Source organism: Ochotona curzoniae, unplaced genomic scaffold (assembly GCF_017591425.1).
Source record: "Ochotona curzoniae isolate NIBS_2020 unplaced genomic scaffold, NIBS_Ocur_1.0 scaffold_4506, whole genome shotgun sequence".
Taxonomy (NCBI): Eukaryota; Metazoa; Chordata; class Mammalia; order Lagomorpha; family Ochotonidae; genus Ochotona; species Ochotona curzoniae.
In genome coordinates, this window is record NW_024467119.1 from 72262700 (window position 1) to 72406878 (window position 144179).

General features: G+C 43.0%; 1 protein-coding gene and 2 pseudogenes across 1 annotated transcript; all 3 read right to left on the bottom strand.

The window, feature by feature from the left end:
• Positions 1 to 647: 647 nt before the first annotated feature.
• OTUD4 (OTU deubiquitinase 4) lies at positions 648 to 46597 on the bottom strand. The gene is made up of 21 exons (XM_040967268.1): positions 45877 to 46597; positions 40363 to 40446; positions 36970 to 37020; positions 27954 to 28000; positions 27255 to 27327; positions 25900 to 25981; positions 23255 to 23387; positions 21619 to 21676; positions 21336 to 21453; positions 21190 to 21254; positions 18185 to 18279; positions 17311 to 17414; positions 17042 to 17210; positions 13616 to 13778; positions 11811 to 11934; positions 10917 to 10972; positions 10095 to 10175; positions 9313 to 9451; positions 8478 to 8738; positions 7534 to 7574; positions 648 to 5552 (listed from the first exon to the last, which is right to left on the bottom strand). The coding sequence occupies exons 1-21, from the start codon at positions 46033 to 46035 to the stop codon at positions 4335 to 4337; spliced, it is 3321 nt and encodes a 1106-aa protein (XP_040823202.1). The 5' UTR covers positions 46036 to 46597; the 3' UTR covers positions 648 to 4334.
• Positions 46598 to 55860: 9263 nt separating this feature from the next.
• LOC121147223 lies at positions 55861 to 56784 on the bottom strand (annotated as a pseudogene).
• A 23163-nt stretch (positions 56785 to 79947) lies between these two features.
• LOC121147523 lies at positions 79948 to 86283 on the bottom strand (annotated as a pseudogene).
• Positions 86284 to 144179: the final 57896 nt, after the last annotated feature.

Consider the following 144179-nt stretch of genomic DNA (forward strand, 5'->3'; position numbering starts at 1 on the left):
AAGGACAGCTTGTTTGTGTGGATTTATTCCCACAAAGGTGCTTTCTGACTGAAAAGCATCATGAAGCCATCTTCTGCAAGTTGAACCTTATTTTGGGGTCTCCTTGAGGACCACTGTCTCACCTTGCCCTGTCCACTTGCTAATTTAGCCAGTTCTGCAAGACTCCAGACAGGGGAGCGCAAATTTTCCACACCACACCCTGGTTTTTCTGATTTGCAGCTGAGCAACGGATGCTTCTTTCTTATTCCATCCCTCTCAAAGTTCTCTTGAAGTAGTCCTAAGCAAAAGTCCCAAACAGCCGAACCAGTCTGTTACCTCTGTATGTACTGGTGCCTCTCCCAGCTTGCTGCTGTTCCCAGATCACTTCAATTATACAGCTACACTAAAGGAGAGCTTTGTCTTTGCATCTGCTTTGCTAGGCTAACATTAGCTGCACATATATGTGGACCTAGATTCAACTACAAATTTAATTAGTTTGGTCTTGGTCTCAGTATCATCATGTTAAGAAAAATGCCTGTTCTGTAGGTTAAAAATCCCACAATAATTATCTTCTCATCCAGTAGCACCACAGAAACCTTCTTCTAGTTGACTAAAGTTCCTCTGAATGTTTATATGATTACCCAGGAATCAAAGAATCACTAGCAGGATTCAGGAGACAAAATTTAATATATGCACACAGTTTTTATATAATGCAGCATCACACCATGTAGGGCATTTACTCTTATTTTATACATTCAGATATGTTTGAAACACTTCTTAAGGCTACAAAACAGAACATAGAAAAATAAACAGGAATATATTCAACACTTACAAAAGGTGATATGATAAAGAATATAAAGTACTATGTTCCTTTCAACACTTCAAAAGATATGTATATATATATATATACTTTTTTTTACAAGTAACATCACAAATGATCACATCTTCACATGCTTTTACGTATTATTTTACTCAGTGTAAGGCTATTATCATTTCCCATACATTTTTTTCTAGCTCTGTAACAAATGCAATTTTAATCCATTCAAGTAAATTCAGCCCCAAAGTCACTGCTTCTCAGCATTAAGACATGCACCCACCCCATAAATGATTTTCTAAAACTTATCTTGGGGGGAAAAATTCTTTAGGAAAATTATAGTGGGAGATTAAATAGCTAACACTAGTAGCAAAACCTCAGTTCTTTGAAACTGATGCACTGGAAGTGAGCCATTAAGAGTTAACCAAAACAATAGCATTTAGACAAAACAGTGAGCAAACAAGAGTAAACAGGAAACAGTGTAGCCAAATATACATTCCCCTCAGCTACACTAGAATGGACCTTGCTTAAGTACCCATAAGTGAAAGACAACTGAAAGTAAAACAAGTGAGGCAAAAATAAATATTGCTAGTTTTTAAGATGGCTGAACATTTCCTAAACCAGAAATGGTTAGAATTTTATTGCACCAAGTCAATCATACGCGAGTTTGCAGTTCACAGGCATTTAATTTACCCTTGAGTCACAAAGGAAAGAACACACTGTAAGAATATAGGGTTTGCATCAAATAAGCTGGATCAGCACTGTGGTTTGAGAAAACCTAATCTGTGCCAGTTCAAAGACAAGGTCTGAGCTTGGGTCTATAAAACAGTGAATCTGCAGGTTACCAGGAACAGCATGGGAGTAAAAGACACAAACATCCTGCCACCGGTAAGAGTTAAAGGTACGTCTGAGGGGGAAAAACCTGGAAGATACACATACTACACCACAAGGGAGCCAAGATCAAGTTGAACAAAAGCACCTAACTGAAAAAGGACAGGTGAGCTTTGGTCAGTCTAAACACTTATTCTTCAAAATGTGTATGAATAAAGTTTTGTTGTTTCCAAATCAAATACCAATGATTCAGTTCTATACTCTTGCATCATTTTTTCTTACACAGAAAATCTCGTGCCAACACATACAGTATGTCCATCTGCCTGGCCCTAGTTTGACCTCAGCACAAGGCAAAATCCACTAGACTACGACATTTAAAAACAAACCTAAAGGAAGAAACAAAACTGACCTTCATGCAAAGATTAAAGTTTTAAAATCTAACAAAATTCAGAATTCTGTTATTCCAGAGGTCACTGAGAAAAGTACCATTCAGCACTGTTTCCATCATGCCCTAGAGGTGAGATCCAGGAAACAGGGAGCAAATCAGTGTTTCCTTCAGGAGCTGTAGAGTATTGTTACTCAATTGAGGTAAGACAGTGAAGAAAGTTAAGCATTCTTTCCCCATCCAATTTCTGATCATTTCCAGAAAACTGAGCACAAACCCCAGTAAGTGTAATGACGGAAACTGGAAACAGACACTTCTTTTGGACTCCTGAGATCAAACATATTCAACTTTTAAATCGGTATTCATTTCAGAATGTGATTTTCACAATAATGAACAGGTACACTAATCCTACACTAAAAAAAAGCATGAGTTGAAAGTAGAGGACCCTCTAAACATCTCATCCATAATTCAGCCACTGATAGTAACAAACAATTGGCTTAGGCAGTACCTTCAAAAATGGTCTAGCTTGTCAGGTGACAACAAATTCCTATCCACAGATTCTCCCCAAGAAATTTTGTCACACAACCATTTCACTCTTCAAAATTTTACCTAGCACCATCATAATAAAATGTTGTCTTTCAAAGTGCTCTCTAAAATCCTATGTTACAAAATATCTAAACACTAATCACTACGCAAATCAGCAGTTACACAGACATTAGGTAAGCTAGCACAGAGGTAAATAACCATTATTACAGTACAGTGGAGATTCACTGAGCCAAGCTGGCATCCAGACTTTCCTATAGGTCAGCAGAGAACCCAGAAAAAAAATCTGCTTTAATCCATCCGATTCAAGTGAATTGTATTTGCTTTTAAAATAATCTGCTTTAAAACACACACACGCAAAGCCACCACATCTAGTTTTGGCTAAGTATGATTACACATGGCATGCAAAGACAAATTAGTCTAGATTATCTGCATAGCACTCAAACTAGATACAAAGGTGATCAACATAAAAAAGGTAGATCATCACATTGGTATGTACAAAAGAAATACAAGCAACAGTTAACTTTACAAAATTAACACAGATGAATGAATACTGTGCAGTCCAAAAGAGAAAAGTGTCCAAAGAATAGAGTACAACATGCAAAGCAAACCTCTGGTGAATACTGCAAGGACAGAAACAAGATTTTTTTTACAAAAAAAAAAAGTAACCTAAGGGTAAAAAACACTAAAATGCAAAGCAAAACCATTCTCTAGCAGCATCCTCTAGAAAAGACCTAGAAGTCACAATCATCTTTTTGTACAATAATTCCAGCCATGACAAGTTGAACATGCAAATGTAAAGTGATACATATAACGAATGGGGCAAGAAAACAAAACACAGGGACGCTCCAGATACCTGTCAAGCCAAAGTGTTAACACTTCTTCTCTAAATATTTAGAATCTGTCAGTGCATTAGTGTTAAAGTGGCATTAAAAAACTTCTGCAGTTTTAACAGATGCAGATTATTTTCGAAATGCATAGCATCTACGTAACTTTCAAATAGGCACCATGATATTTACACCAGTGCTGAGAATTCTTGTTGGAAACAGCGATTTCAGTGGATTTCCTACTATTTCCTAAACATCTATTCTTGTTTGCAGTCTCAAACTCAACAAATGCTCACCAAAATTTAAAAATAGACCCTATTAATATTAAAAGAACTATTTACAACATTTCTAAGACATGGGTAATAGGCTGCCAAAGTGAAATATTAAAGAGAAGACATTATTCAAGTTTGACAGATATTGAGATGAAAGGCCTTTGGGTGGGAAGCATTTTAAAAGACAACAGTGTTTTAGGCTGAGGATTATTTGAGCCCAGTTTATGACTAAGGCATTGCATAATTTCTATTTGGTGCAATGTTATGTTTTGGAATCTATAGTGTGTCAAATGGTGTATTTTCGTGTCACTTTATTAAACACTATAAAGCACACATTTCCAACATTAAAATCAAATCAAACTTATACAAGGAAAATAAAACACTAAATCTATAATGTTTTATATTAAGCTGTTTATAAAAAATACTTTAACAAACTTATTTCCTAATCGTTAAGGGAAAAGTCACCTGATAAATCAAAGACAATGAATGAAGTGGCAATGCCAGAAATACACCTGCCCCTTGAGGTCTGTCCAATTTCTCTTGTCCAGAATAGGAGCAAAGCTACATGGGGAGGGGAGAAGACAGTTCCAATTTGGATTTTTATTTTAATGTATTTGTTAAAGCCTTCAGAAACATTCCACCTCACAAAGGGTTTCTGCCCTCAAAGTCTCCAGCAACAGCCATCAAGTGTGTTGCCCCCTATGGCCATCTCCCATCCCGGACCGCCTCCTATCTCCCCTGTAGGGGCGTCCTCGAACGTTGCGGTGGTACTGATACCCTTCATCCCGACTTCTGCTCGGCTGTCCTTTCCAGGACTCCTCGCTTCTAACGTGTTGATATCCACCCCTACCAGAATAGCCCCAATCACTTTTGTACTTCCTGCCTCCGTAAGTTTGATTATAGAACTGCTTGGATCTGCCACTTCTCAGAATATTAGATACTTCATTCTCATCTTCTGAACTCTCTTCTTTTGGTCTCTGCACTCTGTTATCCGCAGCGCTGGGCGCAGGGCTGACCACGTCAGCAGCAGTCTTAGCATCTTTCACTTTTTCTGGTTTTTCTTTCAGACTTGGAATGGTCCTTTTAGCTTCAGGTTCAACTGGCTGAATTTCTCTCTCTCTGTTTAGAATCTGAGTGGGAAGATGAGCCTTTGCCTCTGCTACTGGTGGAATGGAAGCCAGTGCCAGCTCTGCTTTTCGTGTCTGGGATGACTGCTCTGCGCGGCCTTCATGCTTACTGCTCACATTTGTTTCAGGAAGAGAATGTGCACCTTCACCTCTGGCTTCCGGAAACTCCTCTACAGCTGAAACAGAATCACATTCTTTAGACAGATCCAAATTTTCCAGGGGTAGATCCAATTCTCCTTTCTCATCAGAAGGCAGGACAATGTTCTGCCTCATTACTGGGTTTTCTATGAATCCTTGAAAAGGGTATCCATACCAAACGTGAGGAAAGAAAGGAGGTGCTATGGGAACTGGACCTAGAAATGGATTAGGGCCAAAGGACGCTGGTGGGAACATATTCTTGCCACTTAGTGATTCGTCATATTCAGCATGAAGAAGCTGGCCAGGATTCTCAGATTCTAGATCAGCTGGGTAAGACAACTGTCCATGACTTTCAGACACCTGAGACGGAGGGATAACCAGGGGTGAAGAAAAGGTCGGCGGTCCCATCTCTGCCTGTGGCATTTGGCCATTAACACTGGCCTCAGGTTGCATAGGAAAGTGTGCGTCGGTACAAGGACAATCACTTTCACTCTGAGCAGAAGGAGCTTCTTGGAACCAAGGATTATGAGGATAGACAGGGACAGGGACCTTTGGGTACATCCTGCAGGCTGCCAGGTAGGCCTGGTGCAGAGGGTACAGGTAAGAATGTGGGGCCCACATCGGACAACTGTATGCCTGAAAGAAAAACACAACAGTGAAGTAAACAAAAGGGTTTACAAAAAGGCTTTGGCATAAACACATCTACAAGTGCTAGTCTCACAAAGAACGTTTCCTTTTTTTTTTTTTTGAAAAGTCATTTACAGAGGAAAGAAAAAAGATCTTCCATCTACCAGTTCACTCCCAAGTAGCCAAAATGGTGGAGCTGAGCTGACTCGAAGCCAGGAGCCAGGAGCAGAGGACTCAGAGGTCCCCCACGTAGATGCAGGGTGCCAAGGAATTGGACTCTTCCCTCCTGCTTTCCCAGGCCACAAGCAGAAAGCTGGATGGAAGTGCAGCAGCTGGGACACAAACCAGCACCTATATGGGATGTCAGCATATGCAAGGCAAGGACATTAGCCACTAGGCTACCACCTCAGACCCTTAAAAGGAGTTCTCACAGAGAACAACATAACTAGACCTGCATTCATATTCAGGTTGTACCACTAACTCACAACGTGACTCATGCTGGCCAGTTAACCTGTCTGGACGTGTTCTACTAGTAAGATGCTGCCACAGGCCTAGACAAGTCCAGTAAGACAACCCCATAAATTTAGAATTATGTTAGACCTCTAACAAAAGAAAGTGTTTACACTGAAATACCCAAATTCATTCTCTATAAGGATTCCATTAATTGCAAAAACCCAGAGGGGGGTGGCACAATGGTTAGCAGGTTAATCCTGCACCTTCACATGCCAGCCCTTCCATATGGGCACTGGTCCTATCTGTTCCATTTCCCATCCAGCTCCATGTTACTGGCCTGGGAAAGCACTGGAAGCACCATGTGGGAGACTCAGAAGCATCTCATGGCTCCCAGGCTTCAGATCTGCTCGGCTCCAGCCACTGCGGCCATGTGGGAACGAACCAGCAGAACGAAGATGTTTCTACTTCTCCTTATCTCTGAATCTGCCTTTCAATCTTTTATTTTTACAAAACATAAAAGAAGAAAAATATAACTGATCTAAAATTATAAAGTAATGACTGAAGCAGATGGTGAAATTAATCAAGACTTTATAAAACTGCTACAACAAAATGGTTCTGTATTTCCAACTGCCTGGAACTCAGAGAATTTCCTCCAGAACAGGAAGCAAGCAGCACTGCCAAGGACTACATTCGACTACATTCTGCAGCCTCTGTGAAGGCTCATTTCCTAAAGGGTGTCTACCTGCCATGCTGCTTCACAACCACACCATCTCATACAGGAATATTATCACTCAGCTTTTCTTTTGGACCTTTCAACTACTCAAGCAGTCATAAGAATATTATCCCCAAATCAAAAATGAAGAAAGCCAGGCTGATACACACTCAGCGGACATCTAGAGTTACACATGTAGAAAAGTATCGGCAGAACTTCCACCTTTCAACCCAGGCACTCTTGAGGGAATTCCCATTAGAAGGTGCACGACTGGGCCCGGTGGTGTGGCCTAGCACATAAAGTCCTCGCCTTGAACTCCCCAGGATCCCATATGGGTGCCAGTTCTAATCCTGGCAGCTCCACTTCCCTCCAACTCCCTGCTTGTGGCCTGGGAAAGCAGTTGAGGACAGCCCAAAGCCTTGGGACCCTGCACCCATGTGGGATGCCTAGAAGAAGCTCCTGGCTCCTGGCTTCGGATCGGCATAGCATCAGCCGTTGTGCTCACTTGGGCAGTGAATCATAGGACGGAAGATCTTCCTCTCTTCTCTCCTCCTCTCTGTATGTCTGACTTTCCAATAAATACATAAACCTTTTTAAAAAAAAGGTAGACGACTGTGTTCATTTCCTGAATAAATTCAACAAGGTTAAACTATCGCCTATGAAAAATAAAGGCAAGAAACAACTGGAGCCTCAATCCCAACTAGACGCAACACTGTATCATATATAACTGGAAATACTTACAAGATTTAGAAGAGGTTTACCTTAAGCTGACAGTTAACACTATCTAGATGTATTTTCAAAACTTTAAAATGATAATATGAATACCTTCACTCCAAGATTGAAGAAGAACCGAAGAATGTTCTTATCTGAAAATAAAACAATCACTAAATTAACAGTAACAAATCCTTTCTTCATGATCTTCAGCCAACAGTTTTAGCATTTCACCTAATATTGCATATCCTGAGATGTAAAGCAGATAAAAACTGTAATAAACCAAAGCCCAAGCTAATAATAGTAATTATAGGTTTAGAAATGTTTTATTACATTGCCATGCAACATCCTAAACTAAATATGACTTTTAATCTGATTAAAACTGAATCTGGATGAAAAAAAAATTGGTATCTTTAACATTTCTGGGAGGCTTAAGAAATTATGAAAAGGTTCAAGAAGAGTGGTTAAAGGTAACCCTAACATGACAACATTCACTTGCCAGTTACCCACTGAGTCAACTGAGTCAAACATCAAACCACCAATAGTAAATTTATCCACATCAATCCAAATAAAAAACATACAGGTCATCATTACATAATTCTTTGAAGCTAAATAGAAATGAAATTATGTAAAGTAAAACCAGGGCAGAAAAAAAGAAATTGCAAGCAAATTTTCAAAGAACCATTAAAGTATTACTTTGCAGTATTATAATAACAATCATGCAGTCTTCATAATGTAAATGAATACAAATAGTTCAAAAAAGTGAGAAATCTCTCATGTTTAGACCAATTAAATTATTAAGAATTTATTCAAAATTATTTCAAAGTTGTTTGTTAAACAATCACATAGGAGAGAAACTGTCACTAAGGCCAGAAGAAGCATTTTCCAATAACCAAGATGAAGCAGGAGGAACTGACTGTAAGCCAGCTGTCCTGCCCGAGTCATCCCCTAGTTGGCCTCCTGAGAAACCACACCTGTGGCCTCTACTTGCACCTCTTCATTCCTCCCAAAAGCTGTTTGTACCTGACAAATAAAATCATTTGGAAGAAGGAACTAACCTTTAGGCAGGTCCTCTCCAGTGTGACACAGTGAATAAGGTGGTGCAATGGCTCGATCTCCCTTTTCATTGTAAGGAAATCCAGGATACAGTGGGTCCTGGTAAAGGCTCAATGTCTGAGGCAAAGGCATCAAGGGCTGGTTAACTGCCTGCATGGATACAGGAACTGGAGAAGGTGTCAAATGAGCTTGGGATACGGCAGAATCAGGTCCAGTGGTCAGAGTCTGTGTCACCGACAAAACGGGAATTTGAGCAGGAACACCTACAAAAAAAAATTAAAAGCTATAAAAAGGTGAAAAGAATTCTCCAGGAATGTTTTACACTGAGATACAAAATAAAGGATGCTTACACAACTAAACAGAATAGTTTGCATATGTGGTTAGGCAACCTGGAATATTCTATATCAGTCAACCTCCTGAACATAAAGAAATGCATCCACAAAACAAGTTTTGATCTGGTATCTCCTAATTAAAGTTCTTAAAAATGTGTAAAATATATATGGCCAAGGACTGAATAAGGAGCCATTAGGAACTGGCCACTGGGTAAAGTATCAAATTGTGGCAACAGGTAGTACTGACTGACCCAACCAACTAGAGGAGATAACCAACACAAAACACAATGTCTTCATGATTAACAGGGCATCTGTGAATAAAAACCATGCAAATGATCTCAGCCCCCAACTCCCACTCTCATGCTTCAAAAATAGATAATGGGATCACAGAAAATGTTGAGTCTTAGTAACCCTGCTGAGGTCAGATGTCATAGTCTGGAGTCAGAGACTTCAAAGGCTTTTGTTGATTGGTTAGCTGGTTTGATTTTCTAAATTCTTCTCTAACCTGTTGGTCCAAAAGTTGTGGGTTCACTTGGCCAGGCTGGCACAGTGGTTGGTAAAGAAGGCACCGCAGGAGTTAGGTGGACCTCTGGAGACACAAGAATGGGAGCTGGATTTGACAGAGACACGTGTTCTGCTGGCTTCTTCAAAAACAGAGGAGAGAAACAACGGTCATTTTGCTTTAACATTAATTTTAGAAACCAGATTCACCCTGAGTTGATTAACTTCTATATGAATAAATATGTTCCTTCTGATTTTGCAAATGAAAAATTTTAAACCATGCATTTATGATAATATGTGTTTCAATAAACTTTCTAAAGCACATCTTACTTTCTAACTAAAAGGAACAAGATTCATTGTAAAGCAGTTTAGATTATCGACTCCAGTATTGATGAACTCAGTTTCCTTTAGCATTCAATTTATAAGCCAGTGGTACAGTTTTTTAAAACAGATATAAAACTCTGCACAGGTACCTTCAAAAACCTAACTTCAAGCCACCCCAAAGTACAAAGTACAGAGGTTTTGAAACAAACTACTGAAAAATCAATTCACAAGAATGGCCAGAGAATAACAGTTATAAAATAACTTTCTAAAAGCACAGATAATGCTCTGGTTTAACCAATCAGAATTAAATGTAAACTCCCCCCTAAATTATGACGCTAAAATAAATTCTCCCATTTGCCATACAGATGTTAGGCGGTTATGCTTTTGTTTTAATAATGATTACTTAGGAGAAGAAATTCAGAAGATGGAGCATTTACTGACCAAATCCAACAGCATACTTACTTGTTCTGCAGGAGATGGGCATTCCAACTTCTTTGACTTCAACGGTGAGGAAACTCTTGCGCATTTATCATCACTTATGTTCTTTAGAAAGCAAAAAGAACCGAGAGCTTAATTTTTTTCCATTTCAGACTCAACACTCCGGATTACTGGTTTCCTTTACAACTCACCCTACTTTGTCATTCATAACTATATCACTAGTATATTTTCCAGTTATGTCTCTCTTCTATAAGCTGATTTGGCTAGTCTAACTTCATTAAAGCAAACTGGCAAGTTTATCTGTTTGTTGGTTGTTATTTTGGTTTTCTATTAAGGGCATATTTTCAAACAGCATTATCTTCTTTACATATAGCAATGCATAACAGAGACTAACAGCCCCTTTGTAACAATTCAAATGGACATCCCAAATTGTCATGAGGCAAGTAAATGGCTCAGACGTGAAGCAACCACTGAGGACACCTGCGTGCCACTTCCAAACGCCTGGTTTTAGTCTACTTCCTTTCCGAGTTTTGGCTTCTTAATGTGCACCCTGGGAGGTAGCAAAAGTTGCCGTCCAAGTACCAGGGTTCCTGGCAGCCATGTGGGTGTCCTGGATGGAGTTTGAACATAAAGTCCAGGACCAGTAGTTGCTGGGAATTAATCAGCAGATGGGAAGACCACTTCAAAAAAACTTTTAATGATTTGTGAGTGAATTGTCAAGTTCTATCACATTTTCCTTGCTCTTCTATTTCCTTAAAATAGTTAGAAAATGGTAAGATCATTTCCATCTTATCACACTTCTTCCCACCACCTAAGCAGTGTTAGGAGAAAATACAAGACTTTTACCTCCAAGGTACTTGGCTCAGGTTTCTTATCCAGGTGAGTATGGCCATGGACAGAATCTGTTAAAGCATGAGATAAACAAAAGGCAGCATCACCTCCAGTCAGTTTACAGCATAAAAGAACAAAACACAAAGAGAAAACCATATACTATTTGAACCCATGTTTAGTCAGCAAAAAACACTTTTCACCATAACCCTTAGAGTCAATGCTTCTTTGCAATAGTCCAGTATGTGACATTAGATATACTGCTTAACCATTTTTAAAATGTTCTCTCTTGAATACAACAGTAAGTCTATCCATGTGGTATACAATGTAAGAAATCCAGTAAATGTCTGGATTCAGAGATAATGTCAAATTCTGTGTTTATAATGCCTTCCCTATATATACATACATATGTAGGATAAAGCTTTATTTACAACTTAAGCACAAGAGAATAATAACTAATCTGTAACAATATATTACAATGATAGTAATAAGAAAATGGTTATTTCTCTCTCAAAAGTACCTTATTCTTACCTTTTCACTTGAAAGAGGTTTCTGATAGTTTCTCTTTGTCATAACTGAATTGCCAGTAGAATACCTCTTGCGCTTTGGTGCCACCAAACACATAAGCACAATACCTCAACCACTGACTAATAGTAGCATAAACCACATAGATATGCTAGACTCAAAAATGATTCAAACCCTAGCTGGGGCAAGGTACCATGAAATTTCATCTCTCAAAGCAAGCTTAATTAAAAAATTAAATTTTTTAATTTATGAACTCTTTATGTCTGGAATTCCCCATTTAGTAATTTCTCACCATGGTTTACTGCAGTAACTCGAACTGCAAATAAGGGAGATAACTCCTGTATGACTTTCCACTACAGATCCCAGCACCTACTGTACAGTTTCTACCTTTATCTTTCCGTTCTTCTGAGTCCACTCTCCGTCTGCTTCCTTTCCTATCATTTCCATGGGAAGATCTTCTTTGGACACACGAGTTGCTACTTTGAGAAGCTGATTGACTGACTGATGACATCTATTTAAAAAAAAAAAAAAACTTTAAAGATCCACAAATGTATATACAAAAGTCCTTCATACTTCTAACTAAAAACTGCAAAGCCCACAGCCCTATACAGTTACCCTACAAAACACAAGATAAGCTAGGGTTTATATTTCCTTATGTATATTCTATAGACTATCAATCAAATAAGTACAAGTGTAAGGCCATCACACCTTTATCCTTAAGCTAGCAATCAGACATCTTCACCTTGACTTAAGTGTTCGCCTTATGACCTATACTCTTTACGTAAACAATAGTTATCTAAGTAAACGTTCTAAAAAATCACTGGAAAGGGAATTTCTTTGTGGAACGGGAAAACCTAAGAGTGAGGTAACAGATTCAAGGATTCTTATCACTGAAAGTCCACTCGCTGTCAGCAAATCACCCAACTCTGCACAAGATGTAACCTTCTGAATTGTGGGGGAAAAAAGGGCATCAAAATAAATTAAGGTTTTAAGCTAAATTATGGCTGGATGATTTGGTTTCCAGTCCTGGCACTCAAGTAAATGTTTCAGATACTGGACAATGAGGTTCTTATTCTCCTCCTTCAGGAATATTCTAGAAAACAACCATGAGTCACTATCAAATTTAATACTGACTCCAAATGACTAAGTCTAAGCATGAGTATCAAAAATTCATTTAACAAAAGTTCCCAATTTGTCCCCACATTTTAATAACTGCACTTCTTATCACTCACTAACTAAAAGGCTAAAAACTATATGTTTAAATGATTGATAGTTGCTATAAATTTCATGGAAAAATATATGACATGAGAAAAATAGACTCAACACACAGACAATGCCAATTCACATAAGAACTGAAATATCTCTTCCACTACTTTCTAAATTGCTGGCTCTTGTGCCAGACCACCAAAATTTCAGATGAGCTGCTTCCAACTGAACTACTCCTCAGGGCTTGTAAGAAATTTCACACTAAAAGAGAACTGAGCATAAGGGGTTTTAATGTTTTACACTAGACAGCCTCCTATAATATCCCTTTTTTACTAAATCTACTGTTACTGTTCAGGATCACAGCTTATCAGGTACCACTTACCAAGACTTTAAACACCACAGGTACATGGTTTTCTTAGCACCAGTAAGGAATTATTTTTGCCTTTTAGTGCCCGATTTCGTGCACTAACAAACCCTTCTCATTGAACGCACACACACTATTTTCCCTTCTGACTCCGCATGAGGGCAGAGAATGTTAATCAGAAAAATTCCCATCACAGTCCAGTGTCAGTTCAGCATCTACATGATAAGCAAGGGCTATACCTCCTACAGTTTCTAATAACAATCACTCTGAAAAAACAATCTTGTCACATTTAGGAGATCCTAGTATATTTAATAAATCAGTGAAAAGATGACTTTTTATATTGTAAAGTGTTCAGTGAATCATGGACCTTCACTAATAATTTCATTTTAGTTAAAGACAGCACTGAACTGTGAGAAAATCTACTTACTTGACTCAACTGTCACCAACATTTTAGTATTAACTCTAGACCTTCATATTCCTTATGTAAAATAAAGAAAGCTATAAAATCTTCACAGTACTTTTCAGTTCAAACATTAGCTTACCATTAGAAACTATGGTTTAACATACAAACTATTACGAGGCTTGTAAATATCAGTTTTTAAAATTCTTTGGTTATACTTACAGAAAGGGCAGGGAAAGCCTGCTCATCTCTGTTCTGAATCTCATACAGTAAACGAGATTCTTCTATAGCTTGCTTCTCTCTGCGCTCTTCAGGGGAGAGGCCAAAATAATGAGATTCTCGACTCATGTGATCGAACTCCTCACCTCTCTCACGATCAGGTTTTCTGTCCAAAAAAAAAAAAAACACAAACACATTCTTGTAAAAGGACATTTTTAAGTAGCTAAAATGATGTTTTACAGTGTAAGTATTTGGGTGATTCAAGTAAACTGACATTTTACAAATTCTGGCAGCTAAATTGATAAACAAATATCAAACAAAACTTCCTGTGGTATTATTCTACCTTACAGAATATCTTACAAAATCAAACAGTATAGGGTAAAGTAGAGAATAAAGTCACTAATAACTCCAATCTAATCATTTCTTAGCAATTGTACAGTATCAGGAAATAAACAACCAAGAAGCGTACTGTTGGGCCCAGCGTGGTAGCGTAGCGGTGCTGGGATCCCATATGGGCGCCGGTTCTAATTCTGGCAGCCCCAGGTTCCATCCAGCTCCCTGCTTGTGGCTGGGAAAGCAGCCGAGGACAGCCCAAAACTTTGGGATCCTGCACCTACGTGGGAGACCCAGAAGAGGCTCCAGGTTCCTGGCTTTGGATCAGCGCACCTCTGGCCATTGTGGCTGCTTGGGGAGTGAACCATCAGATCAAGATCATCTTCTCTGTGTCTCCTCCTCCCTGTATATCTGTCTTTCCAATTAAAATGAAATAAATCTTAAAAAAAAAAAAAGGAAAAATATGTTGTCACATTTAAGCTACGGCTTTCCAAAAAAGAGGAGGAAAGCTACAATATCTCCTGACTTTGGAATAAAGAACAGCCATGCCTCAACTTACTTTATTTGCACTCAACTCTAATGATAACTAAAGAAAAAGGGAGAGAGAATCTGCATGCACACAATCTCGGGCCAAGCCTCAGACCCCAGTAGTCCAAAGACGCTGAAGAAGGCTAGACAAGGGTCAGCAGTTTCCCAGTGTCCAAAACAATTACTGCTGTTTATTTTTCATCGTCTCTCCTTCTATACAGAGAAAACAATCTTTCCATTTTCTCCTAGCTTGAAAAGAAATATTAGCAATATTTTTACACAGTTACACTAAAGAAAGCATGAATAACAACCCTGCTGGTCTGGTTATATTTGTTTTCTACAAAGAGACATTAGCAATGAGGAAAAAATTAGCAAGTAAGGTGTAAAGAGGGTCTCATAACCATCTTCACGGCTCTCCTTTATTCTATAATCAGAAGAATTCAAAAGGGAGGTGAACAACCATTAGAGACAAAAATGAATTTTAATGGCTTTAAAATAGATTGTTAGCTGTAAAATGCCAAATGTTAACCAGATTTAAAATAACTTTAAAACTTCAACAATCGAAGCTTGTAAATTTTTACTATATATACTATTATAATTCACTCTCACAATAAAAGGCATTCTAACAGCAAATAACAATTACTATGTGACCTAATATGTCCACGTGTAAATCCACTCAGCATCAAGTGTTTCTAGTCCCTGAAATGTTCTGAATTTTTAAGAATATAAATTCATTTCATAGCCCTTTTAAAAATTGGAAGTGACAGTATGTTTGAGCTGAATTTATCTTCAAACGTATTCAGGAACTGACACTGTGGCACAGCAAGCTAAGTACCAGTGCCTCAGATACTAGTGAATTCAAATCCCAGCTACTCCAGTTTGAAGCCAGCATACTGCTAATCTGTCTGGGAAAGCGGTAGAGGATGGCCCAGGAACCTACATTCCTTCCACTCTCCTCAAAGACCCAAGCAGAGTTCCAAGTTCCTAACTTCAAGCTGGTCCAACCCAGCCATTGTGGCCATCTAGAAAATGTACCAGCAGGGCTGGTGCTGTGGCATAGACTAAGCCCTCCACTAGCAGGACAAGCATCCCAAATGGGCACCAGTTCCAAGTCCTGGCAACTCTACTTCATATGCAGCTCCCTGCTAAATGGCCTAGGAAGGCGACAGAAGAGGGCCCAAGTTCTTGGTACTCTATGCCCGTATAGAAAACCTAGAAGCTGCTGCTCACTCCTGGCTTGAGAAAGCCCAACTCCAGCCATTTTTCAAATAAAAACAAATATTTTAAAAAGTGAATTAGCAGATAGAATCTCTTTCTCTGTGTCTACTTCTAATTTATTTCAAATAAGTTAATTTAATTTAAAAAGATGTTACCTAATGCATGGCACTCAAGTACATGAGCACACCTAGGAAAAAGGTCCTTCCCCATGTATTCAAAGTAAGATGAGATCATACTGGATAGGGCAACACCTAAACTCACATGAACACAAATGTATTGTGGTCAGTGCCATGCAATAATGGAAGCAATGACTGGATTGATAAGAAATCCCAAAGATTCCAAGCAACATTGGAAGTAGGAGGGAGACATGGAACAGATTCTCAACTAAAACCTCGAGAGGCAGTCTGTAATGTTACCACAGCCCAGGAACTATACATACCACTAATTGCCAGTCCAGTCCAAGGACTTAGGCCTCAGTCTTAAAGTTGCTACACACAACATCTTTCACAAACTGGGAAAGATTTGTTGAGTACATTCAAAAGGAAAAGGAATGTCCCACGCTGGAAAATAAACATAACTAAGCACCCGTCTGCCAAGTACATACACTGAATCTGTAACTGCAGTGGCAACTAAGGAGAGGGATGCTTGGATAATGGATAAGGAAGGTTCCAACATCCAGAGTAGCCAGATCATGTTTGCAGGATGACAGTCACCTTCCGACACAATCTCTCACCCAAAGTTCCTCCCAGGGCCTATGACTACTTCTTCACCAGAAGGTATATGAGGAAAGAATTAAAATACACCCAGCACAACAAAAACATCAGACTGAAATTCACCTGTCTAGGGGCGTGTAGAATTCTAATGCTCATCACTATAAAAAACCTAAAACTCACACTGCAGTCAAGTATTTAAAGATATCACCACAAATACTTAAAACTCATCAGAACAGTTACCCAACAATTTTTGTTGACCGAAGCTCTATCTCACAAATGATAGTATCTGCACTCTCCAAGGAAGAGGGAATAGAGTTCAGAATCCAGAAGATACCATAACACATCACCAGAAAACTAGTAAGGGCCAGAGTGAAATTTGGTTAGAAGATCATCTCCCAGATTATTTGAAAACATTGTTAAAAAAAAAAAAAATAAAGGCTTCTTTCATTGGAATACAACCACACTTTAAAAGGATAGTAAATATATTTTTTACTTAACATTGCACTAGCAATACTTTCAATACCATACTATAAACAAGTACAGGAGCAAAAAGTTTTAACAATTTAAATGCAAAGACTGTGGCCAATACAATTGTCTCTGACTTGATTCCCACTTCTCCTGCACTCAGGAAAGTTACCTTATAATCTGGGAGGGTATCCTGTTAAGATTTTTGTGTTCAGTGGACGATTTCTGTGACTGGGCCCCTGCATGCTGCCTTACTCCTGAAGGATGCTGGAGCCGAGGAGGTAGTGCTGACGGGGCTTTAGTTGGCTTGCTTGGATTCTTTGGCCCTCTGTAATCCGTATCTGACAAAAACCCAAAAATAATGCATCATTTTCCTATAACAAACAACTCCAGGCACCATATTCCCTATCTCCAAGAAATGGTAACTTGACATACTCCTACCAGAATGGAAACTTTGCCCCGAAGCTGATGGTTTTCTCATCTTCTTTCCAGACACTGTGTTCCAACTTTCTGGGGGAGGTGGTTTGAGGTTTTTCACAGCATGTCTTCAGAAGAAAGAAAGACTTGTATAAAATACTAATAAAATCACTTATAAATCTTGAATACCTCATTTTTAGCTTACGTAAGTATTGTTTTAGTTTGCACATTGAAAACAACTTATGTATTTAAGTACACACAGCACTTTATTTCCAGACACAATTCTAATCGGGAAAATAACAAAAATCAAAAGCCCTTTTTCTGTCTTAGAAAAACAAGACAGGCCTTAATTAAATCCCAAACAACTAACTAATAAAACAGATGTGACAGCAGTTCTGCACTTAAGAGAAAGCAGTGAGGTCCAGAAATACTGTCAGCTGTTAAAGTGCTGGTTACATTATGTTTAATATTTGCAATATTAAAGTGTAAATTATGATGTACTACATTTTTAATAAAAGCAGTAACAACAGGTGCTTTGTTTTTGTAACAGCAACTGAATAATACTTACTATTCTAACACATGTTACTGAGTAATTACATGGCATGCAGTAGTAGCATGAATCAAATAAGACATGAAAATAGGCCACTGGGTTCCCATTTTCCAACTTTATACTCAACTTCCCAAAGTGAGCAATGAAACAAGTATTTCAAACATCTGCCAAAGGCAAAATACAAAATCTGAACTGAAACTATTTTTCTGAAGATGACTAAGCTTCCTACATGTGGGTAATATCTTTACTGCATCTACAAATACGCAGGGTCATTTCGAAATATTCATGATTACACTAGGCTAAACAGAACAGCCAGTAAATGCTTTAGCTGAAGAACCAGTTACATACTTCTTTCCCAGTTCTTCCACCGGAACTGGTCCATTCTCAGAGTGAACACCTTTAATGTCTGTGTTAGAAAATTTTCCATTGTGATCCAACCTAACCTGTTTAACAATGACAGAAATAAAAATTCAGTCACCTGCTTCCTCTGCATTAATAATCTTTTCTAAATTTTAAATGCCCTCAATAAGAGAAAATCATGGTCATTGATAAAAACAAACTAAGTTCAAAGGAAATACAATAAAATGTCCCTTAACCTCCAAACTTGATCTAGAAAAAAAGGTTTCTAATTCACAGTTTCAAAATTTGTGTTCTTTTTCTGAACAATTCAAACTAGCAACACAATCCACCAAGGCCTCAAGCAAGAGAGCAAACGGAACCAGTACGTCCTGTTTTTGAGTACTTGTTTTTGGTGCCAGACTCCTCAAGCTGCACCCAATGCATTTCCATTTACCAGTATTACATCCTTGGGCAATTTTTTTTAATCTTCCTCCACTTTCTATACATGCAAAGTGCAGCTAGTACTTGAAGCTAACTCAGAGGAATGCATAATGAGGGTAAACACAGTACACATAACGGACATCTGTTTAACATACAGCAAACACGCAAGCAATGGCAATTACAAATAACTATTATCTTCCCATTACTCAGATTTCAAAAGCGTAACTATGACCATTTTCTTCCTACAACTACAACCATCAAGTGTAATTCACAACTGGTTTTACCCAACTGTTCGGTTATAAACCTTAAGAATTCTACCTATCATTAGGCTACACACTCTAAATGGTATACTGTTAGCTGTCCAGCAGAAACTGCTTGGTGCACAAGCCAATAACAACATGCTTGGACTCTGACTGATGGTCAATAGTTTATTAGTGACATCAGAACTAACAGATGGAGGGTCATATAGGATAAGGGAGGAGGTATTGAGCTTATCAACAGAACCCATCAATTGTTTCTATGCTTTTGTTTGGAGCTCTTTTGTTTTGTATATTCTACCAAGTGTTCTCATTCACATGCTATCCACTCAGCTGTTCTCTTACAAATTATATCCATTTAATTATACCAATGGTACCCATTCAGTTCTCATACAAATGATATCCAATCACTCACACAAATGGCATCCATCCAGTTGTTCTCATATAAATGTTATCCTATCAATTGTAATCCTGAGCTAGCTGACCTTCCAGGCTCACAATGTCCTTCTACAGTATACCTATCAGTCATTACACTGCCAATAAAAGCACTGCTTTAAGGAGCCTGTTTTTACTTAGACAAAAATCAAATTGACATTTCATTCAATAGTCACAAAGGGATCTTCTTTAAGAGTCTAGCTCAGTAACCTGTCTAGCAGCTAAATCCATCTCCCCTGCACCAAGATCTCACATGGGTACTGGTTCACATCCCGGCAGCTCCACTTCCCATCCAGTTCCCTGCTTGTGGCCTGGGAAAGCAGTAGAGGATGGACCAAAGCTTTGGGACCCTGCACCCACATGGGAGATATGGAAGCTCCTGGCTTCACATCAGCTTGGCTCCGGCAATTGCAGCTACATAGGGAATGAAGCAGCAGATGGAAAATCTTTCTGTAAATCTGCTTCCCCAATAAAAAAATAAACCTATTCTTAAAAGGGGGGAGGGGTAGGCGGCATTCATGTTCTAGCTACTGCTTCACTTTCAATTCAGTAACTGCTTATGGTTTGGGAAAGCAGCAGAGGATGACCCAAGACCTTGAGCCCCTGCATCTACGTGGGAAACTTTGAATAAGCTCCTGCATCCCTGCTTCAGATCAGTTCAGCGCTACCCATTGCAATCGTTTGGGGCATGAACCAGAGAATGAAAGCTATCTCTCTCTTCTTTCTTTGTAAAATTTCTCAGGTGGCAGTCTAACCCACTGTGCCAAAAGACTGGTGTGCTTGTAACTTAAAATGTATAGAAGAGAAATACATTCTCAAGAGTGAGCATTTAGCTTAGCAGTTGACACCAGTCGTATTGCCCACAGCCCATACTGGAGTGCTTGAGCTCAGCAACCAGCCCAACTGCTTATTCAAACACCAAGAGGCAGCAGGCGCTGGCACCCAACAGCCACAAGGGGAACCTTGACTGAATTCTCCACTGTTGGCTTCACCCTAGCCCAGTCCCAGGGAGTCATTGCAGCACTTAGTGAGTATACCAGGGGATGGGAGTTAAGAGTCACTTGCACATATTTTGTTTCTGCCTCTTAAGTAAATAATTTTTTAAAAATAAATACATTCTGGGTCCAGTGTGATGGCTCAGTGTTTAAATCCTTGCCTTGAAGGGATTGGGATACCATATGGACAACGGTTCGTCTTTTTTTTTAAGATTTATTTATTTTTATTACAAAGTCAGATATACAGAGAGGAGGAGAGATAGAGGAAGATCTTCCGTCTGCTGATTCAACCCCCAAGTGAGCGCAATGGCCGGTGCTATGCCGATCCGAAGCCAGGAACCAAGAACCCCTTCCGGGTATCCCACATGGGTGCAGGGTCCCAAAGCTTTGGGCCGTCGTCGACTGCCTTCCTGGGCCACAGGCAGGGAGCTGGATGGGAAGTGGGGCCGCCGGGATTAGAACCGGCACCCATATGGGATCCCGGTGTGTTCAAGGCGAGGACTTTAGCTGCCGGGCCCATCAGTTAGTGTTTCAGTCCAGCTCCCCGACTGTGGCTTGGGAAGGCAGTAGATGATATACCAAAGCCTGGGGACCCTGACCAAGGCAGGAGACCTGAAAGAAGCTCCTGGCTCCAGGCTTTGCACTGCCTCAACTCTAGCCATTGTGGCCATTTACAGAATAACCCAGCGGATGCAGCATATTACTCTCTGTATCACCTTCTCTGTATGGATCTGTCTTTCCAATGTAAATAAATACATCTTTTAAAAATGAACACATTCTGAAACCTCAAATTACCAAGACATTAAAACCTCAGATGCTTTTTCATTCCTATTAGAAAAAGTAAGACTTCAAGTAAAATTTTTCTACTTTTATACAAATCACTTACTTGGCATTTCTCTGCAACTTCATATTGTAAACCAGCAGCAATGGAATAATCACGTTTTTGTTGAGCTATAAGAAAAAACCAGTTATCAGTTGGCTTTCATGAACAAAAACGATGATTTTTTTAAAGCATAGATTTTTTAAACTCACCTTGTTTAGACTTCAGCCAAATTTCATATTCCACATTTCTGTAGACTGCCGGATTGAGTGACTTAAGAACCTTTCTAGACAAGGGAAGGCTAGTAGGCTTCTCATTGTTCTTCTGATGCTAAACAAAGAAAAGCCCAATCAACAATAATGCTTTCAAAACATTTTTGAGAAACATATCATAGATAACTGTGACTCTACTGAAAATGTACTAAAAACAATAAAAAAGGTTAGTTACATCCCTTCTTCTATTGATGAACCAGTTAAAATTATTTTACAAAAATACCTCATTGCCTGACAAAGCTTTAAATCCATTCACATCATTATCAGTGGTAGTTTTCTTCCTACAAAGGAGAAAATACAACGCAATTATCAGAAGGAGAATAAAGCATTTATGCCAAGCAATTAACTGCTGACTCTCCAAAGTTAACATTTTTCAAAGTCAAGAGCTTTCCTCCAGTGAAGTCATACAAATGTTAGCATTGGAATACATATAAATAATACATGTGTATATCAAATTAGAAGGATGTGTAATTCTTAATAGTTTATTAATCAAAACAAATGGAAACAGAAATAAAGTGTGAAATCTAAACAATGAAACCTAAAACTTCACATTTTAGCAAACAGTTAAGGATAGGTCAGGTCCCAATAAACATAATAGTAACAGGGACAGCATGGTGGTGCAGCAGGCTAATTCTCCACTCCGTGGCACTGGCATCACATGTGGGCATGAATTCCTGTGCCAGCAGCTTTATTTCCAATTCAGCTCTCTGTGTGTGGCTAGGGAAAATAGGAGGATGACCCATGTCCTTGGAAACCTGCACCCAGATGGGAGACCCAGAGGAGGCGCCTGATTTCACTTTGGCTCAGCTCCAGCTCTTGAGGTCATTTGGAAAGTGAACTAGTGAATAGAAAACCTCTCACTGTCTCTCATTCTCTCTCTGTAAAATATCCTTTCTAATAAAAATAATCTTAGTGACAATAACTTGATATTGGTGTTCAGCAACCCATCCTTTTATGGAAAACTCTGGCTATATCCAAACATCTTCAAAACAACCAAAAACTCACCATCAACCCTTTGAATTAACTGCAGCATGCATACCTACACTTACTCAACAAATATCTGAGTATCTACCAAATGCCAGGCACTATGTTATGTATTCCTATGTGCTGGGTTAAAGAGCAAACAAAAGAGACAAAAACATTACCCAAATGCAATGTATAATCTAATGAATGTAGATACAAAGTAATCAATTGCCATGGGAGAGAAGGGAAGAAAAAGTAGTAACGTTCAGATTTAATAGACCGAAGATAGAACAAATCAATCAACTACCCAGCCATATGTTGGCAGAGAAATACTGGGCAAATGGAGACTCTAAGATGGACTATGTCAATCACTGGATTCTTCAACGACCTCATCGTGCTTTAGTGGCGAGACTGGCAGCAATTCATAACTGGTGAACTATCCACTTGAGCAAGTATCTCAGAGCATGCCTCACATCCGGGACCTGGGGTGGGTGGGAGGCTGGGTGGGGATTCTCCCTCAATATCCCCTTTACCTCAGATATATGAAGGAAACAGTATGGAAAGAAGTCTTACCCACTTTCCTATAGCTCTTGTACCTTTTTGCCCTAATTAACTATGTAAAGATTGTCAAAAATATATTTAAAAAATGGAAAAAGAAATCAGTTGCAGGGAGGATAAGGAAATTTCTACTGAAAACTGCTGTATTTTATGATTATGAGTCTTCAAAAAGTTCATGCAGAATATGCATTGTTAAAAAATCTTCACCATAAACATCTTTTAATCCCATTTTTCCACGAAATATATTTGCAGATAAAACTTCAACGTGAGGTAATTCCCTGTAGAAACAATTACTGCAATGTTCCTCTCAATGGCACTTGAAAGCCAAATCATCTTACCTGAAACTATCATCTTCAGAATCTGATATTTCACTATTGTTTCCATCAGCTACTTCAGAAGTGTCTAGTCCCATCATGATTTTACTAACATCAGCTTTAAATACCTTCTCATATAGCAATTCATAAAGGAGAGCTGCAATTAACAAGAAATGTAACATCAGCCGTAAGTATTCTCTTCACAAGAATATAAGATTGTTACATTGTTCCAGCTTCTAAAATTCCAACTAGAAATTTTACAGTCAAACACAATCCAATTAAAGAGCTGCATACAGACTGGGGGAGCATTTGGCATAGGTGCTTAAGCTGCAGCTTGGGATGCCCCCTGTCTTGTCAGAGTGCTTGCTTTGAGTCCTCACTACTCGTGCGTGACCCAGAGTCCCACTCATGCACACCTGGGTAGACAGCAGGCGATGGCTCCAGGGTTTCAGTTGGGGACGGTCATTCTGGTTTAACAAATAAAGCTGCAACCTGAAATGCTGACACCTCATATGGAAATCAAGTTTCAGGGGCCCGGTGGTATGGCCTCGTGGCTATGAAGTCCTCGCCTTGAACGCACCAGGATCCCATATGGGCACTGGCTCTAATGCCGGCAGCTCCACTTTCCATCAAGCTCCCTGCTTGTGGCCTGGGAAGGCCCAAAGCCCGTACCCATGTGGGATACCCGGAAGAGGTTCCTGGCTCCGGATCAGCACAGCACCGGCCATTGTGCTCACTTGGGGGGTGAATCATCGGATGGAAGATATTCCTCTCTCTCTCCTCCTCTCTGTATATCTGACTTTGTAATAAAAATAAATAAATCTTTAAAAAAAAAAAGGAAATCAAGTTATGTCCTGACTGCTCTATTATTTTCTTTTAAAGATTTATTCTTATTGGAAAGGCAGATTTAAAGAGAGAAGGAGAGATGGAGAGAAAGATCTTCCACCAACCCGTTCACTCTCTAAATGGCCACTGTGGCTGGAGGTGAGCCAATCTGAAGTCAGCAGCCAGAAGCCAGGAGTTTCTTTCAGGTCTCCCATATGGGTGCAGGGTGGGAAACCTTTGGTCCGTCCTCTGCTGCTTTCCCAGAGCATAAGCAGGGAGCTAGCTGACTGGGAACTGGAGTAGCTGGGACACAAACCAGCAACCATGTGGTATCCCAGTGCTTGGAGGTGGCAGATTAGCCAGTTGAGCTATCATCCTGACTGCTCCACTTTTAAATCGGCTTCCTGCCAATTGCCTATAAAAATGAAATGAAGGAAGAGCAAAACCACAGCCCCTGCCACTCACATGGGAGACCTTAATAAAGCTGCTAGTTCATTAGGACATAGAAGATCTATACCTTTTGAATAAAATCAAAATAAATATTTTAACAGAAGTTACAGAATCTCTGAGGAAATAGGTAGTTTGAAGTCTCTCACTTTTAATTTTTTTTAAAGATATACTTTTTCTTGCTGGAAGAGTCAGATTTACAGAGACAGAGAGGAAGATTTTCCATCTACTGGTTCACTCTCCAAATCGCTGCAATAGCTAGAGCTGAGCCAATCTGAAGTCAGGAGCAAGGAGCTTCTTCTGGGTCTCCCATGCAGGTGCAGATTCCCAAGCTCTTGGGCCATCCTCCACTGCTTTACCAGGCCATAAGCAGGGACCTGGATGGGAAGTGGAGCAGCAAGGACACGAACTGGAGCCCATATGGGATCCTGGAGCCTGTAAGGCAAGGACTTTAGCCACGATGCCACCACCCTGGGGCCCAAACTCACTCATTTTTACAACTACAAAATGAAGATGTCTCCCAACTCCCTGGCTCTGCTCGTGCCTCCAGCTTCCTGCCAGTGGAGATGCTGGGAGCCTGTGCTGCTGGTTGAAGTTACTGTGTTCCCGCTACTTCTAGGAGATCTGGATGGAGTTCCTGACCTCAGCGCCAGCCTACTGTGCAACCATGAGCTCCTCTCATTCTGCCTCTATTGTTTTTTAAAATATGTAAATGTTTAGCTCTTTTGAATTTTAATGATGTCAACTTTTGAGCACCATTCTCACCAGATAATATGGCACCAGCAATAATAAGGCAGTCATGTTTTTTTCATGAAGTACTACCCAAGCTGTCTTCCTTTCCATGAATACTGTTTTATTTTGCATTCATTATTTAAAGGTCACAGAGGTCTTACAAGATCTGCACACTTGTTTTAGCTTTCCCACTAACAGTTACCTTGAATAAGGAATTTCTCAGATTCCACTTTTTTTTTCTTTTTTCCTAATACTTCTTTATATATGTTAAAGGCAGAGTTATAGAAACAGGGAGAGACAAAGATACGGCTATTCTAACTGCTGGTTCACTTCTCAAATGGCCGCCCACTTAAATCGGCCATCTACTGTTTTCTCAGGCACATAAGCAGAAAGCCAGATTGGAAGTGGAACAGTCGGGACTTGAACCAGCACTCGGGATGCAGCTGTTTGGCTCTACCACCTGCACCACAATGCCAGCCCCAACCAAATGGTAACTATCGACTATGTTTTCTCTTTTGAAATGTGTCATAATATTAGTATTCTCAGTAACATAAGGTTCCTAAAATTATCATTTATAGTACAAAAGAACATATTTACCTCTCTTTTTGCATTAAGATTACAATTGAGGAACATAATTTAATATACAAACACAAGACAATACTTACACTGACACATAGCAGAACTATCTTTATACTGTATGGGATATACAATATCATAGTGATTTCCATTTGAAAAACACAATAATACCTGAATGGGAGAAATAAAGCACATTTCAAAACCTCATTCGCTGAGCAACATGCATGTCTCCAACACCCTAAATTCATTTCCTAATAAGTAATTATTTTAAAAAGCAACCTAAAAAGTTCCAATGCTGTCAACTGCAGGACACCCACATACTGAAATGATAAACAGTCATTAAATTTTTTAAAAATCTGAATGATGTGAGGAATTCTTTACAGAACCACATGCAAAAAAAGATAGATTTACTACATAAAACAATATAATTTCAACTATTTAAAAAAACATGAAAAAGACTGGAAGAAAGTACTGTAAAACTTTACTAATGGTATCCTCTGTGATACTAATGTTATCACAACATAAATCTCTGCTTCTCTAAAAGCTTTAATAGTTCCTAAATGGCCAATTACTTATACCCAGAAAAATCTAATTGATTTTAGTTAGAAAATATCTTCTTTCAAAAATCGTAATGCAATGGCCAAATATCATCACCCTCTCTTGAAAACTCTCAAGTTGTTACATGGTTTCAACAACTCTCTTCCCCTCAACTACTATGAGTAAGGCGGCCACACAACTCACTTTAACTTGGCCCACATGATTCCTAAATCTGAAACAAAAATCTGATTGAAAAAACTGAAACAAGACTCCCCCATGGGCACAGCAAGTTAGGAATTGCTTGGGACGCCCACATCCCATACCGGATGTCCAATTTAGAAACTAGCTACTCTACTACTGATCAGTTTTCTACTAATGGACATGGGAATGCAAAAAATGATGGCGCAAGTACCTGGCCTCCTGCCATGGGGGACTCACAGGCCCTGGGCTAAGCCTGGTCCAGCCCTAGCTGTTGTAGACATGTGGAGAGCGAGCCAGTAGATGGAAGATCCCTGTACCCCCACCCTGGGTGTCACACATTCAAATAATACCTGTTTTGTGATCAGATTCTGAAGTAACAATCTTGCCAGTAATATTATCTTCACAATGGGAAACACAGGATTACCAAAAGTATTTTTGAATCATAAAATTTATTTTCACATTTTTTACTATTTAATATCTAACTCTTTACATGTACTAGCACCTCACAACCATTTTCAGTGTCTACTAAAAAGTTTTAAAAGGATTCAAGAGTAATGGGGAAAGCACAAAATAATGTCACGATGATTTCTAAAAATTCAAAAACTCAGAGTACCACAATAGGCATACAGAAATATTTCTAAAACTAACTTGAAAATACAGTTTAGACAGTCAGGATATAACACAAACAACTGGAAAAAAGTCTTACCTTTTCAGGAAAATTATTTTCAGTTACTTGTGCCGGAGAAACATTTGGTTCCCGATAAATTATAAAATCTTTCCTGAAAATCACATTTAGAAATTACTTTTAGAAAAACACTCTTCATGATTCAAATGTAATCTTTCACTCACTGATTAGTGTCTAATTAATATGTGCCAAGTAGTGCTCTAAGCACTAGGAACAGAGCACGAAACCAAACACAACAAGAAATAAAAAGATTTGCAGACTACATATAGAAAACTGTCTTCCAAAATGTAAAGCTTTACATCCGGACACATAAAGCTCCAAAAACTCCTCTAAAGGGGAGTTTAAACGAAGAATCGCCTTCTCCTCCACTAGGCAGCAGTAGTAAACTGAGCAATATGGTACATTAGTTCTGCTTAACAGATCATTCGGTGGTACTAGCCCAGAATTTCATTTCTTTAGTTTTAATAAGTGATCTATAGGGTAAAACCTAAAAAAATTTGTGCTCTTTTCCAAAAACATTTTGAGAATTATAATTTCTAAATGTTGACACATTTCAATGTAAAATGATATGCAATTTAAAAACAAAACCTTAGCTTCATATCTAAAGCAAAATATGCTTCATATATAAGTATAGAATAACTCTACTATTTTAAAATGTTTAGCATAAAGAAACAGACCAATTTCCCCGATATTCCCCTACCGTGTCATTATAGTGTTTACCTGTACATAAGAGAAAGGGCACTGATTTCCACTTCTCCAACCCACTCCTATTAGGGAAAAAAAAATCGGTACATAAGTGTCTCACTTTTTGCAATACACTCTACATAATATCTATACCTAAAGAACTTGAAAAAGTATTCAATTGTGACTATAAAAGCTTTTACATAAGACAGGTAATATTATGTATAGTGCAGATATGTTTTATAAATTCTTAGTAACAACAATATGGTGCAATGACAGCTTCTATTGGTGTGGCAAGCCCATGGAGTTACAAATCCAAGTTGACAATTTGTTGAAGATGGGGGGTATCCTCCAATTTAGCACCCAGGACAGAGCTTAGCACATGAGATCCACAACCCTCCTCCCCCAACCCACTCCCGCAAATCAAACACTGAGTAGCAGCAGAAAATTCTATTATCAACTATTATCTCTGAGGTGGATCAGAGAGACAGCAGTGTCCCAGCATCCATTTCAAAATAATGGAATGCCTAGAAGGCAAAAATAACCAGGTAAAAATCAGCATGTAAAATGTCCATATCCTGTTTGACCAAGTAATTCAACTTCAACAAATCTTATCCTGAAGGAATACTTGTTATGGCTGACAGAGGCACAAAGAGAGAGCCTAAGACTTCTAACATGGTTTAGCCATACTACAGAGTAATTCAATTACTTAGGAAGATTGCGCATGCACAGTAAGTAGAAAAAAAAAAGTTAAGGCATGACAAAATTAAACTTGTAAAACAAAAAGGCTAATTATCTGTACCTACATGTGGGTAAAAAAGACAAAACCCAGAAACTCACCATAAATTCACATTAAACAAAGGGAATTAAAGGCTTAAACAAGATTTGTACCCTTCTCTCTGTGAACATCCACATTCTAAAATCTTCTACCATGACGTCACTTATAACAAGTAGTACAGATAATCGCAAGAATCACTAAAAGCAACTGGTAATGGTGCAAGGTATTCAACCTTGTGGTTAAGTCGCCCTCGTCCTGCGTTCAGTGTCCAGGCCTAGCTTCTGAGTCCCGACTGGCTTCCTGCCAGCGAGGACCCTGCCAGTGTGCACCCTAGGAGGCAGCAGATGATGGCTTGGCGTCCCGTCCCCCACTTGGGAACCTCAGCCTAATCCAGCCCCGGCTATGGCAGGCATCTGGAAGTAAAATAAGTGAGATGGCTCCCTGTCTCTCCTCTAACCATCACCTTCACTTCCCTACCTGCCTTTCAAACAAAATGAAAATAAACTTTTTTTTAAGAAAAAAATTTTAGATGACATTTTGATCTCTCACCAAGGATAATCTTTCCTCTGGAGACTTACATTTGACAAAAACTGGAGCCCTTTTAAGATTCCAGCATTGAAGGAGGAAGCTTAATGTGCTACACCACAACTGACTTCATTGTAATAGAAAAGTTAGTACACATTTTCAAAATGAAATAGGTTCCATATACTATACTAATATAGATGTCTTAAAACAGACCTTACGGTAATAACTGCTGGTTCTCACTAACTGCTTCAAGCAACAGTCTCTTGCAATAGAGGAAATGCTCCAATGATGACACTTTAGAACACAAACAAACTACATTTCTAACTTATGCAAAATGTAAAATATTACATCACTTTAAATGTTGAACAGTTTTATTAATGTTAACCAAATGCTACTTCTCATGAGAATGACGTACAGTTGTTATAAATAACCCTCAGAATAAATTCTGCCGTGGACATGTAGACAACAGCTATCATAAAGAACTTTCCTTACAGGCGTTAGTTTTGTTTTCTATTTTTAGCATTTGTTTTTTGACAGAGAGGACAGAGACAGATCTCCCCATCCACTAATGACGCAAACGGCTGCAACAGCAAGCAAAGGAAGGAATCAGAAGCACAGGTACCAGTGCCCAAGCACCTGTCCCATCTTCGCTGTCTTCCCAGGCACAGCAAGAGGAAGGCGGCCAGGGCTCAAACCAACAGATGGGAAGCGGCCAGGACTCAAACCAACAGATGCACACGGGATGCTAGCATCCCAAACAGGGGCTTAACCTCTACCTGGGCTGGAACACCAGCCTTCAGGGTCAGTTTCAAATTTAAACAATTCAATTTAAGATTATAGCAATGCTTTGCTAACACCAAAATTTCACTTGGTCCTTCTTATGATGCTTCATGAGCAACTCTCCTGTGCAGAATTCCTACAAAACGTTTTAACTGCATTTACATAAAAATACTTTTAAAAATTTCTACATAGTTAGCAAAATTAAACTTTTGAGTAAGACACTTAAGAAAATGGGCCTGGTGGCATGGCCTAGCAGCTAAAGTCCTTGCCTTGAACATGCCAGGATCCCATGTGGACACCGGTTCTAATTCCGGCGGCCACGCTTCCCATCCAGCTCCCTGCTTGCGGCCTGGGAAAGCAGTCGAGGATGGCCCAGGGCTTTGGGACCCTGCACCTATATGGGATACCCGGAAGAGGTTCCTCATTCCCGGCTTCGGATCAGCGCAGTGCCAGCCATTGCGCTCACTTGGGGTGTGAATCATAGGACGGAAGATCTTTCTCACTGTCTCTTCTCCTCTCTGTATATCTGACTTTGTAATAAAAATAAATAAGTCTTTATAAAGAAAAAAGACACTTAAGAAAATGAAAAACTAATCTTAATACATAAGAAAATCAAATGCTATAAAACAACTGGAAGCAAGTATTTGCAAAACATGTTTATCAACACAGGACTTAAATCCAGCATAAACTGCTGTAATTCAGTAAGACGAAAAGCAACAAAAACGGGGCTGGCACGTGGCTTAGTAAGTTCATCCTCTGCCTGCAGTGCCAACAGCCCATATGGGAACCATCATATTGGATTCTGGCTGCTCTCAACTTCTGATCCAGCTCTGTAATTTATGCCTGAAAAAGCAGTAGGGGATGGTCATAAGCCTTGGGACCCTGTACACACGTCAGAGACCCTGAAAAAGCTCCTGAATCCCACCTTTGGACCAAACCAGCTCTGGCAACTGTAACCATCTGGGTAGTGATCCAGCAGATGGAAAATCTCCTTATGTCTCTCTCTCTCTGTAACTTATTTTCAAGTAAAATAAACAAACAGTAAAAAAAAAAAAAAAAAAGGTAATTAGGGGCCAGCATGAAGGATCAAATAGCACCAGGATCCCATATGGGTGCCAGTTTGTGTCCCAGCTCCATCCCTGCTTGTGGCCTAGAAAAACAGTAGAGAAAAGATCAAAACCTTGGGACCCTACACCCACAGGGGAGACCTGAAAGAAGTTCCTGGCTCCTGGCGTCAGAATGGCTCAGCTCCAGCCACTGCAACTATTTGGGGAGTGAACCAACAGATGGAAGATCTTTCCCCAACTCTCTTCTCTGTAAATCTCTTTCAATAAAAATGAATAAATCCTAAAAACAAAAATGGGCAAAATCTGTGTACATACATTACACCAGTAAGATATTTGTCAGACACATGAGAAGATGCTCAGTTATTACACACGTCTACACATTCATTTATGTGTCACATAGAGCATGCATTGCACTTTGGAGTCTAACAGCCCAAAGCTGGAGGCACCCCGCAGAAATTAGCCAACTGGGAAATGGACTAGAGTATATCCATGCAGAAAGCCACCCCTCTGCCACAAACAGAAATAGCCACTCACAGCAGCATGCAGGATTCTTTAAGTGCTTTTACTACACTAAGTTAAAGAGACCAGCCACAGTAAGACTACGAATTTACATCATTCCACTTATGTGCATCTAGAAAGATCAATAATTGTCTGGGACGTAGAAATGGTGCTGTTTAAGTACAAAAGGGATGTAAGGTAAGAACTTTTTGGAATGGTAAAAATGCCCTGCTATTGATGTTTATGATGGTGGTTACCCAAATACATGTATTTGTCAAATTTCTTTACGCATTTAAAATTTGTGATTTTGCTGTCAATTCTACCTCAATAAAGCTGACAAAATGCATTCTTGCAAAGTTTGAGAAATTTTCCAAAATGTCTTCATAGTATAAGAGGATAATTGCTTTGAGAACTTGATGAAGCAATGGAATTTATGCACAAACTGCATTTTTCATTGATCACAAAAGATCAAAGAAAATACAGAGTGAAGGTTTACAAGTGCTGGTAACAAACTGTTCAGACCTCAGACATAAAGCAAAAGTTGGTCATACTGAGGAGAGGGACGTCACGAGAACATCAAGTGTAGTGTTTTTTCAGAAAGTAAAACTCAGGGGGTCAAGTGAAGTACCAACTTTCAAGAAGTGCCTCAAACCACATCAACTTTCACTCTTCCCTTTTCTCCAGATCCGAAATCAAATTAGTCCAAGTTCAGTTCACATTGGCTTGTTCCTCGCCATCTTCTCTCTATTCCCAAACAGCGGTTCAGGCTCAGATTCTCACACACACAGCAAGTGTTTCACTATTATAAAATAGCACTGTGGTCTCCCTGATTAAGAAATAACCTTAGTATTTCCTATATTTTATATAAAGCAAGAAAATCATCTACAATATTTGCCATCTACAAATAATTTAAAAATATATATAAGCTTCAAGAAAATGGACTCGGAATTATGCAAATAAAAATAGAGTCAAAGTGGATTTAAAGAAAAGGTCTTTAGAAGATTGGTTTGTTTTGCCCAAAGAGCGATACTATATCCCCTTTCTCACTTAATGTGTATATGTTTCTTTATGTTAAACAATTTTAAATCACTTAAAAATGGATTTTTCTGCATTTGGTTTCACCTGCCTCAAAACTATTTCTTCACAATATTCTTTCATCCATTCATTCAACAAAAAATGTCAAGCGCTATTCTTGGCCATGATGCAGACACAGCATGAACAAAACATACAGAGCTCTATGGTCACAGCACTTAACTGTAGTACAAAGACAACAAACAAAAAAATATGTCAAATGGTAGAAAGAGCTAAAGAGAAAATAAAGTAAGGACAGATGATAGAGAATGTACTGGAAGCTGAGTTACAATTCAACTGTTCCTTCATCATACTCTCAGTTCCTACATCAAGAACCTTAGGGCCCGGAGGCGTGGCCCAGTGGCTAAAGTCCTCGCCTTGAACTCCCCGGGATCCCATATGGGCACCAGTTCTAATCCCGGCAGCTCCACTTCCCATCAAGCTCCCTGCTTGTGGCCTGGGAAAGCAGTTGAGGACGGCCCAAAGCTTTGGAACTCTGTACCCGTGTAGGAAACCTGGAAGAAGTTCCTGGCTTCTGGCTTCGGATCGCCATATCATTGGCCGTTGCGCTCACTTGGGGAGTGAATCATCGGATGGAAGATCTTTCTCACTATCTCTCCTCTTCTCTGCATATCTGACTTTCCAATAAAAATAAATAAATCTTTTAAAAAAAAAAGAACCTTAAAGGGCTCCCAATGCCAGATAACCAGATGACCAGATACCAGGCACAGAGATTCTAAATCATGCTCAGAATATGTGATACACATGAATCTGTTTTCCACAAGTATAACAGTGATTATAAAGATAGAACCTGTAAATCATACTTTGAGAAACCCGATCTAAAGTATACTAAGACTAGCTTTTAGAACCATTTCAGCGCCAGGCTGCCACCTGCCCTGACTTATTTAAAAACACTTCTCCATATTGTTTTCTGCATCTGATCGCTCAATTTTCACTATGTGGAGTACAGCCCATCCCAGGCACAACTTCTTTAAAATCTTTTCATATTTCAAATACATAAAGTGCTTCTCAAGCCTTGTAAATGTCTATGTCATCATTCTCCTATTTCCTGTAATACAAGTACTTTACTAAAAAATGCGTGCAAAAAACGTGTACTAAAAAATGTGGTGGGCCCAGCGCGGTGGCGCAAGTGGTTAAGGTCCTCGCCTTGAACACGCTCGGGATCCCATATGGGCACCAGTTCTAATCCCGGCAGCCCCGCTTCCCTTCCAGCTCCCTGCCTGTGGCCCGGGAAGGCAGTCGAGGACGGCCCAAAGCTTTGGGACCCTGCACCCGCGTGGGAGACCCAGAAGAGTCTCCTGGCTTCGGATTGGCATAGCATTGGCCGTTGTGCTCACTTGGGGAGTGAATCATCGGGCGGAAGATCTTCCTCTCTGTCTCTCCTCTCTGTATATCCGCCTTTCCTAATAAAAAATAATAAAAATAAATCTTTAAAAAAAAAAAAAAGTGGTAGCCTAGTGGCTTAAGTTCTCGCCTTTAACGTCCCAATATCAAATATGGGCAAGGATTCATGTCCAGGCTGCTCCACTTCCAATGTAGCTCCTTGCTTGTGGCCTGAGAAAACAGAGAAGGTCCGAAGCCTTGGGACCCTGTACCTGTGTAGGAGAGATCCAGAAGAGGCTCCTGCCTCCTAACTTCGGATCAGCTCAGCTCCTGCTGTTGCGGCCACCTGGGGAGTGACCCAGTGGATGGAAGATCTTTCTCCCTGTCTCTCCTTCTCTCTGTAGATCTGACTTTCCAAGAAAAATAAACCTTTAAGAAAAAAAGTGTGTGGTTCGGCCTTGGGGTTGGGGGCAAAAGCAGCTTCCTGCAGTGTGGCAGCTGTGGAGTGTTCCACTGCCAGACTGGACACAATGCTGGGGTCTCAGGCCAAAGCCACTGCCAAAAAGCAGTAAGTGAATCCTTGGCTTTGGGAGGCCAGCTCACCACTGGTGCCAGGCTCTGTTTGCTGGCTGCCAGGCAACAAACTCAATTTCTCATGGTATGTAATTGCTTCCTTGGGACACCCATGAAAAATGCCAGTTTTAGCGTAGGTGAGAGATGAATTCTGGGTGATTCCCAGTAACAGGGTCATGAAACTTTCAGGCAAGCGCGGGGACTGAGACCTGGTGGTTTGCAGGGGAGTGTCCATAAGATCTATTTGAGCTAACTCCTCTATCGGGACACAGCCCCTACAGGTGAGCGCAAAGACCACAATGGAGGCAACCCAGGCCAGGCCAGAGGAAGATACCCACTGGCATACATTTGACATAGGTGCAGGACAGACCAGGCTGAACCTGTCCACATCACCTGCTAGTGAATCCAAACATCAGAATAGTGTGTGAGTCGGGCCGGGTTTGGTTGCCCCACAAACCAGTGCACATCATAGAATGCCAAGGTGGGGTGAGCCATACCAGATGTGGTTGCAGCGCCCACACAAGAACCAGCACACATGAGAACCAGGGAGGAAGGGGGCAAAGCCGACAGGGGTAACATGGGCTCCCCTGCTGGGCAACCACTCCCAGTGGAAAGCATGAGTTGGGATGGGGCAGACCAGACTAAGCAGGGCTACACCTGTGGGTCTCAGGTGAGCCAGATCAGGGAAGGGCCAAATTGGGCTGACTATTCCAACTTTCCAACTGGTCCAGAAGTTGGAATGGCCTAGTAGGAAGATAGTGAGCACCTCAGGATTACCATTCCCACTGGAGAACACAAAAACCAAGACAGGGACAGTGGTAGCTAAACAAAAAGGCACCTGTCAGGAGCTGTATGGGCTGGATAGTAGGGCAGGTTAGTAGGCAGGCTTCAATGCTCATTGACACATACACAAGAGCTAAATGGGATGTGGGACACACTGAACAAGTCTGCAGAACATACTGGCATGCATGGGACCCAGGGTACGGAGCAAGCCTGGTGGGGTTATGGGGAGTCTCTCCAGCTAGGCTGAAGCTCCTGCTTTGTGTGAGGACCGAGTATGAAGTGGACAGGATCAGGCTGGACTACAACACCCAACACCCATCGGTTCACGTGGAAGACAGGACTGGAAACAGAACTGACCCAGCAATTGCAACGACCAGCATGTGCATAAGCTGATTAGAGTGACGGATGGTGCCAGACCCTGTACTGGCAAACTCACCTAAGAATCAGGTCTGGGATCACCTCAGACAAAGTTTCTTTGGAGATCCCTCCAACTGAACTGCTGATCTCAGAACCCCAACCAGGAAGAGACTATGCTATGTCAGCCAGTGGATTCTGAAGAGATTTCATCGTGCTTGGCATGGCGAGATTGGTAGCAATTCAAAACTGCTGAACTATCAAAACTGCTTGAGCAGGACCCTCAGAGCGTGCATCACACTGGCGACCCAGGATGGGTGGGAGGCTGGGTGGGGCTTTTCCCTTAGTTTCTCCCCTGACCCCAGATACAGGAGAAAAAAAGTGATGATATTAGTGTGGGAATAATGGTCTTACCCACATTCCTGTAGCCCTTGACACTTTGTACCATAATCAACTAAGATTATTTAAAAAAAAAAAAGTGTGCAAGTATCTGATTTTCTTCTCTATTGGGGGACTTTTATCTCATATCTCTGCAAGCACAAGGAGACTAGCAACTCATGACCTCTAGTAAGCATTCAAAACAGTGCTGGGAAGTCACAGATCAAACATTCTTCTCCCTACAGCCACTTTACTACCTACTTAACTCTTCTGTAGGCATGAAAACAAAAACAAAAACAAAAAAAAAGGAAAAATCTTTTAATTCTAAAATATCTTAAAAGGAATGATAGCACAAATTGGTGGAAAGTACTTTCTCAATAGTCCTCCTGTACAAACTAATCCAGGGGAATACAACTCCCACAAAGTAGCAGCAAGAAATCAAATCCTTCTCTGTCCACCAAGTAAGTGCCTCCACAGAACGCTGAGAATCACCGCCAGTGTTGTTTCAGACCTTTCATACAACATTCACATGGCATTATGATTTAGATAAAGATCGCCCAACTGTCCTGATCAGGCAATAAACAGCTTCTTCTCATAAACAGCTCCATTTGTCTCCCCATTGAAAACTGCATTAAATGTGTGAAGTATCTTCAAAAACTCATGGTACAAGCAAGGTTTGAAAAATATATATTACAAATTTCACAGGTTTCGGCAGCAAAATGCACTTATCTTTTAATTGTGCTTTTATACACAATATATAAGTATATTCACACTTGGGACATTTATGGGAAATAATATATACTATCACTGCAGTTCTTCCATGGATTGCATCTTATTTCTTTCATGCAATTAATTTTAAACACATTAACTGGATATACAAAAATAGAAATGGATTACTATGTACCTGTGGATTTTCCAAACGTTTTAAATACTCTTCAAACGATCCAGCTATAAACTGAAAAGAAAAGAAAAAGTCTATTACAAATGTCATCTAACAAATGTCACAATAATAGTTACCCACTTCACAATGTAAGCAATGTTAACTTTGAATTACTGAGTTTTTACAATAAAATACAAATGGGAATATAGAAGAGCAGAGAGACAAGGTATTGCAGTCAGGATCAACGTGGTAGGAGAAAGTAGTAAAAACATTATTTCATGAAGACCGGATGGCCTGGCCTGGCCTAACCTAGCTAGAGCAGCTCAAACTGGTGAGGAACCTGATAAGGAGCCAAGTGGGAAAAGAACCAAGTGGACCCTGTTTATAGAGCCTCTCCAGACTAGATAAGGTCACCACAGGAGATATTCTGAACTAAAAAACTGTATGATGAAAATTTGGCAGTAGTCAGTGTATAGAACAGTTTTAAAAATGTATACCTTAATAATGTAGATGAGGACCAGAGCACTGGTGTAAGAAGCCATGCTCTGCCCTGCAACACCAACACCCTACATAGGCTTGGGTTCACGTCCTGGCTGCTCCACTTCTCATCCAGTTTCTTGCCTATAGCCTGGGAAAGCAACAGAGGATGTCCCAAGTCCTTGGGACTCTGAACCTACGTGGGAGACTCCAAAGAAGCTCCTGGCTTTCAATCAATTCAGCTCTGGCCAATGCAGCCATTTGGTAAGTGAACTAGCAGATAGAAGACTTTATCTCTCCTCCTCTCTCTGTAAAATCTGCCTTTTCAAACAAAAATAAAACTTTTTGAAAAGAGTACTCGATTACATTAAAAAAAATGAATACAATGCTAAAGGCATCCAGAAGCATCAAGAAGGTTTTTCTAATGGAGCTTGCTTCATTTTTGTTTTAATGTAAGTTTATTCAAACTGTATTGCAGGCACCTCCAAAAAGCTCACAGAACACTGAGTTAAAGATAAGTTTAATTTGGTATAAGATTCATTCAGTTTACCATAATGCACATTTTCTATGAACTTTCTGAAGAGCTGGGTTATATGATAACCCAACCATGTTGTTCTCACAAAAATTATACTAATTTGAGAAAAGTTCAAACATTCAACATACCTACCAAATTCAATTTTATACAGCAATAGTTAATTTGGAAACCTTGTAAACTTAAAAAAAAATAAAGTATACTCCCCAATCCATAATAATCTTTTAAATACTCATGGATTGATGAATGTTGTCAATTGCAAATGTCCAAAGTTTCCTAGAGTACTGGCGTTGTGGCATAAACAAGTAAAGCAGCCACCAGCAACACAGGCATCCCATATGGGCAACAGTTCACGTTCTAACTCCTCTACCTCTGGTCCAGGTATCTGCTAATCGCCTGGGAAAATAGCAGTTTAGTTCCCAGTGTTGTCATCCCACATGGGCCTGGGTTCGTGTTTCAGCTGCTCCACTTCCCATCCACTCCCTGCTCAAGACCTGGAAAAGCACAGCAGACAACAACTCCTTGGGCCCTCCAATTGTCTTGGTCTCCCCTTTTCCCTGGGAGACCAGAAAAGAAGCTCCAGGTTCCTGCCTTTAGATTGGCTCAGCTCCAGCCATTGGAACGATGGGGAGTGAACCAACAGACAGAAGACATCTCTGTAAATATGTCTTTCAAGAATAAAATTAAATTTGTTACAAAAAGATTACAGATTATACGGACTAAGTAAAAATATGCAAAATACTTAAAACAATGACACATAAGTGCTCAACCAATGGTACTAATTATTATTATCAATATACATTATTATTTTAACATTCGTTTTCATTCAAAAGGCAGATATATAGAGAGGAGGAGGTACAGAGACGAAGATCTTCCATCTAATAATTACTCCCCAAGTGGCTGCAACGGCCAGAGACCGAAGCCAGGAGCCTAGAGGTTCCTCCAGGTCTCTCACACAGGTGCAGGATCCCAAGAGTTTAGGTCACCCTTCACTGCTTTCACAGGCCACAAGCAGGGAGCTAGACAGAAAGCAGGGCTTCCAAGATTAGAACTGACGCCCATATGGGATCCCAGTGTTGAGGACTTTAGCCTCTATGCTATCTCGCTGGGCCCCAATACCCATTATTATTAATAGCTATACCCTCTTGACCAATAATTCACTTACAATTTCTTCAAATATGTAAAAATCAGCTCAATTCTCTCTCCCTTTCTGTACCACACCTTAGTATACTACACTAAGTTTTTTAAAACAGTTTAAATTTTCTAATCAAATAAATAATTCTCTTTCCTAGTATATTACTGTCCATCCTAAATCACAGCACCCAGAAAACTATCACTTATTTCATTTGAACACAGGGAAAAGCAAACCAAGAAAATACTAGGAAGCCTTTACTTGTTCAGCCTGAGATTTTAGTAATTTTACACAAAGTGTCAATGTTTGTTACTAATCAATGGCAGAAACTTCTGTAAAAGTATAATTTTAGGTCATAAAATCAGTAACTAATAAATCTCCACATGGCTCTGAATGGGAAATGAAACAGTTCACTGCAATTTTTTGCAGACACACCACCAAGAAAGTTATACTAAGCAAGTCTACATTTCATTAACTATTGGTCACCATTTATATAATTTGGTGCTCTGATACATGACATCACTGAACGTTAGAAATTAATTAACTACGATAAAATTAAGAGTTCAGTGTTATTTGAGCACAGGATGGTTTTTATACTTTCTTTTTTAAATGTTTATTAATTTTTATTTGGAAAGATTTTTACAGAGATTGAATGTCCATTCCCCAGTTCGCTTCCGCAATGGCCACAAAGGCATGAGCTAAGCTGATCTGAAGCTGAGAGCCAAGAGCTACTCCTGGTCTCCCATGTAGGTGGCAGGGTCCAAGGACCTAGGCCATCTTCCATGCTCTCCCAGGCCGTAAGCAGAGTTCACTCAGAAGTGGAGCAACCAGTACAGGAAGTGGCAGCCATGTGGGATGCCGGCACCTCAGGATGGAGGACTAGCTTCAGGTGCCACTGCACAGGCCCCAATCCTGACATTTTTTTAAATTCTTCAGGCATTGTAATTCACAGAAACTGCTTGTAATCACAATTCCCTGACCATATCTGACAAAGCTCCCTCTTTGAGAGCAAGAACCCTGTTCAGGTTACCCTTCCATTCCCCTAGGGCTCATGATTTTAGCTATTACAGAAGCTTTCTAAATGAATAAATGAGTTAACATAAAATATCCCAGACAATACCACAACTGGATTAAAGTCCAATACAGATGTTTTTATAAGGGTTATTTGCATAATCTGCATCAAGATCCAGCCTATGAAACTTCCAATGAACATTTCAAAAGGGTATGATATAAATGCAAATCAAGACAACATCACATGTTTGAAATTACAAATTACCGCTTCAAATTTATCTCTGTTCTCTCGAAGATAATGAATACAGGCCATTCTAACTTCAACATGGCGAGACTGAGAGTGCAACACCTAAAAAAAAGAAAAAGATACACAATTAACCTGTCTCTCACCATTTATCTTTCAGTAACTCTAAGGTCATTATGCATTCTCAGACCATCCTCTAAACACAGGGATGACACAACTTATATAAAAACTATCATAAAAAGCACATAGAAAACATGATGTATGGAAAAACTACAGGTGGATTTCAGAAGATTTTGTACCAAAATACAAAGTTATCTTATCCCAATTTCCATGAATGCGTTACGTATCTACATAATAATACTTAAACCAGAAGAAACTCTATTGAAGTATTCGAAGCCTTATTAACACATTTCCCTTGGGTCACTAAAATCCCTCCTGGTGAACCGTCTAAAATACTCTTCATAAAGTGGAGCTAAGAGAAACACTGCCACATAATGGTGAGTGGAAATTCTGCATTGGGAAATCACAAATAAATATGTTCACAATAAAGAGTAAGTTTTGAGACATTAAGTCTAGCACAAGTTTTAATTTCTTCCGTTCCTAATCATTTTGAATATACTTAGTGGTCTTATACAGAAATCTACAGTCCACTATGGTTTCAGAAAAATTAAGGCATTCCTAAATCCTTAAGTTATTCAAGCTTTTAAGACTCAAACAGGTGAACAACCAATGAGGTCTGTGATTTGTTCCTAGAGCTAAAATCAGAAGCACCAACTTGCCAACAAGGATCCACACCCTCATTCTGAATAGCCTCTGTAGTCTTCTGATAAACAATCAGTTCAACAAGAAGATAATTTAACAGCATCCTGTTTCTTAATAAAAATTTCCAAAGTTCTGGACTTCGTTACACACATAGGAACCCTCTGGCTATCCCTAGTATTTTACCATTTTTAAAAAGATTAAAATTCTTTAGCCTAGCACTTAAGACTCCAACACCTCATGGGGACTGGTTCAGTAACAGTTCCACCTGCACCTTGTTGAGACCAGCATCAAAGGAGCACAGGCCCCAAATGGTGATGCTTCAAGGAGCTTAGCTCCTGCCAACCATGTAGGAAACCTGGACTGAAGCCCAGCAGAGAATGAACCAAGATAGGAGCTATCAAGATACTCATTCATATTCGCTCACATTCGCCCCTCCACCTCCAAAAGAAATAATAATTTCAAAAAATCTATAAATAGATATCTCAAACGGAAGTATTCCTGGTACCCTAACGGTCAAGGCTCAAGCAAATAAAAACAGGCACCACAGCCATGGTGTAGCACGCTAAGCCTCTGCCCGAAGCATGGCACACCAGGAACACCAGCCTCTAACCTGGCTGTTCTGCTTCCCATCCAGCTCCCTGCTCTGGCCTGGGAAGCAGCAGAGGATGGCTCAAGTCCTTAGGCATCCGCTCCCAGGTGGGAGACCTGAAAAAGCTCCTGGCTTCTGATTGGCACATGTCCAACTGCTGCAACCATTTGGAGAGTGTACCAGTGAATGAAAGATCCATCTTCCCTCTCTGTAACTCTGTCTTTCAAACAAAAAATAAATCTTAAAAAAAAAAAAACTCCAGCCAAAGCCTATTGAGAATTATGTAAAGTAGCTTCATGTAACTTTTTAAAAATGTATTTATTTCAAGGGCAGAGTTGCAGAGAAGACACACACAGAGATCTTCCATTGGTTGGTTCACTCCCCTAAAGGTCCACAACAGCCAGGACTGTGCCAGGTGTAAGCTACGAGTCCAGAGCATTTGAGTTTTATTTGAGTTTTCCGCATGGGTGCACTGCCTCCCCAAGCATATTAGCAGGCTGAAGAGCAGCCTACAGGTGAACTGGCATCCATCCATATGGAATGCTGAAACTGTAGGTGTTGGCTTAATCACCTCCACCACAGTGCTGCCTCTTCCACATAGGTTGAGAACTCCCCAGAACAGGAGCTGGCCTGAGGCAGCTGCCTGCGACTATCCCTGCTAATGGACAGTGACAGAAGATGGTCCTCAGTACTTAATGCCTCTGCCACCCACAAACCAGACCCAGGTGGAGTTCTGGGCTCCTGGCTTCAACCAGGACCAGCCCCAATCCTCGTGGCTGTATGAAGAGGGAACATCCCTATCTCTTCTCTCCAGTTGTTCCACTCTTCCCAGTCACTCCGCTCCCCACCCCCCGTTTCTCACACCCAGTCACGTTAATAAATCTCTTTAAAAAGTTACATTCCCACTTCAGCCATTCTCTCTTCTGTTTTTCTCAGAATTTTGAGCAAAGACTCTAGGCCCACGCATCATATCTGCACTTCTGGATAAGAGCGAAGCTCATTTATAGCCACAGAACAACAGTATGGTGACTGGACAGGTAGCAGCCCTACTGCACATGTTTGCAATGAGCTAGTTTTATGTACACTTGCTGGCTATAGTTAACCAGGTGTACTTTCACTGTGGTCTTGAAATACTATCAAAAAATATCCTTATGCATATTAACCTTCTAATGCAAAACAGACTGTCCATACATAAAAGATAATCAACCTAAGAGAGTGGCTTTGGCTGGGTGTTACCCTTGCCAATTTAACAATACTTCCTTGCACAAAAGCTATCTTAGCCACTATTATGAATTAAGGCAGTATTAGCATGGGTAAACCACAGTGTCTGTCATCTGATAGGCCTTTCCTGCTGTTAGCAAGATGAAGCTGGCATTAGAGGCACTTACCTAACAACAGGTGGCAGACATACTTTAGTAAAGTATGTATTTCCTAGCAAAAACAATCGCAGGCATTATCTACTGAAGTGGAATCAATCTGAACCTACTGCTCTAAAGCAAAAGGCCCAGCAACTCCCATAAAATGCAAGGCACTGGTAACTCACAAATACTAAGGACAAACAAGGTTACATGGCTACTTTTTAAAAAGCAAGTTATTGTGCAAGTTTGAGGTCTCTTAGAATCAAATGGTCTGACCAACACCTGCCTTTGCAAATTACTGTAAGATGAAAATAACCTAGAGATAACAGGCTTTTCCATCTTGAGAACAGGCAGTGATAAACTCTAGAAAAGGCTGAGACACACTGTTTTACCAAGTCCTCTAAGAGTGCCCTATTTTTAGCTCCATAGCTATGGAGCAAATTCAGGTCAGGCTTTCTGCAGGCCCAAATATACAAGTGTAAAAATGGCCTGTGTAGCCCAGGTAATTGGGAAGGAAGAACTACTCCTAACTTAAGTCTCCTTCCCACCTCTCAAAACTGCTAGATTACCCACTTTTGATTCCTTGTAACTATTTCTCATGATTTCACAGGAAAAGTATTCACAAAAGAAAAATTCTGTGCAGACCTTAAAAGGGCAGCAAAGGTGGTAGTTGCTTCCCTCTTTCCCACATACACTGCCTCTAGCCATCATGGCTACACCCTTGGTCCTGGTCCACTGAATAACTGGGCTACCTGCAAACCTCAGGGATCCCTAACTGGACAGGGTAGATTACGTGTAACTTAAAGTCTTACTAAACAAAAATACAGTAAAACATAGTAACTGATGTTGATCAATTCTGTTAAATGTAATTAGCTTTTTATTATTATTCTAAAGGCAGAGTTAGGGAGATGGAGAGAGGTCTTCAATTCACTGGCTCATTACCCAAACGGGTGCATTGGCTAGAGCTGATCCAGGCTGAAGCCAAGAGCTTATTCCAAGGCCCCCACGTGGGCACAGAAGCCCAAGTATTTGGTCCATCTTCCACTTCCACAAGCAGGAGAGTTGGCTTGCACGTGAACCTGTGCCTACAACGCGGGATGCTAACACTGCAGGCAGTGGCTTACTTACCATGCCCAAGCACTAGTCCTAAGTGTAATGAGTTCTCCCTTTGTACTTAGAACAGAAATCACATTACAGTAACAGCTTCTGCAAGATCATGCTCACCCTTCATCTGTAACATACAATACTAAAAGCAGACACACTATTCTGCTTTAATACAAACGTAAGCTGGGACTTGGATAATTCAACCCCCAAATAAGCTTCCAGTTACATTTATTCATTTTGACCTCCTCCCTTACCAAGCTTTTGCTAGCAGTACATAACATGGGCTGAATTCCCTTCTGCCTCTTCTGTTTCTGGAGGTGCTCAAGAGTTCAAAGAAGCTGAGACAGAGGAAGCACAACAGATGGAGCTCTGGAATATTCCTCCACAAATGGGGTAGACTGTTTAGCTACTGACAGTAAGGACTGTGCTGGGTGGGTGTAAACAGATCTTACCCACCACACTGGGGCACCCCAAACTTCTGGAAATGAAAGAAAACGAATGAACTGGAAAAGGCAGAGCCTGGTTTGGGGAGCTTCAAGAAATGCTTCAATGACAATGATTTAGGAAATGCCTCAATATAATGGCAAGGCTTTTATTTAAATCAATTTGTTCTAAATAAAAGATCTCATTCTACAGATGTGTTAGCCTTTGGAAAAACAAAGTGCTGGCCTATTCCTGTTCAAAAATAAAAAAGAACAGACTGAACTCCACATACTGTAAAACATCTATTCATAATGCAGATTCTAAACACTATTTACCACTCACAGAACAATGACAGGGGGAGGAAAAAAGACACAGAAACAGCATACCCCCCCCAGCGAGTAGGGAGGCACAGAACTACAAACGGCAAACTGAAAGGTAGAAAATACACACTAGAGCAGTCATGTGAAACTTTTTCATCCAACTACTCTATTTTCTAAAATATAGAATGGATTTTGGCAGCTGTAAGCCTCCGAGGTCCCCTAACATTAACAAAGTCTATCCCCAAAATCACAAAAATCTAATCTGTACCAGAATTTTTTTTAACCATCAACGGGTTAAAAAAAAAAGGCCAAGAAGGGCCTACAGAAAATACACCACTCCTGATTCCTATCACCAACCCCGAATAAGCCCCCATTTGTGCTTAAAGATCTTTTTTAGTACAGCTACACCGTCCCGCAGAACATAACAAGGTGTGGAACGTAGCCAAAGCCAGTTCACTCAAAATACTCTTTTGTCAAAGGCTGGCTTTCTCTAATGCTAAGATGGGCTTCCTTAAGTGCCGCGGGCGGCAAGCTGGACGCCCGCACATTCCAAAGTCCACTAGCAGGAAAAAAACACGTTCCACCAGGCAAGTCGGTTGCACCGCCTCCTTTAGCCATCATGCGATTTACCGGGGGGGAGAAACGCTCTGTTTTTACAACGAAGCAAACTGAATGGGGAACCCGGGGGGAAAATGCCGCGTCGCCAGCCACCAGCGCCCCTCCCCAGTCGTCCCCAACTCGTTACCTCGTCAGCAGCGGGGACAACACCGGGGAACGCCAGGGCCACCCCCCTCCCTCCGGTCTCCAGGGCCGGCTTGCAGCCCCCAGAGCGGCGCCCCGCTCGGGCGTTACAATGGGCGGCAGTGACGGCAGCGGGTCGGCCACGCGCAGCCCGGGTGGTGGGCGGCCAGGACAAGCCGCGGCTTCCCCCAATCCAGCCCCGCCGGCCGCACCCGCCTTCCCCCTCCCCGCCCATTACCTGCTCCGCCACGGCCCGGAACAGGCACGACCCGTCCTTGGCTACCAGTTTGCGATACAAGCCCAGTTTCCGCAGATAGGCGTCCATGGGCGTCGCGTCCTCGCGGGGCCCCGCGCCGCCCTGGTCCCCGCCGTCCGGGGCTCCGACGGCCGCCTCCATGTTGCCGGTTCCGCTGCAGGCCAGGCGCGGCGCGGGCTAGCCCCACATGGCTGCTCCGCCGGCAGCTTCGACGCCCCGGCCTGCCTCCGGCTCCTCCGCCTCCGACCCTAGCTCCGGCTCAGGCTGCTCGGCGAGCGGCGGCAGGCGGTGGCCCCGAGGCAGCGTTCCGGGGTCCCCAGGCGCATGAGGCGAGGGGAGCAGCCCTGCCTAGTGCATGGCTGTCCGCACGCGCCCGCCTCCCCCAGACAGACCACGCGCCCGGGGCGGAGAGAGGACGGCGTGGGGGCCGAGGAGGTGGCGGCGGGGGAGGATGAAAGAAGACCCCCCGAAGGAAGCGAGTCACGCCCGGACCGCCTCGGCCGCCCGATCAGGAACCGGGCCGCCAAGCCGCCTCCCGCACGAGTTTCCTGGTCCCGGGCCGGCGAAAGGCGAAGAAACCTCCGCCTGCGCTGCGCTCGCGGGGCCGCCTCGCGTGAGACGCGGCCGGCCTGCTCCCCCGCGCGCGCCCCACGCCGAGAGCTGAGGCAAAAAAAAAAAGAGCGAGCGAGCGAGCGAGCCGCGGCCTCTCGCTTCCCCCACCTCGCTGGAGGGCGCCTGAGGGGGCGCCCGGCAGCACCCTGCCAGCCCACAATTTGTTTTCGCTTTCGGCCCGACAGCCGAGAGGACGGCGGGAGGTGTAGTTTGGGCCGCGGCAGGAAGTGGACTGGCGGCGGGCGGAGACGCCCGGGCCTGCCTACCCAGGGGGAGGCGCCCGCGAGGCACGCGGACTACAAGTCCCTACAGCGCGGGCGCCGCGGGCCGCCGGAGCCGGCTGGGCGCTTCCCGGGCGCCGCGGCCGCCGGCAGGCCCGGGGCCTCGGGCCGCCCCGCCCAGGGCGCCCTGCGTGCGTCGAGTTGCCAGGGACACTGCGGCCGCAAGGTCGGCCCTTTGTGTATGTGCACGCAGAGGGCGCACCTGCCCGCGGCCGCCCGGGCCTGCTCTCCGCAGAAGCGCTGGGCTTGCACGGCTTGAGCGGAAACTAGAGCTAATCCTGGGCTGCTGGAACCGACCCCGCGCAGGGCGGCGCGCACGGGCCGTTGATCACCCGTGGACAGGATGCCCGGGCCGATGGCGTCTATTCACGCCGTCACCCCACAAAACGGAAGAAATGGCACTGTTACAGAACTTAGCTTCGGACCCTTCAAAAAAAAAAAAAGTCACCTTTGGGGCGGACTACCTGCCGCCTGTGACACTGCCATCCTGTTACCTAGCACCAGTTCGAGTCCCGAGGCCTCCACTTCAGAGTCGCCTCCCAGCTAAGGCGCCTGGGAAAGCAGGGGATGATGGTCCAGGCGCCTGGGCTCCTGCACGACGGGGAGACCCGGATGGAGCTCAGGCTCCAAAGGCCGCAGCCATTTGGCGGGTGGACCAGGATGGATCCTCTCTTGCCTCGCTCTCGCTCTCCCTACATACTCTCCCACCCCATGTCTTCAAATAAACAAATCTCTTTTTCCCGAAAGACCTGTACTTGCTTCATAACCGACATCCGTTTGCAGCAGTGCTGGAAGATTCCAAAGATTCCATCTCAACTTCCTACCTTTCCCTTCATTAATGTCGCAGGCTTCTGGGAAACCTAATCCAGTCTGGAAAGCCGCTGCGATGTTGGGGGCAGAAAGATGGGTGATAGCTGTGGGTTTAGACAATGCAGGCAAATAAACTCTACAATGGTGGGGGGTTGGCCTGGTGGTAAGAGTCTGACAAAAATCCCCAAGAATTCTGTTAGGCGTTTTTCTCACTATTTTCTCACTATTGACTGGCTTTGGTGTCTGAATGTTTAAAGGTTCTCCCTGCAGTTGTACTGTTTTTAGATAACATAAACATTATTGTGACCTAGGTGAACAATTCCCTTATCCCCAAAATGTATTAAATGTTCAGTAAAAACACTTTGGAATGTTTTCAGAAAAGATTAGTTTCAGGTCAAGCCTGACACTTTCCTTTCTTAAAATATTTTCAAAACTGTACAAGCTAAAAAAAAAATCACTTAGTATTACCTCTACTTACAAATTGGCTCTAATTTTATTTTGACAGTGCTTGCCTAATATATACTCCTATATTCGAAGTAAATAAAATGTACAGTTTAAACACTGAATATCTAAAATGAGCAATTTTTTTTTTTTCCTTATTCATTGTTATTGGGAAGACAGATTCACAGAAAGATCTTCCATCCTCTGGTTCACTCCCCAATTGGCCTCAAATTGGGAGCTGAGCTGATCTGAAGCTAGGAGTTTCTTCCGGGTCTCCCAGGTGGGTTCAGGGTCCCAAGGCTTTGGGTCATTCTTCCCTACTTTCCCAGGCCACAAGCAGGGAGCTAGATGGGAAGTGGAGCAACTAGAACACAAAGTAGCACCCATATGGGATCCCAGTGCTTACAGGCAGAGGATTAACCAAAGGAGCCACTGGGCCCTCTTATTTTTTTTTTTTTTAATTTTATAAGCCAAAATTTCTGATATGCCATCAATGTCTTTCTTAACATTTATGGTAATATTCCTACAGTAAGAATTTCTGGTGCTGATCTTGCATTCAATATGAGCTTATGGGAAATATATCAAATATATAAAGTTAACTTCACATCTCTGAATATCTTGCAGTTCTAATAAAAGCTTTCATGTCTGAGGACTGTGAATTTCAAAATCCGCCAACCCTATTTTGTCATGGAAATGTTCATGATTACGTTGCTTTAATTTGTTTAAAAAATCCATTCAAATAAAAGGATTGCTTATGTTATGTTCACAAAACTTTCTTAAGTGCTTCCGAATATTTGAAAACATTCCCATCTTGTAGTATCCCCAATACTTTAATCATGGAAATGTGCTTACAAATTGGTTCATAAAGTCACCGTCATCTCAGAGCCCCAAATTCTGCTGAAATCTTTTGAAAAGGAAGGGAAGACAACTATATCCCCAATACATTTTCCCATTTCCAAAATTTGTTCAGATAATAATATAATCAAAATAAGAATGAACGCGACCGTGTAACTACCCTAGAGCCTGGCTTTAGGGCCCACTTTCAGGATGTCTTTAGGTGAATTATAAAATGGCTAAGAAAATAGGCCTCTCTCAGAATTCCTAAACACTGTTCTCTAAAAACTTGGCTTGCTATTGGAAGCAACAAAAAACAAAACAACACCACTTGCCCAGTCTTTTTAGTGTTGTGGTAAAATCACTCATTGTCTTCCCTCCTGCTGAATGAATGCCACACAGCCTCACTTTAAACTGGCTGCTTCTGATTCCAAAATTAGAAGGGAGGCACCTGTTGTATCTGACCCTGGCTCTGTTTAAAGAAATCCTTTAGGTATTTTGACACCTAATCCAAGACAGACCCCTTCGTTTGCCAGTTTCCCAAATATAGCTCAGTGTTCAGGCGACATTACAGGATCCTTTGTCTTTTAAACTGGGCCCAAACTTGGAGAACGTTCCTTCACATTTTCCCACTTAGTAAGCAGTACATCTCAAATTTTGCAAGAAACCAAACCAGAGCTGAGTGGCAATGTTTATTCTGAAGAATAGTTTCTAATGAAACAAAATGAAGAACTCTGAGAAGTATCATTTCAATCAAAACCTGAAAGATGCAATACCCTCTGAGGACCTAAAGAAGTCTGTAGAGTTAACCTTATGCCATTGTGTCAAATGTTTTCTTGTATGTGATTAACATTTCAAGTTAGTCTGATATTCTGAGAAACTTTAGAGTTAAGAGCTGTACTGTTTGAATTTTTAAAATTGTTTTTCAAAATGATAGAGGCCCAGCAGCGTGGCCTAGCGGCTAAAGTCCTTGCCTTGAACACGCCCGGGATCCCATATGGGTGCCGGTTCTAATCCCGGCAGCTCCACTTCCCATCCAGCTCCCTGCTTGTGGCCTGGGAAAGCAGTCGAGGACGGCCCAAAGCTTTGGGACCCTGCACCAGCGTGGGAGACCCGGAAGAGGCTCCTGGCTCCTGGCTTCGGATCGGCATAGCATCGGCCATTGCGCTCCTTTGGGGAGAATCATCGGACGAAAGATCTTCCTCTCTGTCTCTCCTCCTCTCTGTATATCTGACTTTCCAATAAATAAATAAATAAATCTTAAAAAAAAAAAGAAAATGATAGATTTTTATGAAGTGTGTATGTGTGTTTTCTTTCTCCCAACACAACTCCTGTGTGTTGTGTTAAGCAGTCACTGAGATGGTAGAACCCAGAAGGGCTTCTGCCTTGTGCCAAACTTGGTCTGAGTGAACAGAGTCTAGTAGTTATGCCCTGTGAGGGAAGGCACTTCAGGAAAGAGGTTAAAAATTTAATTCTGGCTCAAAAAATAATAATAAATTGCACTGGGCATTTGGCTGGCTTTTGTACGCGCCTGCTCTCCCAGGTCGCTCTGGTGGAAGCTGGCTGCCGTGTGAGACAAGCCCGCGCTTTCATCCAGCAGCCACACGAGGCAGCTGTGAAGCGGATTCTGTGACCCAGGCAAGCTTTCAGACAACTGTGGCCTTATCCAAAATCTTCATGGCAATCTGGGAGAAACTGTGAGCCACACCCACCCGGCTAAGCTCTGAAATCCTTGACCTCAGAAGCTGAGATGATGCTAGTACCGCTTAAGCTTTGAAATAATTCATTACACAGAAATAGATCAGTAAGATAGATATAGGACTTCCTTGTTGGTCTTTCCTAAGTAAACATAGAATACATTCACCTTCATCATTCCCCCAAGTAATTGCTAATTATCATTAGTGATTTTACCAGTTCTCTGAACCCTAAAGAAAAAAGGTAAGATATTTTACAAAAAAAGTCAAAGGAACCAGTAAAAAATTGCAGATTGTCTTTCTTTAAGATTTATTTTATTTTTATTGGAAACATATATACAGAGAGGAGGAGACAGGAAAATCTTCCACCTGTTGATTCACTCCCCAAGCAGCTGCAATATCTGAAGCCAGGAGCCTCCTCCAGGTATCCCACACAGGTGCAAGGTCCCAAGGCTTTTGGGCTGTCCACCACTGCTTTCCCAGGACACAAGAAGGGAGCTGGATGGGAAATGAGGCCATTGGGAAATGAGCCGATGCCCATATGGGATCCTGGCACGTGTAAGGTGAGGACTTTAGCTGCTCGGTGACGGTGCTGGGCCCTATGTTGTCTTTTAATTTTTTAATTTATACACTGTTTTTGAAAACATAATAATAATCTGAGAATGTCCAGGCATCATTGCCACACAGTTTTGTTTTACTACTTTCCATTTTTTTTATAATTTTACCATAGCCATTCTGTTTGCGACACTATTTCTCAACTACTTGGAAACTGAATATGGCGATTTGGTGATGTTTGCACTAATGGGAGGTAAGCAGGATTGTTGAACTTAATTTGCATCTGCTTAAAACTCAAGACATGAGCCCGCTGCAGTGGCCTAGAAGCTAAAGTTCCTTGCCTTGAACTCCCCGGGATCCCATATGGGCGCCAGTTCTAGTCCCGGCAGCTCCACTTCCCATCCAGCTCCCTGCTTGTGGCCTGGGAAAGTAGTCACGGACAGCCCAAGGCCTTGGGACCATGCACCCATGTGGGAGATCAGAAGGAGCTCCTGGCTCCTGGTTTCAGATTGGCACTGCACCGGCCATTGTGGTCACGTGGGGACTGAATCATCGGACAGAAGATCTTCCTCTCTGTCTCTCCTCCTCTGTATGTATGTATCCTCCTCTGTATGTATCTGACTTTGCAATAAAAATAAATAAAATCTTAAACAAACACAAACAACAACAACAACAAACCCTCAAGACTTGGGCCCGGTGCATTCACCTAGCACCTGAAGTCTTCTCCTTGAACACGCCGGGATCCCATATGGGCACTTGTTCTAATCCCAGTGGCCCTGCTTCCTGTCCAGCTCCCTGCTTATGACCTGGGAAAGCAGTGGAAGATGGAGCAAAGCCTTGGGACCCTGCACCACATGGGAGATCCGGAAGAGGCTCTGGGCTCCTGGCTTTGAATGGCTCAGTTCTAGCCATTGGGGCCTTTTGGGGAGTGAATCATCAGATGGGAGATTTTCCTCTCGGTTTCTCCTCTCTGTATATCTGACTTTGCAATAAAAATCTATCTTTAAAAAAAAAAAGCCTCATGACTCACACCCTCCACTCCTTCCTTGGCTGCTTTGAAAATGGTTGAAACTTGTTGACCAGCTTTCATTTTCCAACAATACTCTGGGACAATAACAATAGAGAAATGAGATGGAGGAAACAGGCCCGCCGGCCTCTCAGCCTGAGTCCACTCATTGTCTGTGCTGGAGGAACAAGCTCATGTAACCAACCTTGTTATTGTTGCAGCTAGTTTAAGTATCCTAGCATATTTTTCTGCAATGTTGAATAAATAATACCTGGGACAAACTAAAATTTGTTTGTGAGTACCTTTTTGAGTTGCATAGAATATATATTTTGCCTGAAAAGCTGAAGAACTGGCAAAAGTTTAATTACAAAATAGGAAGCAAAGAATTTAAAAATATGAAGTTTTTTTTTTTTTAAAGATTTATTTTTATTGGAAAGGCGGATATACAGAGAGGAAGATCTTCCGTCCGATGATTCACTCCCCAAGTGAGCGCAACGGTCGATGCTATGCTGATTCGAAGCCAGGAGCCAGGAGCCTCTTCCGGGTCTCCCACACAGGTGCAGGGTCCCAAAGCTTTGGGCCGTCCTCGACTGCTTTCCCAGGCCACAGGCAGGGAGCTGGAAGGGAAGCGGGGCTGCCGGGATTAGAACCGGCGCCCATATGGGATCCCGGGTGTGCAAGGCGAGGACCTTAACCACTGTGCCTCCGCGCTGGGCCCAAATATGAAGTTTTTAATACCAAAATAATGCTGTTCTTTCAACCCACTGTCACTGTCCAGCAGTGATGGACTTGGTGCACAGAACCGATAATAACACGCGTGGACTCTGATGGTCAAAAGCTGAAGTTTATTAGTGGCATCAGATTTTATACACTGGAGGTCATACACTGAAGGTCCTATGGGATAAAGAAGGAGGTATTGAGCTTATCAACAAAACCCATCAACAGTTTCTATGCTTTTGTTTGGAGCTCTTTTGTTTTGTATATTCTACCAAGTGTTCTCATTCACATGCTATCCATTCAACTGTTCTCATACAAATGATGTCCAATCAGTTATACAAAAGGTATCCATTGGGTTGTTATCATACAAATATTATCCACTCAACTGTAATCCTGTTCTCGCTGACCTTCTAGGGTCACAATGTCCAACTACAACCCATGACTTTTAACAAGGGATATAAGCAGTGTTGGCCATCTTGTCATTTTGACTCTCTCCTTTGGCCTTTCAGCATAACCATCTCAATATCTTATTGTATTTTTTTTGCGAATTTACTGCTCCCAAGACTCATACGTTCACTTTAGCTAGCCCTGTTCTCCTTTCTAGGTTTATGATTTTTTAAAAGGCAGATTTACAGAGAGAAAGAGAAACAAAGAAAGATCTCCCATCCTCTAGTTCACTCCTCCTCAAACATTCACAACAGTCTAACCTCCCACGCAGGTGCAGGGTCCCAAGGCCTTGGGCCATCCTCTGCTGCTTTCCCAGGACATAGCAGCGAGCTAGGTGGGAAGCAAAACAGCCAAGATATGAACCAGCTCCAAATGGGATGCTGGTGCTTGCAGCCAAAGCCAGTTGAGCCGATTGTGTTGGCCGCTCCAGCTCCCTTCTTTTTCAAAAACTTGGACTTCAGCTTTAGCAAGATACTCATGAATGTTTTAAGCTTTCAATATCACACTCCCTCACATAACAGAAACTTATTTAACACTGCATAAATAATTTACTCTATCTTTTTCTTGCTGCATAAATAGGATACAAAATTAATGATGAAAGAAAGATGTTATTCTCTAAGACAGGGAGCAAAGATACTTTTTGCCACAAGGGAGTGTATGAAAATCAAGATCTTGGGCCCGGCACGATGGCGTAGTGGTTAAGGTTCTCTCCTTGCACGCCCAGGATCCCATATGGAAGCCGGTTCTAATCCCGGCAGCCATGCTTCCCATCCAGCTCCCTGCCTGTGGCCCGGGAAAGCAGTGGAGGACGGCCCAAAGCTTTGGGACCCTGCACCCGCGTGGGGACCCGGAAGAGGCTCCTGGCTTCGGACAGGCATAGCATTGGCCGTTGCGCTCACTTGGGGAGTGAATCATTGGACAGAAGATCTTCCTCTCTGTCTCTCCTCTCTGTATATCTGCCTTTCCAATAAAAAATAATAAAAAATAAATCTTAAAAAAAAAGAAAATAGATATAAATACATCATACCTCAGTATTTCTTTATTCCTAACTCTGTAATTCCTTTCACACACACACACACACACACACACACACACACACACACCAAATCCCCTGGTAACTAATAAACTCTTTTTTAGTCACTTTAGCTTAATTTGGATTTGCCAGACTTTTTACATAAATGAAATCAGAGACTATGTGCTTGTTATTTGTCTGACTTCTTTCCTGCTGTACAATTATTGTGAGGTTGATTTCAAGCATGTTTTGATACTTTATTTCTCTCACTCTACATTTTAACTGAATAGCATTTCATTATAGACAAATCAGACATTGTTTATCCATTCACCTGCTGATTGATATTTGGATTGTTTCCATTTTTGACCTTTGAAAATCAAGACACAGGGCCTGGTGCAGTAGACTAGTGGCTAAGGTCCTGACTTTGAATGCACTGGGATTCCATATTGGTGTCAGTTCTAATCCAGGCAGCCCCACTTCCCATCCAGCTCCTTGCTTGTGGCCTGGGAAAGCAGTGGAGGGTGACCTAAACTCTTGGGACCCTGCACCCGTGTGGGAGACCTGGAGGAGGCTCCGGCCTCTGTGGCTGCTTGGAGAGTGAATCAATGGGAGAAAGATCTTCCTCTCTGTCTCTCCTCCTCTCTCTACACCTGAGTTTTCAATAAAAATAAATTTTTTAAAAAATAGACAGATTTATCTATTTTACTTTAAAATAGGAGTTACAGGGGGAGAGAGAGTGGGATAGACAGAGAGATCTTTCATGTGCTGGTTCATTCCCCAAATGGCCACAATGACTGGTCTGTTGGAAACAAGAAGCTTCCTTTGGCTCTCCCACTTGGGCTCAGGGATCCAAGGGATGGAACCATCTTCTGTTGATTTCCAGGTCCACCAGTAGGGAGCTGGATTAGAAGTAGATCAGTTGGGACTTGAACTGGTGCCCATATAGAAGGCAGCACCACAGGTAGAGGTTTAACCTATTTCACCATGGCATCATCGCCATGAACTTTTTAAACTAAAGGCAAAAATATTGGAAAGTTAAAAGCAAAATAACACAACAAGATCCTTCATAGCCACTGGAATGATATCACTTACCAACAAGAACTCGTTTTGGTAAGAATGTGGAAAAACTGGAACCTTCGGCATTGCTGGAGGAATTCTAAAATGTTGCAACTGATTTGGAAAATGTTTGTCAGTGTCCAAAAATATTTGCTAAGCAGAGTTATCATATGATGGATTGGATATATCTACTCCAAAGTATGTGTTTTGAGATGGTTAAAACAACGCAAAAGCTTGTACACATTGTTCAGAGCAACATTATTTGTAAGAGCTGAAAAGTCAAAACAGCCCATAAGCCCTTTATCTGGTGGATGAAATGTACACATATAATGGAATATTATTCACTAATAAAATGAAACATATACCAATATCCTTTATAAAATTAATGAACCTTGAGAATATTATACTATGTGACATATGCCTATCACGGGGCAAGTGTTATGCGGCAACGGGTAACACCCTGCTTGGGAAGTATGCATCTCAAGTTCCTAGTTCAAGTTCTTTTTTTTTTTCTCAGTTCAAATTGCTTTATTATTATTATCCCTGTGTACAAAATTAGGTGGTAGCCACAGCGGGGACCTGGGTCCTCTGCACGGACACACAGGTGTGCGTCTTCACCAGGTGGTCCCTGAATTCCTGGTATGGAGACTTGGTGAACACGGTCTCCTTCCAGAGGTTGAGGGTCAGGTAGCTGTAGGTCTTGGAGATGGCATCGAAGGTGGCCCTGGAGATGGTGGCGGTGCACCTGCGGGCCCAGGTATAGCAATCATCAATGCCATCATGAGCAGCTTCTTGGGCACCAGGGCCTGTCATACCATGACAGTGCCATGGGTTGCGGGAATGAGGCGCACCAGTACGGAGCCGCGGCGCCCAGTCACCTTGCAAGGCGCCATGTGGGGCTCGCCGATCTTGTTGCCCCAGTAACCTTGGCGCACCCGCACAATAGACAGCTTGGCCAGGATGATGGCACCCCGGATGGCCGTGACCACCTCCTTGAAGCACACCCAGGCCTACGTGGCCGTTGTGGTCCCCGATGGCGACAAAGGCCTTGAAGCGGGTGCACTGGCCTGTGCGCACCTGCTTCTGCGCCGGCATGATCTCCTGATCTTCAGCATCGCGTCCTTGAGGGACGCACCCAGGAAGAAGTTGACGATCTCAGAATCCTTGCTGGCAGCGACAACAGGTAGATCTCCTCCAGGGACTTCATCTTCATGTCCTTCACCAAGCGGCCCAGTTTGGTGGCGGGGATCCACTCTTTGTCCTCGGCCTTGCCGTCGTGCACTCCCCGGCCGTGCCCACGTCCGCGGCGGCACCTGTGCCCACGCAGGCCACTGCCGAAGCTGCGGTGGAAGCCGGTTGGGCCTCCCATGGCAGGGGTCTCTCCTGGCCGCCCGGGTCTTCTGCTGCACCAGCGTTATCCGCCATTTGGTGTTCTCCTGAAGAAAAAGAAGGAAGTTCCTAGTTCAAGTTCTAACAGCTTCATTTGCAATCCAGTGTGGGAAATCCTCCCCCTCCCCCCCGGGGTCTCTGCGTGATACCTGGTGGGCGTGACCTACAGCTTATCTGCCCTGGCCTAAGGTGTAACTTCCAACCCTGTATATAGAAAGTGACCTCTGACGTGATTGAAAGGTCAAAAAGATTAGGCATGCATTTTATCCAGTCACATTGTAATTACTGGGTAAAGGAACTACCTGCAAATGCCCTCTAACTCTCCCTTTTCTTTTTAATGATTTATTCTATTTGGAAATCAGATATGCAGAGAGGAGAAGAGAAAGAGAGGAAGATCTTCCATTTGCTGATTCACTCCCCAAGTAGCCTTAACGTCCAGAGCAGCGCTGGTCTGAAGCCAGGAGCCTGGAACCTCTTTCAGGTCACCCACACAGGTATAGGGTCCCAAGGCTTTTGGGCATCTTCAATTGCTTTCCGAGGCCACAGGTTTGCAGCTGGACAGGAAGCAGGGCCACCAGAATTAGAACTGGTGCCCATATGGGATCCTGGGCGCAAAGCAAGGACCTTAGCCACTAGGCTACTGTGCTGGGCCCACCCTCTCTTCTTAAACCTTTATAAACCTAGAACTGGCACTTGAAGAGGGACATTCCTCATCAACTTGACCACGGTGTTTCTTGCGGCTGCAGGACACTGTTTGCCTCACCCTCTGTAATCTCGGGGCCTGCTGACAGGACTAAACCCCGAGAATCCAGCTTCCTCTTAATGCACCAAGGGAGGTAGCAGATGCCCTCAGATGCCTGGGACCCTGCCACCTAATGGGAGACCTAAGTTGAGATCTGGACTCCTGGCTTCAGCCTGGGCTAATGCTGGCTGTTGCAGGCATTTGCGGCGTGAATCAGTGGATGGAAAATCTCCTATCTCCATCACTCTGTTTCTCCAACCAGTGAGTCACAGGGGATCCGGCTATAGCAGGACTCCCAAGAAGGTGTCGGAGTCCCACAGATGAAAGAACCAAAGAACTATATAGGCTGAAAGAGGCCAAAGCAGCAGCACAGGCTGAAACAGCAGTGCTGCCGCAGAGGGAAAAGAAGTTCAAGGCCAAGAACGCTGTGGCAGTGGGCTCTTCTGGCAGTCTCAGCAGTGAAGCGGAGATGGAGGACCAGAAGAGGACCACCATGCTGCAGGCCTCCTTCCAGTAGGGCAGGGGTGAAGTCCTGGGTAACCTCTTGGCCTTTGTAACATCTGGCCATAGAGCATGAAAGCTACTGCGTAAATGGACAGAAGAAAGCCGCACTTACTCCGCGGATGGCTGTGTGGATGCTCTGGTAGACCCTGGAGCCCCAGCAAAGTTCCCGTTCTCGTCTCCTGCCGAGGGGTTAGGTTATTTCTGAGTGTTACATAGGGAGGACCCTTCATGGGTTAGCTGCTTCATACAGATGTAGAACTTATCCAAAGAGTTTGTCTTTTTGCTTCGTATTTCTTTGAGAAATTAAAGTGTATGTTCTATGTTTTCCTGTGTCTTTTAGCCCAAGCAATACATAGGTCAGGGTTGATTTTGTTGTGTTGTGTTGCGTTTCTGTGTTAGCCGTAATAAGGGAAGAAAACACAATTCTTTGACACAGGAAAGCGATTAATCACTTTTGTCCCTATGCTTTCTCATCAAGGGCTTCACTAGGAAACAGCAGTCGAAAGTTTTTGTAACTTGCGTGAAGCAGCAGCCAGTCATAATGTTTATTCTAACGGTGAAAACGACAAATTACTTGGATAATTGTTTAAAGGCACATTTATTTTTATTGAAAAGGCAGATTTACAGAGAGAATGAGAGAGAGAGAGATCTTTCAGCTGCTGGCTTACTCCTGAGTGGCCGCCATGGCCAGAGCTGAGCTCATCTAAAGCCAGGAGCCTACTACAGAATCAAAATTGCTAAACGATAGAAGTTAAGACCACATTACATGTTATTTCTTGATGTACTGATACTTATTTAAAAGGAAGGCTTTTGCCATGTGCTCTCTCCTTCCCCAGCAAGAAGAAATGAGTCTCTCACAGACAGCCGCATGTGCGATTCCAGTTACATACAATCCTCAGAAGAGGCAAATCCAAAGACAGAACAACTGAATGGCAGCTCTCTCTCTGCCACCCACTTTCTCTCTTTTTATCTCTTAAATACATTTTTTGAAAATCGAATTAATGTGAATTTTTAAAAATAAAGCTTATAAAAAGTAACAAAATAGAGCATAGTATGCAAAACACACTTTAAATAAAACACATTTTATATGTCTGTCTATTGCAAGATCAATTTTTTTAAACTGAGTAATATTTTCTTGTGCCTAATCTACTGGTATTTCCAATCAATTTAATGACTGCTAGTGTGATCCCACAATCAGCAAAAATAGTTAGCAATTTAGACTGATTCATTTTCTAATCATTCCTTCAGTATTATCATCTAGAATATGTACTCATAACTTTAGAAATAACATATGGGCCTGGCGCAGTGGCCTAGCAGCTAAAGTTCTCACCTTGGACGCGCTGAGATCACATATGGACACCGGTTCTAATCCCAACAGCTCCACTTCCCATCTAGCTCCCTGCCTGTGGCCTGGGAAAGCAGTTGAAGACAGCCCAAAGCTTTGGGTTCCTGCACCTGCGTGGGAGACCCAGAGGAAGTTCCTGGATCCTGGTTTTGGATCGGCACAGCACCGGCCATTGCAGTTACTTGGGAGTGAATCATTGGATGGAAGATCTTTTCTGTCTCTCCTCCTCTCTGTATATCTGACTCTGCAATATAAATAAATAAAATCATTAAAAAACCCTTTAGAAATAACATGCTCAGCTTTCTAATGATCCCTTTTAATAAAAACCTTATCTATACATAATCTAATATGTAAAAAAAACACAAAGAAGTGGCAAGCACATAAAACACATGGCAATAGGATGGGAAAAATGCAACAGACGACAAATGTTCTGCCGACTTTAATGTTTGTTTGTTTGTTTCTTCCACATCCTTGCAATAAACACATTCCAGGAAGGAAGAGTCCTCACTTCTGAGAAGAGGATGAATAAGTCCTCTTCCTCATGTGTTTAGCCTTCCACTAGCCTATAAGGCTGTAAAGTATGAATTTTGATGACCAGCAAGATCAATCATGAAAATTAAGAATAGAGTGTCAGATTTGTGCCACTCTATCAATAAGAGTATAGGACAGAAAGTACATAGCGTCAGGTAATACGGAGACTGATGCTTCTACGCACTGTGGTTTGGATGTTGTTTGTCCCCACAAAGGTTTGTGTTGGAGGATTGGTTCAGGAGTGGCAGCACTGGGAGGTGGTGAAATCTTTAAGTGGTGGGGCCTAGTGAGAAGTTCTTAGGTACCTGGGCAAACTGTACTCTGAAAGGGTTGTTGATTTCTTACAGTGAGTTCTCATTTGAGCAAAGTGTTCTAAATGCCTAAACCTGACCTCTGCTCTCTCTTTGGCTTTCTGTACTGAGATGTGGTCTTCCCCACACACTGCCACCACCCACCATGAAGCACCTGCCAGAACTGGTACTATTCTATTTGGACTTTGAGTTTTCAAAACTGTGAATTATCTAACATTCTTTTTGTTTTATTTCCTTTCTAAGTTTTTATTTACTTTCATTTTATTTGAAAGGTAGAGAGACAAAGAAAAGGAAGAGCGACAGATAGGTATCTCTCATCCTGTGATTCACTCCACAAATACCTGTAACATTTGGGGCTGTACCAGGCTGGAGCCAAGAACCATGAACTCAATCTCGTTCAGCCACACTGGTGTCAGGGACTCAACAACTGGAGCTATATCCAGACTGACCTTCTGCAAGGAGCTGGAATTGGGAATGTGGTGTCAATTTCAACCCAGGAAGTCCTAGGCAGTACCTAAAACTATTGTGCTAAATACCTGTGCCAAGCCCTTTTTCTTTTTAACATTAGCCTGCTTTGGAATCACATTACAGCAAGGAGCAGCTGACTGACTCAGAGCCTAAACTTAGTGGGAAAATGTCTTGGAAAGCAGGAGCCTGGTACCTGAGCAGGTCTTGCTAGGGGATTCAGGGTTTCTTTGGAGCCTTACTGGCCAATCAACCTTGTAGGCCTGTTAAGAGCAAGCTACCATACACATGACTGTTGTAGCTGGAAATTAACAGAAACCCTGCTTATTAGCTGCTTGCTTCTTGAGTCTATACCCATCCAGCTATTTGACATCCACACTGTTCCTATAAATAGCTTACCTCCTGTCAAGGTCCAGGGAGCACCTTGGATGCCCTGAAAGGGGATGACGGTACAGAAAGGAAGCCACAGCCATTGGCCCTCCTCTAGCTAGGATGTATGGTGAACCTGACAGTGACATGGAAAGACACAGAAGAAGACAAATTTGGTGAGTTATGCTCCTTAGCTTGCTGAGGCTGTAATTTACCTGCTAGTCCTCAACTCCAAATTGGCCAGTTTGTAAATGCTCTGTGATGGTGGGTCTGGAACTATGCAAATTACATTTCCCAGGCTCCTTTGTCAGTTGGTGATTTGAATTTTTGCTAAAGAGGCACCAGGAAGAGGCAAGAAGGCAGGAGGAGGGGAGCGGTAAGTGCTCTCCTGACTTTTGCTGCTTCTGAGTGTTGCTCTAACCCCTTTCACCATCCCCAGAAGAAGCCTCATTCCTCCCTAAGAGGTGGCCAGGCACAGGCCTTCCTCATAAGCCTTATCTCAAATTGCATCCTCTGTGATAGACATCTTTATGTCTGCCCTTTGACCTCCCCTGATACAAGGGTAGTGATCCTTTGTGCTATTATCTCTAGGATTCCCATTGCTCCTTCCCCCTTCTCCCATTCAGGACACTCACAACCCATTCTCTAGCTCTCTGTCTTTTTTAAGATTTACTTTTATTTTTATTGCAAAGTCAGATATACAGAGAGGAGAAGAGACAGAGAGGAAGTTCTTCCTTCGGATGATTTACTCCCCAAGCAGCCACAATGGTTAGAGCTGAGTCAATCCGAAGCCAGAAGCCCAGAGCCTCTTCCGGGTCTCCCGTGCAGGTGCAGGGTCCCAAGGGTTTGGGCTGTCCTTGACTGCTTTCCCAGGCCACAAGCAGGAAGCTGGATGGGAAGCAGGGCCACTGGGATTAGAACCGATGTCCTTATGGGATCCCGGGCGTGTGCAAAGCGAGGACTCTAGGTGCTAGACCATTGCACCGGGCCAGTGTATTTGTTTTTCAACATGTGTAACCTCCGCCTATAAGGCTTTCTGTACCAATAAATGGATTCCCACATGAAATAAATATTTCAGCTTGTTTTTTTCTTAGAGTACATCGTGGTTTTATAAAAGAACAATTTGCAATTAGATGTAATTTCCCTTGCATTCACAGAGCTGAAGGTCGCTATTTCTGTGCCTCCCTCATCCCAGACCAAAGAAAGAAATGAATAAATTTCCATCTTCATCTTCAGTCATTTACCTGGAAGCAAAAAAAAAAAAGAAAGCACTCTAACCTCAAGATATTCAGAGCTTCCTTTTCAATGTTTTCCATGAGCTCCTCTCTCTTGCGGAATTTGCAATATTCAAAGGCATTCTGTGCCCTCCTGCTTTTCTGGTGAGGCTGTAATAAGTGTGGCAGAAAAAGCCTGCTAGAGGGTAGTTCTCTAATACGAACAATTAAGAAAATTCCTTAAATATCACGTTCCAATGACTGTTTCTTTGCCCCCCAGCTCTGCCCTTCATTGACTGATAGATGACAATGAAGCTGTACTTCCCGTGGTGAGCGTTGTCAGGGTGCTGGGGATCGTGGGAGTGCTGGAGAGAGGCAGCTGCATTTCTGGCTGCAGCCTGTTCTCCTTGAGAGGCTCCTGTGCCCAGGGACCCTTAGAAAACTGCATCATCCTGTAACCTGCTGGGTGAATGCACAGTGGAACACCCGCAGCACACTTCCTGCAGTTTGTCAATGGTAGACTTCTAGCAATTTCCACCAGGTTGGCACTTGGGCAGGTATCTGCCATCCCGTGGACCAAGCTGCTTCCCGTGAGGTCTGCATGTCTGTCAGGCCAGAGGGCTTGTTCTCACTGCCGTCTGCGGGTAGTGGCTGCTCCCTACATCTGCCACTCCCTACATCTGCCACTCCTGTCTCCTTTAGTCTCTTCACTTTTTACTAACAGACCCCTCATGACTGCAGCCTCAACCCTGGTTAATAATTCCTTACACTGAATTTTCACTGTTGGCATTACTGAGTGGTTTATTTTCCCTGATTCGATCCTGATTAATATAGACTGATTTGATGTAGTTTGCCTCATCCCATCTGTTACCAACAGCTAAGCAATCATCAAGCATTTCCTTTAGCTAATGGTAGTTGTGAATCGCATCATGAATGTGTATGTGGGGTGAAAAGTCTTGTTTCACGTGCTGTAGGTGTTTAGCCTTTGTCCAACCCTCTTCCTGCACTAAGCAGTTATCTCTGTACCTAGGTTATCAACCTCAGGCTCAGGGTTGAGCAATCATGGCTTCTTCTGTTCTTAACTGCTGTCCTTTCTCTTTGGAAAACTGCAGCCTCTCTTAGAAGGACTGCAACCTTGCCTATGGTGATCTTCACATACTGAAGTCATGTGTGGATTTATCACAGTGTACTCCAACTTAAAAATATTAAATGACATTACATATTTATTAATATATCTAAAAGAAATTTTGGTAGACCACAATGTGATAACAATGACCTTTATTTATTAAGGTTCTGTTATAATTAATGAACTTCTTCATACATTTCCTTAACTTACTTACATCTCTAGGAAGTACTATTTCCACTGTAAATGAGAGTACTAAACCTTTATCTTGACAGAATTTCAACCAAGATCTAACACACTCCAGTTTATCTGCTGTGCTATGCGGTTTCACTTCTAGGGTATAGACACTATGCTTTACAAAGATGACCTCTGCAGGGACAGTGTATGTATCAATACTTCCCCTTGTAGTTATCAGAAGCATAGGAAGAACAAAGGAATCACGAGTGAACAATAAGGACATGGTTTTTATTTTTAAAGATTTATTTTATTTTTATTGGAAAGGCGGATATACAGAGAGGAGAGACAGAGAGGAAGATCTTCCCTCTGAAGATTCACTCCCCAAGTGAGCGCAACGGCCGAGAGCAATGGCCGATGCTATGCCAATCCGAAGCCAGGAGCCTCTTCCGGGTCTCCCACATGGGTGCAGGGTCCCAAAGCTTTGGGCTGTCCTGGACTGCTTTCCCAGGCAACAGGCAGGGAGCTGGAAGGGAAGCGGGACTGCCGGGATTAGAACCGGCGCCCATATGGGATCCCGGGCATGCAAGGCGAGGACCTTAACCACTTGCGCCATCGCGCCAGACCCAGGACATGTTTTTTTTTTTTTTTTTTTTTAAGATTTATTTTTATTATTTTTTCATTGGAAAGGCAGATATACAGAGAGGAGAGACAGAGAGGAAGATCTTCCGTCCGATGATTCACTCCCCAAGTGAGCGCAACGGGCCGATACTATGCCGATCCGAAGCCAGGAGCCTCTTCCGGGTCTCCCACGCGGGTGCAGGTTCTCAAAGCTTTGGGCTGTCCTGGACTGCTTTCCCAGGCAACAGGCAGGGAGCTGGAAGGGAAGCGGGGCTGCCGGGATTAGAACCGGCGCCCATATGGGATCCCGGGGGTGCAAGGTGAGGACCTTAACCACTTGTGCCACCGCGCCACCGCGCCGGGCCCCCAGGACATGGTTTTTAAGGAACTGAATTTACATTAGCCTAGAATCATTTGACCTGGCTGTGCACCCAGTATGATGGGCGGCTATTCGCAGTGTGGTCCCTGGGATTATTTGCCTTTCACACGTCTCTATGTTGTGGTGAAAAGAAGTCCTTGCATCATGGTCCTAAAATGAAGTCATTGCCAATTAGAAAGTTAATTTTACTTTCAATTTTCTAAAACTAATTATAGTTGCCACATAGACTTATCTATATTTTGCCATGTGTCTATATATCTAAATAGCAAGAAGTCTTACCTTTATATTCTTTTTTTTTTAAACAATAACCTTAAGATTGTATTGTCTTCTTAACAAAGCAGAGGATGAAGATTAGAGCTGGATCACTTGGCTCTTTTTCCTCCTATCTCCCCCCCAGTTTGAAATGTTCACATCTCTTAGAAGCCAACATTCTCTCGGAGCTGTAGTTGGGCTTTACACACCCAAGCCTCAGCATCATCTTTGTAGTTTGAGTCTTTTCCTGGAAAATCAGCTTAGTGTGCCTGCCACAGACACTCTGCTCTCTATCAACAGGTGGTTCCCCGGGGAATAGAGGGAGTCATCAGCCTTCTGTGTTACTTCCTGGAGCTGGTGCTTGTCAAACTTCTTGCAGAAGGTCTGACATGTTTTTGGAACATTATCATATTTGCAGAGTGCTACCAACATGAAAAGCACCTTCCTTTTATTATTTTTTGAAAAGTATTTATTTTGGCCTGGTGCAGTAGCCTAGTGGCTAAAGTCCTCACCTTGCTCACGCTGGGATCCCATATGGACACCAGTTTATGCCCCTGCTCCACCTCCTTCTCCACAGAAGCAGCTCCTGGCTTCAGATCAGCTCAGCTCTGGCCGTTGCAGTTACTTAGGGAGTGAACCAGTGGATGGAAGGTGTTTCTCTCTGTATCTCCTTCTTTCCATAAATACATTGTATATAATCATTTGAAATTGTTAATGTCCCTTTTATCACTGTTATTGCTACTGCCCGTAAATAACGAGGATCTAGTCCTCATTGTACCTTCATTAGAACTTTGGGACACACTACGACATTTATTCCTATGCGAAGATGCTGGACACTCTTTTTCATCACCCTACCACTGCACTGATACCATAGTTATGTGTTTATTAACCTCATGTGGATGAAGGTTCAATATCTTTTTTTTTTTTCCTGCTTCTCCTTTCCGTGGTGGACTGTACTCAAGGGGATAAATCATGGAAATGTAACATGTTCATGGGTGGAAACAGAGAGAAACAAGCCCTCATGGATGCACAAGAATGGACTCACAACAAAATGAACGACAGTCTGCTACGTGATTGGAAGATACCCCAGTGGCAGCATGATGGATTTGCGAAAATTCACAACAAAAGACACCCATTGTATGCAGGGCGGGACAATGGGGAGGGGAGGGAACTTGGGGAGGAGGAAGGGAGACCCCAGTGCCAACTAAATTGTATCAGAAACACAATAAAAATGATTTATTTTTATCTGAAACACAGAGTAACAGAAGGAGAGACAAGAGAGAGATATTCTGTCTGCTGGTTTACTTCCCAAATGACCACCGACGGCAAGAGCTTGGCTGGAGCTGGGTCAGTCTGAAGCAAAAAGCCATGAGCTTCTTCCAGGTCTCCCACGTGGGTACAGATACCCAAGGATTTGGGCCATTCGCCAATGTTTTCCCAGGTTACAAGCAGGGAGCTGGATGGGGAATGAAGCAGCCCGGATATGAACCGGTGGCCATATGGGCCACCAGTACCATAGGGTGAAAAGTTAGTCTGCTGCATCACTACTCCAGCTTCTGTTTTTAATTTTCTTTTTAAATTATTTATCTGAAAATCAGAAAGAGAGCTCTTGTCTGCTAATTCACTCTCCAAAGGTCCCTAACAGCTGGGACTGAGCCAAGTGAAAGCCAGGAGCCAAGGGGTCAATCCAGGTCTTTCACATGGATAGCAAGGACCCAATTATTTGAACCATTAACTACTGAGTCCCAGAATGTGTATTAATAGGAAACTGGAATTGGAAGCAGGGCTTGGACTCAAACCTGAGAACCCCAATACAGGAGAGGGCATCCCAACTGAGCATTTTCATCACAGGCCTAAGCATCCACCCCAACACTGAAATTTTCATTGCTATTTTAAGAACCAGTGTTGATGTAAATAAAGTGATTGTGATTCATTTGTTATGGTTCACGTTTCAGTTCTACATCTATTTCTGGAGAGAACTTTGGAAAGATGGGTGGGTTGTATTAAATGCAAAAATATTTCAGTGGCTTTATTTATATTAAAATACATGAAAAGTAAAACATTTGTTACATCAATCAGGTTTTTGTTCTCAAGGATAGCAAATAACTGCTGTAAGTTATTGTTAGCACAATAGACTGGTTTCGCTTTTGCTTTTTCTCTTTTAATTGAAATTACAAATTACCTACGATTCAAAGACTAATTTTGTAGAGATGATTTAAAAAAAGCAGAAATAAAAGCTTTCACTCTAAAAAGCACTATAAATCTAGAATCACCCAATCAAACTTTGCTGAACATTTAGTTTAGAATCAGCAATAGTGAATACTTAACCTCATAGAAACATTGGGCTCTAAATATTCTCCCATGATGCACTCCTCATGCACAAGGCGGGTCACTTGCGGTTGGACCCATAACTACAAATGTGCTGTGCAGTGAGGCAAAGACAGTTATATTCAGTTCAATCACTTCTGTAAACGAGTGGATTTCCACATAAGGATTGCAGGTGGGAGCAACACACACACGCTCTGATGTTCTCAGAGTAAGGCATCTTAGAGGGGCTTTTTACTCCTGCTGCTTTTAATAACACTAAAGATCATCGGTGACCTTACTTCTTCCCTTTGAGATTTTCCAAATGCTTAGTTGAATTCGTTGTGACTTTTACATTACTGCAATGTAAGACAAAATTGGACAAGTGGAGATTTTTTTTTTCCTTGAAAAACATAGTTCATTGCATTATAAATCTTTACAACAAAAATAAATTCAGGTGCACTTAAGTCACTGAGGGCCATACCAGGAAATAGGAAAGTTCTTTGATTATTAAGACGGTTTACATTAATGATAAACCTATAACCACCTCATTTTTTTCTCCTTCCTCCCTTCCTGTTCTGCTAGTAGAAAAAACAAATTAGAGTGTCTTTCTCAAAAGGCAGAGGGCAAAACTGAAGAGACCCTTAGAGAGAAGAAAAATATAGCCCAACACACACTTAGGAAACGGATGAAAGAAGCAACTTCAGGCACCTGAAGCAGTGTGTGTACCACTGCTCCCCTAGGCAGCTTTTCTGATGTCTTTCTTATTTAAATTATGGAGTGGGCAGAATGTTTTAATCCAGAGTTTTTACTGTTGTAACCTAGGAACAATAATGCGGGACTTTGAAGCGGATAAGTGTCACCATGGAGACACAAAGAAATCGCTCTGCCATCTTCTGCCTAGAGCTTACCACTAAAAAAAGGAGATGAAGCTCAAAGTATTTCCAGATTGATGCATAGACTGCTGGGCTAGCTGCACCTTGCTCTGTTAGGGGTCCTGAGAAGGAGTTTTTTAAGTGGCAAGATACATGGCTCCTTGGTGTATCCAGTGGTGCAAACTCTATGGGGAACAATGTGCAAGTCAGCATCAAAATTACAATTACACATGTTCTTTGATTTAGCAAGTCTAATTCTGGGAGCTTACTCTACGTTTCCCACAGACAGGCATAGCATAGACACATATTCTAAAGGGTTCCTCCAGGAGATTTTTACTGCAACATTATTTGCAATAACAAAACCCTGAAAATCTGAATTGCTATTGATAGGTGACAGGTTAAACAAAGTATGGAGAAATGTGCAACTATGCTGATATGGGTTAAAAAGATATACTGCAAAATAAGAAGAATAAGTGCATCTAACACTAAAAATTATAGTGTGTGGAGCAGGCATTTAACAGGAGGGAAATGCCTGGTTCAAGTCTTGGCTCCGCTTCTTCCACTCCAGCTACCTGCTAATGCACACTGAGAGAAGGAAGCAGGTGATGGCTTGAGGACCTGGGTTCTTGTCACCTACATGGGAGGCCAGATTGAGTTCCTGGCTTCAGTCGGGCCCAGCCCTGACTGTTGCAGACACTTTGGGAGTGAAACAGCAGATGCAAGATCTCTTTCTGTTTCTCTTTCACTGGTTTTCATAAAAATGAAATCAATAAGTAGATTAGATTATAGGACAGTGCTACTTGTGAACAAAGTAGGGATTGAGTTCACAAACATCCATTTGTGTATGTGGATATGTCTGAATGGATCATCAGGAAGTGCTAACATTGGTTGTTTCCTGAGTAGAATTGGATGACTAGAATATGTGAGCGGGAAGGAGTACCCCCAGCATATATCTGCATTTAAGTATTAACAAATTTTGGATTTTGAATCAGGCAAATATACCAACCATTAAAAAAAACAAATAAAACTATAACATTAAAAGTGTACAGGGCCCTGTGCAGTAAATTCGTGGCAAAAACCCTCACTTTGAGTGTGCTGGGATCCTAGTGGGTTTCAGTTCTAATCCCAGTGGCCCTGTTTCCCATCCAGCTCCCTGCTTGTGGCCTGGGAAAGCAGTCAAGGACAGTCCAAGGCCTTGGGATTGTGCACCTACATGGGAGACCTGGAAGAGGCTCTGGGCTCCTGGCTTCAGATTGGCTCAGCTCTAGCTGTTGCGGCTGCTTGGATAAAAGATCTTCCTCTGTTTCTCCTCCTCTCTGTGTGTCTGACTTTGCAATAAAAATAAATAAATCTTTAAAAAAATGTGTACAAGTGAACAAAATTGTTCACTCACAAAAGTTTCATTAATTCTTCCCATAGTTAGAAACCTTTCTCATATCCATCTTTCATTTTGTTTAAGAAGATTTTCTAGAGGGGCCAGCACAATTAGCTCAACTGGCTAATCCTCCATCTGCAATTGCCAGCATCTCATATGGGAATTAGTTTTGTCCCAGCTGCTCTGTTTCCCATTCAGTTCCCTGCTTGTGGCCTGGGAAAGCAGCAAAGGATAGCCCATAGCCTCTAGGACAACATGGGAGACCTGAAAGAGGCTCCTGGCTTTGGATCAGCTCAGCTCCAGCCATGGAGGCAAGTGGGGCAGTGAAGCAGCAAATGAAAGATCTTCCTATTTTTCCCACGTCTTCCTGTTTCTTCTTGTTGTTTCTCCTGTTTCTTCTCTGTAAATATGCCTTTCCAATAAAATTAAAAACTTTTTTTTTCATATTTCAGAAAAACTGAGTAAAATAGTTAGCAATAGCTAAATGAACAAGGCTACTTGCCAGGTAGTATCCACTTATTTACAAATATTTTCTTATTTAATCGTCACAACTCCGTGAGACAGATATAATTATTATCTCATGTTATGCAGGAGATGCTGATGTAACACAAATGGGAACCAGACTAGAGACATCCAAGTTTCACTGTCTCAAAACCTGGTGTTTAATCACTGTCATATTTCTGCCCTTTTTCTCTTTCATTGAACCTGAATTTTTCCAGGACCTTTGATTAGATATCATTACACAAAAATTGGATAAGTGGTGGGAAATATTTGGGAGCTGGTTATCTCATCTGATCAGTTTAAAAAAGTCTAAGGCTCAAGAAAAATATGTTGGCTGTATTCTTGCATTCCAAAGTGATATGATCTGAAAGCCATCTGCTCAAAATCACAAGTCATTAAATATAATTTGTGATTAAATAGGAAATTTCAGCAAGGACAGATTGACTTACCCATCCAAAGAAAATATCCCAGTCTTCTTTGGTGGCTTGGAATCTAGAGCCAGATGTGAAAACCTCAGTTAGCACTGGACCATGTGCAGATTTGAACCTTCTTCATTTCTTTGGACTTGAGCTTTGTGTACCTCAAATTTCACTTAGCAGTGATATTATTCAACTCTAGTCATCTAAGGATAAAGATATTTGAGTTGCGAGTTACCCTTCAACTGTTTCATATCAAACAATGTAGATTAGTTAAATATAAACAAAGCAGTAACATCTGGATTACTGGCAAGTTCACATACCAATTCAAGAAAAAAAAAAAAAAAACAAGCCTGGAAGAATATATTTAGCTCTCAGTCATGCATTAAATTTGAGCAATACACTTCTTCAAGTATGCTTGTGAAATTTCATTCACCAAAAGGTTATGTATACTCATTCTGCAAATATGAAGACTAAAAAGGTCATTTCTTTGCTGTACTACAATAAAATTCTTGTAAAAAATAATGCTATCTTACATTAAAGTTTTTTCCAGTTTACATAAATAAATAATTTCAGAAAAAAAATTATAAAAAAGGAGTTTGTTTTTCAAAAAAGATTTATTTATTTTAAAAAGCAAAGCGACTGTGAGAGAGACACATAGAGAACCTTCCATCCTCTGGTTCATTTCCCCAAATGGCCTCAACAGCCGGGGCTGGCAGATCGAAGTTAAGGACCTAGATTGCCACCCTCGTGTTCCACATGGATGGCAGGGGCCCAAACCCTTGGGCCATCTTTTACTGCTTTCCCAGACAAATCAGCAGGGAACTTGGACATGGAGCATCCAGAACTAGAACCAGAGCTCCTACAGGGTCTGGCACTGTCCGTCACCCCAATTTGCTTATGCACATGCTGGTCGTTGCAACTGCTAGGTCAGTTCTGTTTCCAGCCCTGTCTTCCACTCAAACCAATGGGTGTTGTAATCCAGTCTGATCCTGCCCACTTTACACTCAGCCATCACGCAAACCAGTGGGAACTGCAGCCTAGTTGGGGTGACTCCCCATAACCCCTACCAAGCATGCCCCCTACCCTGGTTCCCATGCTTGCCAGTATGTACTGCAGACTTGTTCAGTGTGTCTCACATCCCATTTAGCTCTTGTATATGTCAATGAGCATTGAAGCCTAGTTCAACCCAACCTGCCCTACTAACCAGGCCACACACATACAGGCAGGTGCCTTTCTGTCTAGCCACCCCGGTTCCTGTCCACACTTGTGCTAAGTGAGATTACAACCATATCCTGATCAGAATGCAGCCCCCATTCCAGTCCATGTGCTCCTTGGTGAGAAACTCAACCCAGCTAGGGTGTCCCCTTAGCTCCCCAACTGGGCCTATTCTCAGCTTTAGATCACGTGCAGGCCAATGGTTGCTCTGACTCAGCTTCACAGAGCCTCTCACCTGTCCTGGCCCCTGCCTTAGATGCTGTGGCTTAGCCTCCCTGGCTCACGCAGATCAGTAGGTGCAAGGGCCTACTTGGCATGACCTGTGCTTCAGCCTGATTTCTGTTCTTTCTTGTGAGTTAAGGTTTGGTCAGCCCTGCCCATTCTGCCACCGTCAGTTGCAGCCTGGCCCACCCCACATCCTGTTTTAGGATGCACATTTGGGTGCTGCTGCCTTGACCTACCCAGACTGTTGTGGGTTCCTTTACCTGTGAGTGATGGCAGGTGCCATGGTCACACCTAGCTTAGTCCATTGCAACCCCAGCTTGCGAGCTAACCAGGGGGACTTGTATTTCCACAGGGTTGGGCCCACACAATCCTGCAGAGTGTACCCCAAGACCAAGTTCTCTTGCTTGCTGGATAATGTCTTGACCCTGCCAAATATGGCCACTTCACCACTATTCCACCACCCAGCTGGGTAATGGTATTTAACACTACCAAACAGGTCCCCATCCATAGCTTTGGTGTGGACTAGTGAGTGGCCGTCAGTGATGCTCTATGCTAACAGCCCATCTCTGGATTCCTAACTGGGCTGGTGAATCTGTCTAACCCAAATTATCTTCTGGATACTTCCTTCCAAACCATCTGATCTCAGTCCCCATATATGCCTGAAACTTTCATGACCCTGCCACTGGGAATCACCCAAAATTCACCTCTCGCCTACACTAAAACTGGCCTTATTCATGGGTGTCCTCAGGCAAAAACTACATCTCTTAAAAACCTCAGAGTTCACTGCTGGGCGGCTAGCAGGCAGAGCCTGGCACCAGTTGGTGCACTGGCAGCCCAAGGCCGAGGACTCGTTCACTGCCTTCCAGCAGTGTCTTTGGCTTGAGTCCCCAGCATTGGGTCCGACTCAGCAGGGGCATCCCCCACAGCCGCCACACTGCAGGGAGCTGTAGCTGCCCCCAACCCCAAGGCCCGAACCCTGATTTCTGTTCTTCCTTATGTGTTAAGGTTTGCCAGGCCCTACCTGGTCTGCCCCCTTCCAGCTGCAGCTTGGCCCACCCCACATCCTGTTTTAGGATGCACACTTGAATGCTGCTGCCTTGACCTGCCCAGACTGTTATTGGTTCCTTTACTCATAGTGATGGCAGATTCCATGATCACACCTAGCTCAGCCCATCAACACCAAAATTTTTGAGCTAATCAGCAGGACTTGTATTTGTACAGGGTTGGACCCACACTTCCCCCACAGAATCTACCCTGGACCTATTTCTCATGTGTGCTGGTTAGTGTCCTGACCCTGCCAAGTGTGACCTGTGCCTTGTTCTACCACTCAGTCAGGTACTGGTACCTGGCCCTGCCAGACAGGACCCCCATCCATAGCTTTCATGTGGACTGGTGTGTGGCAATCAGTGATGCTCTCTGCTAACAGCTCATCTCAGGATTCCCATGTGGGCTGTAGAATCAGTCTGATCCAAATAGATCTTATGGACTCTCCCTTCCAAGCACCAGGTCTCAGTCCCCATACTTGCCAGAAAGTTCCGTGATCTCACACCGAATTTATCCCTCACCTACACTCAAAGTGGCTTTATTACTGCATGTTTCTAGGCAGCAATTATATACCCTAAAACCCTAGAGCTTGCTGCTGGGTGGCCAGCAGGCAGAGCCTGGCCTCAATAGGTGCACTAGCCACCCAAAGCATGGGAATCGCTCCCAGTGTGGCAACAGTGTTCTTGGGCCAAGTCCCAAGCATTGGGTCTGACTTGGCTCGGGCAACCTTCTTCTTCTTCTTCTTCTTTTTTTTTTTTTTAAGATTTATTTATTTATTGGAAAGTCAGATATACAAAAGGAAAGAGACAGAGGGGAAGATCTTCCATCTGATGATTCACTCTCCAAGTAAGCGCAACGGCTGATGCTATGCAGATCCAAAGCCAGGATCCAGGAACCTCTTCCAGGTATCCCACGTGGGTGCAGGGTCCCAAGGCTTTGGGCCGTCCTTGACTGCTTTCCCAGGCCACAAGCTGGGAGCTGGATGGGAAGTGGAGCTGCCGGCATTAGAACCGGCGCCCGTATGGGATCCTGGCGCATTCAAGGCGAGGACTTTAGCTGATAGGCCACGCTGCCAGGCCCTCAGGCAACCTTCTTAGCTGCCACACTGCAGAGGGCCTTTTTTGCCCCAGCCCCCTGGCCAAATACCCCAATATCTATACTTTAAAAATTCTAACTCTTGGGCTTGGCGCCATAAGTGGCTGAAGCCCTTTGAACTCGCTGGGATCCCATATGGGGGCTGGTTCTAATCCTGGAGGCCCCAGTTCTCATCCACCTCCCTGCTTGTGGCCTGGGAAGCAGTCGAGGATGGCCCAAGGCCTTGGGACCCTGCATCTGCATGGGAAACCCAGAAAAAATCCCTGGCTCCTGGCTTCAGATTGGCTTAGTTCCATCCATTGTGATCACTTTGGGAATGAGCAATTGGATGGAAGATCTTCCTCTTTGTGTCTAGTCCTTTTTGTATATCTGCCTTTCCAATAAAAACAGGATAAATAATTCTTTTAAGAAATTGTTTTTTTTTTTAAAGATTTATTTATTTATTGGAAAGTCAGATATACAGAGAGAAGGAGAGACAGGGAGGAAGATCTTCCGTCCGATGATTCACTCCCCAAGTGACCACAACGGCTGATGCTATGCTGATCCGAAGCCAGGAATCAGGAACTTCTTCCGGGTCTCCCATGCGGGTGCAGGGTCCCAAAGCTTTGGGCCATCCTCGACTGCTTTCCCAGGCCACAAGCAGGGAGCTTGATGGGAAGTGGAGCTGCCGGGATTAGAACCTGCACCCATATGGGATCCCGAGCGCGTTCAAGGCGAGGACGTTAGCCGCTAGGCCATGCCGCCAGGCACCCAAAATTCTTAACTCTTATGAAAGAGATTAAGGTAATTTACAATGAAATATATTGCTTGGGACCAATCCAGTGGCTCCTTCACCTCTAAGTGCGGTATCCCATATGGACACCAGTTCATGGCCTGGCTGTTTCACTTCCCATTCAGATCCTTGCTTGTGGCTTAGGAAAGCAGTGGAGGATGACCCAAATCCTTGAAACCTGCACCTGTGTTGGAGACCTGGAAGAAGCTCCTGGCTCCTGGCTCTAGAGCAACTCTGCTCCAGCTCTTGCAGCCATTTGAGGAGTGAACTTGCAGATGAAAGATCTTTCTGTTTCTCTCTCCTACTCTCTGTAAATCTACCCATCCAATGAAAATATATTAAATATCTCTAAAAAAAAAAAAAAGGAACATCGATTTGTTCAGGGTCTAGGCAGGAAAATAGAATCCGCTCAATATCTTTCACCAAAACGAATTTTGATACAGAGTTAAATGGTCACAAGCAAATGGGGAAAAGCTCAGAAACGAAGCATAGGACAGTGAAGCAGCCAAAATTTGATGCCACAGGAAGTTTTGATAGCCCCTGGAGTTGGAAGACAACTGGAAAGTTAGGCTCACCAGAACCGAGAAAAGGGGCTGATGGTCTGATGCGATGACTTTCAGCTTCCCGTAGAACTGTGATAGGATAAGTGGCATTGCAGGACCTGAAGCCAACATAGCCAATGCTGCAGGTGCCACTAAAGCTGAGTTATGAACAACCTACTCTCTGCCTTCCCACTGCTTTCCAGTCTCTGCCAGAACCGGGGCCGTTTAGTTCCCTGTGATGTAGATTTAGTTCCTCTTCATGGAATACACAGAAGGGGAGAACGGATCTGAGAATCTAACCCCTTCTTCATTCAGCATCCATTCTTACTCTGATTCCAATCCAAAGAAAACATGTGACTCTACCTGTGTTGAGACACCTTTCCATCATATGAAGATGCCAGGATTTGTTTTCCAGCAAGAGGGGACACAGAATACTAAGAAAAGGCCAATGATTTTCCTTATGTTAAGGTTTTTCTGTTGATATATAATCCCACAATCCTGGTATGGTTCCTTGTGGGCCTGATGAAGTATGAATTAAGTTGTAAAATTAAGCACTACCAATTCATATTCAGCAGAGTGAGGAAGAGAAAGGGAAAAAATATTAAAGAGAAAGGAAACTTTTTCTATAGTGTGTGCATGCATTTGTACAAAACCAAAAGGTATTGCTGCTAAGGATGTATTTCTGTAGCTGAAGACAAAGTCAAGGGTGATATATCCTTCTTCTACAGCACTTTCCATCTCCTCCTGTCCTTATCCAACTTCTTGGTTAGTTGGAATTCTCTACCTGATTGCATGACTACAACTTTTCTACTATAGAACCTGAGTCCGTGATAGACCAGACTTAATTATTGAGTTGCTTCATGTTGATGGTAGAAGTAAGAAAGTATCAGAGAGAATCCCTGGCATTCTAGATGTAGTCACACCCGCAGTGTGTCACCAGCCACCAAATTTTCCTATTATAGTCAGGTTAATTTTCCCAGTTCCCATGTCAGCTTCCTTCTTTGCCTGTTTGTAACAGTCTCACATTCCTATCTGAAATGACTGGCATCAGGTCATTCGGCAAAACCATTACTATTTGGAAACAAAGGCCTCAAAACTAAAAGCACAGTGAAGGTTGAGAATGAGGAGTGAAGTCTGAGGAGGGATTCAGGAAAGTTGGAGTGTCCCACATATTAGAGCTGTGGGAGAAGTAGTACTTAGAAATAAGCTATTTCTCTATCATACGACTTCAGTAGTTTCTAGATGTTGTTTTATATAGTTTGACTATAAAATTCCATGAATATGAGCAATTCTTCCTCTGGCTTTGCTATGACATGGGTTCAATAAATAATAATACCTGACATGTCATGCTATGGTATAAGGCTTTCTGTGAATCCACAGGCATGGTCTTGGAGAGTTTGAAGGATTACAAGATCAAACCTATTTGGAAAATATGTCTAATTTTCTCCTTTTGTAATGGAAGAGACTCATCATCTCACTTGCTACCAAGGCTTTCCCAGGGAATGGGGCCACATCAGTAGCCTCTTCTGTTAGCAGCTTGGGCCCTAAGTGGTGGCTATAGCCAGATTAGCCCACTCAGGAGAAGTCTATGTTATTGAATTCATCATGGACTCCACTTCTATGGCAACGATCACTTCCATGTGATCCAGCATTGGGATGAAGGAGGAAAGAGACTATGTTCAGTATCTTCTTTTTACATCTCTCTCTACTCTGTAAGGTCTATGTGGGGAAAGTTTCGTTGCCAAGTATGTTCTGTCAGGAGACAGAGGATGCAGCCTCAGAATGGGGTTGCAAGAGCAAACTCCATTAGCCACTGGGATTTCATAAGCCCTGTTATGAATGAATGGGGGACCCTGGTGGATTTTCCTGTCTTCAGGAAGTAGCATCAATATAGAACAATGTCTGTCAGTTCCCCCAGGATCTGGATATTTGTCGTTTTCCATGACATAGGGCCCTGGGGAAAGATTGCAAGTTCCTTTGTAATGGATGTGCCAGGTGAGGCATTGTCCAGGCTTACAGTGTTGCTAGAGCCTTTCTGATAGAGTCCACTCTACCTTTTAAATCACCCCTGGTGAACCCAGCACAGTAGCCTAATGGCTAAATCCTCTCCTTGCATGTACCTGCATCCCATACGGGCATTGGTTTGTATCCCAGATGTTCCACTTCCCATTCAGGCTGTATGAAAAGGTTCTTTCCTTCTCAAGGAGACACGCGTGGCCTGTTAATGGCAGAGAGCTGAGAGCAAGGCCCCAGATTCCAGTGAGCCTTTGCTATACCTCTGAGCTACAACCACATATGCTGGCCTCATTTTAGAGTTCAGACTGAACAATGCATGCCTCTCAGGCTGTGCTCACAAAAGGCCTCCTCTGTGTGTTTTGAGTGCACATTATCTGTGCTATGGGGGTTATACTTGCTCATTCCTAATCAGCTGTGGTTTAACCTATAAAGTCAGTGATCAGCTTCACTGGGCCAACTGGTAAAAGGGAGTGGTAACAAAGTGGGGCGCAAAGTACAGAGGCAAAGTACAGAGATGTGATCAAAGGCGAGTGTGTGTGTAAGCCTGACCTCCTGTGGGATGGCCATTCCAAGAGAGTAGGCCTCCTGAACAGCCCCAGAGCACCTGATGATTGCTCGGGGTATGCAGCACAGGCCAATGACAAATAAGTTGTTCCCAAGCACACCAGAGAATGGGTTGATGCTCCCCCAAGTGTGAATGTTAAGGTGCTGGGTCAGTCAACCAGCTCCCCATATCACTTAGCTTTAAGGTTCAGACTCCAGTTCCCACCCTTGCATGCCAAATGACTAAGAGGATAGTGATACCTGACAGAACAGAGCAACAGCAAACAAATCAAGCTTCTCCCTGTCAGATTGCTGTTGTGTCTGTGTTCTGACTGCAGAAGGCTTGAGGTGTTAATGCTCTGCTAGTCTTTTAGCTTCGAAGTCGCACAGGCCAGGGCCTGGCATGGTAGCCCAGAGGCTAAAGTCTTCACCTTATAAGAGCTGGGATTCCATATGGTCACCGGTTCTAATGCTGGTGACCCCGCTTCCCATCCAGCTCCATGTTACTGGTCTGGGAAAGCAGTTGAGGATGGCCCAAGGCCTTCGGATCCTGTATGCGTGTGGGAGACCCAGAAGAGGCTCTAGGCTCTTGGCTTCAGATTGGCTCAGCTCCAACCATTGCGATTGCTTGGGGAGTGAATCTCTCCTCCTCTCTGTATATCTCACTTTCCAATAAAAATAAAAATAAATCTTGAAAAACAAAACAAAAGAAAAGAAATTGCACAGCCCAAGAGTATGGATCCCTTCTTTTGGGTCTCTTCATGTAGGGACACTGGGAGCATCTGAAATCCTAAGACTTCTGCATTGCTGAGTCCTCCCTTACAAATAGACCATGTATGTGCTGTGAAGTCACTTTCCTTTGCTTGCTTAACAATTCTCTTAAGGCCTGCCTTTTGATTTATATGTTGTTCACTTAGTTATAGCTCAAGCACTTTTCTCAGTACGAATACAGGGACAATAGAGTTTCTGAGTGTCCTATCTTTTTCTCTCGCTCTCTGTCTCTCTGTGTATCTGTAGATATAGGGTATGTATCTATAGGTACATGGATAGATAGATAGGTAGATAGATACCTATATATATAAATCCTTTTTTCTTGGGCCCGGCGCAGTGGCGCAAGTGGTTAAAGGTCCTCGCCTTGCACGCCCGGGATCCCATATGGGCACCAGTTCTAATCCCGGCAGCCCCACTTCCCTTCCAGCTCCCTGCCTGTGGCCTGGGAAAGCAGTCGAGGACGGCCCAAAGCTTTGGGAACCTGCACCCATGTGGGAGACCCGGAAAAGGCTCCTGGCTTCGGATCGGCATAGTATCGGCCCGTTGCGCTCACTTGGGGAGTGAATCATCGGACGGAAGATCTTCCTCTCTGTCTCTCCTCTCTGTATATCTGCCTTTCCAATGAAAAAATAATAAAAATAAATCTTTAAAAAAAATAAATCCTTTTTTCTCAACTATTCTAACATGTTAGTCCTTTCCTTACAGAAATATATAGACATTATTCCAACAATTTCTAACTGCTTCTACTGCACATTTGAATTTAGGTTCTGAATTCAAGTTGTCTTTCTTTCCTTACAAGTAAAGTTTCTTTCCTAACTGGATGCTTTAATGATCTTCCATCATCTTTGGAACCATGTCGAAGACTTTATTTGTTTACTTGAGAGGCAAAGTGACAGAGAGAGAGGGAGAAACCGTGACAGATTTGCCATCTGCTGTTGTCCTCTCAAATGCCTGCAGCAGCCAGAGCTGGGTCAGGAGCCAGGAACTCCACCCAGATCTCCCACGTGGGTGACAGGAATCCAAGTACTTTAGTCTTCATCTGCTACTTCCTAAGCCCAGTGACACGAAGCCGAAGCAGAAGTAGAGGCAGGACTGACTCTCAGGCACTCTTACATGGGTTGCATCCCAAGCAGTAGCTTCACCCACAGTACCACAATACCTTTGGTAGCCTTGGAATTTTAAGTTCACAAAAATATGCCTAGGAATATGTCTGCTATTATTAAAATCATGTGGAATTCGGTGATCCTTTTTTTTTCCTGTGTTGCTTAATTTTATTGATTGTGAAAAGACATTCCTCAGTGGACAGTTACTTAATATTGAAATCCATTTTCTGCATTACAGTACTTAAGATGCCCCCAGAAAGTCAGGTGAATTCACCTATGCTTTAAAAGGGATGCAAATACAGGCCTGGCAGCTAAAGCAGGGAATTCCATAAATAAAACCATGGAACCAGAAGGTAGGTACACCAACAGTCAAGAGATGTGAACACTGCAAGAAGAAATATCATTGCTCCCCCCTCCCCCATCCCCCAGGATCTGCAGATCTGGGCAGCAAGAGATCTCTGACCCTATATTCCTTAACTCCAGATCAGATTCCTGAAAGATACCAAGCAAATCACTTAGAACTTTCACAGTTTGGCTGATTTAGCAAGTGAAAAGGTAGTTGTGTTCAGGGGATGATGGGAATGCAAATGATATCACTGTATTTGTGGGAGTGGCAGTTCCTATTTCAAGGGTGACCATCACTCTGGAAAGGGTGTGTTTGCATGTGACCCTCGCGGCAAGGCCCGGAAGGAAGGAGTACCCTGTCCACTGAAATGGTTACAAACATGTCCATCAGGGCCGCGGGCCGCCTGCAGACCTGCCCTTTGATGAGGTCCACCAGCAGCAGGTCCAACAGCAGCACCAAGAGCAGGTTTATCAGCACCTTGTTCCCGGCCTAGCTGTTCCTCCTGGGCAGGCAGTTGAGGGTGCCCAGCAGCCAGGGGATGCCTTGCCCGGAGATCTCCAGCAGTTACATAAGAGGCCGCACCCTGCCCCACCCAGGTCGAGCTCTCCCGGCACACACCCCCAGCTTCTTGGACAGACACGGGTCGATGGCCAGCAGGGAGCGCAGGGCGATGCCCAGGAAGGAGGGGTTCAGGTCCTTTCGGTCATCCTCGGGCAGAGCATTCGGGGCCGTCTGCGAGGGGCCCGCTGCGGCCACGGGGAAGGAGCCGGGGCGATGCACCGGGCTCCAGGAGGCGCGCAGCCTTGCAGAGGTGGGATCGGTGGGGCCGCGGTGCGGCTGCTCAGCAGGGACTGGAACTCGAACCTGCCGCCGCTCTGCCTGGCTGCCTGGGTTGCTGTGATTGCTGGAAGTGGAGACGCCCAACCGCTGTCCCTCGATGCTCCTCCGGGGCTCGACACAGCGTGATGGCTGGCGTGGGGAGTGGAGGGCTGAAGGGGCGAGGGGGTGAAGGGGTGAGGAGATAGGGGGCGGCTAGGATCCTGAGACCCGTTGCAATCTGCAGATACATATCTCTCATCAGTTCAAGGCAATTTTCTTGCACTGTATTCAATCATTCTGGGTTTTTTCCCCCCCTTCTCTTTCAGAATTTTGGTCTTTTGGATCTATTCTTCAATTCTTTTATCTCTTCCTTAATTGTTTTCATCTCTCCGTACTTTTGCTCTATGGCTTGAGATCCTTTCTACTTGATCTTCAGAGTTGCTACGTGCATGTCAATTTTAAGCATTTCTTTGATTTAGTTTGTTGAATTCCAGATCCATTTGTGTTTAACTCATTATACTTTCTTAACATTATTATTTTGAGAGCGATTGCACATTTATTGGCGGGTTCACTCCCCAAATGAGTGCAATGATTGGGGCTGGGCTGGGATCAGGCCAGGGCCCAAACTGGCAACCAGGAACGTGATCCACGTGTCTGCGGGTGGCAGGAACCTAGTTCCTCAGTTCATTCCGTGACACTCCCCAGGGTCTGTATTGGTGAGGAGTTCGGATCAGGAGCTGGAGGAGCTGATAATCAAACACACACACTGGTGTGGGGAGCACAGGCGCCTTAACTGATAGGTTGAATTTCCACTCTCCATTACAACTTCGTTTTCTTCCAGCAGCTGTTCCTTAATGAGAGCTTTTTCTGCATACGTAACTTCTCTCTCTCCCTGGTGTCTACTGCTCATTGAGAACAGCATTGCCACTGTTTGGATATGGGTAAAGTTTGTCCCCCAGCATTGTCTGGTGGAAGCTTGATCTTCAGTGTGGGTGTGTGGAGGTGGTGGAACCTGTAAGAGGTGGGACCTATGGGAAGGTCATATGTGGGGCAAGATCTTTAGAAAGTGTTAATGCATTTCTCTTGAGGCTCAGTGTGTTCCACAACAGCGAGCCATCATACACTGAGCAGCCTGACCTGTGAATCCCACTGATTTTCTCTCACTGTGTGATTTCTGTTTTATACACCATCCCTTTAATGATGCCATCTGTCAGAAGGCCCTCACCAGGGCTAAGCAGATGCTGCTGTCATGTTTTTGACTCTCTGGATCAATGAACTGAATCATCCTCTTTCCTTTATATGCAAGCATCCACAGGTATTTGGTTATAGAATCAGAAAATGGACCCATACACACTTTTCACAGGACTCCAGTGTTGGTACAGTTTAGCATGTATCTTTGGGATGTCATTTGGCTCAGGAAAGAGAAATCCCTGTAGCCACTCCCTCACAACAGACATTTGCAATTGTTTCTTATGTGCTACCCATCTTGACCCCTCCCTAGATCCTTGCCCCTGTAACTCTGCAATATCCTTCCATTCAGGATGGGATTTTCTTTCTTAGCATTTACTCTGGTGTCAGCCAGCAGGCTGGGTTTGACTGATGGGATGTTTTCATGCAGTGGATTGCACCTTTCCACCCCCAATCTGGTTTCTCTGCCTTCTTTACATGTAGAACATCTTCAGGCTATTCTGTGATAGGATGAGACATTTCAATTAGAATGGCGTCATTTGATTGTCCTTCCAAATGACTTCTGATAAAAATTCAAGGTGTTCATAAACTCTGAAAACATAGACTGATGTACATAATGCTATCCAGGATATCTTCAATCTGTAAGTAACAGAATATATTAAGTACTTATATATGTTTCTAGGTTTCATGGACATTTCTGAGCAAAAGTCCAACTCCTACTACTGGTTTACAAGGCAGTCCCAAGGGAAAGCTCCTTAATCCCACCTGTCAATCTGCCTTGGTCCCTTTTGCTCATTCAGTTCCAGGCACATCAGTCCAGGCTCTTACCTCACGGCCTTTGTATGGATCCGATGTTTCTCCCCCACCCTCTTTTAAAGTTAAAGATTTGCTTCAAAAAGATCTTCTCTCTGCTAGTTCATTCCTCAAAGGGCAACAATGTGTGGAGAGGAGCCAATTCAAAGCCAGGATCCAGGGGCTTCTTCCAGGTCTCCCATGTGGGTGCAGGATTCCAAGGCTTTGGGCCAACCTTGACTATCCCAAACCACATGCAGGGAGCTGGATGGGACGTGCGTGTAGCAGTCGGAACACAAACTGTTGCCCATATGGGATCTTATTGCTTGTAGCAGAGGATTGGACACTTGAGCCCCAATATTCATCACTCTTTATCCAGCTATCTAGATGCATGGCTTATTCCTTGATGTGTCCTCAAAAGCCACCTTGCAACATAATTCCACTTATGTCCCTCAATCATGCTCTATTCTTTTTCATAACATTTACTATAATCTAACATGCACTTTATTGTACTTTTAAAAAATACGTATAATCTTGGGCCCGGCACGATGGTGCAGTGGTTAAGGTCCTCACCTTGCATGCCCAGGATCCCATATGGGCGCCGGTTCTAGTCCCGGCCGCTCCACTTCCCATCCAGCTCCCTGTCTGTGGCCCGGGAAATCAGTCAAGGACGGCCCAAAGCTTTGGGACCCTGCACTCGCATGGGAGACCCGGAAGAGGCTCCTGGCTTCAGACCGGCATAGCATCGGCCTTTGTGCTCACTTGGGGAGTGAATCATCAGATGGAAGATCTTCCTGTCTGTCTCTCCTCTCTGTATATCTGCCTTTCCAATAAAAATAAAACAAATCTTAAAAAAAAAATACGTATATTCTCCCTTCCTTGTTAGGTTGTTTAGGGATGAAGGGAAATTCTCCTCTCTGCTTTCTGATGCTTTGCCAAAGTGCTAGACAGATAATGGTAGACAGGCCTGAAGGTGAAAAGGTTACACAGTTTACATGGCTGGGGTCATCCTGAGAAGCTGAGTACCCACTCACCTTTGGAAGTTCAGATGTTATTCCCTATAGCTCAGAGGAAAGGGAAACTGGAGGATGGAGGCAGTGTTGAGGAGCAGTGGGTGGTATCTCAGGGAGTAAAATGGATTGTAGTTTGTAAGTGATTCTTGTTGGGGTTAAATAGACCAGGAGACCCATACCTGCTTATGACCAAGTCTGTTACAGTGTGATCTTCCTTCTAGTCTAAGAGTCTAGCTAATGACACCCCAGGGAGGAGATTCAAGGCAATTGTTATTTTTGGCAGATCCAATCTGCAGGAAGATAAGGGAATAGCAAAGTAAAGCTTCTTTTAACATCTACTAGTCTCCAAGAGCCTTTAATTTAAAACCATTTCTGTGCCAGGATGTGATATTTTGCTGGAACAGTGTCTGAACACCTTCAGTTGTATGTTTTATGAGGACAGGAATCTTGTGTGTGCTTTGTCAATACAGTTTGCCAATACTTGCACCTTACTCAGGAAACTGAATTGAACAAAGCAATCAATGTTTTAAAGCATTGTCCTTGGCATACAGCCCACAGCTTCTTTTATTTGTTGTGACAGTACAAGCATTCTGCTGATCTGAAAGTTTTAGTGAAGTCTAGGTGAGGGTTTACATACAGTTTATTTCATCTGTAAAGGGTTTGTTGTAGTCCTACTCATTAAGAATTCCCAGAGTGGCAGATTTGATGAGGACTTTTAATAAAACTAAATGTTCAAGAAAATTTTTCTTGACAAACAAGGCTAATTATGTACCAACAAAAACTTTAAATGTTCTTAAGCATTCTCACTAGCTTTACCATCAATGTAAAGCAACATGTAATTTTGGTCATTAGAGGCTTTGCTTGTAAATAATACTTTATGTTGGGTTTTTAACATTAGATGAATTCAACTGTGTCTTCAACTCACAAACTGTTTTAAAAAATTATACATTTTTCCAATTAACACTGAAATAGCTTGTAGAACATTTATCAAATACACAGAAATCCTCTTCTTTTTCCAATTTAATTTTGTTTAGCATTAAGTGTTGTTCTTAGCATGGTCATAATTGCAGCATACAAAGCTGTGTGGGTACTACGTAATTTATTTTTATCATTTCCAGTTGCTGGATTTGTGTTTTCTTTCCTATTTTTATCCGTTATAAATGAAACTTTGGTAAGCATTTACATACCAAAATTTTTGGCTATACCTCTAGTATAAATGAATCTACTTCAATTTGTCCATAGAAAAATAAAATTTAATAGACGAGTTTATTATTTTTTTAATAACATTTTATTTTGACATTCTTTACATAGTTAATTAGGGTAAGAAGGTTCAAGGGCTACAGGAAAGTGGATAATACTAGTATGTTTTCCATATTGTTACCTTCATGTTTAAAGGGGGCTATTAAGGGAGAAGGCCCACCCAATTTCCCACCCTCCCCAGGTCCCGGATGTAGGGCATGCTCTGAGGTTCTTGCTCAAGTGGTTTTGATATTGCAACAGTTATGAATTGCTGTCAATCTTGCCACTCCAAGCACTATGAGGTCTTTGACAAATCCACTGATTGACATAGTCCATCATAGCTGAGATGGTTGGTTGACCTGTTCTGTCTTCTCTCTTTTCTTCATTAGGGTTCTGAGTCCAGCATTTAGATTAGGAAGATCTCCAAAGAAACTACTTGTATGTGCTAACAAGTACAGGGCCTGGCACCGTCCATCGCTCCAATCAGCTGGTGGTTGCAATTGCTGGGTTGGTTCTGTTTTCACTCCCGACTTCCACTGGAACCAATGGGTGTTGCAGTCCAGCCTGGTTCTGCCCAGCACATACTTGGCTGTTGGCAACGCCCGCGTCGCCACGTACCCCGAGCTCCAAGTCGAGCGGAGGGACTAGGGTTATGAGACAGACAAGACAGACAACACACAGACACAGTGGGTCATTCGTGCGGGGAGAATGCCGAATGCCGTTTATTTGAAGTTAAGCTGCATCTTTTATAGTCTGCTTGGACCCTCCCAGGATCCTCCCAATGGTTAAGCCACACCTAAGCTCCCCCAAGGACATGCAACAAGGGGAAGCAGGAAGGAAGGAGATTGCAGTCAAGCCACAGGCTAAATGTATCAGGCCATGATTGCCCATTCTGTTACACCTTGATAAAGAAGTTAAGCTGTGGAGTTAACCCTTGGGAGACCGGGGCCTACATGTCCCCCTTTTTTGTTTTTTTTTTAATGGACGCCCGTCTTAGGTTGTCCAGCAGTCAGTTGACGCCTTACCCGTCATGGGGAGCCCCACCTGGGGCACGTGGGATCCCTGTCTTAGGTTGGTCATCAGCTCTGCCAGATCTTACCCGTCTCTGGCTGCCCATCACACATCATGCTCAACTAGAATTGAGCTCTAGGATTTTCCACAGCTAAAGTCATCATAGTTTGTCAAATGATGACCTGCTCTTGGGCTTGTTGCCTGCATAGGTGGCAGAGAAAGGTAAACAGTACTACAATCATGGCTGTAGCCATCAGCCCCATGGCTAAGACTCCGCTCCATTCCTAAAACATCCATGCTGCCAGTCTAATGCCATTTACAATAACTTCCCTTGACATGAGGGGAACTCGGGTCTTAACAATGTACAAGTATTGTTGAAAATACTAACAATCAAGAATCTCACAGAGCTAAAATGTTACATGTGTACCACAAACAGTTTTAGCAAGAACCGGAGACCCCAACTACCTATCATCCCATCTGGCTCTTACATTTCTAAACAGAAATGGACCCCAAAAGTTCTTAGGGAAAAGGGGTGTAGTCATCTGGTCTTAGCTTCTTCCTGCTGAGTGGGGGCTGCAGTTGGGTACCAGCAGCAGTTGGGGGTCAGTCCATCTAGTGATTCCTGATGGAAGGCAGAAGTCATCAGGTGTTTGATGTACATCCTGGCACTTGAGACTTCTCTTTGTTGAAATCCTGAGTAGTAAGTCCATTTGAATTCGTTCAGAAACATTCAGCTGAACAGACTTTGTAGGTGCTGAGAAAACAGAAACAGACATGCCTCTCCAAGAGCTTAATTGTGTATCCATACATTATTTTCAAAAGGATTTAGGTTAGCAATTGACATTTATAAATATTCTCATCTGTAAGCCAACTAAGATAGACTACATAGCTTGCCACATAAACATGTACATGTATATCAGATAACACATTATAAAACAAACTGCTTTTGTAACAGCTACTTGAGAATTCTCTTAAGTGTGTTAAAATTACCAATTGTTTAGAATTACATTCTGCTTTTAATAATCTGCATAAACCATACCTAAGTTTACTATTACATTTTAGCAATGCCCCCCAATTTTTTTTTTTAAACAGATCGAATCAGTTGTCTTTCCTACAATTAACTTTACCAACTGAAAGATACAACTTTTGAAACATTCTTCTGACTTTGAGGCTGCTAGGGGCCCATCTAGAAATCCCAAAACCAGAAGAGTTAAGTCTATTAAATATGCCAAGAAGCGTTAAAATACCCAAACTGATTTGAACAGCGACATATCAAAAATTTTTATCACATGTAAATGATCACCCAAATATTTCAAAGTAACATAAAATACCTTTGAAAACACAGCTCTTATAACTTTTTAAGAATTTTACCCAATTCAAAGGTTGGAACAAGAATAGAGCTTACTGAACCTGGATAGACATTTGATAAAGTTTCCAATTAAACAGAGACTATCTAAAGTTCAATGCTCAATTTTTTTTTAACACCTTTCAAAATTTTAAATACAATGACCTTAAGCAATTTTCAACCATTTCTCCCAATTCATGGAAACACATTTTAACACAAACCGGCCTCAAAGCTGGGAAAGAGTTTTTTCAAACAACCTTCTTCTGAATTGGCAATTTACCCCCATTCAAATAAAGGCAGATAAGAATCATTACAACAGGGACAAGAACAAGGTCTCAAATTCTTGGAAGGGCAAACTCCATGCATGCCCCTCCCTTGTTTTGTGGCTGGAGGGCCAGAAGCTCTTCCTTAGTTTTTTTGTTTTCTTGAAGTCAAGCGAGCTGAAAAAAACTTCAATTTGGCTATTGTCTTGGGAGATTACCTAGGAATTTACTGAAGTTAGTTAACAATAAGATGAAAACAACTTTAAAAGAGATGTTAAAACACTGTTGTTTCTCACAAGGAATCAGACTCCAACGGTCTTAAAGGCAAAATTCAGAAATCATACACATCATAACCAATTCCACTATACAATTTAAACGAATTTGTTGTTTTCCTGTAAGGCAAAATCTCACATACTTCCTTGTAAGTAAGAACACAAATAATTCACAATCAGGGCCAATTTCATAATTAGGAAACATCTGATAATCCAAATTATTTTGAATGACAATTACACTACTCAGATTTTTGTCTAAATCTTTGAGAGTTCCAGGGATCCTACTAGAACGCTCAAAGTCATGAGACTTGGTTTAGAATTCTGAAGAATTTAGAGTCTAAATAAGTTAAACAATAAAATACCTTTAGCATTTATCTGTACACTAGACCTAATCAATGCCAAGATAACACTGTAAGCTGAACATCAAACATCATAGAAGAAAACATTATAGGAACTTTTCCCCAGTGGAGGTGGGGAGTCTGGTCTGGCCATGGCCTATTAAATTGTTACACCTCTCTAAAATTATTCACCAGGAGAGAGAAAGGAGTAAGGTCATTGTCCGTCCCATCTTGTCTGTCAGTCAGTCATACACGCACCCAGTTCTGAACAAGAACAACTTAACAATTCAAGACAAAGACAGAACTGGAGAAAGAATGTTAAAACAAAATCTAGTTTTTGTCCGGACAAAAATAATAGAACACCAACAATAATGACTAAACATATGCACAAACACCAAACACATCAGAACAGAGACATACAACTATTAAACCCTTTGCGATTTCCAACCTCTTCTTAGACATACTTTAACCTAGAGACATTTTATAGAACAAGTACTTGGGTTCATCTCATGCTTTAGGTTAATTTAACAGTGGACCACTTTACATCAGATTATTTTTTGTTAAATTAAGTTGCAGAACACGTGTCTTTCTTTCCCTTTTTTTTTTGTTTTTTCTTTCTACTCTTTTTTTTTTCTTTTTTTCTTTTATTTATTTTATATCTACCTTGCTTGAATTGCTTAACTCTCCGGTCAGCCTGTTCTGACCAACAGCGTTCCCCATTTTATGCAGAAGTTCTTCAAGCTCAGTGTCCAATTTATCCTGGGAGAAGGCTAAACCCATTTTATAGTCCTTTTCACAGGATAAATTAAGCACCAAGACCTAACTATACTTCAAAATAAATCTAAAACCTAACTATGCCTCAAAATAAATCTAAAACATTAACTATATTTCAAAATAAATCTTAAACCTACCTATATTTCAAAATAAAACTCCCTTTCCTACCAGTTTAGGAAAGACTTACAATACGTCCCACTTACCTGCTGGCCAGCCTCCCGGGACGACCCTTCGTTGTGTATCCTCTCTTTCTCGATCTCGGTGGAACCTCCATTTGTTGGCAACGCCCGCGTCGCCACGTACCCCGAGCTCCAAGTCGAGCGGAGGGACTAGGGTTATGAGACAGACAAGACAGACAACACACAGACACAGTGGGTCATTCGTGCGGGGAGAATGCCGAATGCCGTTTATTTGAAGTTAAGCTGCATCTTTTATAGTCTGCTTGGACCCTCCCAGGATCCTCCCAATGGTTAAGCCACACCTAAGCTCCCCCAAGGACATGCAACAAGGGGAAGCAGGAAGGAAGGAGATTGCAGTCAAGCCACAGGCTAAATGTATCAGGCCATGATTGCCCATTCTGTTACACCTTGATAAAGAAGTTAAGCTGTGGAGTTAACCCTTGGGAGACCGGGGCCTACACTTGGCCTTCACATAAACCAGTGGGAGCTGCAGCCTAGTTGGAACGACCCACAATAACCCCCACCAGGCCCACCCCCTACCCTGGTTTGCCAGTAAGTGTAGCAGTAATCCAGTCTGTCCCACACCCCATTCCACCCCAGCCGCTATCTTAGTTTTATGTCTTCCTGTGGAAGTGGTAACCCAAGAGGGATGAGCCCACTATTTCCCTCCCAGGCCTCTCCCACTCCCAGATTCCAGTTGATGCTGCATCTAAGCCCAAACAACCCTCGCCCACTTTAATTTTGTTTGCACTAGTAGAAATAATCCTCCCAGCCTGGCTTTTCCCTGATCTAGTCCCATGAGGCACACAGGTGTGGTAGCTCTGCCTAGTCTGGTCTGCCCCCATCCCAGCCCATGCTCCTCTGCGGAAGTAGCTGTCCAGCAAAGGAACCCTCCCTTATTCCCCTGCCGGCTCTGCCCACTTCCTTTCTTGTTCTCAGGCTGGTTGGGCGCTGCGGTCCCTTCCGGTACAGGCAACCTCACCTCGGCATTCCATAATGTGAACTAGTCTTTGTTGCGACCGACCCTGAGTCGACCCACACTGGTGCCTGGATTTGCCAGTGGATGATGTGGACAGATTCAGCCTGGTCTTGCCCTCACGTCAGCCAATTGTATGCCAGTGGGTAGCTTTCCATGGCCTTTTCTGGGCTGTTTCCTATCATGTTTCTTGCGTTTACCTGCCGGGTCTGTGTCCTGCCAGAGGAGTTGCCCAGGCTCCTCCATCAGAACCTCTCCCAATGCCAGGTTTCACGCTTACCAGTGGGTCCATGAGCCAGCCCTACTCAGTCCACCTCCTGTCATAGCAGGAACTGTGGCTTTTCCTGACTGGCCTTCCACCCAATCTGGCTCTTGCTGTTGGATGTTCCAGCCCAGCCATGGTTTGTCCATACCCACGTATGGCTCACACATGGCTCAGTAGGGGTTTGAGACCCTGCCTAGTCCATCCCACATCTGCCCTGGTCCTCCAGAACACCAGGGGGAGTCGGGGTCCGGCCCAGTTCGGTGCATCCAATCCCAGTCCACACTTGTGCCAAGGGAGACTACAACTGTTTCCAGATCAGAACGCAGCCCCCTTCCAGGCCACGCGCCTCTTGGTGGGAACCTCAGCCCAGCTAGGGTTGTCCCCTTTGCTCCCCAACCGGGTCTGTTCCCAGCCATAGATCACTTGCCTGCCAATGGATGCTCTGACTCAGCTTGGCACAGCCCCTCCCCTGTCCGAACGCTGCCTTAGACACTGTGGCTTAGCGTCCCTGGCTCCCACAGACCAGCAGGTACAAGAGCCTAGCTCGGCATGACCTCTGCTCCCTCCTGGTTTCTAGTTTTACTTGTGGGCTAAGGTTTGCTCAGTCGGGCCTAATCTACTCTGTTCCATTACCAGCTGACACATTGGCCAGCTGTTGGAGCTACTTTTGCAGAACAAGCCCCAAGCCATAGCTTCTGCATGACTGGTATTTGGTGCTCAGCATTATTAGTGATTACAAGTTTTGCTAAGGAAGAGTTACTGCCTGTTTCAGGTCCAAGAAGCACAATGGGTTCAACCTGGAGCTAATTCAGCAGCAACTCAAAGAACCAAATCCCCAGAGCTCCCCGTCCGGGCGGCCAGCAGGCGGAGCCTGGCACCAAATGGTGCCATGGTCCAGGGAACAGCTCACCATGTGCATATGGCGGCTGTCCGGGATCCAGGCATGAGACGCCCCGTCCTGAGACCCATCAGCTGCCAGGAGGCTGCTGGAGGTTTAAATAACCCAGGCCCAAGGTCGCGCACCTCCCAAATCCCATTCACCGCCCCATGAAGGCAGCGGGTGGGTCCCGGACCTGCCCAGTCCCGGAGGCCTCCCCCCTCGGTCTACTCACCCCGAAGGAAGCGGCCCCCGAAACCCAGCAGGCCCGGGGAGAAGAGCTCACCATGTGCACATGGCGGCCGTCCAGGATCCAGGCATGAGACGCCCCGTCCTGAGACCCACCCAGTGAATGAATTTTCTTGTGACTTTTTTTTTTTTTAAAGATTTATTTATTTATTTATTGGAAAGTCAGATATATGGAGAGGAAGAGAGATAGAGAGGAAGATCTTCCGTCCGATGATTCACTCCCCAAATGAACGCAACAGCCGATACTACGCCGATCCGAAGCCAGGATCCAGGAACTTCTTTCAGGTCTCCCACACGGGTGCAGAGTCCCAAGGCTTAGGGCCATCCTGGACTGCTTTCCCAGGCCACAAGCAGGGAGCTGGATGGGAAGTGGAGCTGCTGGGATTAGAACTGGCACCCATACAGGATCCCGGTGATTTCAAGGCGAGGACTTTAGCCGCTAGGCCACAGGCTCTCTTGTGACATATCATCACATTATTTGCTAGAAATGCTGCTTTCTTTTTCCTTCTATCAGCAGTTATATTGGTACATTTGATTCCTCTCACAACAGTGTTGAATTTTCTCTTTATTGTAGTGCAATAAATATAATAAAAAAATGTCACCACTTTAACCATTTTAAGTGTATATTTACACTAAGTATAGTCAGTGCAGCAGTCATGACTGCTCATCTCCAGAACTTTTCATTTCCCTAAACGTTAATTACCTCTTCCCACCTCACCGTAGTCCCTGTATTTTCTGTCCTTGAAATGTAACTGCTTTATGTACCCTATGTGAGTGGGATCTTGTGTGATGTCTTCTAGATTCATCTATGTTGCAGCATGTGTCCAAACACCCTTCCTTTTCAAGAATGAATTGTATTCCTTGGATCTGATGTTGTGGTGAAGTAGATTAATGAGTTGCTTTGTATTTGACCAATGGTTCAAGTTCTGGCTGCTCGACTTCCCTTGCAGCTGTCTGCTAGCGTGCCTGGGACAGCTGAGGAAGCTAGGCTCAGTGCTTGGGGACATGTGGCCCACACGGAGACGTGGATAGAGTTCTGAGCACCTGTCCATTGTAACTATTTAGGGAGTGAATCAGCTGATGAAAGATCTTTGCCTATCTCCCTTGCTCTCCCTGTAATGTTGCATTTCAAATAAATAAACAGATCTTTAAAAGAAGAGTGAATAATATTCCATTGTGTGCATATTCAGCATTTTGTCTCCCAACTAATTTGTTAATGAGCACTAGAGTGCTTCCATTGTTGGCTATCTAACATTGACTTTTTATTTTATTTTTTTTTTTAAGATTTATTTTATTTTTATTGGAAAGGCAGATATACAGAGAGGAGAGACAGAGATGAAGATCTTCCGTCCGATGATTCACTCCCCAAGTGAGCACAAAGGCCGATGCTATGCCGATCCGAAGCCAGGATCCAGGAACTTCTTCTGGCTCTCCCACATGGGTGCAGGGTCCCAAAGCTTTGGGCCGTCCTCGACTGCTTTCCCAGGACACAAGCAGGGAGCTGGATGGGAAGCGGGGCTGCCAGGATTAGAACCGGCGCCCATATGGGATCCTGGGCGTGCAAGGCGAGGACCTTAACCACTGTGCCATCGTGCCAGGCCCTAACATTGGCTTTCTAAAGAGTTATTTGTTTATTGCAACAGATTATTATTATTATTATTATTTATTTTATGAAATAGTTCCACAGACCCTGGGATTTCCCCTACCTGTCGCTGTCCTGCAGCGATGGACTTGGTGCACACGCATGGACCCTGACTAATGGTCAAAGTCGAAGTTTATTAGTGGCATCAGACTTTATACACTGAGGGTCATATGGGATAAGGGAGGAAGTATTGAGCTCACCAACAAAACCCAGTAACAGTTTCTATGCTTTTGTTTGGAACTCCTTTTGTCTTGTATATTCCACCAAGTGTTCTCACACACATACTGTCCATTCAACTGTTCTTATACAAATGATATCCAATCAGGTATACAAAAGGTGGCCATTCGATTGTTCTCATGCAAATATTAGGCAATCAACTGTAATCCTGTGCTCGCTGACCTTCTAGGGTCACAATGTCCTCCTACACTTACCCTCGCCCAAATTCCCTTTCCCCTACCACTGAGCTCCCCCATAATATTATTATACTATAGTTCTTCATAGACAGTCAAATATTCATCATTGAGGATATGGACAACGGCAGAGTTCAGCATCCTATTGTCAAGATATAGTTAACAGTTTCATTATGAGTCCATCCCTGATCTGGAAGTAGAGATGAGTACTGTAGTTTTTCCTCACATCTGAATATTACGGTATACATTCCCCTAAATGAAAAGTCACAATACAAAATCAACAACAGGAAAAGAAAAGGGAATTAAAAATGACACGAAGTTAAACAACATGCTACTGAATTGTTGCAGGATTTTTGACTCCGAGTATGGCAGCAACCTCAAATTCTTGTCTCGCAGGAAAGAAGAATTTTCATGAGGACACAGTTTAGTTTTAAAGCAGGATTTATTAGAAAGGCTGAGAAAAGAAGACTCCCATCCTAGCGACGGGAGGGGGTTTTGAGATAGAAAGGACCCTTACCCCTGCCATAGTGGCAGGAGGAAAAGGACCCCAGTGCTCTGCCATAGTGGCTGGAAAATAAGAACCCTAGTCCTCTGCCATAGTGGCAGGAGGACAAGAAGCAAAACCCTAGTGCTCTGCCATAGTGGCAGGAAAATAAGAACCCGTATCAATGGTGGGGAATGCACCTTTTAAAGGATTCCCTCAAAGATGTTTCTCCATAAACAAAGAAAATTCCCGATTTCCATGGCACCTGGCCTTGGGACAAAAGGTCAGAGATACCAGACATAGGACATTCCAGGCCTTAGGCAGATGTGTGTTACTTCTTCCTGCTCTCCTTTCAATGATAAAGAGATCGGCCTGAGGCCTTCCCACAGTGGCCGGAGGTAATGGCCAATACTTCAGGTGGGGGATTGATATGCTAATAGCACCCCATCCCTTGGAAGAGATGTGCTCTGGTGAGCTCAAGACATGGTGGGGAAATTCTCTTTTACTCGGGGACCCAGAATACCCTAACTGCCTACTACCCACTCTAACTCCTCTCTCAGAATGACTAATGTGTCTCTGAATAAATGAAAAAGAAAATCAAGAAACTTCTTGAAGAAAATGATGTACTGTATCATCTATGAGTCAGTGAAGATTTTAATGAGAAAAAGTTTTGAAGAGATGAAACTACACCAAAACACCCACCAAAATCCATGAGATACAGCTTCTGCTAATCTTTGTTGGTGAGATAGCTCTCCTGTAGACAACAAATAGATGAGTTTTGTTTTTAAAATCCAGGCTACTTATCTATGAGGCTTGATTAATGAGTTTAATCCATTTACATTGAGGATTAATATAAATGGGTGGTAATTTGATCCTGCCATTTTAGCAATAGGTGTTCATTGAGTTAGTCTTTTGTTGTTACTTTCCTGGGATGTTCTTCACATTTGCCTTTTGTTTTGGTGGGTGCTGCTGCTTTTCAATGTCAAGAGAGCATCTTTAAGTATCATTTGTAGGGCAAGTTTGAAAGAGACAAATTCTCTAAGCTTTTCTTTACTGTGGATGGTTCAGTCCCCAAGCAGCTGCAATGGCTGGAACTGAGCCAATCCGAAGCCAGGAGCCTTTTCTGGGTCTCCCACATGGGTGCAGGGTCTCAAGGCTTTGAGCCATCCTCACTGCTTTCCCAGGCCACAGGCAGGGAGCTAGATGGGAAGTTGGGTCTCCGGGATTAGAACTGGTGCCCACATGGGATCCCGGGTGTGGTTTCAAGGCAAGGACTTTAGCAGCTATACTATTGCGCCGGCCCTTATTTCACTTTCAAAGACAAAGGAAACTTTTGATGGGTTTGTTATCCTGGGCCTACAATCTTTTTGCCTTTAGAATTTGGAGTATGTGGCTCCATTCTCTCCTGGCCTGTAGAGTTTCTGTGAGAGATCTCCAGTGAGTTTAATTGGCATTCCTTTACATGTCAATTGACTTTTTTCACGTGCACATTTAAGGCTTGTTTCCTTACGTTCGATTATCATGCATCATGGTGAAGATCACTTTTGGACAAGCGTGTTGGGAGTTCTGTGTCCCTCCTGGATGTTGTTTTCCAATTCTTTCTCTAGTTAGGGAAATTTTCTCTTATTATTTCATTAAATGCATTTTTTAAAAGATTTTTTTAATTGGAAAGGCAGATATACAGAGAGGAGAGACAGAGAGGAAGATCTTCCATCTGATGATTCACTCCCCAAGTGAGCACAAAGGCCGATGCTATGCCAATCCGAAGCCAGGAGCCTCTTCTGGGTCTCCCACGCGGGTGCAGGTCCCAAAGCTTTGGGCCGTCCTTGACTGCTTTCCCAGGCCACAGGCAGGGAGCTGGATGGGAAGCGGGGCTGCCAGGATTAGAACCGGTGCCCATATGGGATCCTGGGCGTGCAAGGTGAGGACCTTAACCACTGCGCCACCACGCCGGGCCCTAAATGCATTTTTAAACCCAGCTTCTCTTTGTGCACCTTCTGGGATTCATGGTTGTCTATGCATTTGGCCTTTCAATGTTGTCTTTCAATTCTTGAGTGCTTTTTTTTAGCGTGACCCAGCTGTTTTGAGGTTTTGTTTGTTTCCCCCTGGTGACAGGAAATACCTTCCAATTCTGAGATTCTGAGATTTTTTCTTTTGCTTTATTTATTTTATTTTGGAGACTCTCAACTTTGTTTTTAATGTGCTCCACTGTATTCTTCATCTTTGATATGTAAGCTTTCATTTGCTTCATTCCTGTGTAATCGATTCCTTAAATTCTTTAACTCCTGTATTATGTGCTTCTCATAGATGATAAAAAGTTTTACAACAAGTGTATTTTTTAAAAAGATTTATTTATTTTTATTGGAAAGGTGGATGTATAGAAAGAAGGAGAGCCACAGAGGAAGATCGTCTATCTGATGGTTCACTCCCCAAACAGCCCCAATAGCTGGAGATGAGCCAATACGAAGCCAAGAGCTTCGTCTGTGTCTCCCATGTGGGTGCAGGATAACAAGGCTTTGGTCCATCCTTGACTGCTTTCCCAGGCCACAGGCAGAAAGCTGGATGGGAAGCAGGGCTACCAGGACACAAACCGGCACCCATATGGGTTCCTTGGATGTTCAAGGCGAGGACATTAGTCTCTATGCTGTAGCGCTGGGTCCATAGCATGTGTTTTGAATTTTATACCCCCCATTTTCTCGATGTCTTCCTCAGTTAACTCTAAGCCTGGCAAAGGCTTTTACTCCTTTGCAGGGGAGTCTTCAGTAATATTCTTTGTGCCTCTGTCTCTTCTTTTGCTCTGGGCCATTGTACTTCTGGTTATCAGATTCTTCTCCTTGGGGCAGGTTTCTAAGCTCTGTCACCCACAGGTCTACGATTCGATTTTACATCTTGTGGTTGGTGCATAGCTCTTTGTTTGCAGTTATTTGTGCCATTCTCTCCAGTGAGTTCCAGGTCTGGGTTTTTATTTTAGATTTCCACCACGATCTTCATAGCCCCAGCTCCTGGCTCACCAGTCTCTACCTCCTGGGATACCATGCTGAGTCTGTACCATTGTCTCTGCAACCTTTCTCTCACTTCTTGTTGTAGCAGGTCCCAGGATTAAGGAGACATCAGATGTCCTATGTAGCTAGGTTGGTGGTGGTGCTGATCTTGCTGGAACCTGTTGGCCATTAGGTCTGAGGGTCATACAGACCTATTTTGACCTGTACAATGCAGTAGTTGATATTATTTTTGAAGTGGGACCAGTGTGATGCACTGAGCTCAGTGAGTTCAGTCCCAGCTTAGCTCATGTGCAGCTTACTCTTGTCCCTGTTGATTCTCGTCCCTGTAGTCTTAACTCCTTTTCCATACTGTATGACATGGCACCTGATGTGCCAGTACTAGAGTTCTTGATTTGCTGGCAATCTGGTCTGGGGGCTACCCGGATCTATCTTGAATAAAACCATAGGATGCCTCGTTGTTGCAGTTCACTGAGCCAGAATAGAACCTGTAGGATGCCTTGTTGTTGCAGTTCACTGAGCCAGAAATGAGTTCACTCCCAGCTCAGTGCATGCTCAGTTCTGTCCCACAGCCTTTGAATCTCTAGGCAAAATGGTGTCTAATTTGACTCTAGGAGGCAGACTGGGCTGTGAAATCCACCCTGTTCCTGCACTGCCCATCTGGGATCTGCTGCTGTTTCTGCTCTTGGTCAACTCAAACAGTCCAGAAGCACAGGCAGTTCTGTGTCTGGGTTTACCTTCTGTGTTCGTGGTAAATGCCCCTTCTCACCTTGTTATTCATGTAGCTCTGGCTATTGGTGCAATTCAGATTGGCACTTGCTGAATCCTACTGGGGTATCAGTCACTGCAACACCACACCACTGTGTCCGCTAATTTCCCATGTCTGTCAGTCCTCAGTTACCCTTCTGCTGTCATTCTGCCCTCTCTTATTTCCTGGAATGTGTTCTTTCTGCTTCACACTGGCTAAAGTTTCTCTGTCTGTTTAAATGTGTCCTTACCCTATTGTGCCATCTTGATTCCTTTCCTAACATTGACTCTTAAAAAGATGTTGCCCTAAGTTGTTTTGGCTATATTTATTTAATTAATTGTAATGCTCATAGACAGCCTGCAGAGGCCAAGGGAAAATTCCCAGCTGCCCTTTGAATGCACTGGAATGAATTGACAATAGATTAGCCAGGAGAAAAGACACAAGTTCATGAACATGCACGGGGGGAAGACCAATCACAGTTCAGGTATCATATTCAAGGTGAGACTCAAGGAAAGATTTGCATTGGAATAAACTCTTCACAAAAAAAGATGTTAGTGATATTGGTGATGGGGTATAGGCACATTTAGATGGATTATAAAGTGTTCTAGGGAAGGTTAAGACACCCAGAAGAATAGACAATGGCCCAGGAGCAAGTGCCTTTGGGCTCTGGGGCTTGATTTTCAGTCTCTTTCCTGAGATAGGAGTTTAATCTCCCCTGGGTTATAAAATTTCAGTAACAAGACTGAATGTAATTGTATTCCTCTCATGGTGGATCTGGCTAGGTAGATAAGAAAACTTTGCAGGAGGCATCTTCCTGCCCCAGGAGTGGGAGCACGAAGGCAAGGTCGGAGGGACCTTGAATCTGAAGCAACTTTTAAGGTTCCTTAGCAAGTCATAGCACCATAGCACCAGTCGTTTGCATATTTTTTCCCTGGGTTCTAGTAGACACAGACACAGACAGACAGACAGACACAGACACAGACACACACACACACACTCTCTTACACAATTTTACCCTGCTGAGTAGTTGCCTGTAATTTTACGTTAGCGTATGCTGAATTTGTTGATCAAAATGTCATCGACTTTAACAAGTATAATATGGAACGAATGCAGGAATATATTAAGCTAAGAACCGATCATTATTTTTGCTTTCAGAGAGAAAAATGTATAGTCTTGTACCTTGTACTGTTTTTTGCAATTTTCCATATTTGCCTCTAGGTGGCAATAGATGCTTGGGGATTTGGAGCTAATAAGTGGCATGGGTGTGTGTGTGTGTGTATGTTTGTGTATAAATGGGTGTGTTTTCAAAGTTTGATGAATTTACGATTTAATCCAAATGTTATTTGGGACCTAGAATGCAGGAAAAAGGAGTATAGGAGCTGGACATCCTAAGATGTACTTTTACACACAGAGGCTATTCTGACTTAATGCTGTTTTCCACATTTTTCCTACAGCAAATGCTCTCCAGGCCTTTGAGATGAACTACTTTTAGAGCAAATGTCTTTAAAATGCTTTGAAGTTCAATGTGAAGGCCTAAACGAAGTGGAGACTACTCTGTTACAGATGGTAATGATTTGGAACGAAGGGTTCTTTTCATGCAAGTAAGAAATCACACTCCTTTTTCTGAGTCAACACTTCGCTAATGTTAGAGTTTAGGTTTTAGGACAGGCATTTGGCACGACCTTAAGGGGCAATTTGGGATCCCTACAGGCCATATTTGAGTGCCTGGTTCAAATCCCCACATCAGAATGGCTGTGTTAGAGTCCAGGCTCCACCCTCAATTCTAGCTTCCTGCTCATGGGCACCCTGGGTGACAGCAGGTGACAGCTCAGGTACTTAGGTCCACATCACTCCCATGGGAGACCTGGACAGAATTCCCACCCCAGGCCCAATCCAGGCTGTTGTGCACATCTGAGGAATGAGATCAACAAATTAGATTTCTCTCAGCCTCTTCCTGCCTTTGAAACAAGCAAACAAAAAACAAGTATAAATATTTTAAAAAGAATCCACAGCTTGGCAAAACGGAAACCTAAATGAAATACTTAGCAGTGAAGGCTGTGGAGAAATTGCCACATCCATGTTTCTTTATATTTGAATTTTCATGTGAAGTAGTGGTTTTTCTTTCTTCTTTTTTTTTTTTTTTAAAGATTTATTTATTTATTGGAAAGGTGGATATACAGAGAGGAGGAGAGACAGAGAGGAAGATCTTCTGTCCGATGATTCACTTCCCAAGTGACTGCAACAGCAGATGCTGAGCCAATGCTAAGCCAGGATCCAGGAAGTTCTTCCAGGTCTCCCACATGAGGGTGCAGGGTAACAAGGCTTTGGGCTGTCCTCGACTGCTTTCCCAGGCCACAAGCAGGGAGCTGGATGGGAAGCGGAGCTGCCGGGATTAGAACCGGCGCCCATATGGGATCCCGGGCACGTTCAAGGCGAGGACTTTAGCCACTAGGCCACGCCTCCGGGCCCTGATTTTTCTTTCTTTCTTTCTTTTTTTTTTTTTTTTTCAGAGACAGAAAGATTTTTCTTTTTGAGACAGAGAGAGTGAAGCTGAAAGCAGGAGCCCAGAATTGCATATGGATCCCCTATAGAGGTAGAGACTCAGGTACCCGAGCCATCCTGTGCTGCCTTCTGGGGAAGCTGAATCAAAAGTGGAGTAGTCAGGATTTGAACCAGGCACTACCATGAAGGGACATGGGCATCCAAAGCTGCTACTTAATCCCTGTGCCAAATGCCTACCGCAAAAGTGACATTTGCAGTCTTGTTTTTTACTACTGCATCCAGACTTTTTGTTGCTGGAGAACACTTGTTTTTTAAGATTTACTTACTTTTAAATTCTCCAACTGTTTTTTCCCTTAAAAAAATGCTTTGGTCTCTGGGACATAGAACCTGGCTTGGGCACATTTAATCTTGCTTTCACGGTTTTGATGTGGCTGTGGGGGTCAAGCGGTTTTCCAAGGTCGCAGCATCAGTCATTCAATGCCTAGCCTCCTCTGCACTGTGTTGGAATCAGCTGGCTCCAGGATCTTTGTTCTGTCTGGCGGCTGGACCACATTGTCTTCAGATGAAACCAAAGTACTGCTAAAAGCAGGAAGCACTCACTTGATAGCTTTTGTGAAGACTTAAGACAAGGCCTCCGGGACAGTAAGAGCAGCTGTTTCACAGGTAAGTCTCTGGGCTCATCTTTACCTTTTGAGCTGTTAGCATTTACCTTAACCAGTTATTGCTGAAATGAGCATGCCTGCTTATAAACATCAAAGATGCAGGTTATACCTGTGATGGGCCCTTGGACTCTAAACAAAAATGTATTTCTATCATATCTAGGATTGGAGAGTGAACAAATACTGAAAACCTGCTATGTGCCAGGTGTCTGACATTTATTTTCTCAAATAGCAGTCACAACAGACCACAATAACCCTGCTGTAAGTGCGCTGGTTTCCATTTACTGCTATAGAACTGAAAATTCAGAGTGTTTTTTTTTTCTTTTTTTGAAGAGTTTTGCTGAAGTTCTCACAACATGTAAAGGCTACAGCCACAATCATTGTTCATTTCCGGAGAACACATGCTAGAGGTAGGGAGCATTTATATAAGCTTAAAACACTTGATTGACCACGTCAAACTGATATCTTTTGAATCATTGCAAATTTCCGACATCTTTTTTTTTTCTCCTTAATAGTCTCAGAATTTTGGATGAGTTCCCATTTCTTGTGTATAGTTATGTCTTATAGACAGGACCGTTTTATAAATTTGCCACCGAATTTGTCATTATGGTCTAAGCAGGAGTTCAAGGGTGCTGGGGCTTAAATCCCCAAAGAGAAAAGGATGAGTGGAGAAGCAGCGATGGACAAGTTTCTAGATTGGCACTAGGCCAAACGTGCTGGAATGGGGTGGTTCTTTGAAGCCTGAGTCCATCCAGACATGGTACTGGCCAGAAAGGAAGGCTCCTGGAGGAGAGAGGGAACATGGAGAGTCTTGAATGGATCAGAGAGCTCTGCAGGCTAGCTTTGGCCAGTGGCCTTACAATGGCATATCAATAGGGACCAGCTGTTGGGTGAGGTTTCATGGAGCATGCAAAGCAGGCAGCCTCTAGGAGGCTGAAAATTTTATTGGTCAGGCTATTTTAAAAATAACTGGATGTGTAAAAATTTAAGCTTGGTGCCAGCAGGATTTTGAGCTAATGGGTCTCAGGGTATAGTGAAGAAATAAACAATCCTGGGGCCAACACACAGAGGCCATCTTTGGCTCACTTCTAGAACATTCTATCTCAAGGTGTCTTTATACACTCTGGGACTAGAGAATAGCTTTTGAGCAGAAAGCAGCTTACTCAACAGTTTAAGAGTTCAATGATATTACTCTTTGGCTTTATTTACCTGTTCTTGTATAAAGCACAGACATTATTTGCAGTAAAGGGAAGCGAGCACCTCTATACTCAAATGTCATTTTATTCTATAGAATGCCATACTCAAATACGTCCGCTTTCAGCTGGACTCACCCTAGGATTCATGTTTAATTGCTTTTTGTTCTCATATGTTTGGATTACATAAACATTAACGAAAAGGCCAAGGGAACCATACATTACCCTTTCACCTTGCAGGTACAAATGCATTTGCTTTTAGTTTGTGAAGGCAATTTTTTGATTTGAGAAGTTTCTAGTTTCACAGGAGTTCAAAATGTTTACCACTGCTGTATTACAGCCTGTAGACCCTTGATATTGCTGGCAGCTCTAGGCAGCCTTCCAAGTGCGAGCTCACTCAGGTGTCAGCCCCTGCACTGCTCAACTCCAGCAGAAACAAGTTTGGCTCTCCTAAGACTGTAGTCTGGTTTTAATATGATTTGGCTTCCCGACTCGTGCAGTTGGTTAGATATAAGACATTAGTTAATGGTACCAGCAAGGTTGGAAAATTAATTCAAATCAGGTGTTTAAGAGGTAAGTTTAGTAAGAGACCCTGCTTATGTCACCAGGGGTGTGGACTCCAAAGATTATTCTCCCATGAGGTTGTGTATAAAACCTGAGCTTGTCTCAGGCATTCTATCTGGTTCCTAACTCACTGTATGAGCCTTCCTCTGTACAGACAGCATCATGGCCACCCCACACCCTCACTAGTTGGCCAGATCAGTGGGGTCCACCTTATTCTGAACCTCTAAACACCAGAGCCAAAATAAATCTTCCCTGACAGAGTTTGTCTTACATGCAATGATGAACATGGATATTCACAACACACAGAACACACTGCACACCTGATGAACAAGACATTCACAGCACATGGAACATCCCAGAATACACTGCATTGGGATCTTTGCAGCCCTGGGTGTAGCATCAGGAATGTTCTACACTGTCTGTAATTCCATGAAGGCAATCTGTTCTCAGATGAATCTCCAGGCTTTTTGTGTGTCCCATCTGTTGGATCAATTTGGCTACTGCCAAGATGCTGTATCTAGCTTCTTTCTGAGTGGGTGAGCCCTCATCTCACCAACCTTAACCTGGAGGCTGTATCTGATACCTCAAAGTAATCATAAACAACTTGTTTGTTATACTGCACTCTACACAACAGATGACTGGAGTCAAAAAAGCCCACTTAGGATGAGTGAGGGGAAGGGGACTGATATCTGTTGAGTGTACACTGTATGATAGGTATATTATACGAACTGTTCTATACACTATTGATAAAAATTATGAAAAATATAAAAACTTCCCTTTTAAAAATATGAGTACACTGCAACTAGTCATACAATATTATGATCACAGCAATGATTCAAATCAGATTTCAAAATAAGCATGATAATTATTAGAATTTTCAAAAACATCAATAACTCGGGTTGGTATGATTATTCAATTGGCTAATCCTCTGCCTGTAAGCACTGGTATTCAGTGGGCACCAGTCCATGTCCCGGCTGCTCCACTTCCCATCCAGTTTCCTGCTTGTGGCCTGGGGAAGCAGTAGAGAATGACCCAAAGCCTTGGGACCCTACGACCATATGGGAGACCCAGAGGAAGCTCCTGGCTCCTGACTTTGGATTGACTCAGCTCTAGCTGTTGAAGCCATTTGGGGAGTGGGTCAAACAGATGGAAAATCTTCCTTTCTCTGTCTCTTCTTCTCCCTGTGAATCTGCCTTTCCAACAAAATTAAATAAATCTTTATAAAATCTCAATTTTCTCTTTAATATTGTTTTCATAGTTGAGAGAGATGTATGTCCATGTAGGCCTCTGATTAGGGTGGTTAAGGTATGAAGGAAGGTGGTTGGGCAAATGCTTTTTTTTTTCTCCTGTGTACACAGGGGAGGAAAAAAAAAGAGGGGACTGCTCCTTGCTGTCAAACTATTCCAGCACTCAGGAATGTGGGATAGTCATTTGGTGATGCCTTAGAGTTCCCGAAGTGTGAAAGAGTGTTCCAAAGGTGTTACTTGAGTGGTTTTGGTAGTTCTAAAAAGTTGCTGGTTTTGTTGATCCAGAGCTGAGACAATCTTTCCAAGGTCTATTGGTTGACAGTCTACCTTAGTGCATCCGCAGACCGAGGAACATGTAGCAAAGCTTGATTAGGAGAATTATCCAATTGGTTCTGCTTTCCATTTTCTGACAAGTTAGTCAATATCCAGCCGGCCTAGACCAGCTGGCTCTCATGTCCCCCTTGTGCATCTGGGCATGCTGTCACTGCACAGGCATCAGCAACTAAGGAGGCCCAGTCCCAACACGTGCACTCCAAGGTCAGGCATATTCTGTGATTTTTCCCTGCAGCTGTGACCTGAGTCCAGTATTTAGTTGGGGAGTCCCCCAAGAAACCTCACCTAGGGTGACATCAGACTTGACTCTTACATAAGCCAGCCAGTGCATGGCTAGGTTTGGCTTGTTACCTGCACCAGCCAATGCATATATTGGTGGATGCAGCTACTGGGTCAGTTCCACTCCAGCCCCACATCTCATATGACCCAATGAGTACTGTGCTCTAGCTCAGCCAACCCACTACAGACCCAGTCCTCACATGTAACAGCAGTTGCCAAGGCCCCCACCACATTCTCCTCCAGCCCTGGTTTTGCATGTGCCAGCCTCCACTGTGCCTAGACCGACCCAGCCTGCATCTCGTCCGGCTCTCATACATACTCATGGTTGCCGCAGCTTGGCTAAGCCCAACCTGACTCCAAACTTGGCTTTCATGTATGCCAACAGGTAACACTGCCTTGCACAGCCCGGCCCACCCCAAGTCCTGGTTCTCATGCTCACTAGCAATTGGTACAGCTTAACGAAGAAGTGTCCACAGGTCCAGTGTAGCAGCCTAATGGTTAAAGTCCTCGCCTTGAATGCACCGAGATCCCATATGGGTGTGGGTTCTAATCCCAGATGCCATACTTCCCATCCAGCTCCCTGCTTGTGGCCTGGGAGAGCAGTTGAGGACGGCTCAAAGCTTTGGAACTTTGCACTTGCATGGGAAACTGGAAGAGGCTCTGGGATCCTGGATTTGGATTGGCTCTGCTCCAGCTGTTGTGGCCATTGGGGAGTGAATCAATGAACAGAAGATCTTTCTTTCATTTCTCCTGCTCTCTGTATATCTGACTTTCCAATAAAAAAAAAATAACTTAAAAAAAAAAAAAAGAAGTGCCCACGCTTCCTCTGCTAGACATGGCCTAATCCCCAGGACTTGTGCCTACTAGAGGGGAGGATACCAGTTGACTTGCCCCAGTTCGTGTTGCTGCCTAGCCCAGCTGGCCTGCACTTACTCTGGTTCTCTCTTATGCCAGAAGGTGTGGCAACCCTGCCAAGATTGGGCTGTCCTGGTTCCAACAAAGGAGTCATGGATATTCCCTTACTAGACCCTCTTCAGCCCTGAGTCTTGTGCCTGGCAGCAGGTGCTGCAGCCCATTCTGAGATGCCTGCTTGCAGTCTTGGCATTTGGCAGGAGGTGTTAGTGCCTGGTTCAACCCAGCCCTCCCCCAGTCCAGTTCTCCCCAGTGGGTATAGCAGCCCTACCTGGCCCACTGCCAGCCCCAGTCCTCATGTGAACTGGTGTGTATGCGGTCCAACCAGCCTAGTTTGCAACCTATCTTGACTCTTGTGCCAGTGTGTGCTGTGGACTGACCTTGCTTGGCCTGCCCCTAGACTCAGCTCACAAGCGTGTTCATGTGTGCTGCAGGTCAGTGGAAGCTGTAGCCCAGCACGGGAGTCCCTCAAGTTCTCCTACCAGCCCTGCTCCCAGCCTTGGATTTCCACTGGATTGGCAGGTACTGTTGCCCAGACTGACATGGCTGGCTCCCCAGGCACATACTAGATAATGCTGTAGCTCAGCCTAGCCTGGCCCATCCCAGTCCTGGCTCTCATGTGATATACTGGGTGCTACCACCTAGTTTGTGCTGTTCCATGCCCATTCTAACTCTCATGAGTGGCAGTAGGTGCTACAGTCTAGCCGAATCTGCCAGCTTACGGACTCATCCCACATGCATGCTGATGGGTGCTTCAGCCTTATCTGTCCTAGTCTTTCTACAACCCTGGCACTTGCATTCATCAATGGGAGCTGCAACCCAGCAGAAAAGCCCCCACAGTACTTCTACCAGGCCTTTCCTAGCCATGGGTTTTACATATGCTGGCGAATGCCTCATTCCAGTCTGGCATGGTCTGCTGAAAGTGTCCATTCTCACTGGTGAGTGTTACAGCCTAGCCCAGCCTTATCCTGGCTCTCACATGTGCCAATAGGAGCTGTGGCCTGGACCAGCCCAACCTGTCCCCAACACAAATGCTGAGGGGAGCTGCAGTCTTGCCTGGCCTGGCCTGCCTCCAGCCCTAGCTCTTTTGTTCCCCAGTGGAAGCTACAGCCCAACAGAGAGTTCCTCAAGTTCCTCTACCTGATCTGTTCCCAGCACCAGATACCATGTGTGCTGGTAGGAACATTAGCCCTGCTTGGCATGGTCTGCCTTTAGTCCTTGACTTTGCATGTGGGTGCTGTATCTTGACCCCACCTGGCCTCATCCCAGTTCTAGCTCTGGCGAGTGTCATGTGAGTTCTGTGGTCCAATCTGACTCGGCCTGTGACCACTCCCAGTTCTCTGTGTAAACCGGTAGCTGCTACAGTCCCACAGAGGGGAACCTACAAGTTTCCTACAGAATTTGTCTCACATACTGGTGGGTGCTGCGGTGCAGCATGACATGGCCCATCCCTATTCTGGTACTGGTAGGTGGTGCTGTTGCCTAACCCAGCCAGGCATGCCCCGCTCAAGACCTGGCTTTTGCATGGGCCAATGGGTGGCAGATGATACTATTTAGTCCAGGTCAGGTCTCCCACATGGGTGGATGCCTTGGCCTAAACACAGACATGCCCTCAGGTTTCCACTCTCTAAACCACTTCATCTCAGCTCCCTCATCTCTCTGTGAGAGCAGTGGCCTGGTCTGTGGAAGACCCTAGAAGACATGCTATCAGCTGCTTGCACTCCCAAATGACCCCAGATCCCCTTCCCCAGGGAATTTGCAGCCCCCAACTGTTAACAACGACAACAAAATAATAAAATAAAAACAAGCCACTGTGCTGGCATACTGGTATAGTTAACACAAATTTGGCATTAACCAAGTCTAGAATGCCCACTAGCTACTGACTACTTTTCTCTTAGCACTGTAACACCTGCCTAGGTACAAGGCAACCTAGGCAAGCCTATTTACCTACAAGCCTACTTGCCTATTGCTGGGTTAAAAACAGATCTTAAAAACATCAGTAATATTCAATTTATAAATTTTTCTAAGATACAAATGATATTAAACCAATTAGAGGGCCCAGCATGGCAGCCTAGTGGCTAAAATCCTCACCTTCCAAGTGGTAGGATCCCATATGGATGCCAGTTCTAAATACGGCAGCTCCACTTTCCTTCCCGTTCCCTGCTTGTGGCCTGGGAAAGCAGTCAAGGATGACCCAAAGCCTTGGGACCCTGCACCTGCATGGGAGACCTGGAAGAAGCTCCTGGCTCCTGGTTTTGGATCGGCTCAACTCTGCCCATTGTGGCCACTTTGGATGTGAACCAGTGGATGGAAGATCTTTTTCTCTATATCTCCTCCTCTGTAAATCTGACTCCCCTTCCCCACCAAAAAAAAAAAAAAAAAAAAAAAATTAGAGATTGGGCCCGGCGCGGTGGCGCAAGTGGTTAAGTCCTCACCTTGCACGCCCGGGATCCCATATGGGCGCCAGTTCTAATCCCGGCAGCCCCGCTTCCCTTCCAGCTCCCTGCCTGTGGCCCGGGAAGGCAGTTGAGGACAGCCCAAAGCTTTGGGACCCTGCACCCGCGCGGGAGACCCGGAAGAGGCTCCTGGCTTCGGATCGGCATAGTATCAGCCGTTGCGGCTCACTTGGGGAGTGAATCATCAGACGGAAGATCTTCCTCTCTGTCTCTCCTCTCTGTATATCTGCCTTTCCAATAAAAAATAATAAAAATAAATCTTTAAAAAAAAAATTAGAGATCAAGAAATGCTTTAAAACTTAGAGAATAGCTCACTATTCCACTTACCAATTTTTTGAGAAACTGATACATTACACAATTAAAACAGGTAAAACTCAGCCATTAAAAAGAATGAAATTCCACCATTTGCAGCTAGATGGTGCCAACTAGAGACTAATGTCCTCAGTGAAATAAGTCAATCCCAAAAGGACAAATACTGTATGTTCTCTCTGATATAAAGCAGTTTTCATGCAAAATTCTAAGATCAATAACCTTTTCCACACTGCTTTTGCTGCAACCCATGGGTTTTGATATTTTCATTTTTTTTAAAAGATTTATTTTTATTATTTTTTCATTGGAAAGGCGGATATACAGAGAGGAGAGACAGAGAGGAAGATCTTCCGTCCGATGATTCACTCCCCAAGTGAGCGCAACGGGCCGATACTATGCTGATCCGAAGCCAGGAGCCTCTTCCGGGTCTCCCACGTGGGTGCAGGGTCCCAAAGCTTTGGGCCATCCTCGACTGCTTTCCCGGGCCACAGGCAGGGAGCTGGAAGGGAAGCAGGGCTGCTGGGATTAGAACCGGTGCCCATATGGGATCCCGGGGGTGCAAGGCAAGGACCTTTAACCACTTGCGCCGGGCCCCTATTTTTTATTTCTTCCAGAAAGTTTCTTTCCTCTTATCAAGTTCTTCACTGACTCATACAACACATAGTAGTAATATTTTATGTGTTTTCTTTTTCATTTCTTTATCGACACACTGGTTATTCAGTAGCATGTTACTTAGCTCCATGGTGCTGTAAATTTTTGCTGTAACTTCATTCCTATTGTCGACTTTGTTTCATGGCTTCTCATTTAAGGGAATGTATAGAGACAGTGTAATAGAGACCATCATATGCTGATATCAAGATACGATGCAGTATGCATCTCTACTTCCAAATCAAAGATGGACTCCCAATGAAACTGTTGGATGTATCTTGACAATAGGATGCTGAACTGTCCGGCATTGTCTGTGCCAGCAATGTCAAGACACACTTAAATAATAGAAGGATGGATTTATGACTGCTTAGAAGGACTATACTATTGTAATACTATGGGAAAAATCAGTTGTAGGGTGGGAATTTGGAGAGGAGGTAGGGGAAATCTTAGACCTTATGGAATTGTACCATAAAATTAAAAAAACATGCAAAAATAATCTTACTACACATTAATCTGTTGGACAATAGGCAGTTTGTTTTTATTGGTAATTATTTTGTTTAGCAAACTGTTTTTAAGCCTGTCCTTTACTTTCTTTACACAAAAATATACACAGGGACAGGTGTTTGGCACAATAGTTAAGACACTGCTTAGGACAACTGTATTCTATATTAAAATGCTTTGATATGAGTCAAATCTCCCTCTGCTTCCAATTTCAGATTCCTCTTAATGGGTACCCTGGGAGGCAACAGGTGGTGGTGGATGAAGAAGTTGGGTTCTTGCCACCCATATGGGAGATCTAGATTGAATTCTGGGCTCCTGACTTGATTCCTGGCCCAGCCACTAGCTGTTTCAGGCATTTGAGGAGTGAAACAGTACGTGGAGACTACTCTTTGTCTTTCTCTGTCTTTCAAATAAGCAAAAGGTTTTAAAATGCCATACATATACATTAACTAAAAACCATTAAATTGCAAAGTTGTGTGACTTATTTTATATGAATTTTGAAACTCATTTATTGGGGTATATTTGGGATACGGAATAAGTACAATAAAGTGCATATTTTCAAAGTGCACACTTTTTTCTTTACTGATTATTTTAAAGAGTCATACATGAGGGGTGGGGGGGGTAGAAAAAGAGGGAGAACCACCTTTTCCCTCTTTTTTTTGTGGCCTGTGTAAGTAGAAGAACCATGTTTTGGTTCAGTCTCCAATAACCACAATAGCCAGGGTTGGGCCAGGCTGAAGCCAGGAGCTAGAAGCTTCATCTAGGGCTCTGAGGTGGATGCAGAGATCCAAAGACTTGAGCCATCTTTCACTGCTTTCCCAGGAATATTAACAGGGAGCTGGATTGGAAGTGGAGCAGCAGTGGCTTGAACTGTCACCCGTAAGAATTGCAGGTGGTGACTTTAATTGCTATGCCATAATGCCAGCTACATACTTTGATGCAGTTTAACATGCATCTATTTCCATGAAACCATCACTATAATCAAATTGTGAAAATAGTCATCACTCTCAGGATTTCTTGTGTCCCTTGTGTGTGTGTGTGTATATTATTATTATTTGTTTGTTTGAAAAGGAAAGGGAGCATGGGAGCACACTCATCTGCTGATGTGCTCCTCAATTCTTGTAGCAACCCCTAGCTGGGGAAGAAACTGGGTGGGAGCCAGGAACTCAGTGCAGGGCTCCCGTCACCACTGCCTCTCAGGGAAGTAAGAAACTGGAGCCAGGAACCAGAGCTGGCAATCAAACCCAGATCCTCTGCCATGGGACACAGGCATCTAACAAGCATCATGACTGCTAGGCCAAACACCCTCTTCTCCTGGACCTGCTCTTGGTTATTCCTCTCACCTTCTTGTTTCATGCAGACAATCATCAACCTGCTTTCTATCACCATGCATTAGTTTACATTTTCTAGAGTTTCATGTAGAGGGAAGCATTTCATCTGGCTTGTTTCACTCAGGATAATTACTCATCTGTGCGATTGCACGGATCAATAGCTCACCCCTGCTTATTGTTGAGCAGTGCCTCATGGTGTACACATTCTACAACTTGTTTATCCTTTCACTTATTGAGCGACATTTGGATTGATTCCAGTTTTTTTTTTTAAGTTGCTAAGAACATCTGTGTTTAAGTCCTTCTATGACCATATTGCTTTCATTTCTTTTGGGTAAATAACCAGGAGTGAAGTGGTTGGATCACATAGTAGATATGGATTTAGCTTTTTAAGAAACTGTCAAACTGTTTTCCCAAGTAGACTGTAGGAGTTCACAATCCCAACAGCAATTTAGGAGAGTTAGACTTCTGTTCCTGGCTGGCACTTGGCTGTCGCGCCCACGTGTCTTACTGCCCAGCAATAAGACGCAGACGCGAGTGAAGCCTCCTGCGGTAAAATTTATTGTGCACACCAACATGAAGCGGAAAGGGGCCCGGATCCCGGCAGGCTTTCTACTCTTATGTGCTTTCTGGCCCCGCCTCCGCCGATGATAGGTCGGCGTCATGATTACGCAGGGTTCTGGGCGACTGGATTCGTCAGTCCCAGTGTTTACGTGCCTGCCGCGCCGCAGCTCACTGCGCATGCGCTAGGCGCCTGCGCAGTACAGTGAATGCTACGTGACTCTGCACCAAACACCAAGATGTGGCTTTTCCGGCCGGCGCCATTTTAGGTACAGCATGTGGCCAGTGCATACAGATGCGGCTGGCAACATTGGCCACCTCAGTCTTTATATAACTGTAATCATTCTTGTAGATACGCAGAATATTTCATTAAAATTTCAATTTTCATTTCCCTAATGACACTTCTGGGCATCTTTTTAATCACTTATTTGCCATTTGGATTAGTTCAACTGTCTTGCGTATTAAGGAAAATGGTCCTTATTTTTACAAAAATACAAACAAGAATGAAAGAATACAGAATGTATACAAAGAAAAAGATTTGAAGACATAGTTCCAAAGCAATAATGCAGACATCCATGCAAAGTAAAATCAAAGGGGAAATTAATAAGTTATGCATTTCTGAAATGCTTAACTTTTTTTGGTAATTACTTTGCTTATCAGAGACAGAGATTTGTCATTCTTCTGCAAAATGGGCATTTAAGATAATGTTTACAGATTTTATGCTTTGGTGAAGAGTTGAGAGTGTTCTTTTGGAATTTGGGTGGAGTTACATAGAGCAGCTGTTTCCTTCTCAGATAGCATTATAAAGATGTTTGACAAGAACAGAACATCTGGGAACCTTGCTGGAAGGAGCAAGGTTCTGATGGACCTTGTTTTGCTTTGCACACAATAGTCGAGCGGCAGGCAGGAAAGACAGTGAGTCAGGTGTGTAGAAAGACAGGTGAGGAGCTGTGAGAGTATGAGAAAGCTGATGTTGGAAGGAACGTTGGGAAAGAGACGCAGCTGAATGCTAGAATTTATTCTCTAATTCAAACAACATTAAGAGGTGGGGCTTTTACAAGGTGATTGAATAATGAGGGCAGAGTACCAGGAATGGGGGTTTGTGACTGTACAGAAGGGCTGGAAGGAACTAGCTGGACCCACCTTTACTGTTTCCTGGCCTTCTAACATCTGAGGAAGTGATATTCAAGGCATAACCTTGAAGCAGAATGTGGCTATCATCAGACACCGAGGCTGCAACATCTTGATCTTGAACTTGCTGGCCTCTAGAACCATGAGAAACATTTTTATTGTAATGTCCTGTGGCATTTCATTATAACAGCCCAGGTGGACTAAGAGATGTCAAAAGAGGGAAATTCATGTGAAACTATTTTGTGAAAAGATAACATAACCCCCCTTTTATATCTGCCAGGGAAAATATTTTTTTCCCCAAGACATTATTGATGTATTTTGTTTATGTGAAAGGCAATTACACACACACACACACACACACACACACACACACACACACAGAGAGACAGAGAGAGACAGAGAGAGAGAAAGGGAAATCTCAGCTCTTGTTTCACTCCTTCAGAGTTCCTGATGGAGGAGTTGGACCAGGCTAAAGCTAGGAGGCTGGAACTCAATCTGGGGCTTGCACATGGGTGTCAGAGACCCTAGCACTTGAGTCATACTCACTTCCTCCTTGGGTGCGCATTATCAGGAAGCTGTGGCATCAGGGCATGCACTCAGGAACATCACTGTAGGAACTCTAATCATAAGAGCTGTCTTAATTACTGTACCAAAATACAGCCCCCAAAATATTTTTAAAATATTCATTATTCATCAATGTTCTTTGGAGCTGAGTTTTAATTTTCTGTATATCTCCAGGTTGGTGCTGATAAGGAACAAGCGGTATAAGGAGGCTTTACGGTATTGAGGTTAAAATAACAAAATAACATTAGGATAAGATGCGGGGAAAGAAGAGAAAAATGTAAAGCAAATGCAGACTTCACCTTTAATCATCTTTTAAAGGGGAAGTTAGTGAAGAGTGGCAGCCTGCGTTAGCCAGTGTTCCAACACAAAACACACTGGCAGTCGTTCGAAGGAGTATAAGGAAGAGGCTATTTACTGAGAAGTGGTCACAGGGTTAATGCATGTTGGTGACACTACAAATTAATTCCAGAACTAGGACTAAAGTGGCAGTGGGAGGTACGGGTTACCTGGAACTGGTCAGGGACAAAGCTGAAAGAGAAGCACTGCCAGATGGGAGTGTGACCGTGGGCTCACAACTGTTGCAATCCTGTAGCCCTTCAGGAGAGAGCCAGGTTTCTATTCCTGCCCCTTGGTTTTTGGAAACGATTGGAAACCAAATGGCAGGGGATACACTGAGTGTTTTATGTAGCTTAGCAGGCAGAGGTTCAAAGAAGAGCTGGGAGGAATGGATTGCAAATCTGGACAGCATTCAGGTACTGACTTCCAGAGTCCTAGTCTCCCCACACAGCAGCTGTGTCAAACACCCACTTTTTTTTTTTTTAAGATTTATTTATTTTTATTGCAAAGCCAGATACACAGAAAGGAGGACAAAGAGGAAGAGTTTCCATCTGCTGATTCACTCTCCAAGTGGCCACAACGGCTGGAGCTAAGCTGATCTGAAGCCAGGAATCCAGGTCTCCCACACAGGTGCAGGGTCCCAAGGCTTTGGGCCATCCTCAACTGCTTTCCCAGGCCACCAACAGGGAGCTGGATGGGAAGCTGGGCTTCTGGGATAAAAACCGTCACTCTTACAGGATCCTAGCTTGTGCAAGCTAAGGACTCTAGCTGCTAGCTAGGCTGCCATGTCAGGCCCAACAATGCACTTCTAAGCCACACAATTACAAGACATTTTTCAAAGTAGTTCTTTAATTCTCTGGGGCCACAGACTACAAAATGTGCATATTAGACTTCTAAAAGTTCATGGAGGGCTGGTGTTATGGTATAGCATGTTCAGCCACCACCACATCAGAGCACTTGTTTGAATCCTAGCTGCTTCATTTCTGATTGAGCAACCTGCTAATGTGCCTGGTGCTTGGACTCCTGTTGCCCATGTAGGGGATCCAAATGGAGTTCCTGGTTCCTGGTTACAGCATGGCCCAGCCTTGGGCTTTGTGGCCTTTTGGGGGAGTGAATTAATAAATGGAAGATCTCCTTCTCTTTGTTTTTGTTCTCTTTGTCACTTTGTCTTTCAAATAAATAAAAGAAATCTTTGAAAAAATTAATTGAAATGGACATTATGAAAAAACCATGCATATATTGTGAATTATTTGGGCCAAAATAAGCTTATCTTTTAATTCTGGTTTTCTATGAACTTATTGAAGCAGGTTGGTATAAACATTTACATACATTTCTTTCTTTCTTTCTTTCTTTCTTTTTTTTTTTTTGTTGGAATCTCAGATATATACAGAGGAGGAGAGACAAAGATCTTCCATCTGGTTCACTCCCCAAATGGCCACAATAGCTGGAGCTGAGCCAATTTGAAGCCAGGAGCCAGAAGCTTCTGTTGGGTCTCCCACATGGGTGCAGGGTCCCAAGGTTTTGAGAAATCCTGGACTGCTTTCCCAGGCCACAAGCAGGGAGCGGGAAGGGAAGTAGGACCACTGGGTTACGAATCGGTGTCCATATGAGATTCCAGTGCTTGCAAGAAAAAAATTTTGGCCACTAGGTTACTATACCCATCTCATAAATTTCTTTCTTTTTTTTTTTTTTTTGGTATCTTAGCAAGAGTTTTTATTATCTAAGCTTGGCGACATCAGCTCTTGCTATAATCCAGGAGCCGCTGCTCTGAGCCACCAAAGCCATTTTTTAAAAAAAATTTTACTTCTTTTTATTATTATCATTTTATGATAAAGTTTCATAGGTCCTGGGATTTCCTTTATTCCCTCCACAATTCCCTCCTTCCTTACTGAGTTCTCTTATATCATTACTATATTATCGTTCTACATACAGTCATATGTCCATCATTGTGGGCATGGACAATGGCTGAGAGTCCAGCATCCTATTGTCAAGATATAGTAAACAGTTTCTATCTTTGTCTGGACGTAGAGGTGTATACTGCATTGTATACAACAGAAGGGAACCCACGCAGATACAGCGAAATAATCTTTGACAAAAAGATGACAATCCAAGCAAATGAGAAGTCCTCTTCAATAGTTGGGACGACTGGTTAATAGCCTGCAGACACAAAAAGATAGACCCACATCTCTCACCATACACTAAGATCAAATCTAAATGGATAAAAGATCTAAACCTACATCCAGAAACCTTCAGACTCTTGGAACAAAACATTGGAAATACCCTGCAAGATTTAGGTGTAGACCCTGACTTCCTAAAAAGAACACCAAAAGCAATAGCAGTTAAGTCCAAAATAAACAAATGGGACTACATCAAACTAAGAAGCTTCTGTAAAGCAAGGGAAACAATCCAACAAAGTGAAAAAGCAACCCACAGAAAGGGAAAAGATCATTGCACACTACATAGGTAATGGGGGCTAATCTCCAGAATATACAAAGATTTCTAGAACAACCAAAACACCAAAACAAACAAACCACTCAAGAAATGAGCATGGGAAATGGGCAGACATTTCACAAAGGAATAAACTCAACAGGCAAACAAACACATGAAAAAATGCTCAAGTTCCCTGGCAATAAGGTAAATCCAAATTAAGGCATCAATGAGGTACCACCTAACGCCAGTAAGAATGGCTCATATACAGAAAGCCACCAACAACACTTGCTGGTAAGGATGTGGGGAAAAGGGAACCCTTCTTCACTGCTGGTGGGATGTAGATTGGTGCAGCCTCAGTATGGAGAACACTGAAACAACTGAAAATCTACATACCATATGATCCAGCAATAGCACTCCTAGGAATATATCCAAAACACCTGTTACACAAGAAACCAACATGCACCCCTATGTTCATAGCAGCATAATCAATAATTGCAAAAACTTGGAATCAACCAAAATGCCCATCAACAGAAGACTGGATAAGAAAGCGATGGTTCATTTACTCCATGGAATACTACTCAGCTATTAAAAAACAAAAAACAAAACCAAAATGCATTTCTTTGTGGCCAAATTGGCCCAATTGGAAACCATTATGCTAAGGGAAATGAACCAATCCCAAAAGGTTAGATAGTAGTGCTGTCAATCTGAAAAATAGTACCTGTAAATTGTAATATTATTCCAAACTCTAACAACCTGTAGCAGATGCAATAAGATATTGCGATGTAATCAGTGAACCAACAATCAATGTAAGTCAGACTGCTCTTGATCTACATCAAAGAACTGTAAAACCTAATGTACTTTTAAGAACCTATGCTTCTCTGTAATGGGGCAGAAGAGCAGGGAAATCTTCCATCTCCCCAGAATGTGTGAGGCAGTTGTGAAGTATAACCTATCAAGAACATAACAGGTAACTTATAGACAACAGACTCAAATCAGCATTAGACAGTAATAAAACTACAAAGATATACAGGGGGAATCAAGAGCAATCCTAACAACCTCTTAAAAGGAAGTCATATGCACAGAGCAGGGGGCATTCCAGAGTGGAGCAGGTGGACAGGAGGAGGCTTGTATCCCAACCCTGGAGACTCCCAGATCCTCACCAAGGACTATCAGTACAGGCACCAAGGACTACATCCCAGCTACCAAGGAGACCACGCCACGGGGAATTGCAGTGCCTTCGGAGGCTGAGAACTCTGAGGTCATCCACTCCCATTTGAATCTCCCACATGGAACAGAAGAAGTCCAAATCCTTCCTCGCAGGATCCAATGTCATCGGCACAACAGCCAGGAGCCCTGAGCGGTCTGCAGAAACAGAAGAACAATAAACTCCCTTCGGGACTAGGGAGAGGAAATTCCTCTGGTCCTTAGTTCCAACTTTGGATCCCCACACTATCCTGCAATGACTATCAGGGTCGCCCCGGAGCCCCCAAGGAAACAAAACAAAACAAACAACAACAAAAAAATTAGAATAGACAGAGAACAACAAAGAAAGCTTAGAACCAGACAGGAAAGGGACAGCAGGGACTCACATACACCTTACTAGGTAGAACATGAAAATAAGTTACTCCTAATGAGGGTATTGAAGATTGCTCTGCACACCCCTCCTAAAACTGTTCTGCACCCAAACTGTTGACATATACCTTGTTAGAGTTAAAAGCCAGTTTGGACTATCCTAAAATCTGCCAAGTTTAGCAAAAATTATGCTTCAATACAAGAAACTGCTAAATACAAAAATGAAAATACACACAAGACAGCTGAATAGTATCCTATAGCCATTTGAAGGTGGATAGAAGCTGGATGTATATAAACTAAAATTGAAATGTCAATGAAGTAGTCACTGGATGTGGTTAAGAACCTGCATTTTCTAACATATCAGTCACTCAATACCATGTCAATTAACCCCATAATGTTGTAAACTGTTGTTGATGTTGTGTTGGGGCTTTTAATTGAGTGGGATGATATTCTGCCAGCTCTACCTTCAGACCAGGAATGGTCTCCCCAAGAAGCTGTTGAATTGATCTGGACAATAAGATGCTGGACTCTATGCAAGGTACAGGCTTGCAATGAAAGAAACAAGGCTGGATTTGAACTGTAATATTGCAATAAGGTGGAATAATCCACCATGGGGGGAGGGCATGGGAAGGGGCTGGGGGAGCCTCAGAGCCTAAGAAATGGTGTCATAAAATGAAATGCAACAAAAAAATTTAAGTCATAAAGGATAGAATGAATCAGATTTGGATTTTCATTGAATGATAAGTATTCGCCATACAGCCTACCACAAGCTAAATTTATGGGCGTCTCCCTCAGAGAAGGTTAGAAACAAGAACCCCAGGAACCAAATTTCAGTAAAAAAGTGTAATGTTGTCAGCTTTATCTCTATAATACTCATGACCGATGCTTTGAGTGAAAATGTAATAAAATTAACACAACTTAAAAAAAATGTTTTGAAGAGATGAAAGTAAGAAAAATCAAAATCCACGAGATACAGTTTTTGCTGATCTTTGTTGGTGAAATGTGTCTCCTGTAGGCAACAAATAGATGTGTTATCTCTGTTTATTTTACAGATGAGTTTTGTTTTTTAATCCCGTCTACTAATCTGTGATGTTTGATTGATTAATTCAAACCATTTACATTCAGGGTTAATATAAATAGGTCATAATTTGGTTCTGTCATTTTAGCAACGGGTTGTTCATTGATTTAGTCTTCTGTTGTCATTTTAGTGGGAGGTTCTTCTCATTTGCCTTTTGTTTTGGAGGGCACTATTCCTCTTCTCTGTCAAGAGAACATCTTGAAGTGTCATTTGTAGGGCAGGTTTGGAAGAGGCAAATTCTTTTAACTTTTCTTTACTGTGGAAGAATTTTTTTCACTTTCAAAGGCAAAGGAAAGTTTTGATGGGCTTGTTATCCTGGGCCAGCAATTTTTTGCTTTTAGAATCTGGAATATGTTGCTCCGTTCTCTTCTTGCCTATAGAGTTTCCTGTGAGAGATCTCCTGTGAGTTTAATTGGCATTCCTTTACATGTCAATTGATTTTTTTCACGTGCACATTTAAGGCTTGTTTCCTTATGTCGATTATCATGTGTCATGGTGAAGATCACTTTTGGACAAGCGTGTTGGGAGTTCTGTGCCCCTCCTGGATGTTGTTTTCCAATTCTTTCTCTAGTTAGGGAAATTTTCCCTTAATATTTCATTAAATACATTTTTAAACCCAGTTTCTCTTTCAGCACCTTCTGTGACTCCCATAATTCTTATACTTGACCTTTTAATAGTGTCTTTTAATTCTTGAATAATTTTTTGGGCCTGATCCAGCTCTGCTTTCAGCTTTTTGTTTGTTTCCCCCTGGTGACAGGAAATATCTTCTAATTGTGATTCTTTTTTCTGCCTCCTTCGTTCTATTTTGGAGATTCTCCACTTTACTTTTTATAATGTGCTCTACTGTATTCTTCATTTTTGATATATCACCTTTAATTTATTTCCAGTGTGACATATTCCTTGAATTTCTTGAATGTCTGCTTTACATGCTTCTCATTGTTGATAAGAAGTTTTATAACAAGTGTATTGAATTCTGTGTCCCCCATTTTCTCGATGTCTTCCTCATTGAACCCTGAGCCTGGCAAAGGCTTTTGCTCCTTTGCAGGGGAGTTTTCAGTAATATTCATTGTGCCTCTGTCTCTTCTTTTGCTCTGGGCCATTGTACTTCTGGTTATCAGATTCTTCTCCTTGGGGCAGGTTTCTAAGCTCTGTCACCCACAGGTCTACAGTTGACTTTAATTGGTACATGGCTCTTTGTTTGCAGTCACTTGTGCCACTCTCTCCAGTGAGTTCCTGGTCTGAGTTCTTATGTTAGATTTCCACCATGATCTTCATAGCCACAGCTCCTGACTCACCAGTCTCTACCTCCTGTGATACCATGCTAAGAGTGTACCGTTGTGTGTATAAGCTTTCTCCCACTTCTTGTTGTAGCAGGTCTGAGGATTAAGGAGACATCAGGTGTCCTATGTAGCTAGGTTGGTGGTGGTGCTGATCTTGCTGGAACCTGTTGGCCATTAGGTCTGAGGGTCATACAGACCTATTTTGACCTGTACAATGCAGTAGTTGATATTATTTTTGAAGTGGGACCAGTGTGATGCAATGAGCTCAGTGGGTTCTTATCAAGCTCATGCACAGGTGCAGTTCACTATTGTCTCTGCATTCTTAAAATCTTTTCCATACTGTATGAAATGGCACCTGATGTGCCAGTACTAGAGTTCTTGATCTGCTGGCGATCTTGTCTGGGGGCTACCCGGACCTATCTTGAGTGGAACCATAGGATGCCTCGTTGTTGCAGTTCACTGAGCCAGAATAGAACCTGTAGGATGCCTTGTTGTTGCAGTTCACTGAGCCAGAAATGAGTTCACTCCCAGCTCAGTGCATGCTCAGTTCTGTCCCATAGCCTTTGAATCTCTAGGCAAAATGGTGCCTAATTTGACTCTAGGAGGCAGACTGGGCTGTGAAATCCACCCTGTTCCTGCACTGCCCATCTGGGATCTGCTGCTGTTTCTGCTCTTGGTCAAATCAAACAGTCCAGAAGCACAGGCAGTTCTGTGTCTGGGTTTACCTTCTGTGTTCGTGGTAAATGCCCCTTCTCACCTTGTTGTTCGTGTAGCTCTGGCTATTGGTGCAATTCAGATTGCCACTTGCTGAATGCTGCTGGGGTATCAGTCACTGCAACACTACACTGTTGTGTTTGCTTCCTTCCTGTGTCTGTCAGTCTCTGGGTACCCTTCTGCTGTTGTTCTGTCCTTTCCTATTTCCTGGAATGTGTTCTTTCTGCTTTACACTGGCTAATATTTCTCCGTCTTTTTAAATGTGTCCTTACCCTATTATGTCATCTTGATTCTGTATAAATTTAGATTAATAAAAATGTCATTTATTTATTTGGAGGTCAGAATTAGACAGAGAGACAGCTCTTCTACCTACTGATTCACTTTCTAAATTTTCACAGTGTCAAGGGCTGAACCAGGCCACAGCTCTGAGCCCAGAGTTTCATTTGTGCCTCCCTTGTGGGTAGCAGAGGCTCAAATACCAGGGCCATCTTTTATTGCTCTTCCAAGGCCTTAGCATTGTGTTGGATCACAAATGGAATAGCTGGGATATACTTGATGCCAGAACCACAGGCAGTGGTTGTGGTGTGCTACACCCTGGGACCAGGTATCTATATAAATTTCATCCAGTAACTTGTTTCCTCAAACAAAGAGAGGGACCAGTATTATATTTTTAATAATTAATTTTATATATTTACTTAAACTCTTCCAAAAAACCAATATTAAACAAAATTTTAAAAAGAGTGAAATCATAAATTTAATATAAAATTAAAACTTCAGTAGGAAATTTCTGCTTATAAGGAAACTTCAAAATGACATGGATTTCCTTTGAACTTCAATAAGAACTTGGCTTTTAATTGGCATGACAGTGCTTGCTAACATTGACAGTCTACAGACATCGACTTAAGACCAAAGACACTTAGTTGTCAGACTTTGACCTGCAAGTGTAGGCCGCTATAGAAGGAATCAAAATTTCAGTTGCTTGTATTTCTAAGTGAGGGTTGGCTTGTATAAAAGGACATCAGGATGCCATTTGTAGAATTTCTTTGTCCCTAGGTCATGGAGCACATATTTGCCATGAGCACTATCTATGTCACATCTGAGTTGTACAAATCTGCAATATATTCTTCAGCATTTGCAACTCTGCAGTGCCTTCCTACAGAAGCATAGCTATGCTACACTCTACTTTGCCAGAATTGGGACTCCTCCATGGTTGATTTACTTAACATTCTTTACTCCCTAACACGTGGTTTCATCCAAAGATTAGGAGTCACCTAGAAACTGCCTAATTATTAAATGTGGGGCCTTGAGTTTGGCATGTGAGCTCCAAGTTAAGACTACTCAGGCTAAAAGTTTTTCTATCCAGGGGCCAGTGTCATCATATTGCAGGCTAAGTTTATGTCTGCATCATCAACATCCCATATGGGTGCTGTATTCAAGTCCCAGCTGCTCCACCTTTGATCCAGTTCCTGACTGATGCACCTGGAAAAACAGTGGGGGATGTCCCAAGTCCTTGAACCTCTGCACTTTCTTTTTTTTTTTAAGATTTATTTTTATTATTATTATTTTTTTATTATTGGAAAGGCAGATATACAGAGAGGAGAGACAGAGAGGAAGATCTTCCGTCCGATGATTCACTCCCCAAGTGAGCGCAACAGCCGATGCTATGCTGATCCGAAGCCAGGAGCCTCTTCCGGGTCTCCCATGCGGGTGCAGGGTCCCAAAGCTTTGGGCTGTCCTCAACTGCTTTCCCAGGCCACAGGCAGGGAGCTGGATGGGAAGCGGCGCCCATAAGGGATCCCTGGGCATGCAAGGCGAGGACCTTAACCACTTGCGCCACCGTGCTGGGCCCAAACCTCTGCACTTTCATGGGAGACTGATAGAAGCTCCTGACCCCCTGCTTCTCCACGGACCAGAGCCAACCATTGTGGCCAGTTGGGGAGTGAACCAGCAGAGGGTATCTCTTTCTGACTTTGTCTTTTAAATAAAGCTAAATAAATCTTTCAAAACAGGAAGAAATTCTTGCTATCCCCTTATTGGCCATGACAACATAAGCAAGTGACATGTCTCCAAGTGCCTTGATTTCCTTATCAGTGGAGTGCTATGGTTTCTATCTGATGAAATTATTGTGAAAATCAGATATTATACTGACAGAGGAATTTGAAAAATAACTTTTTCTTTGAAAAATAACTTCCCTGCCATTTATTTTTTCTGTTCATTCCTTTTCTTTTCCTCATAAAACCTATTCTATTAACCCACGAGTAGTAGCCAACCCCTTTGTCTTTTACTCAAAAGAATGGGCTAGAAATCTGGGAAAGAAATGTCTTCTGTCCCTCTGCTTAGAAAGATGGTGGGAGATCTATGCTGGTAGATCATCAGAGGTAGGTAATGGCACCTGCTTTAGAGCAGGATGGCAGGTCAAGTGGAAGAGGAAGAGGGAGAAGATGAGCATCCAATGGTTGGCCAGGAAAGCAATTATGCCAAGGGAGATTGCAGCCGTATTCAGACCAGAATGCAGCCCCTACTCCGGCCCCCATACTAACCACTGGGAATCCCAACCTTATTTGTGTGCTCTCATAGTTCCCCAACCGGGCCTATTCCCAGCCATAGATCACACACTCTCATGTGCCAGTGGTTGCTCTGACCCCGTTGGCTTAGCCCCTCAGCTGTCTTGGCCTCTGCCTTTGATGCTGTGGCATAGTATCTCTGCCTCATGCAGACCAGTAGGTGTAAGAGCCTAGTTCTGCATGACCTGTGCTCCATCCTGATTTCTGCTCTTCCTAATGGGTTTGGGTTTTCTCAGCCATGCCCAGTCTATCCCCACCCAGTTGCAGCTTGGCCCCACATCCTGTTTTAGGATGCACAATTGGGTGCTGTTGCCTTGACCTGCCCAGACTGTTATTGGTTTCTTTACCCATGAGTGATGGCAGATTCCATGGTCACACCCAGCTCAGCCCATCATCACCAAACTTCTTGAGCTAACCAGCAGGACTTGTATTTGCACAGGGTTGGACCCACACTTCCCCCACAGAATACACCTCTTGACCTATTTCTCTCGTGTGCTGGTTAGTGTCCTGACCCTGCCAAGTGTGACCTGTCCCTTGTTCTACCACTCAGTCAGGTACTGGTACCTAGCCCTGCCAGACAGGATCCCCATCCATAGCTTTCATGTGGACTGGTGTGTGGCAATCAGTGATGCTCTATGCTAACAGCCCATCTCAGGATTCTCATGTGGGCTGTTGAATCAGTCTGATCCAAATAGATCTTATGGACTCTCCCTTCCAAGCACCAGGTCTCAGTCCCCATACTTGCCAGAAAGTTCTATGACCCCATCACTGGGATCACACAGGGTTCATCCCTTACCTACACTCAAAGAGGCCTTATCTGTGGATGTCCCTAGGGAGCAATTACATATGCTAAAAACTCTAGAGCTTGTCACCAGGTGGCCAGCAGGCAGATTGGGTCTGACCTTGCTTGGGTATTCTCTGCAAGGGGATAGTCACACTGCAAAGGGCTGCTGTCACCTGAACCGCCAAGGTTAAACTCCCTCTTCCTAGTTTCTTGCTGCCATAGGTGATGGCTGCCAGATGGGTCTAGAAGCCTAATCCTGTTCTAGGATTTCTTCATGGCATTCTCACCATGGGGGGAGAAATCTCCTTCTCAGCCTCCCAGGAACCCGGACTCTCACTGTGCAGAGACGGTGTCCATTGGCCGAGTCCTGGACATTGGGTCCCACCTGCCTCGGGTACTCTCTGCAAGCAGGTTGCTACCACTGCAGAGTGCTTCTGTCACCTGAGCTGCCAACGTCAAGCTCTGATTCAGCTTTTGAATTTCCCTTCAAATTACAAACTCTCTTAACTGTTCACAGGTCACATTGTTTCACCATGGTCTTTCATCTAGTAACGGAGCAAGCAATCTTGCAGAATAAATCAAGACAGCATATCTTTGTATTGGGCCAAATTCAGTTTGTTAATATTTTAAATATTTTCCAGTTGAATGTTTTACCTAAGCAAATGTATGTATTTCTAGGAATGTATGTATTTCTAGGGATAAAAAGATAACTTTAGAATGTTGGCCTCTTCATTCCATAGGTAATATGCTCAGTGATAAAAGTAAAATCCAAAGATAGTTCTTGGAATTGCTAATTTACTCCCTAGCTGGTTGCTGTGCCCAAGGTTGGGCCACATAGAAGCCAGAGAGCTCCATCAGGGTCTCCCTCATGGGTGGCAGGGTCCCTTACATTTTGAGTTATTATATTCTGCTTTCTCAGGCCATCAGTGGGATGCTGGATCAAAACTGGAGCAGCTAGAAAGCAAACCAGCACCCCCATGTGATGTTAGTATCATAGGTGGTGGCTTTACCCACTATGACACAACATTGGCCCCAATGTACTTTTTCCTATGAATTTTATTTAATTTTAGTGTTGTTTACATAGTTGAGAAGGATATATGCCCAAATAGGCTGCTGATGAGTGAGGGAAGATTTGAGGCATGGAGGACGGTGGGTGGACAAATGTTTTCATTTTTTTTTCTTTTTCTTCCATTATCTGCAGGGTTGGGGAAAGAAACAGGCCTCCCCTTGCTGCCCAGCTACCTCAGCACTGAGGTGTAGGAGGACATTGTCAGCCTGGAAGGTCAGCGAGCACAGGTTTACAGTTCATTGGACAGTATTTGCATGACAACAACCAAATGGCTACTTTTGGCATAAACAGCATGTAAATGAGAACACCTGGTGGAATATACAAAACAAAAGGAATTCCAATCAAGAGAGAAAAACAGTACGGACTCCCAGTGTATAAAGTCTGATGCTTTGACCATCAGTCAGGGTCCACGCATATTATTACCGGCTCTGTGCACCAAGTCCATAGCTGCGGGACAGAGACACTGAGGGACCGGGATGACCACCTGATGTCATCTTAGAGACCCCGATGTGGGGAAGAATGTACCGAGTGTTTGTTGAGACATTGCCAGCTTTGTTACTCTAGGGTTGAGAAAATCTTTCCAAGGTATCTTGGCTGACCTAGTACACCTTATTGCATTCAAACCCCAGATACTTGCTGCCAAAGCTTGGCCGGGAGAGTTGTCAAACCTGATATAGCTTCCATCCGCTGACAAGGCACTAGACAATCTTGGCCAGCCTAGATGATCTGGCTGTCATGTCCGCTGAGTGCTTCTGGGCATGTTCTCTACTGTACCAGCATCAGCAACTGAGGAGGCCCAGTCCCAACATATGTACTCCAAGGTCAGACCACATATTTTGTGATTTTCTCTGTGGCTGGCGTTTTAGTCCAGTGGTCTATGAGGGGAAGTCTTCTAAGAAACTTTGCTTGGGGTGACCTCAAACCTGCTCTTGCATGTGCTTGCTAGTGTGGTATCCAATTCAGTCTAATGCCACCTCACCCTACACACACACACACACACACACACACACACACACACACACACACACACTGGTGAGTGCAGGTTGCATGGTTAGTTCCACCCCAGACCCATCCCCTAAGTAAACTGATGGGTACTGTGGGCTAGCCAGAACCTGACTAACACAAACCCGACCCTCATGTACACAAGCAGGAACTACAGCCTAGTCAGGGTGACCCCAATAATTCTACCAGGCTCAGCCTCAGTCTCTGTTTCTCGCACCTGCCGGCATGTGCAGGAGATGAGTCTGAACCTTCCCACATGCCATCCAAATGTTGTACACACCCATGGATTCTGCAGCTTAACTTAGCCCTTCCTACCCCCAGATCTGGCTCAATATTTGTCCAACCTGACATGTCCCCAGCTCTGGCTCTCATGTTCACCAGTGGGAGCTGCAGCCTAGCCAGGAAGTGCCTACACTTTCCCTACTAGACTCACTCCCAAACTTGGATCTTATACTTGCCAGGGGTACTCTAGTCCAACATGAGGTGACGTATACCTAGTCCTGGCCCTTGCTGGGGATGCTTCAGCAAAGCCTGATCAGCCTGCATTTATTCTGGCCACTATATGTGGTAGTATAACTTAGCCTGACCCTTCCCCATACTCAGCTCACATGTAGGCTGATGGGTACTGCAGTTCTGCCCAGCCTAGTCCATCTTTATGGCCAGTTTTAGTTATCAACTGGCAGGTGTTGTGGCTTGTCCCCAGTCTTGGCACTTGCCACTGGATGCTGTAGCCTAGCCTGCCCAGTTGCCCCCAGTCCCAACTCTTGTGGTGGGTGCTGCAGTCTAACCCTACCCAGCCTGCCATCATCCCTGGCTCTCTTGTGAATCAATGGGTAGCTAGGCATGGTCTTCACCACATTCTGACTCCTGCTTGCATAACAGTAGGTGCTATAGCTTGGCTTGTCCCTGCCTGGTCTGCTCCCCAAGTCATCCACACACATGTCAATAACTGGTGCAGCCTTGCTAGCCTGACCCACCCTCCAGGCCTAGTTCTTGTGTTCACCAGTGGGGGCACCCACACACATGTCAATGACTGGTGCAGCTTTGCTGGCCTGACCCACCCTCCAGGCCTAGTTCTTGTGTTCATCAGTGGGGAGTATAGCCTAGGAGGGCAGTTCCCCAAGTTTCTCCACCAGGCCTACTCCCAGACCTGGATCTCATAGATACCAGTGAGTGCTAGGCCCCTACCCAGCATAGTTCACTCCCCAGTGCTGGCTTTTATGTGTGCTTGCAGGTGCTGCAGCCCTGTCTGCCTCTGGACTCAATTCTTGGATGTACCCATGGATGCTGCAGCCTGGGACAGCCAGTGTGTTCCCAACCCTCTTTCCCATGTGGCTCAGCCAGTCATTCCTAGCTCTTGCCCAAACCAAGGGGTACTTTAGTCCTATAGGTGTGAGCCCATAAATCCCCCACAGAATCTGGCCCTATACTCGGTTCTCTTGTGTGCCAGTGGTGTCATGACCCACTCTTGCGTGGCCCAACTTCTGCCTCAGCATTCACTGGTGGGTACTGTACCTTAGCCCTGCCAGGTAGGCCCTCCAGCCCTAATTTTCATGTGCACAGGAGGCTGTGGGTGATGTTACCTAACCCAGCCCAGGTCTTCCATGTGGGTGGGTACATTGGTCTGACACAGACGTGCCTGCCAGCTCCACCCCCTGTCCAAGCCACCTGGTCTCAGGCCCCTTGTTTACCATGGCCTGGTCCATGGAACCCCCGGAGTCATCCCATACCTGTAAAGTACAACCTTGGTGGCTCCCAGTCCCACACATCTCCAAGCCCCCTTCTCCAGGCAATCCATAGCACCCATGCTAGTACAGGCTCAGGTGTGGTCTTTCGGTGGTGTGACAGCAGCTTTTCATGACCTGTTTTTGTGGCTTCTCCCTTTGTCTCTCCCCTCCCCCAGATACAGAAAGGAAAAGAGAATGTGGAAACAGTGGTCTTACCCACTTTCCTGTAACCTTTGACCCTTTGAGCCCCAATCAACTATGTAAAGATCATCAAAATTAAAAAAAAAAAAAAGAAAAAGAAAGGTTTATTTACTTTTACTGGAAAGACAGATTCACAGAGTGAAGGAGAGACAGTGAGAGAGATCTTCAATCTACTGGTCACTCTGTAAGTGGCTGCAAATCAGAACTGAGCTGATTTGAAACCAGGAGCCAGGAGCTTCTTCCAGGTCTCCTACATGGATGCAGGGTCTCAAGGCTTTGGGCCATCCTCCCTTGCTTTCCCAGACACAAGCAGGGCGCTGGATAGGAAGTTGGGTAGCTGAGACATGAACTGGTGCCCATGTGGGATGCTGGCACTTGCAGGCAGAGGACTAGCTAGTTGAGCCTTCACACCAGTTCCCCCACCTCCTCTTTTTCATGAACTTATAAAGCATACATTGTATGGAAAAGCTTAAAATTTTTACTTGCTTCAGAATAAACTTACCTTTTAATTTAATTTTTTTGTGAACGTTTTGAGATTTCCTTGCATCATTATCTAAAGTGAGGCAGAAAACAATTAAAATGACTTAGAGCCATAATTTTATCAGCTTTGAGATAGTTGATTCAGCGTTTTCCCCAGTGTAGTTCTTTGCAGTTCTTTATTGGAACTTTTGGCATTTTTTCACCACTTCTTTTGTTTTCAAAAAACACTGTTTCTCTGAAATTGAGATGAATTTCTCTATTGATTTTTGTGCATCAAGACTGACCATTTGCACATCTGAGCCAATATTGATGTCCTCAGATAGTGTTAGCCTATCAGTGTTTGGTCTGTGAACTCTAAGAGGGAACCAAAATCTCCATTTGAAGTTGCCCAGCTTGAGACTCAAATGTGACAGTGCTTTTCTTACTGCCATTTTCCCTATCCTTGTTCTTTTTCCAGAAACCAAATTCCATCAGTTTGTCCACACGTGATCACTTTCTTTCTTCATTCAGAAGCTTCATCCATTCCCTTACAGTTTTGAGCTTGCCAGCCTCTCCATTTACCCTAAGCCTGGCTCTTGGTGGAGAGCTCCACACAGCATCCTCCCAGCAGGGGTCACCATGGTTCCTTCCCAGTGAGCCACATCACAAGGGTTGGTTTCTGCAGGACATCATAAATACTCAGGGCTCAACATTGTACTCCTATCCATCCAGGCCTACTACTGGTTAACACTTTATGCACCTTCTTGAATATCTGTATTAAAAATCATATTTATTTTTGCTTGTTTTGCTGTAATTCCCAAAGAAAGAACATATCCTAAAACATGCGTGTTACATTGAAGATCCATGTTTCTTTCTTTAGATACAGAGACATGTAAAAGGTAAAAATTCCTATGCTTTTTTTTTTTTGAATCTTCAAGTTATATGTTCACTTAATAAATTGGACTTGTATACGTGGATGTATTTGAAACACTTAGAACGTAAATTATTCAAACCAGATAAGATTGAATTAGAACATATTTAATTTTTTAGAAGCCAAGCATTTGCAAAAGACTTCTTTGAAAGGCAGAGTAAGGAAGAAAACTCCATCCTTGTCCTCCATTTGGATGGCAGCAGGCAAGTACCTGGGCCATCTTCTATTGTCTTTCAAGTTCAAAGATCAGAAGGGGATTGGATCTGAAATGGGACAGCCAGACCTCAAACCAGCACTCTAATATGGGATGCTGGTGCCGCAAGCAACTGTTCAACATGCTATACTACAATGCTGACCTTTAAAATCGTGCATTTTTTACATAGTTATTTTATTTTTATTGCGCTGTTCTCAATCGCTTTCTCAGGGCACAAGCAGGGAGCAGAATGGGAAGTGGGGCTGATGGGATATGGACCGGCACCCATCTGGGATTCTGGCCCATTTAAGGAGAGAACTTTAGCCACTAGGCTATCCTGCCAGGCCCAAATCATGCATTATTTAAAAAGCCATCTTCTATAATTTTTATACCATTTTTAGAATTTTTATGTTTTATTTATTTGAGAAGTAGACAGAAGTATACACACAGAGTTAGACACACAGAGCTTCTACCTGCTGGTTAGCTCCCCGCAAAGCCGGCAGCGATCAGAATTGAGCCAGGCCAATGCCTAGAGCTGAGAACCTAATTCAAGTGCCCATGTGAGCACCAGGGACCCAGCTCCCTGAGCCATCACCCACTGCATCTCAGAGTGTGAACTGGCAGAAAGTCGCAATTGCAAGTAGTTTAGGGGCTTTCACCCAATCATTCTAATAGCACACACACGTCTCAAGAGTTGTCTTAACCATTCCATTGTGAAATCTGTTGAATTTATTAATTTTTTTTGATGCTGCTGCTACTAAATGAAAAAGAATCAGGAAAAGTTACCTTTATCATAGCAAGTCATAGAAACTAGCAAAGGGTTCACTAAAGTGATTTTTATTTATGCTCTAGGAACAATCTTGTTTAAACAAGGCTACCACACCAACTATTCTGCCTTCTCATTCCAGCAGCATTAGATTAGCTCCTTCCCACAAGATGCTATTGTCCTCATCCTAAACACAGTCTCTTCTGAGGTTGCTTCTCTAGCTACTACCCCAATTTTCTGTTTTTGTTCAAAGCAAACCTAATACTCAAAAGAGCTGCATATCCTATATGCCTTCCTGTCCTCTCATTCTTTTATGACTGAATTCAGGCATGTTTACCACTAACCTCTGAACTTACTCTTGTGAACGTCACCAGTAAAGGCCCTGGAACAATAGCTTAGTGGCTTAATACTTGCTTGGCATGTGCTGAGATCCCGTCTGGGCACTGGTTCATGTCCTGGCAGCTCCACTTCGCATCCAGCTCCCTGCTTGTGGCCTGGGAAAGCAGTGGAGGACGACCCAACTCATTTGAAACCCACACCTGCATGGGAGACCTGAAAGAAGCTCCTGGCTCCTGGTTTCAGATCAGCTCAGTTTCAGACATTGTGGCTACCTGGGAAGTGAGCTAGTAGATGGAAAATCTTTCTCCTGTCTCTCCTTCTCTCTCTAAATTTGCCTTTCAAATAAAAATAAGTAAATCTTTTTTTTTTTTTTAATTTTTTCATTGGAAAGGTGGATATACAGAGAGGAGAGACAGAGAGGAAGATCTTTCGTCTGATGATTCACTCCCCAAGTGAGCGCAACGGTCGATGCTATGGCGATCCGAAGCCAGGAGCCTCTTCTGGGTCTCCCACGTGGGTGCAGGGTCCCAAAGCTTTGGGCCGTCCTTGACTGCTTTCCCAGGCCACAAGCAGGGAGCTGGAAGGGAAGCGGGGCTGCTGGGATTAGAACCGGTGCCCATATGGGATCCCGGGCGTGCGAGGCGAGGACCTTAACCACTTGCGCCACCGTGCCGGGCCCAAAAATAAGTAAATCTTAAGAAAAAAGTCACCAGTAAAACCCATGTTACTAAAGCCAGTGATCAGTTCTCAGTTTCTGGACTTGGCCTGTGAGTAGCTCGGGATAATTAAGTTCGCTTCTGACTTGAAACACTTCTTTTCTTGTTTCCAGGACATAACATAGTCTCGGTTATCCCGGACTATTGCTCATTTGGTTTTCTTATATCCCCTTCCTGGTGTTGATGCTACATTTCTCTAGGTTCTGGCAGGGTCCTCTTCCTCTTCCAACTCCATTAATTTTCCATGTTGTCCCATCCAATTCCAGGGCATTTAAAGAATATTTATTTTATTTTTATTGGAAAGGCAGATTTACAGAGGGAAGTAGAAGTAGAGAGAAAGTTCTTTCACGTGCTGGTTCACTCCCCAAGTGGCCACAACAGCTGGAGTCTAGCCAGTCCAAAGCCAGGACTTAGGAGCCAAGAGCTTCTTCTGTGTCTCCCATGTGGATGCAGAGTTCCAAGTCTTTGGGTGATTTTCTATTGCTCTCCCAAGCCACAAGCAGGGAGCTGGATCGCAAGCGGAGCAGCCAGGACAGGAGCAACATCTATATGGAATCCCGGTCACATGCAAGGCAAGTATTTAGCCAGTAGGCTATTGTGCAGGGCCCAATCTGAGGGCTTTAAATACCACTTGCTCCCTGGAATATTGGGCTCACTTGCTGAAAATAGTGATCCAATTACAATAACTCAGATACAAAAGAGTTTATGTTTTCATATATGAAAAGTCAGTGTGGGATTGTCCACATAGTCACAAAGCCGGCGGAGACTCAGGCTGCTTTTGATGCTCAGTTTCCTCCTCTGAGCAGTAGCTCACATTTTCAGATCTACCTTTGGCCTGAAATGCTTGATTTATGTATAGACAACACAAATGCCTTCCAGGTAAAAGGAAGTTAGAAAGAGGCACCTCCTAGCAGATTAGTTCTAAGGAACAATCTGGGAAGTCCATTCTTACCCTCCTCTCACCCTGCTTAGCCTGCACTTGCAAGTTTATCTGATTGGTTCAAAAGCTAGGCTTGGTGATGTGTTCGTGATAAGGCAGACTGGTAGTTGTGGCCTTATTTTCAGGTAGCAGTATGCTCAGCTAAAGTGGAAGTTCTGATACAAAGGTGGAAGGGGGAAAAAGTACCAGGAGGTCTCAGCCATAACTTCAATGTATTGAAGGATCACATATTAATGTCTTCAACCATGAGCTCCTCTCTGCTTCTCAAAATTGTCTGTTCCCTGCGTGCATGCCCACCTGCGAGTACAAACTTAACATGCATAGAACATGCCCTTCATAATGAGGTCTCAGATCATGAGTATAGAGAATTCTTCCAATGGGTTTTGAGTGCAGCTGGGACCACAGAAACAGAACACTCTGAAATAGCTGGGGAGGAATGTGATGTCTCAGGAGAGTTTTATTTTGTTCTGTAACATGGGTGTTCTTTGGTCCTGCTTGTGTAATAGAAGGGATGTCTAGAGAAAGGAAGGAACCAATAATCCAGGAAAGAAAAAGAAGTAATGTAGGATTAATGTTCTCAAGTATTGCAGAGCATGAATGACAGAAACAAGAGAAAAAGCTTTGGACAGAAACAAGAGAAAAGATGAAACAGGTTGGTACAGCTTTGAGGCAATGTGGTTGACCGAGGTCGAACCTTGATAACCACTCTGCTCCAAATACATGGCAGTAACAGATCAAATATAAAAGGAAAAAGTAATTAAAAACAAACCAGATTTTGAGATAATACAATCATTTCTGACACAGAAATAAAACAGAAATGTCCAAATGAGAAGACTGAAGTCATAGACTTTATGGAAAATCTAGAAAACATCAAGTATTGGTCAAGACTTCAGCTCCCGAGGGGGTAGAAGATGCTAAAATTCTGCATACAGAATTGAATCTGACTTTACAGCTTGAAACCTCCTCCCTTCTTAGGAGTAAATCTGAAAGCATGAAAATTCTGGGAGACTTCAGCTGGAGAAACCATTCAATCTAGGGCTATTGAAAACTTGAGGGCCAGGGAGAGAGGAGAATATAAATGTATTATCACACACCAAAATTGAGCCAAGCCACCTAATTGCTAATGATTGAAACTCTCAATATCAATATGAGAATTCTAATCTTCTTCTGTAATACTTGGCTTTTGATCAAGGATCTGCTGACAGAAATGGGGTGAGATCATGGTTGAAGACATGGGTGAGAGATAGAAAGAAAATTGTTAAAAGTTTCCAAATGCTCCAATATGAGTCTACAAATCCAAACTCTGAAACACATGAGTAGGTCTAATGCTTAAAAAGAAAACCAACCAAATCCATAATTAGGTTGTGCATTGACTGTAGGAAAAATTAATTGTGTGTCGGAATAGTTCAATAAAACTCTGACAGAGCAGTTCAAGCAGGTCAAAGAGCTAGCTAAACAGAACAAGAAGTTATGTGATAAATATGAAAATGAAACACAAAAGAAGGGATTAGAAATTTATGAATGGGGAGAATCAAGATGGTGGAATAGGGTAAAGGACACGTTTAAATGGATGGAAAAACATTTAATCAGGATGAAGCAGAGAGGACATATTCCAGGAAATAGGAAATGACAGAACAGCAGAAGAGGGGTACCTGGAGACTGACAGATGTGGGAAAGCAGCGGACACAACGGTGTGGTGTTGCAGTGACTGATACTCCAAGGGCATTCAGCAAACAGCGATCTGAACTGCACCAGCAGCCAGAACTCCATCAGCAATCAGGTGGGAAGGGACTTTCACGGGAGCTTGGGAGGTAAAGTCAGACAAAGAACTGTCCGTCCTGCTGGTCCATTTGATTTGACCAGGAGCAGAGACAGAGCAGCAGATCCCAGATGGGCAGTGTGAGAACAGCATGGATTTCATAGCCCAGTCAGCCCCTTAGAGCCGAATTGGGCTACATTTTGCATAAGGAGGCAAAGGCAAGGGAAAGGACTGAGTATACGCTGAGCTGGGAGTGAACTCATTTCTGACTCAGTAAACTGCAGCAATGTGGCATTCTACAGGTTCCATCCAAGATAGGTCTGGGTAGCCCTAAGACCTGATGGCCAGCAGATCAAGAACTGTAGTGGTGGTACATCAGGCGCCAATTTGTACACTGTGGCAATAGCTTTAGGACTGTGGGGGATAACAGTGAACTGTGCATGTGCTGAGCTCATGAGAACTCACCAAGTTCAGCAAATTGTACTGGTCCCGCAGGAAAATAATAGTGACCTGTGGCATCATACGGGTCAAAATAGGTTTGTGTGGCACCCAGATCTAACATCCAACAGGTTCCAACAACATCAGTGTCATCAACAACCTAATTATATAGGACACCTGGTGTCTCTCTAATCCTGGGACCTGCTCCAACCAGAAGTGGGAGAAAAGTTGCAGAGACAACGGTGCAGCCTCAGCACGGTATCACAGGAGGAGGAGAGTGGTGATCCAGGAGCTGGGGCTGCGGAGACCATGGTGGAAATCTGACATAAGAAGCCAGACCTGGAACTCACTGGAGACTGTGGCACAAGTGACTGCGAGCAAAGAGCCATGTACCAACTGCAATAAGTAAAATTGCATTGTAGACCTGTGGGTGACAGAGCTTAGAAACCTGCCCAAGGAGAAAACTCTGCTAACCAGAAGTACAATGACCAAGAGCAAAGGAAGAGACAAAGACACAATGAATATTACTGAAAACTCCCCTGCAAAGGAGCAAAACCCTATGCCAGGCTTAGAGTTAACATCGAGAAAATGGGGCACACAGAATTTATGAAATTCATTTTAAAGCTTCTGATAAAAAATGAGAAACACATATAAGAATTGAAAGAATTTAAGGAAGCAATAAAGGAAATCAAGGCTGATCTATCAGAAATAAAGTACACAGTAGAGCAAATTGAAAGTACAATGGGGCCCAGCGCGGTGGCGCAGTGGTTAAGGTCCTCGCCTTGCACACCCGGGATCCCATATGGGCGCCGGTTCTATCCCAGCGGCCCTGCTTCCCTTCCAGCTCCCTGCCTGTGGTCCGGGAAAGCAGTTGAGGACGGCCCAAGGCTTTGGGACCCTGCACCCGTGTGGGAGACCCGGAAGAGGCTCCTGGCTTTGGATAGGCATAGCACCGGCCATTGTGCTCACTTGGGGAGTGAGTCATCGGACGGAAGACCTTCCTCTCTGTCTCTCCTCTCTGTATATCTGCCTTTCCAATAAAAAAAATAATAAAAATAAATCTTAAAAAAAAAAAAGAAAGTACAATGGAGAGTCTCCAAAATAGAATGAAGGAAGCAGAAGAAAGAATCTCAGAACTGGAAGATATTTCCTGTCATCAGGGGGAAACAAACAAAAAGCTGGAAGCGGAGCTGGATCAGGCCAAAAAAGTATTCAAGAATTGAAAGACACTATTAAGAGGCCAAATGTAAGAGTTATGGGAGTCCCAGAACATGCAGAAAGAGAAACTGAGTTTGCAGATGTATTTAATGAAAAAATAAAGGAAAATTTCTCTAATCTGGAGAAAGAATTGGGAAACAACATCCAGGAGGGGCACAGAACTCCTAACAGGCTTGATCAAAAGCAATCTTCACCAAGACACATGATCATCAAGCTCTCTTCAATGGAACAAAGACAAGATCCTTAAATGTGCATGTGAAAAAAATCAATTGACATGTAAAGGAATGCCAATTAAACTCACAGAAGATCTCTCTCAGGAAATTCTACAGGCAAAAAGAGAATGGAGTAACATATTCCAGATCCTAAAAGAAAAAAATTGTCGGCCTAGGATAACATATCCAGCAAAGCTTTCTTTTGTCTTTGAAAATGAAATAAAATTCTTCCACAGTAAAGAAAAATTAAAAGAATTTGCCTGTTCCAAACCTGCCCTACAAATGATACTTCAAGATGTTCTCTTGACAGAGAAGAGAAATAGCACCTACCAAAACCAAAGGCAAACGGGAAGAACATCCATTAAAATAACAACAGAAGACTAAACCAATGAACAACCCATTGCTAAAATGACAGGACCAAAGTTCCACCCATACATGTTAAACTCTGAATGTAAATGGCTTAAGCTCAATCAAACGTCATAGATTAGTAGACTGGATTGAAAAAACAAAGCCCATATATTTGTTACCTAGAAGAGACATATTCCACCAACAAAAATCAGCAGAAACTATATCGCATAGATTTTGTTGTTTTCTGTTGGTTTCATCTCTTCAAAACAGTTTCTTCTGATTAAATTCTTTAATGACTCATAGATCATACAGTAGCATCATTTTCTTCAAGAAGGTTCTTGGTTTTCATTTCTTCAGCAACATGATAGGCATTTAGTAGCATGTTATTTAACTTTACGGTGTTGTTAATTTCTTTTTTCTTCCTGTTCTTGATTTTGTTTTGTGGCTTTTCATTTAATGGGATGTATAGAAGCTGTGTGATGGAGACTGTCATATCTCGTAACATGTCATTTAACTTCATGGCATTGTAAATTTCTATTATTCTTCCTATTGTTGATTTTGTATCATGACTTTTCATTTGAGGGGATGTACAGTAGCTGTGAAATGGAGACTGACTTATTCAGATGTGAGGATGCAGTGCGGTATGCGTTTCTACTTCCAGACAAGGATGGACTTGCAATGAAGCTGTGTGCTATATCTTGACAATAGGATGCTGGACTCTCTGCCATTGTCCATGACCGCAATGATGGACATATGACTGTGTATGAAGAAGTATATTTTAGTAATGATATAGAGGAACTAGGTGAGGTGAGGGATTTGGGGAGGGGATAAGGGAAATTCCAGGAGCCTATGGAACTGCATCATAAAATGATAATAATAATAATAAAATGTTAAAAAATAAAAAAGAAACTTGTGAATGAAAAACACACTTATTGGAGTACAAACACATTAGAAGATTTGAGTTCTAATGTAGTTAAAGAAAAAATCAGTAATTTGCAAGATTATAAGAATGAGAACCAGAAGATGACACAGAAAGATAATACTCATGAGCAGGTGTATTTGGTGATGGAGCATGAATCACTTCTGTTCTTTCTATTCTTTCTGTCTGCTCAGTAAAATTAAAGGCAACATTATCAGTTGAGATGGAGGAGGATGTGTTACATATCAGAGGAGAGACTGTATGTTATGTTTTCAGGGAATAGGACAATAAATTAAGGAAATAGATGGATAACAGGCAGTGCTGATGACCCATTTTAACATAATCTGGTTTTAAACCCACAAAAAAAGTCTTTGTTGCCAAATAGACAAGTCTCTGCAAATAGTGACAAGGAAACTGAGTAGAAGGAGAAAAATGAGTATTGAGAACACTTTCAGTTCATTGTGACTGCATACTGTGGTTTGGATCCTGTCTTTAAAAACTAGATTTTCAGATGAAAGTATAGAGAAAAAAGCAAATAAATGATGTATGAGATAAGAAGAAGATAACAGTATAGATACCACAATAGCACAAAGTAGAAATAGCTGTAAAACTGGGCAAATACAAAGTAGAAAAGATTATTTATTTATTTATTTTTAAGATTTCTTTTTTTTTTTTTAAATTGGAAAGTCAGATAATCAGAGAGGAGAAGAGACAGAGAGGAAGATCTTCCTTCCACTGATTCACTTCCCAAGTGACCGCAGTTGTGGGAGCTGAGCCGATCTGAAGCCAAGAGCCTGGAACTTCTTCCGGTCTCCCATGTGGGTGCAGGGTCCCAAGGCTGTGGGCCATCCTCGACAGCTTTCCAGGCCACAAGCATGGAGCTGGATGGGAAGTGGGGCCTCTGAGATTAAAACAGGTGCCCATGTGGGATCCCAGCACATGCAAGGTGAGGACTTTAGCCGCTAGGTTACCACTCTGCCTGATGATTTCGAAAACAGACCAACTGAATTCTTGGAAGGTCTGATTGCCAGCCACATTCTGTTGAACCTCCTAAGTTTCTTTTTAGTCTTAGAAAAGTCTATCAGAACAAACTATTGCTTCTCAGCCTCTAGGCTAAGATCAAGTATAGTATCAGAACAAACTAAAAGTTTGCAATCCAGACTTTTCAAAGTCATGCTTTTATCTGAAAAAGTCTGCTCTGAAAAGCCTTTTCTAGGTCCCAGTGTGGTAGCCTAACACCTAAAGTCCTTGCCTTGTATGCACCAGCATCCTGTATGGGCACCCATTCGTGTCCCAGAGGCCCTGCTTCCCATCCAGCTCCCTGCCTATGGCCTGGGAAAGCAATCAAGGACAGCCCAAAGATTTGGGACCCTGTACCTGCACGGGAGGCCCAGAAGAGGCTCCGTGCTCCAGGCTTCCGATCAGCTCAGCTTCGACTGTTGTGGCCGCTTGGGGAGTGAATCATCTGTTGGGAGATCTTCCTCTCTGTCTCTTCTCCTCTCTGTATATCTGACTTTCCAATAAAAATAAATAAATTTTTTTGAAAGCCATTTCTATTGATGATAGTTATTAGTTAAGAGAAAGTGTTGTTTTCCTTTCCCTGCTTAGGAAATAATAGATATGCAAGGGGAATCTGCTGATAGGAGTGTACTTCAAAAGACCCATGTAAAAATGGAAGTAAAAGATAAATTTATTTTTTAATAAATTTAATAAATTTATTAAACTGTTTGAGAAGTGGACATGTGGTTTAGTGGCACTGCTTGAGTTGGCTCCATTCCACACTGAAGTGTCTGGGTGTGAGTTCCAGCTCTGTTTCTGATTAAGCTTCCTTCCAATGTACTGATAGGTAGCAGGTGGTGATCCAGTCTTTGGATTTTTCCTGTACGTATCGGAGTTAAAGACTGAGTTTCAGCTTCCTGGTTTTGGCCTTTCCCAGCAGCAGCTGTTGCAGGCATTTGGGGAATAACTGAGCGAATGATGATCTGTCTCCCTCTCCTCCCTCTTTCCCTCCCTCTCCCCTGCCCACCTCCTCTTTTCTTTTCCCCTCCCCATACCATTCTCCCTCTTTCTGCCTTTCAAATAAAAATAAATAATTGTTTTTCAAAAATTAAAATTGTATCCTTACTGTTTTCATAATACACATTTCCATGAATTTTTGAAGGTTCTTCATTTTGACTTGTTTAAACATAGACATTTACGTATTTCCATTCAGTCAGTCAATATGGCTGTATTGTCTTGGTTATCACTGGTTTAACTACAATGAAACAGCACAGCAGGTCAGTTCTAACACCTAATACTACTATACACTAGGATTCAAAAAGTTATTCAAACTCTTCAAATTTTTAGTTTCATTTGCCATATAACAGACTATAATAAAAACACTCGCTCTTATCAAATTATTGTGAACAATGAATGATATATAAGATGAAGTGGCTAGATCAATGCCTTGAAAAGGCTTGCTGAATGGTAGCTGGCATTTTTTTTAGATTTATTTATTTTTTATTGGAAAGTCGGATATACAGAGAGAAAGAGAGGCAGAGTGGAAGATATTCTGTCCACTGATTCACTCTCCAAGTAGTCGCAACAATCAGAGCTGAGCCATCTAAAGCCAGGAGCCAGGAAGTTCCTCTGGTCTCCCAAACGGGTGCAGGGTCCAAGGTTTTGGGCCATTCTCGACTGCTTTCCCAGGCAATAGGCAGGGAGCTAGATGGAAGTGAGGCTGCTGGGACAATAACCGGTGCCCATATGGGATCCCAGTGCATGCAAGATAAGGACTTTAGCTGCTAGGCTACCACACCAGGTCCGGTAACTGCTATTATTAAGTACTATTTAAAATTCCAAGGAGCATAGTATAATGTCTTAGATAGTGATATTAAAGTTAAATATTTCAGGGTGGGCACAATTCATCCATTGAATTATATATCCAGTTCATCAAGCACTATTTTCAAGGAATTTTATGTGTAGTCAGTAGGAAGCCATTACAATTATTATTAATAATAGTATTTTGGGTATGATGTTTTACATACTGCAACATTGTCTTAAATCATCTTCACTGCACCTGAGAAAGGGTGGCTTGCATCTCATGGTAATAGATGAAGAAGCAGAGATTTGGAGAGAAGTGAGTGAAGGGATTTGACCAAAATCATGTGGCTTATCAAATGAAAGCCCCAAGGTAGAACATAGGTTTTTATTATCTGTGTTTGGTAATAATTACCCTGGACCACCTGGCGAACATCATTAATAGAATTGTTGGTCAACTTCATAATTGTTACATGTACTTATATTACATTACATATTAACTATATAAATATTATATATAGTTACATAAATCATCTAATTTTACTTACATGTGATTAACAAACCAGTAGCCACTAAGTAACATCATTAATTTATTTGTTTTATAAAGTATACTTCTTTTACACTTACAGCAGAAACCACTTGGTTTTTCAATAGGGCAGATGTTTTTCTTATCCAATAATGTGAAATACATATTTTCAATAACATATTATAAAAGTATAATTAAAAATAGCAATGGAAATTCTATTATTATTCTGAAGTAAAGGTGCATGCTGTATACATCTGTTATTGCCTAGTACGCTGATGTCCTTAGTGGAGCTTACAGGCCTCTCGGTACCTGTGTTCCATGTTAGTTGTTGCGTATCAGAGAGAACATATGATATTTTTCCTTTGGGGGATGGTTTCCAGTAGGTTCATTTTGTTGCAAACAGTAAGATTTCATTCTTTTTTATGGCTGAGTGGTATTCCATAAAGTAAGTGTATCATATTTTATTTATCTATTTATCTGTTGAGGGGTGTCTAGGTACTTTCAGATCTTAGCTATTATAAAGCGCACTGCTATAAACATGGGGTTAGAGGTACCTCTCTCTTAAAAAGAGAGTGAAGTAATTTTAAGAGATGTTTTTAGAAAGTTGCAAAATGTTGTGAATAGTCTCAAAAATTAGGTGGAAGGGCCAGTCTAAGTACATGTGCCTCTCCAAAAGCAAATTTCCAATAATGTTAGTGTTTTTAAAGGCCTTTGAGCCTTAGTATTCAGAAAGGCTCTTAAAGCTCCTGGAAATATGGTAGCAGCATTATTTCTGTGATTTTCCTACATGGTCTATGCAATTGACTTTAACTGCACTCTTTGCTAGGGAATTGGAGGCAGTGAAACTGCCTACAGATGTGTGACTTCCAGTCTCAGCTGAGTCCTCAATGCTGAGAAGATTACTCCTGTAGCAGAGACTAAGGATGAGCTCCCCCAGCAAGCTCATCTATCTCCTCTTCTTTATCTTCATCTACAACTTAGAAAAGAAACCTTCTTCCCTTCCAACCCCCTTTGGAGCTCAGACATGATCTCATGACACGGGGCTGGCCAATAAGGTGAAGGAATTCTCTCGGCAAATAGAAAGACAATAGCTGTCCAGGAGAACTCTTTCTCCTTGGAGACTGCTTGGCCCATTTTGCTCATCGACCTTGAGCTTGGATGAGACACCTGGAAGTGCAGCAAACATCTCTTGACATGAAGGGACAAGTCTGAGAAAGGAAGCTGAGTTCACAGGCACACTATGGAACCACTCCACCAGCCTTTCATTCTCTGCCCATGGTTCCTTCAGTGGGTCAAGCAAATGCACATCTGCCATGTGCTCTGTGTTAAGCTTCTGCCATATGATTCTACTTTGGATGGCAATGTTTTTAAATTCTGGATTGCTTCCTTTACGTGCAGTAGCTGGCCTGTGATTCTACCTGAGTGATTACCTTCTGTGATCCCTCCAGCTCTCCAATAAAGCTTCAATTTCTTTTCCAGAATCTGTGTGGCTTATGGAAAGCCATCCCATTCTCGCATTCAGAAATGAGCCTGCTCACTTAAGGTAAGCCAATCAGTGGAATCCATTTCCTACCTTAAATAAGTGCATGACCGCAGAAAATCCAAATTGATTGTATCTTAGTTCTTTTTATTCTTATGTACACCGTCTTTTTGCCTCCTCCCATTCAAATGAAAAGTTAACAAATTAGTAGGAATTCTGAGAAATGATCTTCTTCCTACAGTCAGTGTGGTACATAGGTGCAATGTCAGGAGCTGCTGCAGCTACTCTGTGGTAAGGGAGCCTGACTACACAGTTAATAAAGAGAATAGATCTCAGAGCATTGCAGAGAGCCAGTCTTCTCTCATCTTATTCTACTTGGAGCTTGCCTAATCATTATCTTTTTACATCAATCATTTCAAGCAAGGTTAAATACAACTGATAAACAGTCCTGACATGGCTTCTGGGTCACATGGAAACCTCTTGCTTGTTCATTCTTCCAGGTTCACTTTACCACTTTGCTCACTTTCTGTACTTCATGAGAAATTATACTTACCACATCAGTAGACATTTTTGTCATCTCTGGTTCCTAGCTCGATGTGGGTAGAAGGAAGTACCAGTAGTTAGTTCATCAGAGGAAAGGAAGCAGGGGAGCAAGACTGAGACATTTCTCTCCATCTGTCCTCTTGTTGGATCATGGGAGTCTGCAGAGACCAGCGTTCTTGACTAGTGGTCTTTCTGCACACTTTTCTTTTCTTGTTCCAATAACCACATCCTCCGTTTGCCTTTTCATCTTATGCACAGTAATGATTCCTCACTGATATCAACTGGAAATTTCATTAGTTAGTGTGGTTCTACTGCACCCCAAAACTCTTCTATAAATAGATTGTTTGGTTAAAATCTCATTAAAATATCAAGCCCAACAGTTTCATTGGGAGTCATGTTTGACTGTCTGTCGTTGTCTGAACCAGCAATGTCAGGACACATTTAAACAGCAGAGTGATGGACTTATGACTGCTTATCAAGTACTATACTATTGTAATAATATGGGGGAAATAAGCTGGGGGAGGGAACAGGGGGAGAGGACAGGGGAAATCCCAGAGCCTATGGAATTGTATCATAAAAGTAAAAATAAAATAGAGGGGAAAAACATCAAATCCAGCCCTGTGGACTCTTAGCTGCTGCAGCACTAACTAATGCACTCCCCCATCCACTCCTCTCAGGGACAAATAGTCACACATGTCCCTGTGTTCAGCTGTGCGTCTGACTGGTATTTGAAGCTTCAGGTTAGAGATTGCCGGGAGATAAGGACAGGCCTCCCCTTCTTCTTTAAAAGGAGCAGAATAATGATGCTTCTCCTGCATATTTTGTCAAGAATCATAAAAACTAAATTACAGATTCATAGGAAAAAGCCTGAAAAAGCCAAATGCTAGACACACAACAAGTACTGTTATATTTACTGTTATTATGTTAGAATCAAACATTGTCTCAAGTTTTCATCGTGGCATAGCAGATTTGAATTATTCGTTTCTCTGGGTTTCCATGCTACTGTCTAAATACATGTAGATGTTTTTGTGACCTTTGTAAATACCTCTATTGACTAGTCAAGTGCTCCAATCAGCCATCGTATCACACTTGCACTTTGATCCTTGCCTCCATTAGTGGTGACGTGGTGAAAAGGACACGGGCTTTGGAGCCCTCGGGGTTTAGCATCAAGCTATGCTGTGTCATTTAGCATTTTTTAGCCTTTGCTTTTGTCAATTAAATGTTAGCAATTGCAAAGATTAAATGAGTGTCCAGGAGCTGCCCAGGTCCTTACCTAGTGCAGGGAGGAGATGTTCTGGAAGAGTACAGCACCCATGCCTGGAGCTGGAGCAGACAGCTGTCAAAGGCACAAGGTCAGAGGTTAGAGTGCCACAAGATGGACTCTGAGCTGCTTGTGGCAAGCAGACTGGGAAATGACAGTGTGCTCAGGTCAGGGAGGGGACACGGGCTTTGATTGAAGCTTACTGGAAACCACACACTGTGGGTGGGACTGACCGGCCACAGAAATCCTTCCCAGAAGTAATCCATGTGATTCGAAGACATTTTACTGATGAGATTAAGATGCTAAAATGCCATCATGAAGCAGTAAACCTAAAGTATAATTAATGTCTAACTGACCATAAACTTGGGAACAGTAACATCCTATGGATGTTGATGGACATGAGATAATCGGGATGAGAGAATAATTTTTATAGATTGGGCCTGATAACTTGTATACATTATCACACTAGTAACTTGTATACATGGTCACAATGGGTTCCTATAATAATTAGTATTAGAAGCCTTCATTTGACTGGTGGGGAAACTGAGGCTCCAGTGGTGTATAGTATATAGCTCTGGATC

Coding starts and splice junctions, on each gene's coding strand:
- OTUD4 (XM_040967268.1), bottom strand. CDS start 46,035: ATGGAGGCGGCCGTCGGAGCCCCGGACGGCGGGGACCAGGGCGGCGCG. Junction 37,021..40,362: donor ACAGAGATAAATTTGAAGCG/GTAATTTGTAAT, acceptor TTTTCTTTTCAG/TTTATAGCTGGATCGTTTGA. Junction 17,415..18,184: donor GTGGAAGAACTGGGAAAGAA/GTATGTAACTGG, acceptor TTTCTTCTGAAG/ACATGCTGTGAAAAACCTCA.